General features: G+C 43.0%; 1 protein-coding gene across 1 annotated transcript; it reads left to right on the top strand.

Annotated features, from left to right (window-relative positions):
* Positions 1 to 26,392: 26,392 nt before the first annotated feature.
* Positions 26,393 to 137,185, top strand: SPTLC3 (serine palmitoyltransferase long chain base subunit 3). Its single transcript, XM_066622452.1, has 12 exons — positions 26,393 to 26,503; positions 79,241 to 79,432; positions 83,789 to 83,943; positions 88,141 to 88,289; positions 95,702 to 95,826; positions 101,967 to 102,060; positions 110,057 to 110,162; positions 113,784 to 114,003; positions 118,162 to 118,288; positions 130,816 to 130,951; positions 134,681 to 134,810; positions 137,072 to 137,185. The coding sequence occupies exons 1-12, from the start codon at positions 26,393 to 26,395 to the stop codon at positions 137,183 to 137,185; spliced, it is 1,659 nt and encodes a 552-aa protein (XP_066478549.1).
* The last annotated feature ends 6,994 nt before the right edge of the window (positions 137,186 to 144,179 follow it).

Raw genomic sequence — 144,179 nt, 5'->3', positions numbered from 1 at the left:
ACCTTCTGACATTCCCCCCCCCCCATCTCAGTCCCATTCTGCGACATCTGGTTCCGCCGGGCAACTCCATCTTGTACAGTTCCTAAGGAGCTATTAGTATAAACACAGAACAACTGGTCACGGGGGGTACAGGTTAGGGGGTTACAACTGGTCACGGGGGGTACAGGTTCCCCTTCTGGCAAATAAAATAATGTCAAGTGCCAATTGACTTTGGAGTGCAACCTGTCTGAACTGTTCTTGCTCTTGCAGCTATAACACTGCATTCTTTCTAGATAATTCCCCGCATCTCCCTATTGGAGATTCCAATATCTCCTCCTTTGCAAGTATTCACCCTCTGTTCACTCTCCCCTTCCTCCATTTTGTGTTCTTAAATGACCTTCTCCCTTCCCATGATCTTCTACTGCCTAGCGACCACTATTAGGTCATAGCTGTGTCAAACGGCACATTTTCTAATTTGCCCCCCATTACTGTATAATCCCCCAAATAAATTGTATAGTGCTGCACACACCATGCAATTTACAATTTGTCTTTCAGTGCCTGTCTTTCCTACCTTGCGCTAGATCAGGCAGGCCAGGAGGCCTGAACTGTATCCAGCCCATGATTGGAGCCAGAATTGGCTCAGCCAGAGGCAAGGAGAAACTCTTCCCCTTACCCCTGGGTAAGCCACCACAGCCCCAATGAGTCTCCTCAGACCTGAGCCACCTCAGGAAGTGTTACAAGTCCAAGGAGAACGGAGCGGTTGGAGTTGCTCCGCGCTGCTCAGGGAACAGGGTTGGGAACTGCCGGGTCCCAGCCCCATTTCCCGCTCCCCACCTACCCGCCCACAGAACACCCTCCACCCTCCCTCCCCCCAGGCCGGAACGCCTCTCTCCTGCCTCCTCTCCACCCTCCTCAGACCCCTGTGTTGGCCAAGCTCGGCCAATGCAGCCTTCATGGCGCAAGCCACCATGGAGGCTAGATGCAGCCTCCATACTCCAGTGCGCCTCTGTGCACTGGTGCAGCTTGCACCCAACAAGGGTGCAAGCAAGTTTACAGCACGTTTGCGACCCTCCTAGGCTGGCACAAGGGACTTGCGCCAACCTAACACAAGGTTAAGATTGCGCCCTTTGTCTCTTTTCTCTTTATTAAATGCCAAGCTATTGAAGTGTGCCATGAGCCATTGCAAGTGCATTCAAATCCCCCATATTTGGGGGATATCCCCCATGGGGATATCCCCCCATACAAATCCCATATGTGGGATTTTGCATGTATCCCATAGCCCTCCTACAAACATAACCAAAAAAGACAGAAGCAAAATACACGAACTGCAACCATTTTTTGTGCGGCCTATGAGAAAATGTTTTGAATATAATATTCCAAAATTATTCAGTGGAGCATCCCACCAAGCCTCACAGAAATAGCTCATTTATTTGGCTTAATAGGGTTAGCAAGCTCAAGGATTAGCCTTGGACTTAGTTAAGACTCTTGCAGTCCTTCAACAAATTTGTTTTATATATCATGCCTGAAGCATGATACCAAACACTGCTGGTGCCAGGATAATTATTGGTCCAAGGCCATTATCTGCTCAGTCACTCATCTAGAATGCCAGAACCAGCAATCATACTCCTATTGCTGCACTAGTTTGAATGTGCAACTTTAGCAGATGTGTTACAGGAAATGCTATTGCCCAAGTAAGTCAAGGGCAGGGCTCACTCCTGCTGTAGGAAGTGCCAGAAGTAACATTCAGACTACCACACTATATCCATTCCCTAATTCATATAGGAGACTTGCAGCACAATCCTATGCCTATCTACTCAAAAACCAGCACCAATGAGTTAAATGAAGCTTACTTCCAGGTGATTCTTACAGGATTGCACTGTAAAGCTACAAAACTGTACATGCTTACCTGAAGACAAATTCCAATTATTCAATTGAACTTCTGATATTGGGCCTCCAACAAAAAGTACAAGAGTCAAAAAAAAAACATGCAAAGCATTTTGCAAAATATCCTTTTCTAATTGTGTCACTGGTATGAGAGTGGATGGGACATAACATGACAGCAAAACTGACAGGACAGCAGACATTCAGACCTTGGACAGTGTCTGTATCAGTGTAAAGGGTCAGAAAGAGGTGAATTGAAGGAAAGATTCCTGTCAAATTTAAGTCTGGGTTTTTTTCTTTTTCCTTATTTTGCTAGCTCTAGTCCAGGGGTGTCCAAAGTTTTTGGCAGGAGGGCCACATCATCTCTCTGACACTGTGTTGGGGGCAGGGGGAAAAAAAGAATTTACATTTAAAATTTGAATAAATTTACATAAGTTTACATAAATGAATATATTAAAGATGAACCTATATGAATGAGTGAAGGTCTTGCAATAGCTCAAGGCCCATAAAAGGCCTTGCACAAAGCAAAACTGGCCTTTCCTTTGCTGCTGCTACTGCATCACAGACGTGAAACAGCAAGCAGTGGAGGGAGCCCTCATCCCACAGCTCACGCAAGAGGTCAAACAGTCATCCTCACACTGAGAAAAGTTGCATTGGGCCAGTGTGGGCTCCAATAAATAAATAAATAAATAAATGGGCCAGAGGCTCATTGGAGACTGGGGGCTCCCTGAGGGCCGCATTGAGAGGCCTAGAGGGCCGCAAGTGGCCCCAGGGCCGGGGTTTAGGCACCCCTGCTCTAGTCTATCACCTACCTTTTGTAAAAGCCAGAATTTTTTTTCCTTCCTTTGTTTTTACAGCCACCAAGAGACTTTTGGGAGAGTGGGCTAAAAAACTAAATAAAAAAATGAGATATATGGCAAATGCAATAAACCTGGCCCAAACACACAGCCTAGAGCAGCATTTTTTGGAGCCCTGGGAGCCCTGGGACTCCAAGATGCCTTCAGGAGCTCCACGAGTGGACACCAGCTGCACCCTACCCAGTTTGCTCATCCATTCTTCCTGCCCCCCCCCCCGAGAGGCTTGAGAATTTAGTCGCAGGGGTCGTGGCAGCAAAGGGTTAACCATATGAATTTCCCTGGGCAAAGTGGAATCTTAAAGACTGGAAAAAGGTTATGAAGTAGGCCCTTAGCATGGACTTGAGGCAGTTGCCTTGAAGGGAGCAGAGCAAGGGAGATGAGCTGCTTATATCTGAGGAGAGGAAGGCTGAGAGGGAGAAGTGGCTGATTAGATCAGTGGTTCCCAAAACTGTGTGCCACAGTGAACATAAGAACAGCCCCACTAGATCAGGCCATAGGCCCATCTAGTCCAGCTTCCTGTATCTCACAGCGGCCCACCAAATGCCCCAGTGAACTCAGGGGCACTGCAGGATGTTCCCAGCAGCCTCTTCTTCCAGTTCTCCCAGGCATCACTGCAACAGGGCACCAAGGAAGAAGGGTACCATAACTCAAGTAAATTAGGGAACCACTGGGTTAGATAATCACCCTGCGCTGGCTTCACCAGCGCTTGGAAAAACAGAAAGAACCAACACTGGAAGGGGAAAGGTTGTGCAAGGTATTACCATCCTGGGTGCCACCTGACATAGCGGACTTGAATGAAGACTGGAATGGGGGTGGCTTGACAAAGCACCAGCCGGGTTAATGTTCCAAAAAGTAGCAAGGCAGGAGAGTGGACCAGAGGTGGCCCATGCAACAACAACAACAAAAGACAGGGCATTAAAGCCAAGAGTTTGTTTCTCTGTTGCTGGTCAATGAAACTGCTGGGTTCCATCTTTGTTTTCTCACCCAGTTGAGGGCACAGTGGCTAGTTTAGATGACTGGCTGGATCATTAGCCAATCTTCTTGAATGAGCTTAATCAGGGGGCTGGTGAGGACCACTGGAGATGTAAGGATTTTCCTTGGTTTTACAAGGAAACCCAAACCCAGGCTCTGTTCACAAGACACCAGATATGCTGTGCCAGCTGGATTTGGAGCCAAAAGGCTTCACCTGCATTTTCAAGCATGAAAGCTCCATTTGAATGTAAGGAGAAAACAAGTGTCTGTTCAATATGGAGCATTAGGCTACATGGATCAATTGAGAAGGGTGATCACGTGGTTCTATGAAAAATGTGGTCTTCCTAGCCCTTGGATCTCTAGCATCTTGCTATCAAGTCCATTAAACAGACACATTACTGATCTGGGTCTTTCATCTACAGCCAGGTACCTAGCACTAAGTACACTTATTTAGATGTGTGTATCCTTGAACAGTTTGAATTAAACAGAATTAACAAAAATAAAATTGACCATCTAACTGTTTTGTCTGTCATCCCTATGTGGAGGTTGTACCCATTCAGAAGGTAGCAGGTCGGGGATGGCATAGTAAAGAGAGGCAACTCAATTCTTTCATAGAATATACTTATGGCAGACTACATGTTACTTTCCCCAAGTTGCTGCTTTAGAGGCATGTTGCTGCAGCAGGGTGGATTCTTTAGCCCAAAAAGGCAAGGGGAAGGTATTAAAATCTCATTCCCTCCAGCGGCTGTTCAGGCTTGTAAAGGATCACTTCTGGTCCACTTCCTGCTTTAAACTTGGCTGTTGAAGGCAGGATTAAAGTAACACCTAATGTGGCTTTTATACCCTTAGAAATGGGTAGAAACATACAGAAGGTCTGATTACCAAAGCAATACTGCTGAAACTCAGGCAGAGCACATAAACATTCAAGTCTGAGCTTGCTTCACGCTGTTTCCCAACAAGATACCTTCAAGTCATCCAGTGATAACAACACTGAAATATACAGCTATATTTGAATAATAGTGTCATGGCATTTGCCCATTTATCTACAGCAATAAACTTTGAGGAAGGTTGCAATTCATCCAGTACGTGGGCAAAGAAAATCTGAACACTACGTTTGCTGTAGCAGGTGTTTCTGGTGTTCCGACACTGCCACGTTATGGTACGCCCTGCAGGATGTAGCTAAGAACAGGCTCTGAGAGTTCTGCCTCTGTGACACACTGATTGTTATCTACCTGGGCTTTTGCTACTGGAAAGAGCAGGAAAGTCCACCCAGCCCAGCTGGAACATCAGGTAAATTTTCTCCACTACAACCTACTATACAAGACTGGCCTGAATGAGAACAGTGAATGCCCTACATAGATTCTGTTTCCCAGGAGAAAGGTGCAGGTCTTGAACAGACTGTTCGCAGGAGTCCTTTTAAACATGCATTAACATGCACATGGGGGGGCTATCTCATCTGCTGGGCTCCTGTATACTTGCCAACAGCACAGCTCAAAGGGTCAGTAGGGAACTGGATTTTTTGCATAAACGACATTTACTATCATCACTGGTGCCTTATATTTTTGTCTTCATTACATTCATTTGCTGAGCCTGATCTTGTGTGGCTAGAATCAGTCCTTTAGTCTCCTTCTTGATGATGCCTGTTCTTAACCATGCCCAACTCAAACTGTTATTGCTCTTGCCTTCTATACCAGGGGTGCCCAAACCCTGGTCCTGGGGCCACATGCGGCCCTTGAGGCTTCTCAATGCGGCCCTCAGGGAGCCCCCAGTCTCCAATGAGCTTCTGGCCCTCCAGAGATTGTTGGAGCCTGCACTGGCCCAACACAACTGCTCTCAGCGTGAGAGCGACTGCTTGACCTCTTGCATGAGCTGTGGGATGAGGGCTCCCTCCACTGCTTGCTGTTTCATGTCTGTGATGCAGCAGGGGCAGCAAAGCAAAGGCCAGCCTTGCTTTGTGCAAGGCCTTGTATAGACCTTGAGCTATTGCAAGACCTCCATTCATTCATAAGTTCATCTTTAATATATTCATTTATGTAAACTTATGCAAATTTATTCAAATTTTAAATGTAAATTAATTCTTTTTTCCCCCCAGCCCCCGACAGTGTCAGAGAGATGATGTGGCCCTCCTGCCAAAAACTTTGGACACCCCTGTTCTATACCTTTAATTAATTGTCCGTGTAATGGTTTTTTCTCTCCAGCTGTTGACACGTTTTTCATATTCTTGCTTTTTGTACTTCTCTTTACTTTCTGTAACTTTCATCAAATTTTCCGACTTAACTGCTTTTATCAACTTTTCCAAGCTTCTTGTGATATAGTAATTCAGTCCTCGCTTTTCCTCTTCTACTGTTTGTTGTACTTGCAAAAGCCCCCGGCCTCCAATCTTCCTTGGTAGGTACAGTCAGTCAACATCACTTCTAGGATGCAGCAAATGGTGAACGTTCATCAGTTTATGGGTTTTTTCTGTCAAGAGTCTCAAGTTCATTTTGGGTCCATTCAACAATGCCAGCTGAATACCTAATCACTGGAATGGCCCACATATTTATTGCCTTTATGATGTTCCCAGTGTTCAATTTAAGCACTTTTCATACTCTCCTTAAGTATTCTCACCAGGTCACATTTTTTATTCTTGAGTGCAGTATATTGTCGCATTCAAGCATGCCAAGATATTTGTACTGGCCAACATGTGCAAGCGCTTTTATTATGTCACCGTTGGCAAGTTTGATACTTCCAGCTGTTGTACTTTCCCATGCTGCAATGACAATATTGCACATTTATCAAATCCAAAATTCATCTGTTTGTCTGTACTGAAGAACCACACTGTATTCAACAAGGACTCAAGTTCAACAGGGCTTCTGGTGAATAATTTCAAGCCGCCCATGTACAGAAGGTGACTTATTTTGCCTGCCTGCACTGATATGTTACAGCCCATTCCAGTCTTGTTCAAAATATCTGTCAGAGGAATAAGAGCAATGTTAAACAACAGGGGGTGACAATGAATCGCCCTGAAAAATTCCTCTCTTGATGTTGACTTGGCCTATTTCTTCTCCATTAGCCAATAACATAGTAGTCCACTTTTTCATACTCTGTTTTATGAACTTTTGGATGTTTTTACTGATTCCGTATTTTTCCAGGTAGGTATTGATCCAGCTGTGAGGCAAGGAGTCAAAGGCTTTCTTGTAATCAATCCAGGCCATATTGAGGTTTGTTTATCGTCATTTACAGTTTTTCAAGATCATTTTATCTACCAACAGTTGGTCTTTTGTGCCTCTGGATTTCTTAAAGTTGCCTTTTTGCTCCGTTGGGTAGAGAGAAAGTAGCATCAAGTGGTTGTATACTGAAGTTGCAATGTTTTTGTGAAAAACTTGAAGGTAGTTGGAAGGCATGTAATAGGGCTATAGTTGCTAGGCACATTTCCTTTTTCTACAACTTTCATGATCAAAATTGTTCGCCCTTTTGTCATCCAATCTTCAGTGGTTGCATTCTGGAGCACGTGATTGAATTGCACTGCGATTCGGTGATGGAGATTGCTAAAGTATTTCAGCCAAAACCTATATAATTCATTGAACAATTTGGTAGCTCCAAGTCAGGAAGTTCCTAGGAAATGGCTTTTGTTCACAGAGACAAATGTGCTGTGTGAGCAAGATGCAGTTGACCGCAGAATTTTCCAAAGATCATGCAAGGCTGCATCCAAGCCAGCCTGATAGGGTGGACGGATGATTGAACTAACAAAAGAGTGGCCTTCCTCTTGGCCTGTGGATCTGAGCTCTCTTGCCATTAGGTTCCTGAATTGTGTTACTGACCTGGGTCATGCTCCCTGTAAATCTGCCCAATCCCCTTTAAAGGCATCCAGACCAGACGTCATCACCACATCCTGTGGCAAGTGGTTCCACAGATTACAAACTGGGTAAATAAATATTTTCTTTGACCTTTCTTAACTTGCCTGATACTCCATTTTAGTGGATTTCTTTTCATTCCTGTGTTGTATGTGAGAGAAAAGAACATCCCTCTATCCACCCCCTGCATAATTTTGCACATCTCAATCATGTTCCCCCTTGAGCACCTTTTTCTAGACTGAAGATCTCCAAACGCTGCAGCTTTTCCTTTCCACAACTTGCCTTAGACCAATAATCATTTGGATTGCTCTACTCTGCACCTTTTCCAATTCCACTATGTCCTTTTTGAGATGTGGTGACCAGAACTGGACACAATACCTACACGTATTTGGTGGCAGTGGCAGCAGCAAAACCCAAAAACACCATACTAATTGCACCATCTTCCCGGTCAGGTCGCTACCCGCCTTAAGGGGGTAGCATCCCAAACGAAGGTTGGGAATGCCTGCCCTGGGGGGGTTGCAACTCCCAAGTTGGGAAACACTGTTCTATGAGTCTTAAGATTTTATCTTTGATGAGGTTTTCCACCAATTTACCTCAAACAGATGTTAGGCTGACTGGTCAGTAGTTTCCCAGGTCCCCTGTTTCTCCTTTTTTAAAGATTTGCATGACATTAGCTATTCTTAAATCCTCTGGCACAGTGACTGTTTTAAGGGACCGGTTGCATATTTTAGTCAAAAGATCAACAATTTCCTTCTTTAGTACCTTAAGTTCTCTTGGGTAGATGCCATTTGAACCTTAGTCAATTAGGCCGGAAAGTCTTCTCTTTTGACCTCTGCTTGACTTAGGGCCCAATCCTATCCAACTTTCTAATGCCAGTGCAGCCGCAATACAGCCACGAGGAAAGGGAACAAGCTGGAAACCCCCCTACTACAGGATGCAGTGCATGCACTGTTGGCATGGCTGTACTATTGCTGGAGAATTAGATAGGATTTGGCTCTTAATTCAGGAGGAATGGGCAGTGGTATCTACCAAGGTCTTCTGCCATGAGAACCGACACAAAGAACTCATTTAATGTCTCTGCAATCTTCAAGTTCCCTTTGATCTCCTCTTTCCCTCTCTCATCTTGCAGTGGGACAACGGCTTCTCTGGTACATAAGAACATAAGAACAGCCCTACTGGATCAGGCCATAGGCCCATCTAGTCCAGCTTCCTGTATCTCACAGCGGCCCACCAAATGCCCCAGGGAGCACACCAGATAACAAGAGACCTCATCCTGGTGCCCTCCCTTGCATGTGGCATTCTGACATAACCCATCTCTAATATCAGGAGGTTGCGCATACACATCATGGCTTGTACCCTGTAATGGATTTTTCCTCCAGAAACTTGTCCAATCCCTTTTTAAAGGCGTCCAGGCCAGACGCCATCACCACATCCTGTGGCAAGGAGTTCCACAGACCAACCACACGCTGAGTAAAGAAATATTTTCTTTTGTCTCTTCTAACTCTCCCAACACTCAATTTTAGTGGATGTCCCCTGGTTCTGGTGTTATGTGAGAGTGTAAAGAGCATCTCCCTATCCACTCTGTCCATCCCCTGCATAATTTTGTATGTCTCAAATACATAATTTTGTATGTATGGTAGGTTTCCTGCTTCTAACATATTTGAAGAAACTTTTGTTATTCCCCTTAATGTTGCTGGCCATGCATTCCTCAAAGTCTTTCTTGGCCTCCCATGTCACCTTTCTTTTTTCCAGAGTTTGTGTTCTTTTTATTCTCGCATTACGGCAAGACTTCCATTTATGGAAGAAAGCTTCCTCAGCCTTTACAGCTTTCTCACAGACAATGTAATCTCAGTGTAAGATTACATATAAAGTAATTTTAAAGATTACAGACTTTGCAAAGATCACAGACAATTGCTCTGAGATCACACCTGCAAGTTCTTTCAGTGCCCTGGAGTGTAGTTAATCAGGTCCTAGCATCTTAAACTCATTTAAAGTAACCAGTTGTTCCATTATCGTTTTGTCACCTACTTTGAACCTTCCCCATTACCGCAATAGTTGTGCTAGGTTAGGCCACCTTTCTGTTGCAGAAGACAGGTGCAAAGTAAAAATGGAGCAACTCTGCCTTCATTATCTATTACCAGTACCCCATCTTCTCCATGCAACAAGCCTACGTCTTCCTTGACCTCTCTCTCATTTCAGACATAGCCAAAAAAACAACCAGCCTATCTCATTTTTTTTGGCATTCCTCACCTACCTCAGCTCATTCTGCTCTTTGACCTCCTTGACATCATCCCTGCAGATGTGGCTTCGTATTGTTCTTTTGTAAACTTCTTGTGCATATTCCTCTTACTTCAAAACTTTTACATATGCAGTCTCTGCCGCCTCATTAGTTTCCTTAGACATCTCCCAATTTTAATTGTCATGGGAGCAGTTTGCAGTTAATCGTTCAGCACCTCACTTCTCAAAACATCCCATCCTTCTTGGAATGTTTTCTCATCTAGAACATCATTTGGTAAGATTTAATTGCCCTCCAAACACATTAAAATCAGCTTGCACATACCTACTATGACTTGTTACCCGTAATGAACTTTTCCTCCAGAAATCTGTCCAATCCCCTCTTAAAGGCATCCAGGCAAGATGCCATCACTACTTCCTGTGGCAAAGAGTGGGGTGGATGCCACTCTTGGGTGGATGTCATCAGGGCATGGTCAAGAGTTATTAAGGAACTGAAGAATGAAGTTGCTGATCTCTTGACTAAAACATGCAACTTGTCGCTTGAAACAGCCACAGTGCCAGAAGATTGGAGGATAGCAAATATCACACCAATCTTTAAAAAGGGAAGGAGAGGGGACCTGGGTAATTATAGGCCAGTCAGCCTAACATCTGTTCCAGGTAAGATGTAGGTAGTGTAGGCCATGATCCAAGAAACCCAATCATTGCCAATTGTTCATTTTCAGGACCTGGAATGCTCATGCTGTGCCTTGACTTTCAACAATGAAAACACCACTTGAGCCTTTAATTTCTTCCCTTCCTAGAGTCTTTTAGTCTCCTGAGATCCTTTTGAGATTACTTCTGGCATATCTTTTGTTCCTGCAAGAAACAGTAGGAAGGAAGTCTTGGCTAATTACCATCACATCTGCAATATATTCACCAGGAAGACAACACGCTTTCCAAGACAACGTGTCTGATCTGCATACTGCTGCCTCTGTCCCTGTCAGTAGGGAGTTCCCCTCACACCACCACACATCTCCTCCTCAGGAAATTGAGTAGGTTCCTTCCACCCATGGATAACAGTCTTCTTCCCTGGTCTACAAGCTTGAGACAGCAATTCTTGCCACGCCAACAATGGATTGCCCTATACATAAGAGTTTGGTGGCAGTTGCTCAGGTCCAATGGTCCAGAATATCTCCTACTTCTCCTGTTCCCATGTGTTATTTACTTCTACACATCTACACTTTGCATTGGAATTTTCTCTTCCTCAGCAGATGCTGCCTCCTCCTCCTATGTAAAATTTATCCTGTCTTGTCCAGGAATTTTTCATCTTCCCCAATGAGTCACAATTTAGAAATGTATGCTTCAAGTCCTAGCACCATCTCTTGCAGCAGGGAGGCTAGCTTTCACAGGCAACAGGTGTAGACCATCTCCCCCTCAGACAGAAACACAAGTATTGTACTAACTGCAGGTCACCAATACACTTTTGGAGCTACAGTGGCAATCTCTGCAATCTCTGGATTGCACACTTACCTGCTAAACTCCCACATCAAACCCATTTGCTTGTTAGTTCATCCTGTTGAGTTACCTATGGTTCACAGCTGTGGGTGTAACTCCTAAGAAAGCCAGCTCAAAGTGAACTACAACTAACTCCTCCTACCCAAGGAATGCAGTGACATTTGAAGTGGTACAACTATTATGTGTACTATGAATACCCTGAGTAATTCAAGGATGTGCTGATCCACTGTAGTGAGACTTGAGTCAAGTCCCAAGCCCCACTTTGACTTGACTCATGCTGAGTCTTAATGGGCAGCCTTTGGGACTCAGGCAGTCTTCTGGGGACTCTGTTTGACTCGAGTAAGAGTCTTTTCAATAAATGAGTCAGGCGCAGCTCCACAGAAAAAATGGAGCTGCTGGTGGCATGTGTTTGCGTGGTTCTCATTTAACACTCCCTTGATGTCCCCATCTCATTTGTGAACCAAAGCTCTGCTGTTCTTCAAGTGAGTGTAGCAGAGCAAAAAGCACTGATCAGTTCCTTACGAACCCCAGTGATGAACCCACCTATGAACTCACCTGTTCACATAACTCCCGATTCCACCCTCAGAAGGAGCACTGAGCACAGATAGACCTACAAGGAGAGAGACTCACACACAAACACACCAAGCAGAGTGGTAAGCTGAAAGACTCAAGTGGAGTAAGTAACCTGAGTTTCTGAGTCTCCACTTGTTCCAGAGAACTCCCGAGTCACCTCTGATTTGAAAGCACTTGTGTCTCAAATTTGCAAGAGTCTGGGAAACATGTGTTTGAAGACTTGACAAGTCAAGTCTAACAAGTCAAGTCGCCTGTCCTTGGTAATTGTGAAATTGAAAATAGTGGAAACTGTGACTTGTGTTTGTTGTGAAACCGTAAAGGCAAAAGAAACCCAAAACATAATGACATCAGAAGTCTGGATGCCGACTGACAATAGGACCACATGAACACAATAGGTTTCAGTAATACATGTCATTGCTTCAAAAAAACTTAGGCCTGAAAGTTATGCTATGTTTCATATCAAAAGTATTTACTGTTTCACAGAAATGAATTATGGAGATCTAAGATAAAAAGAGGGGAGGAGGGGAAAGGAATCATTTCTACATGGCATAGGACCTGGGGCTTTGATTAAGGGTATAAACTCTTCATAAGATGTAGGAAGAGCAAGGTATGCAACTGCAGTGGTTCCCAGACTGTAAGTCTGAGACCAACCAGTGGATCATCACCCAATTTTTGGTGGTTCGCAAACTGACCAGGTATATTAGGCTACGTGCCTCAGAGGTTGAACAAGCTGCTACTGGGAGGGAGAGCAATGCTGCCCATACTCCATTATAGCCACACTCTGGGGCATTTATAAATCAGGCAGCATCCTCTAGGGCAGGGGTGTCAAACTTGTTTCATAAAGAGGGCTGGTCAGCATTCATGATGCTTGCTGAGGGCTGGAAGTGGTGTCATTAAGCAGGAGTGATGTCGTTAAGAAGATGATGGCCAGTAATAAGCACTTGTGAGAAACTATGTGAGTTTCTCACATAGAAACTCACTAGCTGTAAATGACAGAACTGTGTAAATCTTTTTCATATTTTCAAGATATAGAGCCCAATTATCACGCTGGGAGAACCCAACTATAATGGGGGGTGGATGGATAAATTTCTTCTGGAGGCAATTTCTTCCAAGGGCCTTATGTTTGACACCCCTACTCTAGGATCTCTAAAAAGTTTGAAAATCACTGTGCTACTTTTGTTTGCCTTATCTCCACCCACCCACAGTGGCTTTAAGGATTCACAATGACAGCAATAAAAAACAGGCCAAACAGCAAGCCACAAAAGCGGAACACACAAAAAAAGCCTGGGCAAATAAAAATCTCCCCCCCCCCCAATACCAAAAGGAATTCTGACTCAGAAGCAGGTTCCCTCTGGAGGCCATTTGACAGACCACCACTTCAGTCATCTTCAAGGAGCTCTGCTCATAATCAGCTGGCAAAAGATGCTGCATGCCAATGAGGTAATGTGGGACACTGAAATACCACGTCTAAGGGCACTGCCAAACTGCAGGAGAGGGGTACGACTCCATCCGAAACGGTACAAGTACCTAAAATTAATACAGCTGAATCACCAACAACCATATATCCATCTTGTCACCATTCAGTTTAGGTTGAATAGCCCTCATTAAATCCATTATTGATGGCAGAAAGTGGATTAACATTTTCACAGCTTCTCCTAAACTGGATTAAAAACAGAGGCACAGGTATATTTCACAGAGGGAGGTCATCTGGGGATTTGGTTTTATGCAGGTATGAAACAACATGGGGAGGGTGCAGATGGAAACTTGAAGAACACTGCCAAGCAGTCCTCCAACAGAAACCAAATCACTGGGGCAGTGTTCTGACAATCCCCATCTGAGACAGTCAGTTCAGAAGTATACTATGGCCAATCATACTGAAAGTTATTGAAAGGGTCACACATGCACACCATCCTCTTTCCTGACCTAGGTTCATTCTCTAGGTAGTTGCCAATTTGCCAATTTCCTAGTTGTCACTGACAGGAAAGAATAAATAAATTACCAAAAAAAAAAAAAAAAAAAAAAGCAACCCTGAGCCTGGTGAAATAAAATAAAAATGAAATAAAAAGCAGATGTAGTATTTGCAAAAAAAAAATACACAAAAGGCTGCAACATGTACCCCAAAAGGCTGCAGGTTCCCCACTCCTACCCTAGACCCACCCAGTTAGTCTTCTCCTACTGGCTGCAATAAATAAGGAGAGACAATGTTTGAGCATATTAATTTCAATTGTTTGAATGTGTGTCAATATGCCAGGGGCAGTGAAGGCTCTAGCACTGAGTGAGTAGGTGCCATGTCTTGGAATGTCTGCAGTCCAGCTTCTCTGAGTGAAAGGGAACTTAAGGTTGCCAATAAAAGCTTACAGGGAGGTGGTGGAGGACTTTTAATGAACCCTGCAAGATATGGACTGAGAGGAAAATAAATGTAAAATGAAAAGCTGGGAACTAAAACAGGAAACAGCTCAGAGTCTTAAGACGTTTCAGTGCTTTAAGGACTGTTTGCAATGGAAAGGAAGGAGATGCTAGGACAGGTCAAGAGATAACTAATGGAAGAAATACAAAATAGGTACTGACCTGAAAATATTTGGGGGAGACATGGAACTGGAGAACAGAGGAGACAAAGAGAAATCAAGATTAGAGATGTGGCTATACACTGTTAGCAGACAAGGGCAATAGACCTGAGTGGAAGTCAAAGGAGCTCAGGATTACTAGTCCAGAGTCTGCCAGTTGTGGATTCAAGTCTCTACTGTGACCAGCATGATTGTTAATCATGGGGAGGATCTTTCCCTTGATACAGCATTTGTCTCTGCAGACAAAAGTTGTATGCATGTGAAGAGTGGGATATATATGTGACATCAGAGCACTGTCAGTGCTCTGGAAGCAGAACCATCTGGCACATACCCACAGACGCTACACCACATCACAATGCCAAGGTTTCATTATTTCAGGGCTTGTGACATGGAACGACATATAAGAAGAGCTCTTGTCGTCAACGCCCCATAATCCTGAATGCTGTGAGAAATGCAATAAACAACAGAGAAGCCATGGAGCATTCTGAGATTATGACAAAATGGCAATGTTCCAAGTGCCCAGCAGAAGGTTCTAAGTACCTATTTGGCATGATGTAGCTGACGAATGACTATGCTTCAGGAAAGGGACCACACAGATTCACATTCCACAGTTTGCTTCCATTATCTATGTCAGGGGTGTCCAAAGTTTTCGGCAGGAGGGCCACATCATCTCTCTGACACTGTGTCGGGGGCCAGGGAAAAAAAGAATTAATTTACATTGAAAATTTGAATAAATTTACATAAGTTTACATAAATTAATATACTAGAGGTGGAACTTATATGAATGAATGAAGGTCTTGCAATAGCTCAAGGCCTGTAAAAGGCCTTGCACAAAGCAAGGCTGGCTTTTGCTGCTGCTACTGCATCACAGACGTGAAACAGCAAACAGTGGAGGGAGCCCTCATCGCACAGCTAATGCGAGAGGTCGGTCGCCCACACGCTGAGAGCAGTTGTGTCGGGCCAGTGTGGGCTCCAGCAACTTTCTGGAGGGCCAGAGGCTCATTGGAGGCTGGGGTCTCCCTGAGGGCTGCATTGGGAGTCCTCGAGGGCCACAAGTGGCCCCAGGGCTGGGGTTTGGGCACCCCTGATCTATGTTGATAAAAACTGTCAGAAAACATTACACAGAATGAATGCATGTTTTCCCTAAAATCTACATTTACTATCTTTTTCTCACCCCAGATGTTGACATATCTTCCCTTATAACATTAACAGCAGAAACACAGCTACAGCTTATAAATACGATGAAACACAAGGCATTGTATTTTCAAATTACTGATGAAGGTGAAGATGACAGAACAATGAGCCACTACATACCCAATAAAACAGGGGCAAACTACATATTACATTGCCTTTATGTTGCCACTCCAAACTCTTCCCCCCCCACACACACAGACACTCACATATGCACAGTTGCTTTTCTCTTTCTGAAACCTTTATTGGCATATCAAACGATTAACAATTGTACTTTACAATTGACATGACAATTTGCATAACACTCAACAATTTAAACAAGATACTAGAATTATTTAAATTCTAACAGCGTTACTTTAAGGATCTCGGATAAATAACCAGCAACAGCTGCAGTTAGGGAATCACAAACATCACTCTTAAACTTGGAGAGAATTATATCAGAGGGGATAAGGTCAGAAGGGATCCAAGAATCAAGGTAATGATTCCGAATATCAAAGTGTGCTGGGCAAAGAAAGAGTATATGAAACAAAAAATCATGAGTCTCATGACAAAAGAGACAGAGCCTTTTCTCCCGTGGAATGTTAAAAAAACGGCCAGAATGAACTGCCGACGGGAAAATATTGAGGCGAGCTAACATAAAGGCTCGTCTATGTAACGGATTGGTTAATGTATAAAAATAATTAGATGCATGATTAAAGGATGGGGCCAAACCAAGGGAAAGAGGGGAACAAACAGAATTGAGACTATTACTTAGATAATTGAATTCAAGTGCTAAGAGCTTGTCTTTTATCAATGAATATGCTCTTGGAAGACTCATATCTGCCAGGGATTCTAATGAGAGGTCGAGAGAAGCAAGTTTATTTTCTATCAACTGAAACCAAGAAGAAAAATAAGAATCTCTTAACAAATCATATAATAAGGAACCGGAATGAGAATTTAAAAACAGCTTAAGCCAATATTTAAAAGTAAGTAACCAGGCTGTAGTTGTTGGAAGATGGATACCTAATTCTAGGATAATTGTGGAAACACGAATTAAATTTGGAATCCCTAGAATTCTACGAAAAAAAGATGCTGCGATATGATCAATATCCTTATTAATTGCTTTAATCCAAATTGGGGCACCATAAAACAAATGAGAAAGAATTTTGGACTGAAAGATCTGGATAGCAGCAGGAACATACTGGTTACCTTCATTATAAAAAAATTTTAAAATGGCTTTAAGTTGGGGAGAAAGAGATGAAGTGATAGCTTTCTTATGAAGAGACCAAGAAAGTTTATAATGAAATATAAGACCCAAATATTTATAAGACTGGACTTGCTTATATATATTTGGACCTATCGTCCATGTTATAGGGGACCAAGAGCGGGAAAACACCATAATTTGAGTTTTGTTTGAATTGATTGTTAGGTCATTTAGTGTACAGTACTCCTGAAATTTAGCCAAGATGCAGCGAAGTCCAGATTTAGTTAGAGATAATAGTACTGCATCATCTGCATACAAGAGGGTAAAGACAGGGACCCCGTTTAGAACCGGAGTAGAATGAGTAGAAGAAGAAAGAAAAGAAGGTAAATCAGATAGAAATAAATTGAATAATAAGGGAGCAAGGATACAACCCTGGCAGACACCATTGTGAATAGGAAATCTGTCAGTGAGAATATTAGAATTTGGGATCCGAACCTGACAAAAATTTTGAGAGTGTAATTGACATAGCAGGAATAATAAACGCAAGTCTATTCCCCATTTAAGTAGTTTAGACCATAAAAGGTCTCTATTCACAGAATCAAAAGCACCTTGGAGATCAACAAATGCAGCAAAAAGGTTAGCTTTATTATAAATAAAATACTTCTCTGCTAAATAAGTCAACGTAAAAATATGATCAAGGGTAGAAGCTCCTGCCCGAAAACCAATCTGTTCCTTTCCGGGGAGGTTTTTAGAAATTGCCCAGGAAGAGAGTTTTGTTAAAAGATACTTTGAATACAATTTTCCAATGTTTGATAATAAACTTATTGGGCGATAATTTGAAGGTGATGAAGGGTCACCTTTTTTGTAGACTGGAATGAGAGTAGATGTCAACCAGGCATCAGGAAAATGACCTGTGGAATTAACCAAGGTAAAAAAGGACGCAAGTGGTTCTGCCCACCAATTGGGATTATTAGACAAAGTCTCATTCAAAATGTTATCGGGCCCAGGAGCTTTACCGGGTTTTAAAGAAAGAATTAACTCATGTATTTCATTAGGGCCGGATCCCAAAGGATCTCCTCTATGGAGAATTCATGCAAGGAAAGCGCCCTACAGGTAGACCACAGCTGCGATACAAGGACATCTGCAAGAGGGATCTGAAGGCCTTAGGGATGGACCTCAACAAGTGGGAAACCCTGGCCTCTGAGCAGCCCGCTTGGAGGCAGGCTGTGCAGCATGGCCTTTCCCAGTTTGAAGAGACACTTTGCCAACAGTCTGAGGCTAAGAGGCAAAGAAGGAAGGCCCATAGCCAGGGATACAGACCAGGGACAGACTGCACTTGCTCCCGGTGTGGAAGGGATTGTCACTCCCGGATTGGCCTTTTCAGCCACACTAGACGCTGTGCCAGAACCACCTTTCAGAGCGCGATACCATAGTCTTTCGAGACTGAAGGTTGCCAATATATTTCATTAGGGGAAACTGGAGGCCATTCCAAGAGATCCTGTGGAGTACTGCTGGGAAGTTGAATTGGGGACAAAGATGAGAATTTTTTTGAAAAAAGTCAACCCAGGTAACTGCAGAGATAGATGGAAGCAAATTTGAAATTGAACAGGTTGATCTGGAAACTAAAGTCCAAAAGGCCTTTTGATTATGGGAAATAATTGCAGAATGTAATTGGTCCCACTTACGCAGAGCATACTGATGTCTTTTCTCATCAAATAATTCATAGCATGTTCTGCATAAATAAAAATAGTCTCTTAAAAAAGATGGGATTGGATGAGAACGAATGAAAAAAAAGAGAGCGTATTTGTTTCTTTAATTGCCAACAATCAGCATCAAACCAAGAATTATGGTTAAAAGGAACCCTGGATGGTTGTGAGGAACTAGAGAAGCTAAGAAAATTAACTAGAGAATCAATTAAAGAATCGTAATCTCTTATAGCTGAGGATGGGGAAGAAAAAGAAAGAAGGTTAAGAATGAGAACAATAGTCTCCGGGTGACTAGTCCACTGGGAAAAGGCTTGTTGTGAAGTAAAGGACCATTTATAAGATCGACTGGAGTTAGAAGGAAATGAAGAAGAGTGGGGCACATCATGGGGAAAAGAAAATGTTAATAAAAGTGGAAGGTGATCTCCCTCAGAACGATGGCCCACTGAGAAATCAGAGAGAAAAGGTAAGAGATCAGGGGAAACAAGGGCATAATCAATAACACTTGGGCCTCTCACTGAAAAATGAGTAAACTCTCCTGGGGAATCATTACCTCTAGAGCCATTTAATATAACTACATTAGCAGAGGCACATAAATCGACAAAGGAAGCAGCATAACTATTAAAGGATAAATCCTTGGAAACCCTTGGAAGATGAAGCCAAGGAGGGATTTGGTCATCCATAAACCAGTTCATATGTTGGACTAGCGCAGAATTACTGGGGCCAATTCTAGTATTAAGGTCCCCTATTATTATCAGCAAAGCAGAAGGAAAAGCTTTTAAATTTTCTTCTATAAGTTTTTCAAGAGATTCCCATAGATTGGAGGGAGTAATAGCAGCAGGGGGGATATACACATTAAACAGCAAAATCTTAAAAAAATTTATCTGTAAAAGAAAAATTTGACAATACAAAGATTGAATTGGTATATGAGAAAAGGAAAAAGGTGACGATAACTTTACAAGACAACAAAGTCCAACACGTGGACGTCCCAAAATATTATTTTTGAAAGCGGGTAAATGGTAGGGAGTATAACCAGGAATGGACGGGGAAGACAAAGACCATGTCTCCTGAAATAAAATTACATCAAAAGTTTTCAGAAAATTGATGAAGTCTTTATCTGAAGCTTTTCTGGACCACCCCGAAATGTTCCATGAAATTATAGTAATAGTCATAACGTTATGCAAGGAAGGAGAACAACAATCAGTTAGTCAACGGGGAGAGGGGAAAGCAGAATGACTTTTAGGGGAAACTTGAGGATCGTGTGAAACCTCTAGCTGAGTTATAATTGAGTTAGAAGGGGTGATCTGAGTATCTAAAGGAGGGCCAGATGTAAATTTATTAATCTCATTGTTTTTTAACGTACTGGAACAAATAAAATCAAAATTTAAAGGCGGGGGATATTGAGAGGAAGCATCAATTAAACGAAAAGAGTCAGATAAAGAACTTTTCTTAATAATACAAGTAGGAAAAAGGGATGTATGTGAAAGGGGCATCGGATTCAGGTTAGAGGGAACAACTGGAAGAGATAGAACATCATTTGGAATCAAAGCATCAGTAGAGATTTCTAAATTCGACATAATAGGCATTGGAGAAGGCTGACTAAAACAAGGATCATCCGGTCCTACAGAAGAATTAGGCAACAGGTTTGTTTTGGAAAATGCAATTTCTGGTTTATCAGCCTCCAAAGGGCAAGGAAGGGGAAATAATTTGGAAGCAGACAAAGAGCAATCCAAAAGGGGTATAGTAGAGGAACCATTCTTTGCTGAATAGGGAGACTGTGCTGACGCAGGAACGTCCATATTTCCTCCTTGGAGAGAAATTTTAGATGGGACCAGTTTGGTTATGGAGGTATCACGGAAATAACGATGGACAGATATACCTACTTCCTGGAAAAATCTGGAGGTGGCAAATAAGAGTCTCGGAATATATGAGGAACGAAATTCCAGGAGGAGACAAAGAGGGCGACGAACAGAAGATAAATGGACTGAATTCCGTAAATCCACCTTAGAAACAGGAACATTCAGCAAGGAGGCTAAATGTCTTCTGGCCAAATGGATTGTAGACCAGGCTGGGTGTCTCCTGGGTGCCAGTTGATCAAATGATAGCACAGCTGCAGAAGCTTGATAAACCAGTTGGCTTGAATGTTCCAGCGAAGTTGCAGAGACAAACTTAGAGTGAGATGTTGAGGCTAAAGTAGAATGTCTCATCTCCAATGCAGATTGAGAAAAATTTTTAACAAAAAAGTTTGATAGCTTAGAAATCATTTGGTGTTGCTCCTTTAAAAGGCTCAATATATGGGAGATCTGAGAAAATGTAGAAGATACCGTCTGGGCCGTCAATTGAGAATATTCCTTAAGCTTCATAGATAATTCACAAGGATCTCCATTAATCATTTGTGCACTCCCCTCCAACTGAGAAGACTGCTGAGTTTCCAGCAGAGGTTGTTCTTTCGAAAGGGGAGACACAGGCTGGAAAAACTCTTCCAGAGACGGCTGACTCTCTTTGGAATTAGAGTTGTAGGAGGGCATAAACTTCTCTAATTTAGTTTGTTTCAGAGAAGGTAATGATGGCTCAAGGTCAGGACCAGACGGAGACAAAGCTCTTTTACGCCTCATTTGGAAAGACTGATTAGCCGTAGTTTTACAAACAATTGAGCTCTGCACAAGGAAATGGCGGCCAAATAACGACAGGCTGAAGATAAACTCAAGGGCAAGGCTTATCAAACTCAAGCACTTGAAGTCTGTAAAAGCAAAAACATGCTGGGAAGAAGTTCCTTAGTTCATGAGCAAGCAAAAATAAGACAAAAAACTCTCCAAATTGGCAGGGAAAATTAAAACAAAGTACAGTTACCGGAGCTCCGAATTCCAATGTCCTGTGGCTTGGACTCTCCCACATGACCCCCCCCCCCACAGTTGCTTTTATTCCTGTAGAGCTGGGCAGTCCAATCCTGAGCTGCCCGGAGCACCAAAAAGGTCTGCCACCAAATCCTGCGCCTCCCACACTACCGCGGGAGGCTCCTCCGGAGAAGGGGACGTCCCGCAATGGGACTACTATGACCAAAGGTCGGCGGTAAAAGCGCTCATGTAGGGCATGCAGCCCTCCACGAGCGCCCTGGATCCTGCGGAACTCAGCTTCACAGATCCTCCTCTCGTCCACCCCCTGGCACGCCTCCCACCCGCCTCTCGACACGCCTTTTTTCCACCCCTGCCAGCCTCTCCCCTCCCCGAAACGCCTCCTCCATGCCCCCATCCCCACCCATGCCTGCCGTTCCACAGCTCGGCGGTCTGGGAGACCGCCAAGCCACGGAAGCACTGGCCAGCGCTGAGCTAGCACTGGTGGGAGCCCGGCAGTGAGCCCCGCAAACGTGCCTTGTGGCACGTTTGCGACTGTGGTCAGCGGCACGGAGCCATGCTGCTGACCACAGGATTGGGCTCTCAGTCCCTCATTTGCAAGATAAACTCAAGTCCAGAACAGCAGTACCACAGAAGAACCAGAGAGAGGGAGTGTCGATATCTGGTTGGAAAAAGATTAAACACACTCTCCCTCTCTTCCTTTCCCCAACATTGTTCCCTCCAGAGGCTACTGTGCAAGAGAGAAGAGGCCACTGGGACTTGGCTATCCATGGTTGAAGTATAATGTTTTCTCAAGTATAATGTAAAATATTGTCTTCTTGCAGCCCTATCTTAACCATGTTTAAGAACATAAGAAACCTTGATGGATCAGACCGAGGGCCTATCTAATCCAGCTTCCTATGTCTCACACTGGCCCACCAGATGCCTCAGGGAGCACTCAAACTACAAGGTACCTGTATCCTGTTGCCAGTCCCTTGCACCTGGCATTCAGAGATAGGCTACCTCTGAAACCCAGAGGTTGCATATAGTCATCACGGCTTGTAACTTGTGATGAACTTTCCTCTACCAATCAGTCCAATCTCCTTTTAAAGGCATCTTGGCGAGGTGCCATCACCACATCCTATGGCAAGGAGTTTCACAGATTAATTATATGCTGGGTAAAGAAATATTTCCTTTTGTCTGTTCTAACTCAACTGCCAGTCAATTTTAATGGATAAAAAAAATGGATGAAATTTTAATAGAAGAACTTCCCTCTCTATCCATCTCATACATAATTTTATGGAAGTAACACTCATTGAGTTAAGTGATACCCACATATAAGGCAAAACATGTTTACTTACTCCTGGGCAAGTGTTGGAAGAGTTTTTGTTTGTTAAGCTATGTTGCCTTTCTGTGCATACCAGAAAGACAGCAAGATTCCATAAAAGGGTAGGGTTAGGAAGTTTAGTTAGGGCAGTTAGATGAGAGCAGTTGGAGAAGCATGGGGTAAAAAATATTGTTTTCATCTGTGGCTGCAGACTTGGTAATATATGCTACCTCAGTATATTGCTGGTCTTCAGTAAATTTGCCACTTGTTTAAACTTACCTGTTTTCTGGTTGTTGTTGGGTAGCCCCAGGCAGAGTCCTCAATCCCCTTTGGAAATGATACAGAGTTGGAAGTGATTTTTCTATCAGTAAGTTTATATAGAATTATTAAGAATATTTATATATTGCTTGAATTGAAGCTTTAGTTCTTTGAAGGTAGGACTGCAGCAAGAAAATATGCTAGTTAGTATAAGAATTGAAATTCTGGAAGCTTTAGTTTTGTAAGTAAACTATGTGATATAAGAAATGAACACTGATCATCTAAATGTGAAAACATGCTTTCTGGACCACAGAGAAATGTAAATTTTGAAAATTGACTGGGGTAATACTCTATCACAACACACTAGACAAAAAAAAGAACTAAAAATAAATAATAACTTATTAATAAAAATTAATAAATTGTAAATAATAATAATCGGGGTCCTGTGCTCCCAAGGCTGCTAGAGACCTTACATATAGTATGTGTGTGTGTAAACATTTGCTAGACTCTCCATAGAGTTGAAGGACTGTTCCCTCAAAACTTTGCAGTCATTCCAGGGTACCCAGAAGGCTGAACTGGACAGCATGATGTGCAGTTAGGTACTTCCAGGTCAGACAAAAGGCTGAAACTGGGTTCACATAAGATCTACTGCAAGCCAATTACGAGGGAAAAATTTGAAAATGTGACATTTTAAAGGAGTTTTAAAGATTACCTCGTACCACAGGTTAGCATTCCAGTTAACAATTTTCTCAAGCAAACCAAGCAAGGGTGCTTGCAAAGTGGTTTTTATAATATTTCAAAAACTTTTAATGACCCACCACTGGTAGGTCCCAACCCAGTTTGGGAAACACTGTACTAGGGGGCAAAGCTCCCCAGATAATGTTTAAAAGGAACAATATTACTGGTGTGTACCACTTAATGACAGGGATATAGTCTCCAATCCCCATTGTTATGCGATTAGGTCATTAAATGAACATTGTCTAATCTATTGCCTTTGTTGGGTAAACAGACACTCCCTGCCAGACACTAGCTTGCCCCACAGGCTACTGGAGATAGATTGTCTCTTCTTTGCATTAAGAGGCTCTCTGTTGTGTAAACAGACACTCTGCTGCAGCCAATGCAGAAAATGGCTTGACATCCAGAAATACCCCCAAATCATTGGGATTCTTTTTTTCTTCAAAGAAACACAGGCAAAACACACAGCGGGAGTACAAACTTCTCAAAAAAAGAAAAGCTTGTTTATCTATGATGAGAGGTGTGATTTTGTTGTTAAAAACACAAAACACCACCAATTTATGTTTAAAATATCTGAATAAACACACAGAGAACACTCCATTTTGGTGTTTAAGGTACTGTATTCTACAGAAAATAAAATAGATTACTTTTCCCAGTTAGAAATAATAGTGTGGGCTGCATCTGCTGTAACTGTATCACCTCCCCATTACACTTTTAAAGTGTAATTAAAATGAGAATTTGGAACAAGAACTCCTAGCACTGCTTTCTGCCTTTCAAATCAGGAAAAAATAATAAGATCACTTTCAAACACCCTAATCTATGGTTTAGAGCAGGGGTGGCCAAACTTTTTGGCATGAGGGCCACACCATCTCTCTGTCAGGGGTGGGGGGGGGGGGGAAGAATTCATTTACATTTCAAATTTACATAAATTTACATAAATGTATGTAAATGAATATATTAGAAGTGGAACTTGTATGAATGAATGAAGGTCTTGCACAAAGGCCTTGCACAAAGGCCTATAACAGGCCTTGCACAAAGTAAGGCCAGCCTTTCCTTCACTGCTGCTGAAGCATCACAGACGTGAAACAGCAAGCAGTGGAGGAAGCCCCTGTCCCACCACTCACACAAGAAATGAAATAGTTGCCCTCACACTGAGAGCAGTTGCATCTGGCCAACATGGGCTCCAGCTAGGCTCTGGAGGGCCAGAGACTCAATTGAGACTGGGGGCTCCCTGCGGGCACCCCTGGTTTAGAATCCAAACCTATGGATGTCTACTGGAAAGTAAGGGCCCAATCCTATCCAATTTTCCAGCACTTGTGCAGCCACAATGCAGCCTGAGGTAAGGGAATAAATGTTCCTGTACTTTGAGGAGGCCTCTATAATTGCCTCCTAACCCCAGGATGCAGTGCACGCCCCATTAGCAAAATGGGATAGGATTGGGTCCTAAAGCCCATTGAATTCAATAGGGTTTACTCTCCAGTAAGTATGGATAGGATCCTATGCTACCCATAGGATATGGATAGCAGCCTCAGAGCCTACTCCTATGCATGTCTACTCAGAAGTAAGCCCCATTATACATGGGGCTTACTCCCAGGGCAGTGTGGCTAGGATTGCAGCCTCAGAGCCTGATTCTATGCATGTCTACTCAGAAGTAAGCCCCATTACAGTCAAAGGGGCTTACTCTCCAGTAAGTATGGATAGGATTACAGCCTCAGAGCCCAACGCTATGCATGTCTACTCAGAAGTAAGCCCCATTATAGTCAATGGAGCTTATTCCCAGGAAAGTGTGGATAGGACTGCAGCCAGAGCCCGATCCTATGCTTGTCTACTCAGAAGTAAGCCCCATTATAATCAAAGGGGCTTACTGTCCCGTAAGTATGGGGCGCACTTTCCTGGGAGTAAGCCCCACTGAAACCCATGGGCTTGCGCTGCCTGAGCGAGCAGGCTGGCTTGCGTGCGCGCGGGCGGGCGGGCAGGACGAGCCCGGGGGAGGGGGGAAGCTGAGCGCGCGCGAGGCTTGAGGAGCAACGGGAGAGGCGCGCTCGGAGCGGCCCAGGAGGGGAGCCGTGCGCTGGCTGCTGCCTTCCTTGCTTGACAGAGAGCTGAGGGGGGCGGGTTGCTGGGTGGTCCCCAAGGGGGCTGCTGCCTCTCTCAGACGAGACCGGGACCGGGTCAAGAGAAACCCTGCCTGGGAGAAGGGACTTTCTCAGCCTCCTTTGCTACAGGGAGGCTCTGCAAGCCCCGCGCTCTCTGAGCAGAGCTCCCTGGTGCCGACACGGAGTCCCCCACCCCCAGGGGGTGCGTTATAGGTGGAGAGCGCCCACGACCTCCCCGTGGCAGCCCCGCTGAGTGCGCCCCCAACAGCTGCGCCCTCCACACGAACGCTTGCATTGCATCGCCAAGCTGCCCAAAGGGTGTGCACTGCACGCCTCACAAGCCCGCCTCGCCCCGCCTGCCCGCCCCCTTTCACCGCCGTCCCTCATTGCAGTGAGTCAGAGGAGTTCAACAGGCGCAGAAGCGCGCTGCTCCTTGTGCAAGGGCCGCGGTGGAGCGTCTTCTCCGGCTGGGAGTTCATTGAAGGTGCACCCAGGGACGCGTGTCGCTGCAGAGAGGTCTTGTGAAGCCGCAGCCACGCCAGGCGCCTTTGGATGTCTTTCCCTGGACCTCTGTGGAGTAAGCCGTCTCCAGCTCCTCTCGCTTGGGCTTGTTGAACTCGGGAAGAAGCATCGCCAGAGACACTCCCAGGGGCTGGGAAACCTGCTCTCCTGAAAGGCAAATGGCCAACTCCAATGCTCTCTCCAATGGGCACTTGCGCTGTCGCCAGAAGAGGAACCACTTGCTCAAGCACGAGATCCACAAAAAGAACGGGGTCTCCAAAGAAAGCAAGGTGAGGCTCTACACTTCAAGGACTGGCAGCTCTCAGAAACTGCTTCCAGCCGTTCTCTTCTGCCCAGCGTTGCGTATACGCAACAGGGATCAAATGTGTACACCTGTGGGCTGGGCAGGAATGGGTTGTCTAGCCAAGCCTTGCGAATGGAACGGGGGGGGGGGGCCGGTGTTCCCCAACATTCCAACACTGATGCAACTGCAGTACAGCCCTGGGGTAAGGGAACAAACATTCCATTATCTTGAGGAGGTCTCTGTGAATGCCTTCCTACCACAGCATGCAGTGCATACTCCATTGGTACAGTGGAACTGGAAAATTAGATAGGATCGGGCCCTCTCTCTCCCCCCAACAATTGTCTCTGAAAGCATTTCTTGAATGCCACCTGCTTGTTGCTGCCTGAACACTTCTCCTCTCCTCCTGCCCAATTTCTGGTATTTCATAGATGACTTCTACAAGTTGGACAGGCTTCAAAAGGATACACCTGCTAGCACAGTGATTTTCAACCTTTTTCATCTTGTGGCACACTGGCAAGGCACTAAAATGGTCAAGGCACACCATCAGCTTTTTGACGATTGGCAAGGCACACTGTGCTGTCAATGGGGGCTCACATCCCCAATGGTCCTATTGATAAATGACCTTCTCCCAAATTCCCATGGCACACCTGGGGACCATTCATGGCACAGTGGTTGAAAATGACTGTACTAGCAAAATAAAGTCTGTTTTAGTAGTGGTAGTAGTAACTTTATTGTCATTGTGCTACAGCACAATGAAATTTATGCACCTTTGAGATACAAGCATAAATGTATAATACAATTCCAACAATCACACTCTACACACTCATCCACACATTCTATACAACATCCATCATAATATAAAAACAGTATAACAGACCATAATGCCCAGGAGCATGGTAACAACTTAGAAGTAACAAATTAGAAGGGCCCTGCTCATGCAGGAGTCTGAGGGCCCAATCTTATCCAACTTTCCAGCACTGGTGCAGCTACAATGCAACTCTGAGGTAAGGGAACAAACATTCCTTATCTTGAGGAGGCCTCTGTGACTGCCTCCCCACCACAGGACACAGCGCATGCCCCATTGGTAGGGCTGGACCAGCACTGAAAGATGGGGTAGGATTGGCCACTCCCCACCCTCTAACAGCATTTCTTGAATGCCAACATACCATTGCTACTTGAATACCTCTCCTCCTCCTCCCCCTCCCCCTTTTCTGGTATTTCATAGATGACTTCTACTAGTTGGATAGGCTTCAAAAGGATACACGTGCCAGCAAAATAAAGTCAGTTTTAGAAGAGCCCTGTTCATGCAGGAGTATGAGGACCCAATCCTATCCAACTTTCCAGCACCAGTGCAGCCACAACGCAGCCCCAAATTAATTGAACAAATGACCCCATATCTTGAGGAGGCCTCTGTGACTGCCCCCCCCCCCCGACTGAAAGATGCTGCACGCACCACATTGGCATGGCTGCACTGGCCCTGGGAAATTGGATAGGTTTGGGCCCTGAGTCACTGCACGCATTTTTACTATATTTTTTAAAACTAAACTTCACTTTCTGTAACCTTAGAAACGTGCAACGGTGTTATTGCTAATTCCAATTGTTGATATTATTGTGATAAAAAATTATTTTATGGTGTTATGACTGTCAAAATTGAGCTACCTTTGTATGTGATTGATGACAGATAGATCAGTGTTATTTAACTTATTAAATTAAAAAAAACCCTGCCTTTCCCCTGCAGTTGTGGATGTCCAAATGAAGCCCTCCTGAAGCATCCACTCTTTAAATCTTTTGCAATTGCTTTTGTTTGTTTCTTAAAATTTGTCCACATGATCTGCCTCTCTGAAGAAGACGTCTCGGAATTTATCTGATGTGGTGTTGCCCACTGTCCTGTTAAACAGGTCTTGACTAAACTCTGAGAAACAGGTTGGGGTGTAGAGGGGGCACTTTTGGATTGTAACCTGTTATCTAAAACTTATAGTTGGGGTTTCTCTTTATATGAATCAGCAGTTCAGAAATTGATGATTGATTGATTTAGATGCTGTGGTTTGTGAAGTGAAGGTTTTGTTTTGTTTTAGATTTTTATTCATCAGCTAGTGTTGGCTAGCCTTTTGTTTCTGCCTTTCCCATGTGGTGTTCTGTGCAGTGGTAACATATCATTGATTGAATTGCCAGACCTGGAGTCTTTCCAAACAAGAAATTCCTATCTTGAATCTCTGCCTGTTATGGACTTCACACCTTGCTATGCTTATTAAGTGAACCCGCCTAACACCTGGCCCAAGGAGTGTCTATGGGTGGCTCTGATTACGTGGCTTCAAACCTAGGCGTGAAAATGGGAGGAGAGGATACTTGTGTAATTTTTATAGTAAGGGGCATGTTTGGTGACTCTCATCAAATCTCTGAGGCATCCAGCAGTTTCACAGTTCTCAGGCTTGGCTCACTTTGCAGATTAATTGATGGGCCATGGAAAAGAATTTGTGAGGGCAAAACCCTGTAGGAGGTGATGAGAGTTTCGTAAATTTAATGACTCTCCTTAAAGAAGATGTAACTGAGAATTTACAGTAAAAGTTGAAATGATGCGATGGTAAAATACTGCTGGGGCATAGAAAACTTTTCATTTTACTGAAGAATCTCCTTTTCCTTGACAAGAGTCCTCTTTTAAAAAAAATTTCAGGAAGAATTACCCTTGTCTTCTAGACAGGCAGTTCTGGTCTGGCCCCAAAGGCTTTCAGGCAAGGGTCTATTGGGCCCTGAGGCCCTCTGTTTCCAATGTTTCTTGCTTGTAATGAAGCACTTGGGAACAAAAGTTTTTGTTCTGTAGTATTTTGTGACTTTTTAAATATAACCTTTTACACTTGTAGGCTAGGTTGTCCAAAATGTTCCACCTTGTGGCTTAAAATTTACCTCATAAATTCAAAATCTTGGAACAGGTACACTTACAAATAAATGTGTGTGGGTTTAAAAGTTTTAATTCAATACGGTGTGTATAGAAGTGTGTGTGTGTGTGTGTGTGTGTGTGTGAGAGAGAGAGAGAGAGAGAGATATGATAGGTTTGCTGGAGAAAAGCACCTATTTTGCTTTTGAGAGAAGGTGGTCCCTAAGGCATACTGCATTTGGATTTCAGAGAAATTTGTGAGTTAGCATCCTCATTCCCTAGCTGCATAACCTGGGCCTCTAGGGAAGTTAAAGAGTTTGTTTTTTTTTTAAATACACATTTGTAGAAGTACTTTTATGCTATTTTTCTCGCCAGCCAGGAGACCTCATGGCAGCTCACAAATCAATACAAAATAATTAAAACAGAAAAAGTACATAAAAAATCAAAACAAACCACAGGTTATACCTGGTACAAACAAGAGCATCTTCACATTCTTATGGAAGCTGGTCAGAGTTGGGGCCAAACAAATATTCTCTAGCAGTACATTGCGTAAGGTAAGTGCCAACACACAAAAGGCCCTTCCTCTCCTCATTACCAGTTGTGCATTCACAAATTATGGTATGCATAGAAGAGCTTCTCCAGATAATCTTGAAGGACAGACAAAACTCTGATAAGGAGAGGCAGTTCTTATAACTAGCTTCTGAGATGATGGAAGATACTAGCTGGTTGGTGGTTTTTGTTTGGTAGATATGGAAAAGATCTAGGAAATCAGAATGTAACTAGGCCAGTGTGGTCTAGTGGTTAGAGTATTGAACTAGGACTGAGGAGACAAGGATTCAGATTCTCCTGTGGCCATGAAGCTATTTGGATGCCCTTGGGCTAGCCTAATTTACCTTGCAGAGTTATCTAGAATTGTTTTTCAGTGAATTTTTCTCACCTGCTTTCCCCCTTTCCTAACAAGGCATCACCCAAGATGAATGTGTCCTATTCATTTTGCCTCTAATTTTCTTTTTTGCTGTTGGCTTCCTGGCATTAACAATTTGGAGACTGGGGACTTGTATAAATAATAATCCTATATTCCATCTTCCCATCCTAATTCTGACAAATGGTTTTGGCAACCTTCAGTCTCGAAAAACTATGGTATCGCGCTCTGAAAGGTGATTCTGGAACAGCGTCTAGTGTGACTGAAAAGGCCAATTCAGGAGTGACAATCCCTTCCACACTGGGAGCAAGTGCAGTCTGTCCCTGGTCTGTCTCCCTGGCTATGGGCCTTCCTTCTTTGCCTCTTTGCCTCAGACTGCTGGCAAAGTGTCTCTTCAAACTGGGAAAGGCCATGCTGCACAGCCTGCCTCCAAGCGGGCCGCTCAGAGGCCAGGGTTTCCCACTTGTTGAGGTCCACTCCTAAGGCCTTCAGATCCCTCTTGCAGGTGTCCTTGTATCGCAGCTGTGGTCTACCTGTAGGGCGCTTTCCTTGCACGAGTTCTCCATAGAGGAGATCCTTTGGGATCCGGCCATCATCCATTCTCACGACATGACCGAGCCAACGCAGGCGTCTCTGTTTCAGCAGTGCATACATGCTAGGGATTCCAGAACGTTCCAGGACTGTGTTGTTTGGAACTTTGTCCTGCCGGGTGATGCCGAGAATGCGTTGGAGGCAGCGCATGTGGAAAGCGTTCTGTTTCCTCTCGTTGTGAGTGAAGAGTCCATGACTCGCTGCAGTACAGAAGTGTACTCAGGACACAATGGTGTTTCCATAGAATTCATTTTGTGCAACAGTAGGGATTTGTTGCTCATTGATCCATTTCTTGAGATGGTGCAGATGGTGAGATGTTGCAGAGATACTGTAGTTTGAACTTGGGGCAATGTGTTTTTGGAGGGATTGGGGAACTTGGAACCTAAAGGACTGAGATTCAAGGATTGCTAAACCCAGCAGGGCCAAGCCAGATGCAGTCCAAAAATAGAATGCACAGGGGCACAGAGTATTTCAGCTTCCTTTGAAGGGCAGAGGCATGGTTCAGGCTTAAGGTAACCAACCAGGTTATGCAGGTTTGCTGGAACTTTTTTTAACATACACAGCAGAAACCTCACTTGTACAAACACAGGGAAAACCAAGCAAGTTCAGGGTAAAGCAAGAATTCAAAATGTAGTTTCCAAACCAAGGCAGTTTATAGCTTCTTGGAAAGGGGGGATGAGGCCTAATTGGCTCAGGGGTTGGTGGCCACCCTTTTGAGGGACAACACTTAGGTTCATCATTCTACCTCTTCGTAGAATCTTCCAAACTCCTGACTTTCAACCTGTTTACCAAATACTTGGGTGAAAGGGGACAACAAGGTAGATGGAAGAGATGCCACATTTCTGGGGTATGGTAACAGTGCAGTCCTGTGTCTACCCACTCAGAAGCAAGACCCACTGTGTTCAATAGGACACAGTCCCAGGTGAGCATGTATAGGTTTGCAACCATAGTAGAATGTTAATTGCTCTCTCCCCCCCCCCCCAATTGGAATGAGACAAGGAAGCAGCAATTTTGGATGTCAGAATGGTGGAGGCTCCCCTTGGATCAAGGACCTTTGTCCAAGCAGATTTATTTGATGACAAGAAATTTTGGTGTTCGTGTCATGCTTGTTGAGTCCAGACAGGGCATCAGCATAAGCTGCAGCCATGTTTGGAAAATTCCTCCCCACAGAAGAAAAGGAAAAATGGCTTTTTAAATCATATTTCATGCCTATTTCATGAATGCCACCTGCTTGCATATTTCATGCCTATATTTCATGCTTTTCTGCCCATAACCTTGACCCAGATGACACATGTCTACCACCCCAATGAGAATGGGGCATTCTGCAACAGTGGGAACAGGAAGAGTACAGGCTGTGCTCCACAATATATGGTTCCTTTGGATGGTTAAAATGCATAGACGTACTGGGAAGTGGGGGTGAATTTTTGTCATCTGTTATCAAGGATTTCTTGCTTATGTTCTGTCTCTTCTTTACCAATAGAAATTACACAGATGGGGGCATCCTTGCTTCCATTTTAACACACGTGCATTTAACTCTCAGAACCAGATTTGTGTTTAGAAGCAGGATACTGTTATGGCACAAAAACTATTATAAAATCTATCCAAGTGGGCCTATTATATCTTGGTGCAGAATACTGGCTGTAGCCTTGTGATAGTGGTCAAATATTGGAGAATTACTGCTCTTTCTTGAATTGTGCAAGGAGCAAGCTCAAAACAAGCAGGAGGCTTATCTCGTTACCATGACAATTAAAAAGAAATTAATGCAAATATTGTGACAAGTGGGATCATATAAAGTGTCTTTATTTACAATGACTTGGAGCTCCCTTTGCGCTGGTTACTTTAAAAAAAAAAACCTTTTAGGCAGGTTTTTTGGCAATAGAATCTCTGTAAGTTTCTTATGCGCAGTGGTTCTCAAACTGTGGGTCGTGACCTACCAGTGGGTTGCAACCCATTCTTTTGTGGATTGTGCACCGGCATTACACTGAAGCTGCAAGGCGTTCTGGGATGCAACATGGCCAACAAAGTGGGTCATACGCCGCCACTTTCTGGAAACCACAGAACATTCTGGGGTAAGCCAATGAAGTGAGCAGCGGTGGTAAAAAGTTTGAGAACCACTGTCTTGTGGTGTATTGTGTTCACTTTTTCTTGTTAAGTTTTTAAAATGCTAGTGACTCGAGAACATAAAGCCTTCACCATCCTCTTTAGGAGCCATCCTGCATATTTAGTGTAATTCATTTCCCTTTGCTGTCCATATCTGAATACATTAGATCCTTACTGTATGTGAACATGGTATTTTTGTTAGATGTTTCAGACTTCCTTGCTGATAATACGACCAAGTACTGTGTTAAACGTACATGTTGTTGATTTTCAATTTCTCAGCAAAATGACACCAACATTGGGTCAGTTGGCACCCTTTCTTTTTGTTTTTTGTGCAGTGTCCTTGTGTTCATGGAATGAGCCTTGAACTTGGCCTTGATGCACCTATAACAGGGTGGTAATAGCAGTTACAGCAGAATGGAGAAACTTACTGTAGATACTCATGTATAGTAAGTGAAATTTTTGCCAAATAATCAAGCTCCAATTATCACTTCACCTTATATCCGGTTCACTCAGAGGGCAGAACCTTTCAACTCTGAACAGTTTCCTTTCTCAGCTAAGCTTAGGCAGGCAGCTGATTAGTTGCAATAGTTACTTTCCTGGGATGTTCCAGCCAAAGTTAACCTTTTATTCCCCTCCTTTCCTTTTTGCTACTGCAACCTGTTTCCCTTTTGTAAAGGCTTTGCATTTGGCAGAGGTTTTTTTTTTTCAACAGCAGGATGGGATCCCCTTTTCATTTGAAGCAACAATTCCCAGGCTACAATTCAATGCAGCATTACTTAAGAATAACACCCATGGAAAGCAGTGGGTCTACTTCTGAGTAAAAAGGGCTGCAAATATATGCAGCTGCATCTCTCTGCAGTGAATTGAATTACACACTCCCAGTAATGTGTTATGGCTTGTATGCTGTATGTAGAGCTTCTAGCTTAACACACCAGACACTGTGAAGGTGAATTTGATTCATGGATCTCCTGCAGTGGTTCCCAACCTTTTTCACTTGCATATCCCTTGGCAGCCGATTTCCATAAATTGTACTCTTCATATTAGCAAAATGTTTGTAATAATACAAGCCCTCATCTCCTCTCTGAAAACCCAGACTTCATGTATTCATCACATATTTTCTCTTTTTATCTGTTTGAAGAACAGAAGACTCTGTCTTTGCACTGTTTTGCATCAGAAATGTGCTGACAAATTCTGGGTGATTGATCAATTTCCATATTATGTTTGAGCTTTTTTTACTGTGCTGGTTTTCAATCACTGGTTCATAGATGAATTGATGACCAAAAACTAGCTATTGGTGGGGCTTTCACAGCTACCTCCCTTCCTGCCTTGCTGGTCCTTGCAAGGCATTCCTGTCTTGCAAGGCATTCTGGAGCAGGACCTACCTTTTTCTGCCATTATTCCATTCTTTTTCAAAGGTCCTGTTGAGTGTCCCTGGGAGTACATGAATACTAGGTTGGGAACCACTGATTTACTGGTATGTTGTTTACAGTGCACTTACTCTGATAGTGTTTACAAAAAGGAGGTGAAGACCAGAATTTAAAAAGAATAAAAATGTATCATATGATCTTTTACTATGTTTTTAATAAATTAGAGGGTACAGTTCTAAGGTAACGATTAGTGGTAGGTTATTTTTCAGGGTGTGGCCTGGGATAAAATCAGACAAAACTATAGTCAGGCATCCCCCTAAGTTTAACCTCTGACTTATCTGAGGGTCATAGAAAATTCCATGATTGTTGGCTCAAAACCTGCCCTCGACTTATCTGTGGGGTCAACTTATAGGCGGGTGTCTGTGCTATGTCTTACTGCTTGTCTTTGCAACACCAGTAATAAACATTAATTATCCTGAAAATTGTTTCAGGATGCTATGTACTCTATATTCGTTGTTATGAAAGCATTTGTGAACGAAACTCCTGAATACTAAGTAAAGCTTTGTAGAAAGCTCCCAAACCTGTCCTAGACAACATCTTGGACTAGGAAGTTGTGTTACCAGCCTTCTGTGCAAGGGAGAGAACCCTGGGAGTGAGAGAAGAAGACAGGATACAATAGTATACTTTCTTTCCACAGACTTCCAGGTCTGGCTCTTATTATAAGCGCTATCTCTTCCGCATGCCTGTAGGGGAACCCTAAGGACCCAATCCTATCCAACTTTCCAGCACCAATGCATCTGTGACAACAAAGTGTGTGTTGCATCCTACGTGTGGGTGCAGTCTTGGAGGCCTCCTCAGGACTGCATTGCGGCTGTACCAACACTGGAAAGTTGGATAGGATTGGGCCCTAAATCATCTTGTTCAATGCTTTGACCAAACAGCTTAAACCTTAATAGCTACTTAATGTATGTTAAGAAAACATATGTGTTGTCATTTTCCCAATATGGGTGCCTGGCAAAAGGAACTTAAAGTCAGGGGTTCTTTCAGCAGTTGCTGATATTGTACATTTTTGAGAACAAATAGTGCATTCTTAATCCATACCTATGTTGTACATGGTATTTATTATGCATGATATGGCTCTAATATCTGAAGAAGTTTTGATAGATATGTACAATTCATTTAATATATGAACCTTGAAGATAAAAACTGATGACCTCCCAAGCTTGCATGTACATTTGCTCAAAGTTTTAACTTCTATAAATATAATTAATGTAGAAGTGCTATAGTTGTTCAGTTGATCAGATATTTTTGATGCCACACTTAAAATTTCCTTTATTCCTCAAGGACAATGCTTCCCAAACTATTTAGCACCAGGACCCACTTCTGGAAATGACAATGCAGGGGAGGGCAAACATTTTGGAAGGAGGGTCACATCTTTTGTCTGACACTATGTTGGGGGCTGAAAAAAGAATTAACTTACATTTCAAAATTGAATAAATTTCCATAAATTTCATTAATGAATACATTAGAGACGGAACTTTTATGAATGAATGAATTTTACTGAGCTTATTTATAATACACATGAGAACTATAATACAGGCATGTAGAACCACATGAGAGCTATAAACTGTTTGCCGCATACCTCTTGCACAGTGAAAACATGCAGACGAAGCCAGAAACACATGGAGGCATAAGTTGTTCAGAGGCAATGGGGGGTGTTAAAATAATGCCCAGGGAAAAGCAGAAAACACATAGAGACTATAAAAGTCTCTGTAACTCAGTCTGCTGCTTGCGTCTGGTAGACGCAAATGGCAGTTGAGGGCCAGTATGGGCTCCAACGGGCCAGAGGCTCATTGGAGACTGGGGACTCCCTGCGGGCTAGATTGGGTGTCCCCAAGGGCCACAAATGACTCCTGGGCCAGGGTTTGCTTGCCTATCCCTGATCTATTGCAACCCACTAGACAAAATAGGGGATCTTGAAAGAAATATTTCATTTATTAATAACAATAAATAATCATCAGGATCTTGTGCTCCTGAGGTTCCTAGAGACCTCACATATAGTGTGCGTGCGTGTGTGTGTTAGGGATGTCCAGGCCAGACAAAAGGCTGAAACTGTGTTCATACATAAGAACATAAGAACAGCCCCACTGGATCAGGCCATAGGCCCATCTAGTCCAGCTTCCTGTATCTCACAGCGGCCCACCAAATGCCCCAGGGAGCACACCAGATAACAAGAGACCTCATCCTGGTGCCCTCCCCTACATCTGGTATTCTGACTTAACCCATTCCTAAAATCAGGAGGTTGCGCATACTCATCATGGCTTGTACCCCATAATGGATTTTTCCTCCAGAAACTCGTCCAATCCCCTTTTAAAGGCGTCTAGGCTAGACGCCAGCATGATCTGTGGCATGCCAATTACTAGAGAAAATCAGAAATATGACATTTTAATTTGGAGGTGTGAAGATTACTATACCACCGGTTAGCATTCCAGGTAATGATTTTCTTCCGCAGATTGTTCGAGGGTGCTTGCGAAGTATTTTTTAAAAATGTTTTGAAAACTTTTTGCAACCCACCAAAAATTGACTCATGACCCACTGGTGAGTCCCAACGCACTGTTTGGGAAACATTGCTCTAGGACAGCCATTTTCAACCACTGTGCTGTGGCACAGTGGTGTGCTGTGAGTGGTCCACAGGTGTGCCACCAGAATTTGGGGGAAGGTCATTTATTAGTATGGCCAATGGGGGATGTGAGCTCCCACTGGCAGCATGGTGTGCCTTGTCAATTGTCAAAAACCTGATGGTGTGCCATGACCATTTTAATGCCCTGTCAGTGTGCCATGAGATGAAAAAGGTTGAAAACCGCTGCTCTAGAATATAGTTTTCTTACCTTGAATTGCCTTTTAGGCATCTTCTCCTTGCAGCTTCTCTTTATTCTTTGCAAATAGGGCTGCTGGCTATCTGGATTTTTTTTAAAGTTTTACATCTGAGCTTGAGTTTATTGACAAAGAAAACCCAGGTGTCCCCATCTGTTGGCTACTGTGCTCTTGAGTTTGGTGACAGTTCTACCCAGGGGTGTGTAGTCACTTCAAATGGCAGATTGGCAGGGGACATCCACCTCTATCAGCAAACCTTTACCCTCTCCCTGAATTTGGAAAAGGAAGAGGGGACTAGAGCAGTAGGAACAGTGTGAAGGAGAGGTCTAGTTCACTAGTCTTCTCTCCCAACAATTGCTCTTCTGTTATTTCTCCTCTTCTTATCAGTAAAGTGGCATGATCACATGGATACCAGGAACAAGGGAGCACACAATTGTTAGAGGCCCTTTAGAGCTTTTGTCCAGTGCCCCAAAAAACTGGGACTGCCAATGGGGATATGGGTAGGTTCACCTTCCATAACTTATATACCAGGTATGACCAAATGTGCATAATATAATGGCCACGTATGATAAGCTTCAGATGTTTGAGAGCAACAATATTTAAGAAGCATTTAAATTTAAATATATTTAATCACCATGATCATTACACTTATATTTTAATCCAGTGGACTCTCAGTTTATACTTGGTTAACTATAAAGCTTGAACATTTCTTATTTACCTTTTATATTCATTGTGATGCAACTTGGCCAACATATTTCAGAGAACCACATGTGACTCTTGAGCTGTGGTTTGGCCACCCCTATTATATACCATCATTTCAGCAATTCTCTCAGTGGTTCACACAAAAATAAGCATCCCACCAAAGAAACCTGTTTTTAGCCAGGTTGTCTGGTTTTTGTCTCCTCCTCCTTCAGTTGCTGTATTGAGAGATCTAAACCAAGCCTCAGTTTTCTGCAAAAATTGTATGAGAGATAATGCACTGTCACTAACTCATTGTCACAAGCTGAACAATTCTTCTAAAGAATTGTTAGTATTCTAAAGAATTGTTAGTATTCTAATAAGCAGGATCAAAACATGCATCATCATCATCATCATTATTATTATTATTATTATTATTATTATTAACTTTATTTATACCCTGCCTTTCTCCCCAAAGGGACTCAAGGCAGCTTACAACAATGGTTAAAAACATAAATTAAAAACATAATTTAAAAAACAAGATAAAACATATTTGCAAAATATATGCAAAATAATACTATAATTATATTAACTCTTTGGATTATTTGATATGTTACTATCTAACTCACAAAACACTAAAATTGCTCTGGACAAGTTAATTTATTTTTCACATTTTTATACCGCCCTTTCTCCAAAGAGCTCAGGGCGGTGTACACAGCTGCTCCCCATCTTTTTTCCTCACAACAACCCTGTGAGGTAGGTGAGGCTGAGAGAAAGTGACTGGCCCAAGGTCACCCAGGAAGCTTCGTGGCTGAGTGGGGGATTTGAACCTGGCTATTCCAGGTCTAAGTCCACCTCTGCACATGCCCAATCTCGTCTGATCTCAGAAGCTAAGCAGGGTCAGGCCTGGTTAGTACTTGGATGGGAGACTGCCTGGGAATACCGGGTGCTGTAGGCTTATACCATAGTCTTTCGAGACTGAAGGTTGCCAACCAAGTCCACCTCCCAAACCACTACACCACCCTGGCTCTCATCATGTTAAATACAGTATATGCTTATTTGTTGGGAGTACTTCATATTTGGAAAATGAAACATATTAAGGAAACAAGTTTCATGGACAGAGTCTCATTGCTGCACATTATGAAGATTAAAACCTAAAATGCTATGTAGCACCTATAGCTTTCAGCTTCTTCCACTGTGTTACTCTTTGTAACTATACTTGAAACCATTATCTCCAATGATTTCATTGCCTCTTTTTGATGTTTGAGATGACTATTTGAATTTTAAGTGCTGGTTTCAGCTAGATAATGTGTACCAGAAATGTTGTGTCCTGTAACACCTTGACTATCGGGTGCAGGACTGGCTTGGTGAGCTTGCTTTTTTAACTGGCATTAAAACTCAAGCTAACTATTAAGCAACATGAAGAAAGTTTTCTACATAATGTGGATGTATTGTTAAAGAAATGTGAGTTGTGTCACTTTCACGGTTAGCCTTGCTGTAAGTTGATGTGGGTGTTAGGGAGGAGTCTGAAGCTACCAGGCAGTGTTGAGCCCCAAGGCAAGGAACCAGTTTTGAGAAACAAATGAAAAAATCTGCTCTTAACTGTGGGCTTTTCTAGATGTTATCTCTAGCTTTCCCTTCTTAGTCCTCTGGAGATAATTCAGCATGGCCAAGATGCCTACATAGGCATAGTCTGTGAACTGCAGTTGCAACATCTAAAACTCTTACTGTTGTAGGACTGTGTCAACAAGCAACATGTTTGCTCCCACTTCCCTATAGACATGGACAATAAGTATTAGTAATTCTTGATTTGCTTGACTCCACTGTGTCCATATATCTCTTACAATCTCCTTTGCAATTTTTGGTTGTTTCACTTGGAGTTTCTAAGTTAATAAGAACATAAGAACAGCCCCACTGGATCAGGCCATAGGCCCATCTAGTCCAGCTTCCTGTATCTCACAGCGGCCCACCAAATGCCCCAGGGAGCACACCAGATAACAAGAGACCTCATCCTGGTGCCCTCCCCTGCATCTGGCATTCTGACATAACCCATTTCTAAAATCAGGAGGTTGCACATACACATCATGGCTTGTACCCCATAATGGATTTTTCCTCCAGAAACTTGTCCAATCCCCTTTTAAAGGCGTCTAGGCTAGACGCCAGCACCACATCCTGTGGCAAGGAGTTCCACAGACCGACCACATGCTGAGTAAAGAAATATTTTCTTTTGTCTGTCCTAACCCGCCCAACACTCAATTTTAGTGGATGTCCCCTGGTTCTGGTATTATGTGAGAGTGTAAAGAGCATCTCCCTATCCACTCTGTCCATTCCCTGCATAATTTTGTATGTCTCAATCATGTCCCCGCTCAGGCGTCTCTTTTCTAGGCTGAAGAGGCCCAAACGCCGTAGCCTTTCCTCATAAGGAAGGTGCCCCAGCCCCGTAATCATCTTAGTCGCTCTCTTTTGCACCTTTTCCATTTCCACTATGTCTTTTTTGAGATGCGGCGACCAGAACTGGACACAATAAGTTGCCGTGATACATAGGAGAGTTAACTGTCTTTAGTCAAACCAGAATTTTGTTGTGATCAATAAATACAAGTGGTAAGTGGTAGGGATGATTTCACAAGTGATCTGTCAGCTGTATTTTGAGGGAGGATATTGTTGACGTATCTAACCAGTGGATCACTGATGGAATTATAAGCTCCAGAGACATGCCTACCAGTTACTGATACAGCTTGGATGCTTAGATTCTCAACTTATTTATTACCTTGAATTTTGAGAAATGTAATCATGCCACTAAAGTCAGTAAGCACGGGTGGAGGGATAGCAGAACCTAGTTGCTAGGTTCCAAAAATATAGTTGCATGGACATATCTAGCATTACTATTGATCTCAAACATGGTTCCTAATTAATTATGTGTTTCAAGTTATGTTAAAAGTTCGTTTGGCTGGAATATTTTGAAGGCCTGGAGTAGATGGGCAGCCCAGTCCTATCCTGTGCTGAAACAGGCAGGCCGGCTGGAGCCTGGGTAAGAGGTGACTGTCACAAAATTCAGAGTAAGGGGATTTATTTCCCCTTACTCTGTGTAGCACGGCAGCCACCTCAGTTGAGCTACTCGGATATGTGCCAGCAAAATTGCTGGCCCAAATTCAAATAGCTCAGTATAATGCTGGGCTGCTCAGGAGGGGGGTTAGGATATGGCCTAGGTCGCCCAGGCCAGTCCTGCCGCCCTCCTGGTCTTGGTCCACCCACTGGCCTACCTTCTCCCAACTTCACCCTGCCCATAAATGCCCCTATTCTGCCCTCCCTCCACCCTTCGCAACCCCTGTGCCAGTCTCCCTAAGCCAGTGTGCATCCTCACAACAGCCTACCCGACTCTCAAGTCCTCGCAGACGTGCCTTAGGTCATGTTTGTGATGCTCCTGGGCCAGAGTAAGAGACCTACATTGGCCCATAAAGCGCTTTGGATTGCGTTCCAAGACTAACGGCAATCATGAATGCTTGATTTACATGGACACAGTAGATAGCCATGTTAATTATGTATTTAGGTGTGCAGGAATGTTCAAAAGGCTTATGTGCGTTAATCTTGATATTATTACAAAATGGATTACAAATGGATTACAACATATGAGCTCTGCTACTTCGTTCTCAAATAGCCTCTTCTCAGCTTCACCAGATGCGCCAGCAGCTATGATGTGTAACCACAAGTTGGGACTACTGTAATATACTGTGTGGAACTGCCTTTTGAAAAGTATTTGGAAATGCTTGATGCAGTGGCAAGGCTTTGCCCAGGAATGAAGCCAAAATGCCATATAACACAGATAGGACCAACAACTGTGATAATACTTGGTTGGCTACCAAGTATTTTCTAGTAGCCATTTGGAAAATATAGTCCCACAACAGTACTATATGGGACTGATTAAGAGCACATACTAGTTCCAACGTTGTGCTTACTAAAACAAAAAAGTACAGCCAACTTTACTCTTGTCTTGCAAATCATCTGCTTCTGTGAAACATGCCTACTCGTGGAATGCATCAGCAGCAGTTCAGTGCACACTTGTGTAAAAGTCCCACTTCTGTGTAAAACTGTATAGATAGAATATTGTTAGGGAAGAGGAGGAAGGGACCCAAGTATGTGAAAATGTACCCAGTGTACTCCCAGATTCAGTAATTACCAAATTCATATACAAGACTCAGAAACACAGCCACTGGGAGATGCTGCAAATACCCTAAACACTGTATTCTCCTTTGTCCCCTTTCTTCCACAACATACCTCTGAGGTTTTCCAGGCCCTCCTAATGCCTTTTAAAGGCATAAAAACATCACTGCCTGTTTTCAGCCGAAAACTGGGAGCAGCATTTTTTTTACCTCTAGCAGACATTCTGAGCCCAGTAGAGGCTGCAGGTGGACACGCACAGCCTCTGCCAGGCTCAGAAGACCCTCTGGAAAAGGGCTCTGGAGGGAGCTCTGCTTACCTCGCCTCTGGAGGGGGGTGCACACGGGGGAGGCCACAGACCCAGTCCGCAGATACAGGATCCATGGATGCAGGGGCCCCCTGTACTTTTCTAAAACCGATGGCTATGGTTTCTGGTAGCAATGATTTCAGGTGGCAAAACTATTCTGATGTCCAGATTCCTGCGTTGTGATGTAGCACAAGTTGAAGGAAGGTAAATATTAATAGGAACCTCTGATTCGTATAGCTATATAATTTCACAGAACAACAGTTCTCTTTCTCTGTTTGAACATAGATAAGGTTGCCCACTGGCTTCATCATTTATGCATACTGAACAAATGAAGCAGCTGGAGAAATGTGTTCAGTTGCAAATATCCTCAATAATTTGCTGCTACCCAGCATTACTGCTCAAAAACCTATGGTTGTACAAACAGAAGGTATTTCCATCAGCACGTGAGTAGGGGTGTTGGCTAATCTCTTCCTCTCTTGGCAGACCCCAGTCCCACATCTCCTATTGCTCCAGAGCAGTGATTTTAAACCTTTTTCTTCTCCTGGCACACTGATAAGGTGCTAAAATTGTCAAGGCACTCGGCTTTTATTTTTATTTTTATTTTTTTTACAATTGACAAGAAACTCACACTGCCAGCCTGACACACACACACACACACACACACACACACACACACACACACACGCACACCGTGGCCTTACTAATATACGACCTTCCCCCAAACTCCTGCAGCACACCTGCAGACACCACTATGCCACAGTACAGTGGTTGAAAATCTTTGCTTCAGAGGATTTCCCAGTCCTTAGGAATAGATGTTTGTAGACTTTGAGAAACTGCTGTTGGTGAAAGGGATTGAGCAGTTTCTGTGTGGAAGCAACTGTCATGTTGTGTATGTGTATTTGTAATTAAGTTTTATTGAACTTTGGTGGGACTTTGTTCCAAGTAACCATACATATGGTCATGCAGTTAGGTATGCTTCCTTTTTCTTAAGTGACTAAAACCTCTCCATAATACACACCTGGATTTAATCGTTACAACTCATATTTTCAGCTCATTTTTTTTTTCCATGCAAGAACACTTATAAAAGATCTAACAAAAAACACCAAATGATGTAGCTGAGATTTTCACAGCTTTCTGGATACTCTGCTCCAGCTACACATCATGCCAATATTCATCTCTGTGTGGTGGAGTGTGTTTGTGAAAGGAATGACACAAGCAAATACAGTATGCTGCAAAAAGCTCCACTTCCAAGGTCTTGTTCTTACCTGCCATTCCTCCTACTTCGGGCATGGGCTGAGGTGCATACCTCCCTCCCTCAATATCCAATTGCATCTGCTTGATGCAAAATACTTGAGGTCTCCCCTTCTGCCTCCAATTTCAAATTTTCTCTGCTGTTAACACACACATTCAGAAGGCACATGCATTGCACCATTTATATGTGCCTCCAAATGTGCATATCAAGAGATCTTGTGGTCTTTGGTCATGATGAACACTCCCACAAAGTGTCCCCATAAGAACAGAAGGGGAATAGGAAGTGACTCAAGTTCACTCAGTTATATACAGTGAATATATTTGGCAATTTTAATTGGGGAAAAAATGAATGACTTAAACAATATGTAGAAATAAATGAAATGTCATACGGTTATAAATGAGAGAAGCAGAAAGAATATTATTAATTATACCAGTGACACTTCTCTAGGGCTCCTGGCAGAGGCAACACTTAACAGCATGGGGTGTCACCTATTCTTGAAGCTAAAGATTTATCTCCAAATGAGAGAGAGAGAGAGAGAGAGAGAGAGAGATGTTGGTAGAAGTGATCCCCTAGCACACATAACACTCCTGCTTATGTCTATACTCACATTATCTCAATCTTGGGGAAGGGGTGTTCTCTTTTGTAGAGGGGGAAGAATCTAAGTCTATAGTAAGACCAAAATGAGAACCTTAAATTAAACTTTCATTAATTGGAAAGAAAGCAACTCTTGCTTAGCCTACTCCTTTTTCTAATCCACAAGAGCATCAGAACTGTAATTCCCTTCTCCAAGCAAGGTTTATGGTACCATTTATTTGAGACCCTCCCCCAATTATTTCTATCTCTTATTGAACACTGTGAAGTTTACTCTGACTTGTGGTAACACTCAGAAACACTCCAGCTGCCCAATTTTGAGGTGATATACCGTGTTTCCCCGATAATAAGACACTGTCTTATTATTTTTTTTGGACAGAAAAACACCAGAAGGCTTATTTTCAGGGGAGGGCTTATTTTAATGAACATTGACAGCAATTTTAATAAACAGGTAAATGTGAACAAATCATGCCCCCTGAGTGCTTATTTTATCCTCCATCATGCCCCCTGAGTTCTTCTTTTATCCTCCATCATGCCCCCTGAGTTCTTCTTTTATCCTCCATCATGCCCCCTGAGTTCTTCTTTTATCCTCCATCATGCCCCCTGAGTGCTTCTTTTATCCTCCATCATGCCCCCTGAGTGCTTCTTTTATCCTCCATCATGCCCCCTGAGTGCTTCTTTTATCCTCCATCATGCCCCTTTTATCCTCCATCATGCCTCCTGAGTTCTTCTTTTATCCTCCATCATGCCCCCTCACTCCCGCTTACATACCGGGTTTTTATGTTGTCCTGCCTCAGCTCTCCTCCGCGGCACTGCTCTCAATGGCGCCAGCAAGCAAATCACTGGGGAAGAACAGGATGACGCGCTCACTGCTGCAGCTCTGATTGGATGCAGCTCGGAGCGCGGCGTGCGTTTCACCCGGGGGGGGGACGGTGCATACAGAGGGTACCGTAATGTAGCGTGTAGCGCAGGGGATCACCTTCACTACAGTAGCAATCTCAATAGGGCTTATTTTCGGGGGAGGGCTTATTTTAGAGGAATCTTACACAGTAAGGGGAGGGCTTATTTTCGGGATAGGTCTTATTATCGGGGAAACACGGTAGCACTCATTGTAATGGCACTTGGCTGTCTTTAATATAAGGACTTATAACGTCAAAGGATTGTGAGTGTACCGGGTCTCAGAATGATTAGGGCCTGCTTTCATAAGGACACCCAGTCCCTTTTCTTTTGCAGTACAGAGGCTTCCTATAAGACAGTGCAAGAAACCTGAGTTTGGTTCAGGGAGCCCTTTCTGAGGGTTACACTTCACTTATTCCTGCTGCTGTGCTAATAACCCAATTCCATGCAGAATTACACATGTCTAAGCCAACTGAAGTGTGTGTTTCTCTGGAAATGTTTGAAATTGAACACATCATGTACCTAATGATACTGGTCATAATGGTGCACACCCCTCTGAGACCTGAAGGGTATATTTTATGTTTTGCACAGTACAAGAAAGTTCGTAAGAGTACCTCTAAGTAAATTGGGAAACACTTGGCTGAGTTGAAAGCTCCTGCATTGTTGATTCACTGTGAATTTTTTTTTATAACTTGCATAGAAGTGTCTAATGCTTGTGAAAACTACTTTAAAAGAGAATGTGTTGGTGTGGAGCATAATGCATTTAACTTGCATCAAAAACTAGTTGTAGTTTAGGAACACACATGTGTAACCTAAGCAACCATATTGGATATCTGTTAATTTCCCAAGTATTGTGAGCCAACTCTTGATGGATTTGCACTCTGCACATCCAAAAAACATGTGAAATCAATAAATGTCCATGCACTCATTTTATGGGTATGTCCCTTGTGTCCCAAGTGCTATCCCTGTATTTCTCTATAGAACTGTGACTGCTGTGGTCAGGGTAGCTGAACAATAAACTAAGGCAGAACTGGAATGGCAAGAATTCTTTAAGGAAACTGCAAGTCTGTATGCCATCTGAAGCAAGTGTATAAAATGTGTGCCTTACTGATGAGCTAATGATCCACTTTCTGCTACTAGACGTGTTGCTCTGAAAATGCATTGCTCCCTCCCCCAGCTTACCCTGGCGCTTCCCTTGCTTATTTGCCTCACTGATTAGTTCAGTCTTTTGTAAACTTCCCACCAAAAAGGGTACTATGAAACCTCTCTCTTCTGCCTATACAGACACTCTTCAGTGTCGGTTTCTTGTTGTGTACATCTTGAGCAAAAAGGATGGGAAGGCCTTAAGAGTCCCCCCCCCCTTTCTTTGAGAGAGAACCTTTTGGATTGAGGATCATATAGTCATGAAGAATCTTAGTTGTAGAAGAGATGGGAGGGAAAGCTTAAGATTCCTTGAAGAATGAATATGTATCAGTAAAAACCTGGAAAAGTTAAGAGTAATCAGGCACCAAATTGTCCTCCTTGAAGCATTATTAATGGGGGTGACATGGCTGGAGAAATGGGGACCCCAAAATCTAGAAGGAGACACCAGAACTGTGGAGAGAGGATTTGTGTGTATGAGGAAGGATTGCACACCTTCACAACTTGGAAGTAAATGTTGCACTGGCAATTCTTGTCAAGGTAGGGCCAGTGATTGATGCCCTGATCCAATTGGGGTTGTTGAGGCGATAAAATAGGAACAAATACCAAGAGGGATCCCTGAATGGCAGGAATACGACAGTTTTGTCCCCAGAAGAAGTAGCAAAACATGGCAACAACTAAGCTGAAAGTATAGGAGACATTTTAATGACTACTCACAAATGCAGGATCACATGTGTTAGTCAGATTGCAATCTTATGCACACTTTTCTAGGAGTAAGCCTAACTGAACAGTGGGACTTACTTCCAAGTAGACATGCATAAGGTTGCAGTGTTAATCTTCTCTCTCTCTCTCTTTCCCTCTTAGAAACAGTTTGTGGTCCCCATGTAATTCATAAGAAATTGTCCTCAGGTCTTTAGACCCTCCTTAATTCCAAAGAGCAACCACAAAACCTTAACTAACTCATAAAACCAGAAGTGGCCATGGACTTGCGTATCTGCAGGGGAGGGGATCTTGAAATGGATCCCCTGTGGATAATAAGGATGGACTGTATTGCTTGAACAAATTTAAATGTTGTTATAGTGAAATTGTAAACATCTTTATGCTGATGACCACAGCACAATGGTTGTTGCAGTCTTGAATAGGTAAGTAGCACATGTTCTTTTGCTTATGTGACATGCTTCAAATCTGAACATTGATGGCTGTAACACTGGAAGGCTTAAAAATGCTGTTTCTCTTTGCTGTTTCTGGTTTATGTGTGCAGTTTTAGAGTAGCGTAATCATTGGTATGTTTCCTGCTTCACATCCCTGTTAGTTCTTGTTGTTTTCTCAGCAAGCTTCCTGACCTGAACCAGCAAGAATAAACTTCATATAGAGTTGTTGGACATTGTCCCGTCTAAAATTTTCACAGCCCAATCCTGAGCTACCAGCAGCGCCCAGGCTCAGCAGCTCCTTGGAGGGCTCCCACTGGATCCTGTGCCTCCCGCGCGACTGCGGGAGGCACCTCGGGAGAAGGGGACTTTCATCCCTTTCCCCCGAGTAAGGGAAGCAGCCCCGCAATGGGGCTACTGTCTTTAGCACCAACCAAAAGGTTGGCGCTAAAGTAAAGGCACTTGTGTGGGGCACGCTGCCCTCCACGAGCGCCCTGGATCCTGCGGAGCACAGCTCCACGTATTCGCCTCTCTCCCTCCCCCTGAAGCAGCTTCAAAGCACAGTCCCAACAATCTTCCCAGTCCAATCCAGCAGTGTCTTCTTCTGTTCTCTTCCTCCATGTTCCTTTCCAGCAGAGTCCCAGGGTACTCCTCTCTGTGTCCCTCCAGTAGTCCTGGCAGTCCCCTTCTCTGTCCTATGTTCCTTCTGGGACTGCTTTTTATTCTTGTAGGTCACTTCTTAAATCCAAATTAGGCTTAGGGGTGAGCCATCTTCAGTTCATGCAGAGTCCCATCATCCCAAATGAAGCTTAGGTGTCTCCATTGGCCTTAGTTGATTACTACTGTGGAGCTAGCCCTGCCCTTCCCAGAGCTGTCAACCAGCTGACAAAACATGGGAATCGCTGTCAACACCACATCATCAATCCGATGATCTCCTGATCTTCCATTACAAACATTCTTAAATATAAGCTTAATTGGGATGGCTCAGTGATGGTAAAATTTCAGTGAAAATGATGCTTCATTTCTGAAGCAGAGTTACATGATATCTTTACAGAGAGAGTGTTAAATAAGAATATGTTATATTAAATTGTCCATGTGTTTCTCTTCTACCCAGCTCTGACATATAAGTCTTCACCATTGTACTCATATCCTCTCATGGCCTTGGAAATGTCTTGTATCTTTAAAAAGGTGTTTTAAGCTCCATTTGCACCCTTGCAGGTTGCAGTAGTGCCTGACAAAACTTTTCAATGCAATGCTGAAAATAGTCAAGAGACGTGGTTTTTAAGGTGTAGTGGTACCTGCATATATTGTGGGTATGGTTGTGTCTGTCTATAGTGGCAGATATGTTATAATGTCCCTGTCATCTGGCTAGGGATTGCACAGGAGGAGACATAGTATTCCGTCCTGTATGTAACAGTATAATGCAACTTCCTGAGGCAGCAATATTGTCTGGTGGTTCTGTTATCCAGTTGCAACACTTCAGAGCATTGTACAGGCATGTGCCACTTCACAACTGTTTGCTTAATGGTGGTTCACGTATATGATGGTGGTCAAAGCACAGTAAAGATGCTCTTACTGAGGGAATCAAATCTCCCATAGCCTACAGAGTGTCTGTTTACACAACAGAGAGGCTTTTAATGCAAAGAAGATGCAATCTTTCTCCACTAGCCTGTGCAGCCAGCTAGTGTCTGGCAGGGTGTGTCTGTTTACACAACAAAGGCAATAGATTGGATTGAATGTTCAACTAATGACCCTAATCACATAACAGGGATCGGGGAACATACCCATCGTTAAGTGGCGCGCACCTGTAAAGTAAGGACTTGCCAGTCTTGGTCACCAGTGGTACACTGTACAATTCATTTATATATGGTGGGCCCTTGTTATCCATGAGTTTAGCAGCACAGATTTGACTCGGTGCAGGTGCCATCCTTGCGCTGGAGGTCAGCCCTCACCTGACCTCCCAGACGCAGCCAGAACCTATGTACAGCCTCCTTGCATATTGGTAGGCCTCCTAGAGAAAAATTTACAATTGCCTCCAAGAGACCTTCTGAGCAGATCCTGCACAATCTCCCCGTGCCTTAGAACACCTCTGGACGCAACCAGAAGGGTTTCTGGTCACAGCTGGAGGTCCTTTGATCCCCTACCCACAGATTTTAGTATCTGCATGGGGTCTGGGAACATATCCCCTGCAGAAAGCAATTTACATACAGTTGAAAACAACAAAATAGTTTTCTTTCCATCTGGATTGTATCTGTAAGAGTGGACCATGGTTGTTGCTGCCTCTTTCTTTCACAGCAGAAGAGAGGAAGAAATGGCAGAAAGGGCTGGGGGCCAAGGGCTGGGGGCCAAGGTTTCAACCTCACTGAAACCAAGGTGTTCTAGTGGCTACTGGCTTTTGAAGCAGGCCTGATGTAAACTTATTTATTTACAGTATTTTTATCCTGCCCTCCTTCCTGAGGGGACCCATTAACTTGCATACCCAGTTGCTTTATGGTTACTTGGGAGAACATTTGTACAGGTCAGCTTGTTTCAAAATTTAAAGTCTCCTTTTATGGAAGAGAAGCAAAAGGGAAAAAAACTCGCTTCTTTAACCCTCCCCACCCCAGCAAGATGGTTGCTGTTATCAAAACCTTCAGCTATGATACTTTCATCCTGTGCTGGAAAAATATTTTCAAATACCTGGTTCATTTTTTGGAGTAGCAGTAAGAGTCACTTCCATCAAAAAGTCACATTAAAGATGAATGTCAAACAGATTTATGAAATATTGCTGTATTGAGGCCAAACTATGTCCTGCTCCACTGAGAAAGAAGTTGTAGATATCTAAGAGCCCAGTCCTATCCAGCTTTCCAGCACTGGTGCAGCTGCAATGCAACCCCAAGATAAGGGAACAAATGTTTCCATACCTTGAGGAGGCCTCTGTGACTGCTTCCCCACCATAGGATGCAGCACATACACACCCCATTGGCATGGCTGCATTGGCATTGGAAAATTGGATAGGATTGGGCCCTAAGAAAGGAATTCCTAGATATCAGGTATTTGACTAAAGACGACTTCTCTTAAAGAACTAGCTATTCAATTGGCCAGCCAAAGGATTTGTGACCAGAGAAGCTAAATAGAAATCCCTTGTGCTTTTTGGCAAAATCAATCCCCATGTCTGCTTTCAGTAGCCTTGAGTGCCTAAAAAATTAAATTTTTTGATAAACATAAAAATTATGTTTTATGAGACACAGCTTGCAACAATATAAAGCAACCATAAAACTATATTGAAATGAATTTTAAAACTGGGAATCTGCTTTCCTATTGGTTATGATTACCTCTGATTCCTGTTGATTACCTCTGTGTCACCTGAATTATGCTCCAGTTATTTGCCTGCATTCAGTCCTTCACAATGGCCAAGTACCACTTCAGGATTTCCATAGCCTTTCTAGCTTCAGATGGGAGAGGGATAGAGCTGGGTGTCAACATCATATTGCTGGCATCACACTCCAAACCTCTGAACAATCTCTCCAACATTAAGTGGCATGGAGAAAAAGTTGATACCATGAAAGTCCCCATAGGTGAACAGCAGTACCTCGTTTCTATCTTCTGGAACTTACCAAACAGGTAGGAAAGGAACCACCATGGAATGGTACTCCTCATTTCAGTCAAGTGGTCCAGAAGCTCAGCATTGTTGATGATATTAGAGGCTATTGAGGGGTCCAGCAGAACCAACATGGACATGCTTGCCTTGTCCAGCTCACTGCATAGGTAGTCACACAGTGGCACAGCTGTGCCAGTGCTGGAAAGTTGGTTAGGATCATGGCCTAAAACAACCTTGCTGTCGCTGAGCCTGCATGAGAGTGCAATGCAGTTGTCCTGATGATGGGACATCTGCAAGTTGGATGTCTTTGTTTTGGAGACACAGAAGTGGTAGGTAAAGGAAAGCCTATGCAGTCATAGAACTGTACAGGGCCTCCTACATTATCCACAGGAGTTCCTTTCCAGGAAACCCATGGATAATGAAACCTGTGCATTTCAGAGGCCCTGTAATCCTCTGGAGGCGAGGGGAGCTGTGCTCCCCTCGCCTCCAGAGGGTATTCTGAAGGCTGGCCCTCCAAAGGCCTTTTAAGGCTTAAAATGTTACTTCTGGTTTTTGCCTTACCTCTGCCTTACAAGGCATTCCCAGGGTTGGGGAGGCCACACACACAGCTTCCCTTGCCTCTGGAGGGTCTGTGTGGGTCCAACCTGCAGGTTTGAGGTCCCACAGATAATGAAATCCACGGGTCCTGAATCAACACATACACTGTACTCATGTTCCTTTCTGATTAATGCAAATGTAGACTGTGACTTAATGGAATGCAAGTTGTAAAATGCAGCCACTACAAATACTGTCCCCCCCCCCCATCTAAGCTGCTCCAAGGCCTATTTTGTACATTACACAATGAAAAAGCAGGGTTACCACACAGTGTACATTAACTAGGGAGTGAATTATTTCAGTGGTTCTCAAACTTTTTAGGATAGAAATCCACCTAAAAAAAGTTTCACTTTACCAATCGCTCGAGCCTCTGTCTATATGGTGATTGAGCAGCCATGCTTCCCTCCAGTAGCAGGTTGTTTAGGCTATGTGAATCATGGGTTAATCTACACTGTCAGTTTTTGTGAACCACCAAAAATTGAATTGTGACCTACTGGTGGGCCATGCACCCCCGGTTTGAGAATCACTTATTTTATAGATAATTTGTTTATGGAAAGATTTCTGTGCTGTTTTTCATTCACTATAGAAACATGTTTACAATTTTGTTTATGCTGCATAAGTAAATGTTTCAGATTAAGTACAGATCTCTAGAAAATAATTTACTAATGGTAAATAATTTGTACTCCCTGTAATGGTGATAATAGCCTCCAAGAACCTCGCTCTTCCAAGGCATTAAAGACACCTCCACTGCCCAAGTGGGCAGGTTGCCAGTGCACCCATCTAGATGCCTTAAACAGCCAGGATGGCAAGAGTCAGAGGGGTGTGCAGTTGACTTCAAACTTCCAAGCCCCAATACACTCTGAGACCCTGCCATCCCCCACTTACAGCCCAGCATCCTCAATTACAGGATCTCTTCTCCACATGAAGTGTTTGTCACTTCAGACAAGGGATGGGATTTTAGAGCACATCAGGGAAGGGGCTTGCTGTCGCTTTCATGGAGACCGCAGTTGACACACTTCTTAGTAGGGATTTGGCAAAGCAAAACAATTCAGAACTTGTTTCCTAATATGGGAAACTCAGTGGCACATGCAGCATGGTAGCACCACACACTTCTGTTGTAATACTTCAAGTATTTCTTTGATAAGCCTCTAGGACAGTTGTTCTGCTATGCATACATTACAATGTATGGCCTAATAAGCAGCAGCATTTAACATGTAATGATTAAACAAGTGATCTGTTGGAAGAAAAATGAAGGAAGTTAATGGCAGTGTTCTGTGGCAGAAAATCCACTGAGGAGCTTGCCATGGTGAGGGAAAAGATAAAAGGTGCAGTTTCTCAGAACACAGAATCAGATTTTGGGCAGGGGCATCTCTGGAGGCAGCGGTTCCCAGGGCAGTGACATGATTTCCCAGTTCTTCCAGAGAAGGTGGTTGTGGCAACTTTGCAATGTGGCTTCCACCCTCATTCTTCTCCTTTGGAGGCTCTTGTTGAACCTCCAGAGCAAGGGGCAGCAGACAGAGCACCAAGCTACCGGAACCTGAGGAGATGGCAGCAACCTCTACAAATGTGACCACTGCTGGTGCTGCTGCTGCTCCACCCACTGCCAGCATCTTGGTTGACCCTTGAATGGCATCCCCTTCTGGCCTAGTACCCAAGGCAAACCTTTTCCTGTTTGCTACGCTGCTGATTTAAGTTGCTCCGTTTGCTACAGTAGCCATAATCTAAAAAGTTGCTGCAATACCCAAATTCAAATACAACCCAAAAGCGAACCACTGAAATTAAAGAATCCTTGTGACACTGATTGGCATCTGCTTATGTTCCTATGCAAAAGGACAATTCCAGCCTTTCTTGTGACCCTTGCTATACTACCTCAAGCTGGGTCAACAGGTAATACATATATGAGGTCTTGAGTCAGCATTTGGGTTTGTTTGGTGGTTGCCTGTAAACATTTTCAGCTGTTTAAAGTTGTAGTGAACTATTTGCAAGCAGTTGAGCTTGAAGTCTCTCTGGCTTATTTAATGCCCTAATCATGTTGAATTTCTGATCATGAAAGAAAAGGTTTAAAAATGGTTTAAAAATAAATAAGTAAATAAATAAAAGATTATCAAGTTGTGAGTTCCTGCACCTTTTTTATTTTTTATTTTTTTTTTACAAAAAAAGCACTGGGTAGGAGGAATATCAATAGTGGTTGTTTCTCCCTGCCTCTCATTTTATCTACAGTTGCTAATATACTTTCTGTGTCTGAACAGCAAACTTTTGTGATAAAGTGTAACTGAGCAGATCCTCTCTATTTTGCTAGATGTATTGCTCTCCAATTACATTCTTAGTATAAAGCTAAACTTTAAACTAATTTGTACCCTGCTCTTTAGCCAAGAAGCTCCCAGGCAGACTTATAATCAATCAACATTTTACAATAGGAAAGAGGAATAGTATATCTCATTGGGTCCTACTTCTCACAGGGCAGTTAGTGGTTTTATGGCTGCTAAGTAAGGGACTTGAAAGGTCATACATACATAGGTGATTTTTTTAAAAAACTTTTTCTTGCATATACTGGGGGCCCCCTTATCTGCAGATCCCATATCCGTTATCTGTGGATCAGATCTGCACCCCCACGTGTTCCCCCTCTCGAGGGGAGTCTGAGCACAGCAGAGGCTGAGGATGTCCACCCCGGCCTTCCAGGCTCAGACTGAGCTGTACAACTCAAATAATGCAACTTCCAGTTTCTCTGTGAAACTGGAGGTTACCTTATTTGAGCTATACAGCTCAGCCTGAGCCCGGCAGAGGCCAGGGGTGGATATCCTTGGTCTCTGCTAAGGTTAGACTCCCCTCCGGAGGCGAAGGGAGCAGACCTCACCTTGCCTCTAGGAGGGGGCAGCCCCTGGACCACGGGGACGGGCATTCACCTGTACACAATCCACAATTTCAGGTATCCACAGGGGGTTCCAGAACGGAACCCTTGTAGATAAGAGAGCATGTCTATACATGCTTTAGCATCATGCTGAAGTGTAAATAATTTGTTTCTCAGCCTAGGTGATGTTAAACTACCTTTTTGGTTTCACTACATTGATACTGCTTGGCAGGTTGGAAAGTAGGAAAAAAAGCATCTGCTTTGGTGCTTTGGGATTTAGCAGCTTGAAGCTCCATCTCTTAATGCTGAGCGTACATATATTTGTATTAAACTGAAGGCACTTACTCGAGCATACTTTTGAAAATGTAAGCATTACAATTTGCTGCTACTAAACAATACACTGTAAACGGCTGTGTGCGCGTTGCTGCTACTAAACAATACATTGTAAACGGCTTTGTGCCCGTTGGGCAAAAAGGCGGGGTACAAATTAATAAAATAATAATAAAAAATAATAATAATAAACATACAGTTTTTAGACTTGTTACAAAAATATTTTACCTATTTCAGTAATTTCCCAATATTTAGTGGGTTTTTTTAACAGTGCCACAGAGGTGGGTTTTCTGTGCCCTTTCTGCGGGGTGCTCTTTGGGAGGGGAGAGAATGATTGGGGAATGGATTGTGTTTGAAATGGGGAGATTCTTCCTGTATTATTAACAGTATTTATATACCACTTTTCAAAGGAAAGTTCACAAAGCAGTTTACAGAGAAAATCAAACACTTAGTGGCCCCCTGTCCAAGAAGGGCTCACAATCTAAAAAGATTCAAAAGAACACCAGCAGACAGCCAGGAGAAAAGACAATGCTGGAGTGAGGAGGGCCAGTTACTCTCCCCCTGCTAAATTAAAGAAAGCACCAACTTAAAAAGCACCTCTTACCTAGTTAGCAGGGGTAAGGGGCACTTATGTTGAATCTGTATATTTGAAGTGATAATGGTTTTCCTGTAAGGACCAATAGCATGTGGATATGAATCACTTTGAAATGTCTGAAATTATTTGCAGAACCATACCATGTGAGAATATGTGATGTGGGAGAATGAAACTGTCCCAAGAAAAGGCCATGAGAGAATTACAGGTGGGAACAGCTAGAGAGTTAGTCATGCCATCCATCACGTGGTCAGTTATCTGATGGAGTACTGAGCTTCAGGGGTAGAAACCAGGTTCTGGAATTAAGAGATAGTCAACACCTGTGGAAGAGACTGACAGGGTAATAGTTTGGTTAGCCAAATTTCTCAAGGCCTCTTTAGTCACTGTTCCTGAACTCAGCCCTACCAGTGAAGGCCACCTTTTGAACTACCATCGATAATAGAAAGACGCAGACACCAGGGTGAAGTTGAACAAGAACAAAGATTTTTATTAAGAAAGAGATAAGTAAAACTTTGTTATATAGAACAAAGATCCCCAGAACATATATGTAGCTATTCCCCTTCCTAAACCCTCTGCTGGGCAGGTTATTGTAAGGGAAGGGCACACATAGTTTCCCCTTTGGCTGGTAGTCTGCTGCTGGAATGCTGGATCTCTGGGCAGAACAGTCTCTGGATCACATTTGGGTCTTGGCTGGAGTTCAGGAGGATCATCAAGACAGGTAAGGTGTCTCCCTGCGAGCCCTTCTCCTGGAGACCCTTTGCCAACCTCCTTCCTTGACCACAGAGAACTGTGTACACCAAGCTGCAGTTTGCTCTCCTTTTTATATGGAACCTTCCAGCTGTGCAGCCAATCAGAACCCTCCCCTGCCCACTTATTTGCATAACCATCACCAACTGTCAACTGGGAGGGGCAGAGGAGGAGAGTTTAATTCTATATAGACCAATTACCCTCCCCCCCTACATAGGTTTTTAAAAGATACACTTTTTATTTTTATAATATTGTAATCCTTTTCTTGTAATTATTTTCTTTAACTATTTTTCTTACAACGTGATTCAGCAGGATTTGTGAAATCTTTTTTTAATTATAATTTTATTTTAAAATACCAAAAATTAACAAATACAAACTCAAAAAATTAGAAATAAAAAAAAGATATTGAAAATTGTGTGGCAAATGTGGAGTTCTGAATTTGAGGAATCTGGTTGGCCTGAACCAATGTAGGATTTGGGGATAAAATTAAACAGGGTGAGCCCAGAAAAGGCTGTTTTTTGACCCCAGAGCCAATGGAGGCACTGCCTAATTGACCAGCAATCCAGGACTAGGATCCCAGAATGTAGTTCTTTCGTTTTTGTTGTTTTCCTGCTGTCTTTAAATGTATGCTTATTCTGACTTGCTCATTTTTATACCGCTATCCTATTCTAGCCCCAGATTTATCAAGGGGTAGAATGAGGAACCCTCACTACTAACTGATTTAAACTAATAAAACTCTTTCTATGTCATAACTAGAGGTGTTTGAATCTGGTGGTGTTTTCTCACAAATTTCGGTAAATAAAAAAAATGGAAAAGCGCAAAAAGCAGTATTCTTTTCTCTCTTCACGGGTTGTTGACCCCCATATTATAAAAACAAGTTCCCATTGAAATAACCTAGCGGTGTCCTCTGGTGTTAAGTGATCTCGGGTGAGATTGACAAAGTCATGTGGCAGTTGATAAACCACATTTTGCATATTTCAAATCCTCTAGGACAGTAATTTTCAAACTTTTTTGTTTTGCAACACACTGGCAACATACTAAAATTGTCAAGGCACCCCATCGGGTTTTTTTTACAATTGACAAGGCACACCATGCTTTTGGTGGGGGGCTCACATCCTCCAGTGGCACTACTAATAAATGAGCCTCCCTAAATTCCCACAGCACACCTGAAGACTATTCGCAGCACACCAGTGTGCTACGGCACAGTGATTGAAAATGGCTGCTCTAGGCTGCTGTTAAGCCATCCTTTCTTTGGTCTTCCCTTTGATCTTTTTCCAGTACTTTTGGCATTATATGCTGGCTTGACTAGAGAAGAGTTGTTCATGCACAATATATGACCAAACTGTCACAACCTAGATTTTATGTACTGAAGGCAGTTTCTTCTCCGTTTGAATCCATACATCTATATTTCTCCTTGTGACCACAATCTAATGTTCATTAATTTACATTGACAGCAGGTGACAAAACTACTTTCTTTTGATCATGTTTCTTTAGAGCAGGGTTGTCCAAACATTTTGGGAGGAGGGCCATATCATCTGTCTGACACTGTGTCGGGGACTGGGGGAAAAATGAATTAATTTACATTTAAAATTTGAATAAATTTACATAAATGAATTTTTTAGAGATTGAACTTATTTGAATGAAGGTCTTGCAGTAGCTCAAGGCCTATAAAAGGCCTTGCACAAAGCAAGGCCAACCTTGCCTTCCTTGCCACTGCTGCATCACAGAGGTGAACAGCAAGTAGTGGAGGGAGCCCTCGTCCCACAGCTCAGGCGAGAGGTCAAACAGTCATCTTCATGCTGAGAGCAGTTGTGTCAGGCCAGCGTGGGCTCCAGCAAGTCTCCGGAGGGCCAGAGGCTCATTGGAGACTGAGAGCTCTCCAAGGGCTGGATTGGGAGCCCCCGAGGGCTGCAAGTGGCCCCCAGGCTGGGGTTTGGGCACCCCTGCTTTAAAGTACAGATCTCACAGCCATATAGAGTCAGGATAATTGTGGTTTTAAAAACTTTAATTTTCGTTCTTCTTAAAAGGTGCCTGTTCTCCACACTGGTTTTGGTAAATTTGCATATGTAACTTGTTGGTAGGCCAGTTCTTCTCATCTTTTCCAAGCTGCACGAGATATTGAATGTTACCGTACTTCCTAAGTAGAAACATTATCTACTTCTGCAAAAAGTTCTGTAAAGTGGTGGTGTGTGTTTTTATTCTAAGTTATCATTTTTATAATTACAATGTTCAGCATATACATGCACTAGGAATGTGATATAGGTGATTTAGAGCCCAATCCTGGGCTCGGCGCGCCAGCTCACCACTGGTGCACACTGTCGCAAAAGTGCCATAAGGCACATTTGCGGGCCCTACCGCTGGGCAAATGCTGGTGGTAGCCCAGCGCTGACTGGTGCCAGGCAGGCACCTGACCTCCATCACTCTGCAGTTGTGTGGACCACCAAGCAGCAGAGAAGTAAACAGTGGTGGTGGTGGGGAGGCAAGCAGGGAGGAGGCATGCCCGGGAGGCGGGGAGAGAGGGGGGAGGGGCAGGGAGTTAGGAAGGTGTGGAGTGATGCTGCACCGGATCCAAAGCCTCCATGTCAGACTCACTGCCCAACACAGAGGCTTTTGATTCACCACCAACCATTTTGTTGGTGGTGAATCAAGTAGCCCCATTGCAGGGCTACTCTCTTTACCCAGGGGAAGGGGACAAAAGTCCCCTTCTCCCAAGGAGCTGTTGGTAGCTGCCCAAAGCACGCAGGATGCGGCAGCAGCCATTTTCAGTGCCACCACAGCCCCGCACCCCAGGCAGCTCAGGATTGGGCTGCCTGTGAAAGCAGGTGCAGTTCATATGCATTCCAGAGCTCCTGTTAGGATTTCAAATGTAGAAAATCTGGAAAAGTATTGAGATTCTCTAAAGTAGGGCTCTCCAGACCCCGATCCATGGACTGAAGCCGGCGGCTGATCTGATCCCTCCCCTGCGTGAGTGGAGCTTATCGTTCTACAGGGCAGCCTCCATTTTGCTTCGCCAATTTCCTCAAACTACTGTAAGCCCCTAGAGAGAGTTTGATTGATTGCCTGCCTGCTGCCACTCTTCTGAATAACAATCGTAAGCAAGGCTGAGTAAACGAAAGTTTTTCCTTTAATTTAAAGGGCCCATCTCATTGTGTTGAGATAAAACCACAGGTGAAATATCTTTGGATAATTAGGTTATACCTATACAAAGGAATTTTTTAAAAAAAAATATATATACAGACTACAATTGGTGTACTTCAACATAACCAGAAGGCAAACAACCAAGATTCCAAAACAGAACAGGAAAATTTATCGGGCTCCAAAATGTCATCAAGGAAGGGGTCATACAGACCTTGAGGAAGGGAGTTGCAGAAACTGAGTGCTACAAAAGAGAAGGCCTTGTTCCACATACCCATTAACTGTACTTGGCAATCTGAAGTGGAGAAGCACCTTCTTTGAAGATCTGAGCAGTTGGGCCAAAGGCAGTCCTTTAAATACTCTAGAACTTGATCCATTTAAAGCACTCTCATTCCTGCATTCTGTACTTGCTGAAGTATAAGCATGTTTCAAGGGCAGCCCCACTTGCTTTGCTGTAATCCAGTTTGTGGTAATCAAATTTGATGTGATAGCATGTACAGCTCTGTGACCAGAGGTGGGTACAGTTTGCAGATTAGCCTAAACTGAGCAAAAGCAGTGTAGTCACAGCTGCTATGCATATATTTCAAGAGCAGAAACATTGCATAAAGGAAGTGCTACCCCATTCAAAAGACATATGGCTGGTTGGTGAGGTGTTGGGTTCTGTGGCCCAATATGGCAAGTGTGATGATTGCATGTCCCCAGGATCCCACTGTGTGACACTTAATGCCTCAAGGGCTGAAGTGTCCAGGCTCTGGAAATGATATCATCAAGCAGGAAAATTTTTAACACCCCTGATACAACAAAATCAAATCAGTTAAGTAAATTAAAACTTTACACTAAATATTAAATAAATTTTTAAACATAAATAAGAATCCTTCTAACCCTCCCAAGGCGATGTGTTTAAAAAAAACACAAAAAAGTTCCCTCAAAATCCCAAAGGCTACAAGCCTATCCACACTTACCTGGGCATAAACCCCGTGTTATTGTTAAAAGCTTATGCATAACCTGTTAAAAGTACAGATCTGTAACGTTTTCCCAAAAGCATTCACATAGCATCCAGTCTAATATTCTAAAAATGAAATACACGTTGAAATGAATGGGAACCCTCCTGAAACTTGCTCGCAACCCACCTAATGGGTCCAACCCACAGTTTGAGAAACACTTCCTTAAATAATTTGGAAAGTCTGGCATGTAACTACTTAATGTAGTCAATCCTGGGCATGTTTGTTCATAAGCAAGTTCCACCAACAAGAAGCTGACGGAACATACCAAGATCCAGGTCTACAGAGCTTGGCATCACCTGGCAGGACAAAGTTCCAAACAACACAGTCCTGGAACATGCTGGAATCCCTACCATGTATGCACTGCTGAAACAGAGACGCCTGCGTTGGCTCGGTCATGTCGTGAGAATGGATTCATCCCAAAGCATCTCCTCTATGGAGAACTCGTGCAAGGAAAGCGCCCTACAGGTAGACCACAGCTGCGATACAAGGACATCTGCAAGAGGGATCTGAAGGCCTTAGGAGTGGACCTCAACAAGTGGGAAACCCTGGCCTCTGAGCGGCCCGCTTGGAGGCAGGCTGTGCAGCATGGCCTTTCCCAGTTTGAAGAGACACTTGGCCAACAGTCTGAGGCAAAGAGGCAAAGAAGGAAGGCCCATAGCCAGGGAGACAGACCAGGGACAGACTGCACTTGCTCCCGGTGTGGAAGGAATAGTCACTCCCGAATCGGCCTTTTCAGCCACACTAGACGCTGTTCCAGAACCACCATTCAGAGCGCGATACCATAGTCTTTCAAGACTGAAGGTTGCCCACAGGATTCCCAAAGAAGTATAACCAGGATTTCAAACTTGTCTGAAATCTGTTCAGATAAAGACAAATTACGGTAGTTCTTCTTCCTGCTGAGTCAGAAAATCTGAATGTATTTGTATTCTAGCGCTTACTAATACAAATGGTTTCCCTGCTCCATATATATGAGTTCTACCTCGTTCTCTTGCAATAAAAGGAGACAGGTTGAAATTGGTGTATTGTGCCCAGCAATTCAGGTATGGCTGCACCTTTTGCCATTTGGGTTGTGTATCGAGAAGTGTTTTAAGGCCCAAATCCTAACCAACTTTCCAGCACTGGCATAGCTGTGCCAATGGAACGTGTGCTGCATCCTGCAGTTGGGGGGCACTCATGGAGGCCTCCTCAAGGTAAGGAGGAGAATAAACATTCCCTTGCCATGGAGCTGCATTGCCCTTATGCTAGAAAGTGGGTTAGGATTGCGCCCTAAGTGATGTGTTTTGGTTTTTAATCACAGAGGTTCAACCGACTATAATGAGAAGTGCAACTTGATATATAAGGAAAGCCCTGCTGAAGCAAATCAAGGGTTCATCTAGTCCAGCATCCTGTATCTCACTGTGACCCACCATCTGCCTCTGGGATACTTCTCTCCTACCACTGCACTTCTACAGCTGGTATTCAGAGGCATATTGCTGCTGAACCTGTATGTAGCAAATAGTCATCTTGACTAGTAGCCATTGATAGTCCTGTCCTCTATGAATTTGTCCAATACCCTTTTGAAACTAGAGGACCTCTATTGAAACTGGAGGACATCACCATATCTGTGATGGCTCTGCCACCAAGACCAAGGGGCTTCCTAACGTACCAGGTGGTATTGCAAACCGGAAGTAGATTGTGATTGGATCAAGGAGCCTTTCTGAGCAGTGGGGAGGTCCGCAGAGGGGCTGTGAGCCCCCCCATGCCCTCCGGATGGCCAACACTATTCCCCGGTATGTTAAGAAACTCCAGTTTGGGAACCAATGTGTAAAGAAGTACTTCCCCTTGTCCATCCTAAAACTTTCTCAAATCATTCATGGGATTATCCCTGGTTTTAATATAGTATGAGAGGGAGAAGAACCTGTTACCACATTGTGAATAATTTGATATCTCTGTCATATCCCACCCTTTGCCCTTTTTCATGATAAAAAGCCCCAAATGTTGTGGCCTTTCTTTGTAGCGGAGATGCTCCAGCCCTCTCTTCCTTTTGGTTGCTCTCTTTGGCATTTTTTGAGCTCTAAAATATCCCTCTCAAGGTGTGGGAACCAGAACTATACACCATATGCCAAATGCAGCTGCACCGTTAGGCTAATTTAGGTCTGTTATAACGTTAGCAGGCTTTCTCAATTTCTTTTGTAGTTATTTGTATGGAATAAGATGTATGGAATTTGCAGCTGCTACACAGTAGGTTGATGTTGTCATTGAGCTATCCAGCACAACCCCAAGATCTCTGTCCTGGTTCATCACTGATAGGTCAGGCCTCATCAGTCTATGTCAGGGGTGTCAGACATAAGGCCCGGGGGCCGGATGCAGCCTGCGGAAGTTTTTTATCCGGCCCTCAGGCTCTCGGCTGCTGAGCCATGCTGAGGTGTTACTGCTGAAAGGGCAGCCAACTTGAAAATTGAGCTCTCCCATATCTTGAATATGATCAAGATATGTATATTTTCTCTTCTATCATTTGCAGCTAATGAGTTCCCAAGTGAGGAAAAAGTGCTTATTTTTGGTCATGAACTGTTTAATGATATCACTTCCTGCCTAATGACATCACTTTCGGCCCTCAGCAGGCATCATGAGTGGTATTCTGCCCTCTGTATGAAACACCCCTGCAGTCACATAGACACCCCTAGTCTATGTGAATGCAGTACATTGGAACTGATTTTTTTGGCCTTAGCATACGTTCTTTAAAACTGTCACAGAGACCCACTTGCCATTTGGTTACCCGCGCACAAATTTGGAGATGACCCTTTGGACCTTGCTTTGGTTTTTGTTAGTCTGAATAGTTTGGTGTCCTCTGCAAACTTGATCACCTTGCTGTTTACCCCTAACTTTAAGATTTATGAACGAGTTAAAAAGCATCAGTCCCATTACATGTCCTTGAGGATCCTACTGCCCTTCACAGTGACAATTGCCCAGTTCTTCCTACTCTCTACTTTCTGTTCTTTAACAAATTGCTGGTCCATCAAAGCTTCTGCCCTCTTATTCCAGTTACTATACCTAGGGCACAATCCTAACCGGGTCTATTCAGAAGTAAGTCCTATTTTGTTCAGTGGTGCTTACTCTCAGGAAAGTGTGGTTAGGATTGCAGCCTTATTCAAAAACATTTGGTGAGGAACTTTGTCAAAAACATTTTGAAAGTCCAGTTATACAATGTCAGCAGGATTGCCTCTATCCACATGCCTTTTGACACTCTCAGACTGTGAGAAGGTTAATAAGGCCCGGGGGCCAGATGTAGCCCCAGCAAGCTTTTTATCCAGCCCTCAGGCTCTCAGCTGCTGAGCAGTGCTGAGGTGTTACTGCTGAAACAGCAGCCCACATGAAAGTTGGGCTCTCCCATATCTTGAAATATAATCAAGATTTGCGTATTTTCTCTTTGCAGTTAAGGAGAACAAAATGCTGATTTCTGGCCATCAGCTGCTTAATGACGTCACTTTCTGGTTTATGACGTCACTTCTGACCCTCAGCAGGCATCCTGAATGGTAACTTTGGCCCTCTGTATGGAACGAGTTTGACACCCCTGATCTAGAACCAGTAATTTACTAATAAGTAATTTGTCCATATACTCTAGAACAGGGGTGTCAAACATGAGGCTCGGGGGCTTGATGCGGCCCGTGGAAGCTTTTTATCTGGCCCTCAGGCTCTCAGCTGCTGAGCAGTGCTGAGGTGTTACTGCTGAAAGGGCAGCCCACATGAAAATTGGGCTCTTCATATCTTGAAATATGATCAAGATTTGCATATTTTTTCTTCTGTCGTTTGCAGCTAGTGAGTTCCTAGGTGAGAAAAAGTGCTTGTTTTTGGTTATGACCTGTTTAATGACATCACTTCCTCCCTAATTCCGGCCCTCGGCAGGCATCAGGAATGCTGTTTGGCCATCGGTATGAAAAGAGTTTGACACTCCTGCTCTAGAACAGTAGTTCCCAAACTTTTTTAGCACCGGGACCCACTTTTTAAAATGACACTCTATTGGAACCTGCTTAGGTTTACCAGACTTTTTAAAAAAGATCTTGAAAGAAATATTTTATTTATAAGTAATAACAACTAGAAAAAAGACTCTCAAACATTTCTTTCCCTATATTTACACATGCTTGTAAACTACAGGAGTGGAGCTCTTTGCAAGGTAATTAGCAGGTATAGTATTAGATTTTTTGAATAACCTCTGGATTTAAGGCAATTAGTTATCTGATCTTTCCATCACCCTTTGGTGACCCACCAAAAATCAGGTTGTGATCCACCAGTTGGTCCCAACCCAGAGTTTGGGAACTACTACTCTAGTACCACATCTCTTGTCGCTTCTGTTTGACTTCGTTCTTCAGATTACTTTCCTGAGAAAGTTCGTTCAGATATGGGTGTTTGCCCTACATGTTCTGTGCTGAAAAACAGATACAAAGAATTCATTCAGCTTTTCTGCAATATCCATTTTTTTTAACCTTACTTTTTATTTCTTAATTATCTAATGATCCAACCACCTCCCTGTCAGGTTTCTTGCTTTTGATGTAATTAAAAAAAAAACACATTATTTTTTGCCTTGATTCATTTTAGCCATGCACTCCTTGTAGTTTCATTTTGCATCTCTTATTGTCAACCTACTGTATTTTGACCAGTTTGTGTTCCTTTTTTGTCTTTTTTTGTGAGACTTTCACTTTCTGAAGGAAGCCTTACTGCCTTTTATTGTTCTTTGAGTCTCCACTTGTGAGCCATGCTGGTCTTTTCCTTGACCTGATGCCAGGTCTTACCAGCTGTTCCCCAAGTATTCCTGTGTGTCCAGTTCTAATTGTGAATAGCAGTGTTAACTGCCTGTTGGGAAACAACCACAGGCAAGTGGATCTGGCTCTACTAGTGGCAGAAAACTGGGGCCAGTAGTTGTTCAAAGGGGTTTAAATAGGTGTCTAAAGTCATTCCAAAGTCAGTCTCTAAGATTTGGCCTACCAAGGCCAACCTTACAATTACAAATACAGCTTATCTGGCATCTTGGGATGAGTGACATTCAGGGGAGGGTGGTATAAATTTCCATCCTACATGTTTACATTGTATAGGTTAGAACAGTGTTTCTCAAAGTTTGTCCTCCACCATACCACTCTACATGGTCCACCAATTCAAAATACAATCAGAAGTAACTGGTGATGACATAATCACCAGTTACTTCTTGGTTGGGAGGCTAGATGAGACATGACAAACACCAGTAAAAGGCTCAGGGTGGAAGGAGGGGCTTTTACGAGTATGGAAAATCATGCCTTGGAGCTCTGCCCATGGAGCCAAGCCTCCCACCATTTGCTGCATCATGTTCCTGGTCTTGCTGCTGGGCAGCAGAGATCCAGAGGTCCCCCAAGAACCACCTGACACCACCTCAAATACCACTGGTGGTACCCATGCTACTGGATGAGAAAGTTTCACTTAGAATATACAACCATGTTCTAGAGAGTTAAAACGCTTTGGACAGGTAAAATGGGGAAATAGGCTGCTGCTGAGCAGAATATTCAGTAGTCCGGAGATAAAATAGGGTCAGAATCACAATTAGGCCTGTCAAGCATGAACCCATAGCATACATGATATCCTCCTAGGGATGGATTCATCCCAACAGTCATATGAGTAGTGGTGTTATGTAACTAGTAGAAGAAACTTTAGTCACTCAGTGACTCTATACGTGACCTGCATATACAGGTGATGTACTATAGTATTGTCACCTATCTCTGTATTTTCTTACAGTAGTTCTGTGTGATGCAACACATGCAGCAGCCAATGGTGTTTCCCCCAAGCCCCTGCAAAAATGTCCAGTGGGCAGGACAAGTGAGAGAGAATGTTGTACAAGTCTCAGTTCATGTAGGCACTTCTTTCTTGTTGTCGGGCTTTCTCTTAAGCCATTTCCGCCTAATGTTGGATATATACAACAGGGACCAAATGTGTACACCTGTGGGTCAGGCAAAAATGGATTAAGCTCCTGCAATAACACAGGAAGCAGTTAGGAAAGTCCATCGGTCAGTGTGAGAGGAGGAGGAAATGCCATGTATGTTAAGAGATTTCTCACACCTGCCAATGATTAGAAAATCTGTTGGCCAGTGGAGGGGGAAGAGCTTCTTTTTCTTACCTATACAATAAAGTAGGGCATTGCTGGGTGCACCATAGTAGGAGTACAGAACCTAGCCTGGCCCCCAGATCCAGTGCAGCTTGATGCTACCCTTGAGATAAACAATTTTAGAATGCAACATGGTGTTGTGAGACTTGAATTTCATGTTGTGAATAAATGTGGCACTGCAGCAGTGTTTCCCAAACTTAACCTCATCGCTACGCCCTAGTACCCAGAAGGAAGTGGCAAGGATGTGTGACATGATTGCACAATTATGTTATCACCTGGGTTGGGAGGCCAGATGTGACCCTACAAACAGCAGTACAGTAACAGTAAAAGGCTTGGGTTGAGTGGGAGGGAGGGCTTTTTCAAGCACCGAAAACTGCACAGGAGCTCTACTGGGTGGCGGGCCTCCTGTGACGCCCCATGAGTGCCTTGTGACGCCCCAGGGCATTGTGACACACACTTTGGGAACCTCTGCACTAGAGCCAGGCCTTGAGACAATTTAGCTATTTTGCCTGAAATGGGCAAAAGACAGTTAACCAGTGTTGATGGCCCAAGAAATTCCTTGAATGGTAGGCTCTATCAGGGACCCTCAAGTAGATCTACACTAAAAAGTATTTGGTGCTAAAAGGAAAATAGTTTTGATACCTTCTTAAACTTAGGACCTACATCCATTATGCCCATACGTCCTTGAAACCTGTGTTCAGCCAGCAGGTCTGCACTGCCTCTATGAGTGTCTCTTACCACTAACTCAGTGCTGCCAGATACCTAGGATTGCTCTGAACAATATAAAAATTGATCATCTTGTTCCACTTCCAGAAGCTTAGCCATGCTAGTCTGTTACATTAATGCAGGATCTGCCTGACTCAATCTGTTCTCACACCCTTAGAGGACAAACCCTATTTCTTGAAGGGAAGTGCAGTCAGGGGAGGCAGAACTTCACCAGACCCAACAAGTTAAAAGCCCAAGGACCCAACAATGGAAAAGGGTACCTTGTCTTTCCTCTCTGCTTTCTTCTCGAGCAGAGTCAGTGAGTTAAGCAGTATACATGCACCCGCTTTATAATACACAGGGAGGCAGCTAGCAGCTGATTCACTGCAATCATGGCTCTTCCAATGAAAACCAGGCAGGGTGCCTGCACCAGCAAACTCTGGGTAGGCAGCAGGCAGAGCTGCCTCAGATTGCTCCATATACATAGAAAGAAAAGCAGCAGGGATCATGTGCAGGTAGCCTGCTGCTGTATAGCGCACCAGGGGAGGCAGGTGTTGTGCTGCCACAGGGAAGGGGTATTTCTGTTCTTGCTTTCTGTAGCTCTAGAGTGGGGGAAGGTGAGGTTTTTAAAAATTTATTTCCAGGGGGTGTGCGCATGTATTCAAGTCCCTGTGCCTCCCTGGGTCTGGACCTTACTGTACATCAGTGGTCTATTGCTACTTCTTGCCTGCTCCCATGTCATTTTTGAAGATGGTAGAAATCCATTAGGTCCTCTTGGTGTGACTCTCTTACCTCCTTCTTTGTCATTTATTTCACATGGCTTCTTGACAGATCAAGTTTTTGTGTACCAAAAAACAGCAGCGAACAAGTGTTCTTATTCTATTAGATCTTCCATCACATCTTAAAAAGATGAAAGGACGATCTTAGGAAGCTGCCTTGTACTGAGACAGGCCATTGGTATGTTTAGGCCTTTATTGTCTGGAAATGCCTTGCCATGTTCTTAAAAAGGGGTCTTTCCCATTCCTTAGATTGAAACTGTGCTCTACCACTGTGCTCTACCACTGAGAAGATTGAAACTGTGCTCTACCACTGAGCCACATCCACAAAATAGATGAAAACCTGCACACAAGATTGGTAATCCAAGTCTGAAGTGTTGTGTTAGACAGTTGTACTAATATCTTGCAGCAAAATGTGGTGCCTTTCTGCCCTCTTTTTAAAAAAACAAAAAACTAGGAAAAATTATTAGGCTGGTATTGGAACTTTAAAATTTTATTATTATTATTATTATTATTATTATTATTATTATTATTATTATTATTATTATTATTATTAACAACAGTATTTATATACAGTGATGCCTCGCAAGACGAATGCCTCGCGCAACGAAAAACTCGCAAGACGAAAGCGTTTTGCGATTTTTTTGGTGACTCATAAGACGAATTTTTTTTGCACTTTTTTTTGTTTTGGTTTGTTTGGTTTAGCTTCACAAGACGAAATTTTCACAATACGAAACTATTCGCGGAACAAATTAATTTCGTCTTGCGAGGCATCACTGTACCGCTTTTCAACTAAAAGTTCACAAATTGGCTTACAGAGAAAAATCAAATAACTAATGGCTAAAATTACATCCACAAATTCTTGCAAAAACAGAATGGCTGAGGCAGTTGCACAAGCTGTGCTGTTATCTTATGTAGTAGTTTTTCTCTTGCAGTCAGGCAACTGGATGCAGACATGGGAAACGCATAACCCCCATTTCCTCTAATGTTCTGCTATGTTGTCTCTGCGATCTATCGGGTGGGGGCAGGAATAGGGCTTTCTTGGAAATTCTCCTTGTTTGCAAGCTGTGCCTGCAGTGCAGGTGGACTGTACTTTCTACTGTTTTAGAAAATAGTACACAAATATTTAACTTAAAAATTGTTAACATTGAGTACAAGGCCACTTGCATTAAATGCCACACAGCTTGGATCTAAGGTACAGTACTTAGGCCTAGAGAGTTGTGTGCATGTTCAGTGGAACAGTCTCCAAATCTTCCTTCATCATATAGAACTAGCCATGCAGTGCTTTAGATACAGTTAGTTGAATAGGTAGTTTTAGTCTTCGTGTCAGATTGTATTGCCTTCTAGTTGTTATCTCAACAACTGACTTCTGGTTGTTATCCCAAGAACTTGATTTTAAAATATAGACTTATATCTGGCTCTCTGTATAAAAGCAAGTTGCTTATTTTATAGACAAGTTCCCAGAGTATTCCAAAGAGCAAGGGTTAGTTGTTGAGAATGAATGGGTGTTTACATTATGTAATTTTGATAGTCATGCTTTTGAGAACCAAACCAACTGCTGAGCTAAAAAAAATTATACATAAAATGTTGCCCAGGTATAGGCTCAACTGGAGATTCTGATGAACTGCAGGCTAGTGTTGCCTGGGTCATAATACTTGTGTTGACTTGTAGTTCCTCTCCCTACTAACACCTAAGGCAACAAAGAGACATCCTTAATTTCCAAAGGCCTTTCTTAAACCATTGGTTTACTATGGGCGCAATCCTAACCCCTTATGTCCGTGCTTTCCAGCACGGACATAAGGGCAATGCAGCTCCAAGGTAAGGGAACAAACATTCCCTTACTTTGAGGAGGCCTCCATGAGTCACACCCAACTGCAGGATGCAGCACATGTCCCATTGGCACAGCTGTGCCAGTGCTGGAAAGTACTGACATAAGGGGTTAGGATTGCGCCCAAAATGTCTAGGAAATCAGTCCTTAACTTGATGTGTTTAATGTTGGGTCATAGATTCAGGGCACAATCCTAACCCACTTTCCAGCACCGGCATAAAGGCAATGCAGCTCGGAAACAAACATTCCCTTACTTTGAGGGGGCTTCTGTGAGTGCCCCCCCAACTGCAGAATGCAGCACACATCCCATTGGCACAGCTATGCCAGTGCTGGAAAGTGGGTTAGGATTTGGGCCTCAGTTATATACGTGTAGGCATTGCTCAAATGTGTTTCTGTTTAAGAACTTGATTATGATAGACTCTATTATAGCTGATGTTTTCGAATCTCTGATTTTTAAATAAAATATTCCCTTCTTAAAATTCTACTCTGATCAGTTCTACTTCACTAAATGCAGTGAATGCTTCTACCCTCTGAACTCAGAGGTGTATTACTGCCTTGAGAAACAAGTTGTCCCCTGCATTGCCTTGTTAAACAACAACCGGACATGTTTCATGGAGGAAGGGAAGAGGAGTTGTGTGCTCATCTGGACAAAAATAATCATCATTGGTAATGCTCTTGATGCATGACATGTTGGGTTATGTGAACTACGGCAGTAACTGCATGTGAAAGTGGAGGGGAAGAACTGAAGATGAAATTAAGGCACAGAGTATATAGTTGTTCAGAAGCTAGCACCACTGTGCAACAGAACTACTGCAAGCAGGAGAGGGATTTAGACCACCAGGATAGGATTGTAATAGCTTTTGTCTGATATAGGGTTGTGTGTAGTGCTCAAGTTTGTCAGTACTGAAAATACATGCTTCAAATTCTTGTGTGCAGCAGAAGGCCACGCAGCATTGCTACTGCTTCTAAGCATCCCCAGTCCTCAGCATGATCTACATTAAGAAAAAAGCTTTAAAGTGGTTTTCAGTTGAAGCTTTCTTCCTAGTGGAAATAGCCCAGCAGGGCATGATTTAGACCAGGGGTGCCCAAACCCTGGCCCTGGGGCCACTTACAGCCCTCAAGGACTCCCAATCCGGCCCTTAGGGAGCCCCAAGTCTCCAATGAGCCTCTGGTCTGCCAGAGACTTGCTGGAGCCTGCACTGGTCTGATGCAACTGCTCTCAGTGTGATGGCCAACTGTTTGACCTCTAGCATGTGCTGTGGGACAAGGGCTCCCTCCACTGCTTGTTTTTCACATCTGTGATACAGCAGCAGCAAACGAAAGGCTGGCCTTGCTTTGTGCAAGGCCTTTTATAGGCCTTGAGCTACTGCAAGACCTTCATTCATTCATATAAGTTCCATCTCTAATATATTCACTTATGTAAATTTATTCAAATTTGAAATGTAAATTAATTCTTTTTTTCCTGCCCCCCCCCCAGAGAGATGATGTGGCCCCCCTGCCAAAAAGTTTGGACACCCCTGATTTAGACAAATGTTAAAGATCCTCTCCCCACATTTTTCGGCCTGAACATGCATGTGTACACTATTTGAAAATTAAAGAAAAAATATGAGTCAGAAATACACATTGAAATTAACATGTCTTTACCCTAAATGAATTGAACAGTTAAGCCTAATCAGGATAAGGTTAATGTCAATATGTACCTGAAGGAACTTTTTTCATTCTTTTTCATTACTAAATGAAATATGGCAGAAGCACCCATCATACATAGGTTTCATTAAGAACACACTGTAATAAGCTTTTTAAAAGCAATTATTAATACTGAACTATATATCTTGCAAAAAATGTCTGTCATGTAATCCATTATCTTCAGGATTATGCCTAGCAAAACTGGAAAGGGGAGGGCAGCTTTATATCCAATATACATGTATATATTATATGAAACTGAATTGGTTGAGCACTTCAGCTTTCTCAAATTCCTGATTGCAAAATCCAAAACTGACGTTTCATTCTTAGTCAGCACCTGCAGAGTTGATGAAAGTACCTGGAACAAGTTTAGTCTCCTCAACTTGTATAGTGTATAACCACAGTAGCAAACCACATGCTTCTGAATGGTCTAATTTTTTTCAGCCTAGTGCTGATGTAAATGATCAATCCGTTTATGGTTGAAAAGTACATTGCAGTGCTTTTTGCATCAGTATTGGGAAAAGTTTTGGCATGTACTTCTGTATAATCTTGTTGAGCTTGTATCACTGCGCAATGCTGCCTTCTTGTTTTAAAAAGTGAATTTTTTGTTTTGGGGCAGAGTAGTTATTCTTGTCCCTTGTCTCCACTTGTCAAGGTGTGCTAACCCCACTCTCACGGCACCTTTGACTTTAAGGTCCAAGGTGCACTCAAGGGGAGAGGGAGAAATGCAGAAATGGCTGTTCTACTGTAAAGACTGTCACAAGCCCATGTAGCAGCATTGATACCCTGAGAGTAAATGTGGCAATACTTTTATCCAGGAAGATTTCAAGCCTTCCAGGATTTGGGCCCAATTTCATAACCTGTAATAAAGTTTCTTTGGTATTGCTAGAGCAATTTGGCAAGAGAGCAACAAGAAATCCAGCCAGAAATGGCTCATAAACTTGTCATGCTGAGGCACGCGTTCCTTTGCAAACAGGTCTGCTTAATTTTGCTTGCGTTGAAAGGCTAAGGCATCATAAACACCATTCTTCATAATCTTGTCAAGGCCTTCAAAACTGATGCCAGCTTCTTAGCATGCTGACAGTTTGTCATATTACACTGAAGATCACACACTCCGCTACTGTTGATGCAAGTGCAAAGTGGGTCATACTTTTCTAATGGAGAACCTTCCCCTACAGGAAGTCCCTTACAGGACTGCCTTTGTTAAATTAAAAAGATTGTTTTCATATAAAATTACAACTTGAGGCCATTGCTACTTTGGCCAACTCTGATAGTCTCCCACTGAGCATGATTGTTTTGTCTTAGTCCTTCTAATCTTGATTTGGTTTGTATTCTGATTAGGATAGTGACCCCAAGTGATAACAGTATAAGTACATCAGAGTGTAAACGCCTCTCATTCTGAAAAATAAGTGATAGACAATGACACACTTTCTTGCTGTGCTTGGGTTTGCAACTATATGGGATTAAGGAGTAGGAATGACTTTAAACTTTTTGTGTGCTACAGTCTTGATTGTACAATCCAGGACCAGTCCAAGACCTCCTGATGCCTAAGGCGGCATGCCAAATGCTGCCCCTCCTTATGTGATGCTGTGCCAATCTCTGCTCTTCCACTTTCCAGTATTCTCAGCACTCTCCTCCAAATATCCTTTCTCCTTTCCTTTTCCTTTCTTCGTTTTCCAGTCCAGCATGTGGAAGGAGGAGCAGTGAAGGAAAGAAAGTGGACAGAGACAAGCACTTTCTACCAATCTGCTGTCTCATGCAACAGCTTCAGTTGGCCTCATGTGGTCCTTTAGATAAGAGGCAGATAAGTTAAAGGAATTTACAAAGTTTTCCATATATAAATAACAAAATGTATCTCAGCCACATAATCTAGAATCAGACTTCCAAGTCAGAGCAGACAAAACTTTTTCTATAAGACTGCATATTTCCTCAGTTCTCTGCCTTTTCCCTCAAATACCTACTCAAGTCAAGTTTATTAGGTTGATCAGCACATAAGCCATACACCTATTTATCTAAAATCTTAAAACCACATAGAAACAGAATTTGGCTACATCCACAACACACTCTTTACAAAGACTACTTAACAGTAATTTCAGTCTTAAAGAATTCGAAAACAGATAATTTATGTATCCATTTCTTTAAGAATCTATCTCTCCCTGCTGTATATTTTGGGCATCGGAAAAGGATATTCATCGGGGTATCTAATTCAGATAAGGGACAATCACAATAACACTGCTTGGGCGGTATCCTTTGATAACGACCATTCATTTGTGCAGCTGATAAAGCATTACATCTTGCAATCATATAAGCACGCCTCAACTTGAGAACTGTCAGTACTCGTAAAAATAGATGGGTAATGAAAATTTGGTGGGAGATTTAATTCCGAAATAAGAAGGGGAGCATTTACGCTTAGCCGCCCTTCAAAGGCCATCCCAAACTTGAATTAATAGCTCTTCAACAAGCAGTGAATGGCTTCTTCCACTAAATTTTTCTAGTGACTGTAGGCCCAGCTCACATATTTTCATATTAATTTCATTAATATGAAATACCTGCTCAGGGATTCCCAAAAGTTTGCTTTGCAATGCCTTAGGACATCACAGCATGCTCACAGGGGGGCAACATAGGATATCCCCAGTCACCCCTCCTACCTGTTACCCCTTGGCACCACCATCTTGGATCTCATGAGATTTGGGTACCGTCCTCTTGGATCTCCTGCCAGTCACAAGGCCTCAGGTCTGATCTGTAGGGGAACAGGTTCTCCAGACAAGTACTAGAGAACTGGGGCGGGAGGGACAGAAGATGGGAAGCTCCATCTTGGACATATTGAAGCAAGCAGGCTGAAATGTTAGGCTGCTGAAAATACAGGATGGGGATGGAAGGAGAATGTTTTGAGGTGGACAGTCAGAGAATGAGTATCATACTCAAATAGGTGTTTCTGAAAATACTGGTAAAGATTCAAATAGTATCGGCATTTCAGGTGTTTTTGAGTTTTAAGTCTTTACCAGTAGATCTATCTTTCATTCTAAGTGTAGCCGTCTGTAACTTTGCTCCTTAGTACTTCAAGTGATTTTAGTCTTTTGATAATGCCCTACACTGTGAGGGCCAAAATGTTAGGAGGATAATTGAAACCTTCTGAATGGGGTCAAAAATCCCCCCCCCAAACTTTTCATTTCAAATGAATTAAATTGCATCAAATGGCAAGTGGAGATCAGTTTTGAATTACTCCCCCGCCCCCCACCGCTGCCCATGTTCAGACTGTCCTGCAAATGGAAAATACTACAACAGGTAAGGCCTTTCTCTCTGTTTTTTGTTAGGGAATTTTTATGTACAGTGCTTTTAGGAAAGTGATAACTCCCCAACCCTGCATTCTGAAGTGGTACGGTCTCATTCACACTTCAGGTTTCTGCATGTAAAGACCCAGAAGCAAGAGGGTATTGTCCAGTGGGGGGGGGGGAGGGTCGGAGGGCAAACATCCCAGGTGCCATGTCTGTAGGCCCCTGTGAGGGCGGCCCCGCTGCTGCCACCTCTGGAGCCATTCTGTGGGCTGGCAAAGCCCAGTGCTGCATCCCCAGGTGCTCTGAAAGCCTTCTGAGAGCGCCCTGAAATGGTGCTTCCAGTTTTCATAAGAAAACCGGAAATACTGTTTAACAGTGCTCCAGAGGCCTCGGAAGACTTTCAGAGCTCTTGGGAATGTCACACAAGACTCTGTACGGCTGGGTAGGTCTCCTCTGGGGTGGGGGCACAGCGGTATGTTGCATCCTGTACCCCGGGGTGGCATAGGGGCCAGGTCCACAACTGGTATTGTCAATGGTTGCTTCACAGCTCTGCAACTTTTCTTTGTAAAGTTTGCCAAAGTCAGAGTTTCTGGATGTAACCAATGAGTTGTTAGGTAGGCAAGAATTTTTAATGGTTGAGGAGAAGTGTAAGTGTTTAGATAGCAATACTGAATACGTGGCATTAGATTTGTCATCTGTTAAAATATGTAGAGAGTTTTTGTTGCTTGCCCCAGAGCACTGGATAGAAAATTCTGAGAAGTATATTATAAATCTCAAGTACATTTTATGCAAATTGAGTTGAAAGCCAACATTGTTAGGCTAGGATTGAGAATTGGTGTACTTGAACATAGAGACCTGGTTCCAGATTCCTATGTGGGCATGAAACTCACTAATTGAATGGGAAACCAATTCCTTCCCCATTCCATATCACTCAGGGTGGCTGTAAATTAAAATGGGGTAATCTCGTGGATTACCCTGAGCTTTTTAGAAGTAGGAAGAAATACAAATATGATAGACCAGTGTTTCTCAAACTGTGAGTCGGAAGCCAATTCCAGGTAAGTCCACATTCATTTCAGTATTTTATTTTTAATATATCAGACTTGATGCTACTATGGTATGTGACTGCATTTGGGGAAATGTTACAGATCTGTACTTTTATCAGGCTACTATGTTTTTAACTTTTAACAATGGTGGTAAATGGGACTTACTTCTGTGTAAGTGTAGGTAGGATTGCAGCCTAGGATTTATTAAAAATTTTCCTGCTTGATGATGCCACTTCCGGTCATGACATCACTTCAGGTGGGATCCAACAGATTCTCATTCTAAAAAGTGGTTCCTGGTGCTAAAAGTTTGAGAACCACTGTATAAACTGCATGCTAGACAACTTGTGTAAAACTTGAGCAATGAAAAGGAGACATCAAAGTAGATGTTGCAAAAGTTATATTTACTTATCTCAAGAGGAAATGAGGCACTCTGAACTAATACTACTTCCTATTGGCATAGAGGTTTTGCAGGATTGTTTGGCAATGTATGAATATGTCACACATGTGCTTTAGTGTTCCTCCTACACAAGAAAGCATTGCATAGGGCATATACAACTTTACAACATCTGTGAACGTGTCTGTGCATGCCCTTTGAAGTCATGCATTTCACCTGAAGTACTAAGGAGGATGCATTAGAACTAGATCTTAATTATTTTTGCACCTGTACTTAAAGGTACCTAAACACAAACAGGAAATGGAAGTGCACTTAAATATTCTTCCCTTAAAGGAATGACAGTTCTTCCCTTTAAGGACTGACAATTCCCTTAAAGGAATGACACTTGATCAATTTGTCTAACTTACAAACATGAAATAATTTTTCAAATTACTCAAATTTCAGAACTGACCACAAGAACAATATTTATCAAGCCATGGGGTTGGCAAATTTTAAGCTTCTGGGAGTTTTGTTGTGTTGGGTTTTGCCCACAGCCTTGGGAACTCCTAGTGCAGTGGTTCTCAAACTGGGGCGTTGAGATAGCACTCTGCCCCCTTAAAGGGCAGAGGGAAGGCAGTGATGCAATCCCAGGGATCGCATTGCTAAGGGGGACACAGGGTCTGGCATGTACTTACCAGTCACTGCAGCAGCCTTCTGGGGGTGCAAGGACCCCTGCGTGACCCTCCACAGGGCTCCCCAAGCCTTACAAATTGAAAGTGGAGTGATCACACCCCACTTCCGGTTTGCAATCGCAAACCTGAGGTGGGGCACAGTTGCTCCACTTTCATTTTCTAAAGGTTGGGGAGCTGTGGAGGGTCGGGCAGGGCTCCCTGCACCCCCGGGAGGCTGCTACAGGGACCGATAAGTACATACCAGTCCCTGTGCCCCCCCTTAGCAATGCGATCCTTGGGATTGCGTTGCTGCCTTCCCCACTCCCCCGTACACACTTACATCAGTTCTCGAGCTCCCTGGGAGTTTGAGAACCGCTGTCCTAGTGCAAAATGATGACTTGGGGAGGAGGAACCAGGCACAGAATTTTAGCATATGTTTTAGGGCTCAATCCTAACTTGCCCTTTTTATGTCAATAAAGGTCTTACTGAACTGAACTGAACTTGCCCTGGAACAGGCAAGCAGGTGGAAATGTGCTGTATCTCGCGCAAGTTTGGATATGGTTGTGGCTCGACCCAAGGCAAGGGGAAAGAATTTCGCTTACCCTGTATTGCACTGCAGCAACCCCAATGGGGCTACTTAGATCTGCGCCACCTAAAGAGGTGGCGCAAATTCGAGCAGCCCTGGGCTGCCCAAGAATGGGGCTAGGATCCGGCATAAGTGCCAGATCCTGACCCCACTCCCTGCCTGCCCAAAACGCCTCCTCCCCACACCCCCGGATCCCCTGGAGAGGCCAGCACAAACTTACCAGTCCTGAAGCCCATGTCAGCACAAGGAGGCCAGTCCACGTCCGTGCGCTGGCCTCCCCTACTCCCAAGGCGGTGCAAATGTGCCCAAGTGTGCATTAGTATTGCGCCTTTAGTTGTATTTACATGCATACCTACCTCAGTAGTGAACTCTGCTAAATAAATGAACTGGGATCTGAACCTGGAGGTAGAAGCTGAGAAAGACACAAATTCAAAGACACAAGAACAAATTCAAACTGCCAAGATCAGGAGCAGGCAGAAGGTTCAGGAATGACTATAGACCATCATCAGCACTACCAATACTTGTGGAGCTTCTGTCTGCTCCTGGTCTAAATGTATGTGTGCTTTGTGACTTGCTTTACAATTTTTTTCTTGTACTTTTCTAAATATGAATTTATGCTTACTTCTCCATGTGGGCATTCCCATTTACCCAGTGGGCAATTCTAAACATAGTTAGCAAAATACCTAGATTTGTGAAACTTGTTTTCCTTTTACAATTAACTGACTGGAATGCAATTTCATAGACTGCAGTCAACCAAGATTAAAAAGAGATTGGTGATAAAGTTGAGTTTGAATTTACTTTGAAAATCAGCCAGTACAGTCTTACTGTGATTCACCTTAATAGACCCTTGCTCTTATAGTTATCACTTTACCAGAGAGCTAGAGGAATACCTCCTCATCTGGTTAAGCAGGATTCCTTTCCCTACATTCCACTCATGTCTGTAATTGTTAATGTCCTATGTGTGGGGTTTTTCCCCTTAAACACCTGCCAGATTTTTTTCCCTCATATCCTGACAGCATGATGCTGAAAAGCAAAGTGTGTTCACAGAGTGTGTATTAGTGATTATGTATAATTATAACATGTCTTAAGGCAGCTGCTTGCTTCAGAATACAATTGGTAACATTTTTCTGAAATGTTACTGATTAAGGTTGCTTCTCTTGTCCACTTGTCTTAATATACATGCTGAAACTGTTTTAGAAAAAGAAAGAGTTGGCTAATATCAGAGTACTAAGACTATTGTCTTGAGGGCTGCCATAAAGAAGTAGGGGCCAAATCCTATCCAACTTTCCAGCCCTGGTGTAGTCATGCCAATGGGGTGTACACTGCATCTTGTGGTGGGAGACTAGTTATGGAGGCCTCCACAAGTTAAGGGAACATTTTTTCCCTTGCCTTGGGGCTGCACTGCAGTTGCACCAGCACTGGAAAATTGCATAGGATTGGGACTTAGGTCACCAATAAAGGCATTCATCCATAGATATGCTCCACCATTTCTTCTTGGTGGCACGTTAAATATATTCTGCAGCAATAGTCCAGGTCAGTAGTATATAAGGTAGCTCTGATTTCTAAGGGAAAAAAATTGTGACTTGCTCTCCAAGAACTATCTTTTTCCCTGCACTTATCTCGTTTGTCTCATGTAAATATTCTGGAACTGTCTAAAAAGGACAGCAGTACTGGATCAGTTCTAAAATTAGAAAAACTGCATTTCTCTGTAAAATAAGCCAAGTACACATTGCAGACTGATCAACAGGCTTCAATCTTGTGCACATATTCCTGGGAGAAGGCCCCATTGAACACAGTGGAACATACTTTTCAGTAGACCTGCCTAGATTGGCCTGTGAATTGTGTAATTTGGGTTGGTTTATAGTATTTGTATGTTCATTGAACTCTTCAGTTTTACAACACACTGTAGCTTTGTAGACAGAACCATTTTATGCGTATTTTATTTCTATTTTTCAGGAAAATGGTGTAGCAAATGGAGGCTTCTACAAAAAACCGTTTAAAGAGTCCTTTGAGCAAGCACCATTGTATGTTGCTGTTCTTACTGTTTTGGGTTTTGCACTAGCAACATTTTTTGGCTACGTTAGGGACCTATTCAGAATCTGTGGATTGGAAAACATCATCATAGCTGGAGAACGAGAAGAACAGAAGGTATGTGGGACTAAAATGTGGCAGATTTAAAATCTGTTTGTAGAATCTGGCAAGCATATAAGAAGAATCAAAATAATGTACTGTATGTCACTTTTCCCCTAAAACCTAAATCATGACATGAACAAAGTTGATAGTTCCATATTTTTGGGTCTGTATGTGCACTATGTGATATAAAGTGATTTTTTTTAAGCCTCTTCAAGGTAAAAAAATGCAGGACATAGTTATATGTTTGTTAGTATTCACAACATATTGTATGACATATTTACATTGGGTGACATCAACGTTATTTTTCACTTGCAAGATTTAATAATTCTGTTTAATAGAGTAGTGGTGCTTGAGAGTTTATTATGATTTTCCCAAAAACAAACTTAGTGGAAATTGAAATGTTTTTAATCATCTCAAGAACTGGGAAAAAGCCACTAGATAAACCTTAAAACTGCAAGCCTACTGGTCTCTTTCAGGTTTGTCTCAAGGTCCATCCTTGCAAAACTATTCATTGCTTGTTGATTCCAGATGTCTCGGTCACACATACTGTTTAATTATTCCAGCTAGAACTTTCATATCTCCTGACACATTCTTTTAAATAGAAATAGTTCACTTATTGTTGAAGAAAAAAATATTGTTGCAGCTTAAAGGCTAACACTTTTATTTAAACTATAAGCTTTCATCCGAAGCATGAAATGTTATCCTCTGTTAGCACAGATGTGTGTTAGATACAGCTATTTTTGCACATGTACATACATGGGTATAGGACAGTGCTTCCTAAGCTTACTTGCAATGTCCTTTTCATGGCAGATGGAATGCTTGGAATCTGGGAGTGAGTGTCAATGATGCAAAACGCATCACATGATGATGTCACCACCACTCCTGGGTTAGGCAACCAGAAGCAAACCTGCAGACAGCAATAAGAGGGTCAGGGCAGGCAGGAGGACTTTTCCAAGCGCATGAAAACTGCATGCAGCACCTCTGCCCACCACACCAGGCCTCCTACTGCTGTTTGCAGGCTTGGCCTCATTCCCAGGCAGCAGGCATCCCACAATACCCCAGTGAGTGCCTGGCCATTGTGACACACACTTTGGGAACTTGTGGTACAGAAGAAAATTTAGCAATGTGGCCAAATGGCCAGAAGTATAATCTAAAATAATTTTTATATAAAGCTTAAATGTGCAGTTATCCAACCTAAACTGGACCAGTAAGTGGTCAGAGTAAATGTCAGATAACATGAGGGAACATGAAACAGATCACAAATTAAATGGAAGAAATTAAGTTCCCTGGTGGAAGCTAGGGCATTCCTGACTGATGGGAATGTCCCTCGTTGCTCAGTGTAGGCAGGCCAGTCCAAAAGGAGGGGTGGAGCTCACTGTGCACGGGGACCAGACCCAGATTGTTCCTGCCTCGAGCACAGCCTATATATATTAAGATATATTAAATTGCAATATATTGAGTTTGCTGTTAATCTGAGCATGCAGGACTGGTCTGGGCAGCCAAGTGATTTAACCCAACATAAGGCTGCTTCCTACATCCACATGCTGGTCATGCGTCCCTTTTGCTATTCCTTTGAGAACTGTTTTCTGCCCCTCTTAATCCATATCTTTCCTCCCAGATACACCTTCAACTTGCCCAAATGCCACCAGCATCTAGCAAAAGAAATTCAAAATCTCCCTTTTGCAGAAAGAGGCAGGACAGGACGATGCCTTCACTATTGACACCCCCCCATCCTTCATTTCCTGTCTCTTTGGGAGTAGGAGCTTTGTCTTTTAGCCCACTAGAGGACTAAAAGTGCTTCTGCAGTCTGTAGATGATAATGCTGGTAATAATATGCATGCATGCACAGCTCTGTAGATAGTGTGTTGGATGAAGCAGAATGTCAGATAATCAAAATTTGGATAGCCGGGAGTCTTATGTACATAAAAACATAAGAAGAGCCCCACTGGATCAGGCCATAGGCCCATCTAGTCCAGCTTCCTGTTTCTCACAGTGACCTACCAAATACCCCAGGGAGCACACAAGACAACAAGAGACCTGCATCCTGGTGCCCTCCCTTGCATCTGGCATTCTGACATAGCCCATTTCTAAAATCAGGAGCCTGCACATCATGGATTGTAACTAGTGGTGGACTTTTCCTCCAGAAATTTGTCCAATCCCCTTTTAAAGGCATCTAGGCCAGATGCCATCACCACATCCTGTGGCAAGGAGTTCTACAGGCTAACTACACACTGAGTAAAGAAATATTTTCTTTTGTCTGTCCTAACTCTCCCAACACTCAATTTTAGTATCTATAAGATGAGCATAGTGCCATTTCATAACAGCTATAACTGATTATAGCAAAGCAAGGAAGATAGTCTTAAGCTACATTTTGTAGTGAAGGAGGAAACCATTTCTAGCTGAGAGTCATCAAACAATGAAAATTAGGTATAAACCAGTTCTGTGGGGTATCTGGTGTGGCATATGGATGTATTCCTACTATGTATGCACTGGATTCCTCTCCTACCATCTTCCCCAAATCTCATCTCAAGCAATGGTATGTAATCATCTCTCAGTCTTAATAAGGACAGTCTGAATAGCCTCATAGCACATTATATTCAGCTGCCTCTTTATAGGAAAAGTGCTTTATCTACCATAGTTGTCTGACGCATGGAGACGCTGTTCCATTGCATGAACATGAATCAAGCAGGCAATGCTTCTAGTGAAGGAAAAAATGAAGTAGTCAAACAGCAGTTGGTCTGTCTTTCGAAGTGCAGGTATTTGCACATGCAACACAAATAATCTCAGCAAGCAACAAAGTAAAATTGTATCAGATAGTTTCACAATGTTGAATTCAATCAGCTTGCTGTGAACCCCGCAATCCAGTGCATTAAATGATGACCCAGCTATCTTAGTTATCAACATAAAAACTCCCCATAATATTATCTGAGGTAGGTGGCTCTAAGGTGTATAGCACTGTGTCATACCATAAGTGATTTAATTTTTACAACATGATGATCTTGCCTTGTTTGCTATCCCCATGAAGATAAATAAAAATAGGAGGCCTAGATGTAGTCCCAAAGATTGCTTTTAAAAAAAAAAGATAGAGGAAAGTGCAAAAGAAATGTTGCAGCACTACCTGCTGCCATGCCAGGTCTTGTAGCAGTGTCACCTGCACCTTGTGCCCATTCATTTCCAAAGATCTCTGCAAATCTCCTGTATATCAAAATTTGTAGTGTGTCATAATTTGTGGGAAGGAGCAGCTACTGAGGTCATAAATGCAGTCATGTAGGCTCTGTACATCCATATGTATACATGTATGCTGACGTATACCTTTTTGTTTTTTGAGAAGTGCCAGTTACCTACTAAACTCTTAAAGGTTTGGCTGTTTGAGCAGAAATTGAGATCTTTCTTAGTGTGAGTGAGAGCACAGATTAGGAAAATGCAGATTTTGGCAATGCCCGCTCCCCATTGGAGCCACTGAGTGGGACCAGCTGGGGAGGGGAAGGTGCTTTACAAGGTAGGACTCAAAAGCTGGAGGGGGGCAGCAGAAAGAGACAGTGCAGGGTAGAGAGGCAAGCAGAAAAGATAGGTAGGAAGGAAGGTGAGAGAGGCCAAAAGGGAGAAGGAAATGACAGAGTGGCTCTAAGAGGGACCAGGAAGGAAGCAGACAAATACAGGTGAAATAACCAGAGCCAGGTGGGAATGGCTCATAGAGAACAAAGGCCAGAAGCAGATCAGGAAGAAGAGAGAGATTCTAAAGCTTCCTTGGGTTTCCACAGCAATCTGACATAGGAAAGGGCAAGGATCAGCAGCCTGTGGGAACCAGCCAGAGATGGGAATACTACACCCCTTGCACCTCAGGATTGGGCAAGTGTGAAGCTTTGGGCTGTTCAACTCTTGACTGGGAGGGGGAGGGGGAACCATCAGGCAGCAGACAGCTTGAGTGCTCTGCTAACCCCATAGGCTCTTCCCAGACTAATTCTCTCTGAGGATAGTGTCTGTGTAACCTGTTGGACATTGCCCATCAGAGCTGAGGTTTAAAGTTACCCATGCAAGGGAGACCATGCCCTTTTTTGTTGTTCTGGGTTTAGCAATAAAATCCTGATTTACTGGCCATGGCCTAAGCTCATTTTTTTAGTGCACCCCCTGCCAACATGGTCTTCCAGAACACCTTTGAAGTAGAACTGCTCGCTCTCGCTCTCTCTCTAGGAGAGAGAATGACACTGCTGTCTCTTTGTATGCAGGCAGAGGAAGGGAAGGAAGGGCCCAGTCTCTGCCTCAATACTTTCTTGAGAGGGTCTCCTTTTTGTTTAAAAAAAGGAAAGCAAGGAAAATGGAAGATATCATAGAAAGATAACTGCATGCTTCTTTTCTTTGAAAAAACCCCAGGATTTTGTGCCACTATATCAAGATTTTGAACACTTTTATACCAGAAATCTTTATGTGAGAGTAAGAGACAATTGGAACCGCCCTATCTGCAGTGTTCCTGGACCACAGTTTGACCTGATGGAACGTGTTTCAGATGACTACAATGTGACCTTTAGGTAAGGCAGCTAGTAAGATAACTGAAAAAAACAATGTATTGCCTTCTCTCTTCATAGCAAACAATATTTTGTGATAGATCTACTATTCGGAAGTCTGTTGTGGTGGAGTTATTTGCTTTGTTTCACAATTTATTTTATAAACGTTATCTCTGGACTGCAACAAGCATAAAACTATAAATAGCTTCTGTTGTGAGGATTGTATCTCTCGTGTCCTATTTTGAAGACCTTTTTTTTCTTTTAGATAAATGAAGAACTTGGACTTTGTTCCTGAAAATCATAGCTTTTATTCAAAGCAGCATACCTAGACAATCTGGCACCCCGGGCAAACTAACATTTTGGTGCCCCCCATGATTTAATTAATTAAATTTATTATTATTACAATATTATAGTAGATGAAATAACTTTAGCTTACAAAAACTTGTGCCACATTACTTGCTTAGGGCACAATCCTAAGCAAGTCTACTCAGAAGTAAGTCCTATTGTGTTCAATTGGTCCTACTCCCAGGAAAGTGAGGTTAGGATTGCAGCCTTAGGGCCCAATCCTATCCAACTTTCCAGCACCAGTGCAGCTGCAGTGCAGTCCCAAAGTAAGGGAACAAATGTTCCCATAACTTGAGGAGGCCTCTGTGTCTGCCTCCCCACCACAGGATGAAGTGCATGCCCCACTGGCATAGCTGCACTGGCACTGGAAAATTGGATAGGATTGGGCCCTAAGTTGTCACAGGATCATGAATATTTTACAATCTTGGCACATCTCCCACACATACAGTTCTGTTTTAAGTAGCATTATGAACTCTGAAAATATCTGATCAGAAGCATTCTCTCAGAGACAACTGCATCCTAAAGTGTTCTGTCTCTTTAAAATGCAATGTAAGAAGTTGCCCATAAATCATAATTCTGAGCACATTTATTTTGAAACAATGCCTGTTACCCCCAAAATGGGGGTGAAGGTGTTATAATTATACACTAGAAACTAGGATTGTGCCTTTTGTCTTACAATAGCAGCCAACATGGGAAGTCCCATGTCCCCCCCAGGAGGCAGGAGGAAAAAGGGGGATGGCTGAAAAGGAACCGGTATTTTTATTTTTTAAGCAATTTTTGGAGGCAAAACCATAGAGTGGCTTTTTTTCTTTTTTGAAGGGGGAGGAAAAAGAGAAAGGTGAGGATCCTGGGTTAAGCTGACACAGACCCCAAGCCTATATAGGTCTACTCAGAAGTAAGTCCCATTTGAGTCAATGGGGCTTACTCCCAGGAAAGTGTGGAAAGGATTGCAGCCACACAGAGCAAGATTACAACTCACCCCCAAAGTAGATGGGGGCCTCCTCACACACATACACCCCAACGGGCAACTGCCACCCCTATTCCCCCCAGGCAAGATGGAGGAATGCAGGCTGGGGCATTTGCGCGCGCACGCGCGCCCACACACACACACACACACACACACACACACACACACACACACACACACACACACACACACACTAAGAGAAGGCTGGGCTCCCTCCTTCCCAAGTGGAGGAAAGTGCTGAGCTGCTTGTACTTACTCTTCCCTCCCAGTTTGAAACCTATCAGGAGCTCGACCTGTGCTGATGAGATGCAGCACCTCCTCTGCTGCCCAGCCAGCCTTCTCTCCCACCTCACACTGCCCCACCCACCTTGTTCACAGCCACAGAAAAGCAGCAAGTAGGGAGGCAGCAGGTGCAGCTGAGCCGAGCAGCTACAGCCACCTCTCTCCCCCAGATGCCATGCCTCCCTAGGGATTGAATACCTCAGCTCTATGTAGTTACCTGGGAGTAAGACCCATTGAACACAATGGGACTTACTTCTGAGTAGACAGAAATTGGCTGAGGGGGAACAGGGCTGCAGAAGCAGGTCAGCTGCTTGGCTGTTACTCAGCCAGTGGATAGTCCTGAGTGCCTGTGGAACAATCCCCCATTCTGTACAGCCTCCCACCCTCATCCACCTCACACAACCTTCTTCCCCTCCCGTCTCCCATTTCCCAGCGTGCCCCTCACCCTGGGCATCCTGGGATTGGTCAAGGCTGGAGGAGAGGAGAAGAGTACAGGGGGTGCCTAGAGGGCCTGTGAGCATTCAGCATTTTCCTGCTTTTCCAGCAGAGATCATGCGTGCCCCTTCTGCTTTAAGAGAAGGACAAAAGGGCGGGGAGGGGGTGAGGCTGGTGGAGCCACCCCCAGAGGGTTGCCCCGTTTACCCCTTCCTAGGTCCACCAGTAATTCAAAGGATGAATTGGGTCAGGTTCATCTTTGCAGAATTAGAGTTTTGAACATGGGCTAAGATATATCTTCCATGTAATCAGGCTTATCCTCACTGATCATCAGAGAGGACCCTTTTATGGTTGCCGCCACCTATGGAGGTGGGTGGGGTGATGGTGGTGGCGGCGGACGCGGCGGCGGCGGCATAGAGTGGGGCTCTCTCCATAGTGGCACCAACTCTATGGAATTCCCTCCTTCTCAGTTTATGAACTGCTCCCTCCTTAGAGGCTTTCTGGCGAGGCTTAAAAGCATTTCTTTTTACTCTTGCCTTCTGAGGTTCTGACTTCTTAATATGGATATTTAAAGTTTTAAGCATTAGTTTTATGGGCTTGTGTTCTTTTTTAGTGTTCACAGGTTCTTTTGTTCTTTGCTCCTGGATTTTAATTAGATTTTTTGATATATATATATATATATATATATATATATATATATATATATATATATATATATATATATATATATATATATATAATTTTAGGAACTGTTAAAATACAATATAAAAATATAAATATTATGTTTTTGTTGATTTCTTTTTGTAAGCTGCTTTAAATACCCACTTGGGAGATAAAGCATAATATAAATTTGTAAGTAAATAAAATATAAAATTAAACATTTCATAAATAGAGTTGAATGGTCTTATCTCTGTGAAATTTTACAACAGTTTGAATCAAACTTTTCTCTCAGGATTAAATTATCAATCCCTGGTACTGAGATGCTGATTGAGAGCCACAAACTATCCAATTTTCCAGCACCAATGCAGCCATGCCAATGGGGCATGAGCTGTATCCTGCAGTAAGGGTGCAATCATGGAGGCTTCCTCCAGGTGAGGGAGCATTTGTTCCCTTTCCTCAAGGCTGCATTGTGGCTGCACCGGCACTGGAAAGTTGGATACGATTGGGGCCTGAGTTTTTTTATTTTCTTTTTCTCTGCTTAAAGGTATTAGACAGGGCTGCCTGGTATCACCTAACCTGTTTCATCTTTACTTAAAACCACTAAAGGCTAAAACTAAAGGAACTGTTAATATTAATATCAAAATCTGATGATGGAATCACAAGAACTTAACATCTGCAGCATACAGATGATCTGACTCCAATATTTATGGCTGCATTCCTATATATTTTTATTTGGGAATAAGTTCCATTGAACCTAATGAGGCTTACCTCTGTGAACACGCATAAGAGTGTATTGATAAAGATTTTTCTGTCTTATTGAAGCTCTTAAAACCATGGAAGACCAGTACAGTTTGCTTGATATAGAATTAATCATTTAAGATGGAAATAAGGTAATCTTATTATTCTTGGGCTAAGGTAGGAAAAATTACTGGAGGGAATGAGGTTTAAAATAAAGATGACAGCTTGACGTGTACCAAGCTATGTGCATGCCAACCTGTCTCACAACTGCTGTGGCAGTGGTTTGCTGCCACAGTACTGCACAAGTGTGGACCCCAAATTATCACAAATATAAATCTCACTTTTTTGTTATGAACACAGAGTGTACGTGTATTTGGTGGTGGTGGTGGTATCTTTTTAGTTAGTTTGAAAATATCATGGATTATTTGGATTTTTCTTCAAATTTAAGGGGAATGCTTCTATAACCAAACAATAAGAAATCACCCTTAGTCTGCCATCCCCAGAATGGGTTTTCAAGGAAACTATGTGTGCAGCTGTCAACAAGAGAGTTGGAGAAGAATTTTTCATATGTTTGTTGAAATGTAACTACTTATGAATGCTCTTTAAATAAATAAATTAATCTTTAAGTATTTATGTCCTTTTCTTTTTAAATGAAGAAAAGTAAAATGTTTAGCAAAAAGAATAAGCTTTCAGAATGTCATTTTCCCAGGCGAGCCTAGCTTAAAATTTTGAGCTCTCTTAATTTGTAACTTCAAAAAACATTCTTGTGCTTTCCAAATCTTCCCTAACTATAGGTTCACTGGAAGGAAAATCAAGAATGTAATCAACATGGGTTCATATAACTACCTCGGCTTTGCAGAAGTTGAACCTACTGCTGCAAAAGTTGTGGGTGCTGTGTTACGTAAATATGGCACCGGAGTATGCAGCACGAGACAGGAAATGGGTAAGAAGAACAACTTTCCATTGACTACCATCACCTCTGACGAGGTGGCTGTGCTTTCAAATAACCTGACTGTTAGATGGTATCTTAAAGAAATGTTACTTGCATTAAAATAGAATACAAGGTTCAAACCCAAAGCTAGAATTGTAGAGGGCAAATTTGCTTTCTTGTGCTGGTAAAACTGAACCATGTTTTAGTGTTGCTTGTGAACCCTGGCTGTGATCTTTTGAAAAAATTAGATGGTGTCATACTATTTATACTCCTAAAAATTGGTTGAGATGTTTGGCTGCATTGTGGTGCTCTCTCACACTACACAAGCAGCTCAAGTTGGACAGTCTTTCTTATAGCTATGTATAAAGACGTGGAAAAGATGACTGTCTAGACTCTTGAATTCATGTACCCACTTGATTATTTTCTTGTCCCAATTTGTGGCACAGTTGAAAACCATGTCTGTGTTTTCCAACAAATGGCAGCCCATCAGCTGTTGAAGGACACAGGACTGCATGGGGAAATGGTGTGAACCAGGCTGTTTAAATAAAGCTAGCTGCAGTTTTTACAGTTCCACATTGTGCTCCCCCCCCCAACCACTGCAATCTTGGGAATAGCGGTAGAATCATAAGAATCTGTTTTATATGGCTGCTCAATGTGCATAAACCAGCCTTCAGTTTACTCATCTCAAGGATCCGTTATTCTGGGCTGGTTTACATCCTATGTCATGAATGCTAAATTAAAAGTCCAAAAGAATTCATGAACAGAAATTTGCTGGAAATTGCTTTCTACAAATTGTGTGTTGAGGTTAGAATCTGTTTTTGCATCTTATCATTAATGTTTCTATAGCCTCCATTAGTGCTGTAGCATTTAACAACAGAAGAGATTTCCCAGCAGAGGAAATGGGAAATATTGCCTGGAAAGATATGAAGTTATTTCCTGTACACATACAATCTGCAGGGGTTTGTTTCTGGGACCCCCCACGGATGCCAACATCTGCAGGTGCTCAAGTCCTCTAAAAAAAAATAGCATTTCCTTCCTGTGGGTTTAATGTGTCACAGACTGCACAGGCTGCAGCACAGCAGGGCAGTGTTGGGCTGGTAGCCACTTCTGGGTCACACTGAGGCCTGTGACCCACTCCATTGGCCCTGGCATACAAAGTAGAAGCATTTTGCACAGTTTGGGAAACACTTCCGCAGTGCATTCGGGTGCACACCAGGGCCAATGGAGTGGGTCGTGGGCATAACCCAGAAGTGGATTCTTCAATACTACCCCACAGTGCTGCAGTTGCTCAAATGCGCAATTGCCAAGCCTGCAGTTAAGGAGGGCCCACTGTACTTGGATTTAGTTGCAGTAGAGGGAATAAATAATACTTGTATAATGCTTTTTTTCCACATGCATGGTACTTTACAAGTATTACCTTGATGCAATCCTGGTAACACCTTATAAGATAAGTAGCATTATCATCCCCCTATTGCAGCAGGGATATTGCTCCTGAGATGAGGTGATTTGCGTAAAGCCACCTAGTGAGTTCATTGCAGAGGTGAGATTCAAATTGGAGAAGTTCTGATTCAGTGCAATCCTAGGCACGTTTACTCAGAAGTAAATCCTACTGTGTTCTGTGGAGTGTATTCCCAGGTAGGTGTGCAGGACTAAAGGCTTAGGTACTCTGTAGTAGGTTGTTTGGCTCTGTAAAATGCCCCAAGATAGTTTGTGTGGCATGGTGTTACCAATTTGTGGCATTGGTTTTTCTGCACTGAAAAGCAAGACCATCTCTCATTCTGAAAGCTGCTGCTTCATGTAGTTTAGCAAGGTAAGAAATCTACATGAAAGAGCCCAGTTGGAAATTCCTGGTGCAACTTCTCAATGCTTCCTTGGAGCCATATATTTTAACAGGGAACCACAGGCAGGCTGGAGGAAGGTGAAATGACACTGGGATAATTAATACAGTTAATGAGAATGGTTACAGGCTCATATTGGTGTAATCATGTTTGTAACTGGTGACATGCAAGGGTAAAAAGGCGGGGAAGAATTTTATTTATCTATAAATAAACATTGGTAGATTAACCTTAAGCTGTCTCTGTAGCTCAAGTCCTCTAAAAAAAAATAGCATTTCCTTCCTGTGGGTTTAATGTGTCACAGACTGCACAGGCTGCAGCACAACAGGGCAGTGTTGGGCTCTTCTGGTAGCCACTTCTGGGTCACACTGAGGCCTGTGACCCACTCCATTGGCCCTGGCATACAAAGTAGAAGCATTTTGCACAGTTTGGGAAACACTTCCGCAGTGCATTCGGGTGCACACCAGGGCCAATGCAGCAATGGCTTGCTGCAGGACCCGTAATTCAAGGCAAATTACGGGTCCCCAAGTGCCACAAATGGTCCCTGGGTGAGGGTTTGGGCACCCCTGTTCTAAAGCTTTAGTCCAGAAGTTGTAACTTGCCTCTTCTAGTTAACAGAGTGCTTCTCTGCTACCTTGTGACAGGCCCATAAAATCAAATTCTTGATCCCTTCTTGTGCAACACTAAATTAACAACTATTGTGACCTCTAGATCTCATAAGAGAGCATCTACGTGCAATTCCCTACAAGATGCCTGCTTCAGATTGGACCACATGGGCACTGCCTCCATGTGGCAAGATATTCATCTGGACTAATTCAGTATGCAGAAGAGTAGGATCTGCAGACATAACGGATCCACTGGTAATCTTTTAACCATGCTTAAGAGATGGCAGGCTGCAACTTGACATACCACTTTCTCCTCCTTGGTTTACATGGTCCCTGTAAATCAAATTGGAAGTCCTGCTCTTCCATATTTGAAGAAACCGCGCCTGGAGCTAGGTGAAGAAGTGGGTGATCCACTTTCCACTCCTGTTTAATGAATGGAAAGCAGATCACTCAGGGTTGCATCTGTGGGAGACTGGAGGGAGGCAGTGGCAGCAGCAGACTTGTGATGAAGGGCACCTTGAATCCACCATCCTCTTGCTCCCCCACCATTTGCCATTGACCTTTTCTAGTGGGTGGGGCTGCCCCCGCCTGCCCACCCCACTTGTCAAAACAGCATGACCACAGAATCAAAGTGGCTGTCACGCTGATGGAAGCAAAAAAGAATTTATATGAATGGTCTCAGGATAGCTAAAGACCTATCAAAGACCTTGCATAAAGCAAGGCTGGCCTTTCCTTTGCTACTGCTGCTGCTTCACAAACATGAAATGGCAAGCAGTGGAGGGAGCCTCAGTCTGGAGCTCACATGAGAGGTCAAACAATCGGCCCTTGCACTGAGAGTAGTCATATCGCACCAGCATGGGTTCCAGCAAGTCTCTGGAAGGCCAGTGGCTCATTAGAAACTAGGGGCTTGCTGCAGGACCCGTAATTCAAGGCAAATTACGGGTCACCAAGTGCCACAAATGGTCCCTGGGTGAGGGTTTGGGCACCCCTGTTCTAAAGCTTTAGTCCAGAAGTTGTAACTTGCCTCTTCTAGTTAACAAGGCCTGGTCAGTATTAAAAGCTTAACCTTATTATAGGATGTTCTTTTCAGCAGCTCTGTGGAAGCCAGTTTTCTGGCCACGTGTGAGCAGTTTGTATAGGAGCAAATGCAGGAAAAGATAGGATACATGCTCTGTCTTGAGAACAAATGCAGGATATTTGGCCCACCACAACCAGAAACAGCTCTGCTATGAACTCCTCACAAGAATATATTGTGGATAAATGAGATAAATTTATATTTGGTTTTAGCCTTTCACACTCTCTGATGAAGAAATCCCACAGATGCAAAAGATCAAATAGTTGGTTAGCTAATTTTGCTTCATCCTAGGAAGTAGGATTCCAGTAGGCTCCCCACAGCAGAGTAAAGCGATGGCATCTGAGCTATGTAGAAGTTGAGCTGTGTGACACTTTCTATCTTCTTGTTGTCATAAGGGAGCAGAGTCTAACTGCTTAACAATTCAACAAATTGGCAGGAAACATTGGCAATCCCTGTGGTGCCTCGTGTAATATTCATCTGACTGAGAAAGATGACTTGAGTTGATCCCAGTCTGGTTTTGCTAGCTGTGAAGTTTCTGAAGCCTGAAAGAGCTGTGGCTTTTTCAGCACAAGAACATCAACCTGATGCGAATGGGTACTGTCCTAATTAGAGCAGTTGTAACTGAAGAAAGGAGGAGAATTGGGGAATTCATACTTTGTATATACACTCCATATTTTCCAGCATCCCCAAAGACTTAAGAAAAAGTTGGTGCAATATGTTTGGGGCCCCAGTGGAACATTTTGTCCTATGCATATCTGCTGAATTATCTACCAGTTACATCTGAGTAGTATTTGCAAATGTAACATTGCCAGATCTTAAACATGCACATTGTAGCTCAAGCTGTAAAACAATTTGGCTTCACTTAGGCTGCCATCTGACGCACACTTTGGATTATAGGTGTAAACCCCATTGAACACAATGGGATTTATTTCTGAGTAGGCATGCATAGGATTGCACTGTAAAGCTGTTAATATCTTTTTTGCATTACAATTGGATATAGAAATCTGATTAATCTGAACTGTGCTTTTTATGCCTCCCCACCCAGCATGTGTTGTCAAAAACCTCCCAGTGATAAGATCTGGTTAGGGCCTCATTGCTTTGCTTGAACACCTCACCCACCACCCACAGAGGTTCCATGCTAATTAGAAATGTGCAAAGCAAAGGTTGGTTTTGCATATCCTTGTAAATCAGGTTTTGCTTTGACAAAATGAATCAAGAGTTATTTCTCATTGTGATACAGGAGCATTGTCATGCAGAAATGACTACAAGCAGATGTCACTTGGGACATACAGTTGGAATACAACACAAGCTATAACAAAGCATTCTTTGGGTGTTCCGTTTGTCAGTTGTAAAACCAATGTGACAGAGACGACAATGACAGCATGCTTCCATAATGGCATGAAGTTGGCCAATGCTAACTAAATTTGCACAGCCTGAAGTATTCTACTGTCCAATTAGTCGCATCATCATCCAGTTTCCAGTTTAATGATTGGAATCAAAAGCTAGAGTTTCAACACTTCCCGGAATTTTGAAACCCTAATGGGAAAATGTTTGGGGGTGGGGGGATTTGGTGACATTGAAAACAGAAAAAGAAAAACATAAAAAAGTACATTTGTTGTACTACTTCAAGAACATTACATATATTTATGTATCACTTGGCCTACAACTATACTGTTTTGTGTATTTCTGAGATTTAAACTATAAATGTATTTGTTTTGTTCAAATAACCACCAGTATTTGTTGCCAGGGATAAAGCTACTGTACTGTTATACAGTACTCTAAGATACCCAAGTATATTTTAGCTTTTGCTAGGTGGGAGGAAATGGGGCAAGGAAGATTAACCATCAATAATAAAGCAAGCAAATGGAAAGTTTTAAGGTCAGTGCACTTTTTAAAAAGGCAAAGTGACAATCCTAATTAACAGTTGTGGGGACCTTGATTTGCATTGGGACTGCACTATCAGAATGCTCTAATCCTCCGTAAATCACATTGCAGAAACAGAAGGACCTTACATTTTTAGAGAGAAGACTTGGGTAAATTTGCATCCCTATTTTTGGGGATCATACCAGAAGAAGGCAGGGTGACTGGGGGGAGTAGTTTCTAGCAGTTAGTGTATGATTCCTTCCCTTTCTCTTTTCACTGGGTCAGCAGCTGTATTGGGGGACAAGGACTGGTAGTTTCTATCTGCTGCCACCATCCTAGGCTGCAGAGACCAGGCAGAGGGGGACTGTATGTCTTCCTCACAGGAGAGCACAGGCTCCAGAGGTTCATTTCAAAAATCAAAACTACAGTAGCATCTGTGAGTGTGATCAGACATCATTACCCATTAATATAGACTAGGCAAGCAGAGAATCAAAGTACAACTAGTTTATTAAAAAATTTAAAAGAAAGGGAATCAAACCAGAAGGGGGAGAAAGAGGATAGGAGTTGTAGCGGGTTGGTGGAAAATGCCTGAACTCAGCTGGTTGGATGCAAAGAAAAAACTTGATTAACAACCACTAATGCCTTGCAGGTGGAATGAGCAAACCAGACAAACCCCCATCACTTTCTTATATGCATCACATTATTAAAGCAGTGAAGTTGGGGTCTGACTTGGAGTGCAAATACAAATAAAGCCAAAATAAAATAATTCCCTGACACATCTAGCAAGAACAAGGGCCATTGAGAGCAATTTTATCAGGGAGTACAGAGTTTCTTTGGGACCCCTTCTCCATTGGATCATAATGTATATGAATTACAATATATAAAACTATGTAGGCGTACTCAAAATGTGAACGCTAGTCTTTACACAATATATGCAAACATTTTCTGAGATCCCAAGAAAATTCTGGCTCCATTCCTTTGGTTCCTGGGCCCTATTTTTGGACCCTTGGCCCAGGTGCAATATATCCTCTCTCAAGGGCCCTGCCTAGAACTACTGTACTTATTGCCAGCTAAGTACATTGTCCCAGGAATCATGGTCCCTGCACTTCCTCCTGGAGAGTAAGAAGATGTGTGTTCTGCAAACCAACACTAGATTTCGTGGCAGACCTGTAAGAAAAGCACTTGATCATCCTGTGCTTATACTTAAGTAACCTAGTTTTGATTTTGTCACTGTTACCTGATTAGAGGAGTGAGGCCCACCTGGCATCTCCACCACACCTCTTCACCTAGACAGACAGGTTTGTCTGCCCATTCAGTCACTCTGCAGGAGGGTTAGCTACTCCAGGCATGAAGAATGACTCTGAAGTCACAAAAGCACATGGCTGGCTGGTAATGGAATTTCAGCCAAGAGACAATGACAGCTGCAGGAGAATGTCTCAGCAGCTTTTTAGACTGCTGAACCAACACAGGAGCTTATGGGGAGTTAGAAATGTTGAAAAATACAGGAAAATAGGCAAAAAAAAATGGGGAGAAGGGCATTCACAATGCCTATAATGTAATTAAGGAGAGATAGTAAATGTGGGTGCTTGGTTACCCTTGGAAAACATTCCATGCAAGTATCAGTAACAGGAGATAGACAACATCTTAGCATTCTGGGGAACAAATGCCAAAAACCAACAGTAGTCAAATGTCTTCGCCACCCCTCCTAATGGTCACTGACCTAGTAATCTGTAAGTATGCTGATTTAGGGATTCAAACGTGGTCCCATTACCTTCATCGGTTGCTGGGTTTCAGTGGAACCTGGACGTTTGAGTAGTATGTAGTACCTCTTTTCATTGCAACAGTTGACAAGTCCAGATGAAGTTCATTTGTGTTATCTTTTTAAAATTTTGCGTTAATCTCACATACATACATTTTAGAGTAATCTCTTGGGTTTGTCTACATTTTGCAAACTATTAATGTTTGTTTTGGGATTATCTGGAAGTGTGTGTTCATTTCAACCTCAAATAAGACCTTTAAATTTTTTTTTCTTACTATATGCAACAGGCAACCTTGATAAACTTGAGGAACTAGAGAATCTGGTGGCACAATTCCTTGGCGTCGAAGCAGCTATGGCATTTGGCATGGGCTTTGCTACAAATTCTATGAATATTCCAGCACTGGTTGGGAAGGTGAGAGAACATCTTTAAGAATTGCATTGTTCTGTCTACCCCCCAGGAACCTTGAACCATCCGGGGATTTTAGAAAGATAGGTTATTAGTGGTAGCTTTTCACAAGACCATTAGCTGAAGGAACTTTTCCATTCTACCTTAGAATGTCAAGGGTTCAGCCATTACAGACAGACAGACAGACACACACACACACACACACACACACACACACTCCTGGATTCCATTGTATTGGTCAACTATTGGCCAGTCTCTGGTCTGCCATTTTTAGCCAAGGTGCTCATGCACACAGTGGTGATTCAGCTCCAAGGACTCCTGGAGGAAACCAGTGATTTAGATCTATTTCAGTCTGGCTTCAAGCTAGGCTTTAGAACTGAAATAACATTGGTGAATGGCCCTCTTTTTGGGGAGAACTGGATACAGAGAGTGTGCCCTTTTTAGGTTCTGCTGGACTTCTCTGTTGACTTTCTTATACCATCTATAATGGTATCCTTGTAGACCACTTGTCTAGAATGAGGACTGAAGGTATAGGATTGAAGGATACCCCTGCTAACTGGGTAAGAGGCACTTTTTAAGTGGGTGCTCTTTTATTTAGCGGGGGGGAAAGTAACTGGTCTTCCTCACCCCAGCAGTGTCTTTTCTAGTGGCTGTCTGCTGGTGTTCTTTTGCATCTTTTTAGATTGTGAGCCCTTTTGGAACAGAGAGCCATTAGTTAGTTGTTTGATTTTCTCTGTAAACTGCTTTGTGAACTTTCCATTGAAAAGCAGTATACAAATACTGTTAATAATAATAATAATATAGCGGCTTTGATCCTTCCTGGTGGACAGGTTCTAGAAAGCAATGCTGGAGGAATCCCTTTTTGGACCATGCACTTTCACTTATGTCCCACAAAATTCTATTCTGTCCCCCTGTGCTTTTTAACATCTGCATGAAGCCACTGGGAGAGGTCATCCTAGGGTTGGGTGTCACCCATATGCAGATGTTGCCCAGCTCTCTCATTTCCAGCATCAGCCAAGGAGACTGGGCATCCTAAGCAACTCTCTGAAGGTGGTAATAGATTCTTCACCCTCATCCAAATTAAATTCAAATAAGAAAGAGGTGTTATTGATGAAGAGATCTGCAAACAAAGGAGATTGTGAGACTTTTGGGGACAGGGAATCATTTGGTTTATTTTACTATGGAAACTGCTTCATAGTCAGAAAGTGAACTACTCAAAAAGCGGTATATAAATATTCATATTAATAACAACAATCTATTCTGAATGGAGTTACACTCTCTTTGAAGGATCGGGTTTGATGTATGGAGGTACAAAGATTCAAAACAGTTCACAATACAAATTAAAACACAGGAAAAATCAGATATAACTATGAGACTGTCCAACATGCCTGTAATCCTTCCTCACTATAGCAAGGGATGGCCCCTACTGCTCATTACCTCCACACAGATAAGAAGTATCTTGCCCATATCTTCTGCCTTTATTATGCCAAGGCCAACCTACCCATGAGGCTGAAGTGGCCATTTCAAGCAGCAGGTTTGGGAGGTGGTGGGGGATGACTCTCCTTATCCTGTTCAATGAAAGTGAGCAAAAAGAGGATGGAGCCAGTAGCAGTCTCCAGCACCTCCACTGCAAATCATTACAGCAGCTCAGAGATCCCGTTTTGAGTGTTCATAGAAACTTGGGGAACGAAATAGTTCCATCTACAATTTTCTTGCCACTATATAGAATAACCAATATAAGTTGGTGATTCTACAAAATTTTGCAGTACAATTTATTTATTTTTGCATTTTTATACCATCCTTCCTCCAAGGAGCTCAGAGTGCCAAAGATTGGCAAAGAGATTAAAATCCCAGTTCAAGTTACTCACCCTTTTCCATCCTTACACTCCCAATGCAGCAAGGTACATGGGTGAGTCCCTCCTGTGAGCTGCTTCCCATGTTGAAACTGAGCATCACATCTAAGCATCCTTATGCATGACCTGGGGGGAAAATGCCTAGGAATGATGATGTCATGACTCTATCCATTCATACTGGATATTTTTCAACCACCTGAGCATCCCTATCTGCCTTTTGATGTAGTCAGATCACTGGGTGCCCAGTTATCTGTTGCATGCCAGTCCAAGGTGGGCTGGGTTTGATCTGTTCTAGCTGAATGCTGATGATGATAAACTGCTGTCTTCCAGATGATCTGCCAGCTTTGTCATGCAAAGTTTTGGCAATGATGTTGAATTAAGAGATTCACAGAGAAGCATCCCAAGACAATGGCTGATGTTCTGAATGTCTCAGCACCTGTCACAGGATACTGAGTCCTCATAGAAGGAATCATGGGGACCTAGAAGATTCACAAATAGGCAGAAAGAGATAGAAAAATTGGAGGTGTTCACTATAAACTGTAATTAAATAAACTTAGCAAGCAGATGAAGTTACACAACCTTAATATATAGGAACAGGCAATCCTGTTTGAAGTTTATGACAGACTATTTGTGGTATGAGATCTTGTCATCAATTACTTGTTTGATCTTGCAATTTCTTTGAAGAAGCAAAGAAGTGAGTCCACTGGAAACTTTATCTATAAAAAGCAGTGATAATTTAACAGGGACATATTTATTGGCATTTGAGCAGGAGGAGCTCCTGGTGGATTGTTAGTTCCATGTGTTTTGAGTGCATGTATGCATTTCTAGCAATTAAGCACACTGGTCTGTTACTGTCTTGCTCATCTCTTATTGATCTGCTAGTACTCTACTGCTTAAGTTTGCATTTTAAAATTAAATTTTGAGAAGACTATAATGCCAGTAATTGTCTACACACATTCCTCTAGAATTCCCTATGAATTCATTTTTTAAAAGAAAAATCTTTTTTTTTCCTTTCAGCTTCTGCCTTTTTTAAGGATGGGACTTCATGGGAAGAAATGCAAGTTAGATAAAACAGTCCCTTAAACCCATTGTAGAGGGATAATATTCAGTTGCTTAATTTTCATTTAAATTGTACAAAATGAGGACATCATGCTAGATTTCAACCTGTAAATTGAGTTGTTGAAATTTGTATTTAAAACATTGATACAAAAGCCAGTATGCGAATAGGAAGGAGGAATAAACTCTCTAGTGTTATACTGAATAATTAAGCTGTACTTCCCCACTTCCACTGAATACCCCAAAACTAACATTTAATCTTGGTGCTTATTTGTGAACAAATTTTTATACTCCTTTTCTAAATAAAATTTACACAAAGCAGTTTAACCCCCCTCTCCCCCCAAAAAAGACTTGATACCCAATTTTTTCCAGCTTTCCAGTGGCAATACAGCCCCAAGTTAAGGAAACAAATGTTCCCTTTTGCAGAGGAGGCCACCATGACTTCCCACCACCACTACAGGCGACAGTGCCCTGCTGCATCAGCACTGGCAAGTTGGATATGTTTGGGCCCTAAAGCAATAACAACTACTCCATCAGTAGTCAAAAATATCACATATTAAAGTAGCAGAGCTAGAATACACCTAATAAATTAAAAGCTGAGCAAAAGTTTTTATTTCAGGAAACATTAAAGTTGTTTAATGTGAGGGCCTAGGAAACCCCCTCTTGTAAGATGTTCCACAGGTGCAATGCCACAACAGAGAGGCCCTGCTCCTAGTCAACATCAAATAAAGTTGGGTAGCACCTGACCTCTATAGCGCCTACAGCAAAGTGCTTAAAGTGCATTGTTTATCCTTTCAACAGACCTGTAAGGTATGTCAGTATTATCTCCATATTGCAAGTGGGACTATTACTGAGAGAAAATGGCTTGCCTTGGGCCATCTAGGAAGTTTATGCTAGAGGCAAGGTTCTAACTTCTGACCTGCAACTCAGCCACAATATCATTTGAGATACTGATCTCAAATGATCTAATCACTTTAACCACTATAGCAGGGGTGCCCAGACCCCGGCCCGGGGGCCACTTGCGGCCCTCAAGGTCTCTCAATGCGGCCCTCAGGGAGCCCCCAGTCTCCAATGAGCCTCTGGCCCTCCGGAGATTTGTTGAAGCCCACACTGGCCCAACGCAACTTCTCTCAGTGTGAGGGTGACTGTTTGACCTCTCGTGTGAGCTGTGGGATGAGAGCTCCCTCCACTGCTTGCTCTTTCATATCTGTGATGCAGCAGCGGCAGCTAAGGAAAGGTCAGCCTTGCTTTTTGCAAGGCCTCTTATAGGCATTGAGCTATTGCAAGACCTTGATTCATTTATATAAGTTCATCTTCAATATATTCATTTATGTAAACTTATGTAAATTTATTCAAATTTTAAATGTAGATTAATTATTTCCCCGGCCCCCGACACAGTGTCAGAGAGATTATGTGGCCCTCCTGCCAAAAACTTTGGACACCCCTGCACTATAGCTATTGAGTTGTCCCAATAACTGCATTGCTACTTGTTTACGCACACTAACAGTTATGGTGAGAAGTGTTTCACCAGTTAAATTATATTTACAGAAGGAGTGTTTTCATAATGTTTTTATCTCCATAAAGCAGAAGACAATTTTGTTTGTTTTTGTAATAACCCAGTGAAAAACAAGGACCACGAAGGGAAGTTAAAGAGAGATGTATTTTGGTAGGAAAATGGATCAATACCTGCTTCATAGCAAAACTACTGCCTCTTTTCTAATGAGAATATAGTCTGTAAATATAGGAAGGTGGAAGCAGGGCTACACATTGGCTTGCCATGTGGATTGGACTGCTGTGATGAATTTCTCAAATGGGAAGGGTTTTGCAAGCAAGATGATACAGGTTCAAACACTGGCTTATCCAATACTGCAGTCCCAAGTCCTCAGTGAAGCTCATTGGGAGACTCTAGTCCGATCTCCATCTCTCAGTCTAATCTAACTCAGACGGTTGTTAAAAAGATAAAATGGAGAGGGGAGTAGAATAATCTGTAGTTAAAAAGGCCTCCAGGAAAAACTTTTGCCTGACAATTTGGGTATTTGGAACAAAGCTAATCATTTTGAAAGATAACTTGAGGTTCAGACATTCTATCTTTCAGAAAAAAATTAAATTCATCAAATAATGAAGGCTGCAATCCTGTGCTCATTTGCCTTGGAGCAAGCCCTATTGAACAGAGTTGGGCTGAGTAAGCCTACATAGGATAGTGCTGTATACTAAGGGTTTCACAGAAGATTTGTGGATCAGAAAATGGAAGGCAAAACCATAGTTGTGTTTCAGTGTTCAGTTCCATCGTGTTATTTAGTGGTCAGAAGGTGAAGGTGTTCCCACCGTGGAAGATTATGTTCAGTTGTGCCCTGTTTAGATGAACTGCAGCGAGTCATGGACTCTCCGCTCACAACAGGAGAGGAAACTGAACGCTTTCCACATGCGCTGCCTCCGGCGCATTCTCGGCATCATCTGGCAGGACAAAGTTCCTAACAACACAGTCCTGGAACGTGCTGGAATCCCTAGCATGTATGCACTGCTGAGACGCCTGCGTTGGCTCGGTCATGTTGTGAGAATGGATGATGGCCGGATCCCAAAGGATCTGCTCTATGGAGATCTCGTGCAAGGAAAGCGCCCTACAGGTAGACCACAGCTGCGATACAAGGACATCTGCAAGAGGGATCTGAAGGCCTTGGGGATGGACCTCAACAAGTGGGAAACCCTGGCCTCTGAGCAGCCCGCTTGGAGGCAGGCTGTGCAGCATGGCCTTTCCCAGTTTGAAGAGACACTTTGCCAGCAGTCTGAGGCAAAGAGGCAAAGAAGGAAGGCCCATAGCCAGGGAGACAGACCAGGGACAGACTGCACTTGCTCCCGGTGTGGAAGGGATTGTCACTCCCGGATCGGCCTTTTCAGCCACACTAGACGCTGTGCCAGAACCACCTTTCAGAGCGCGATACCATAGTCTTTCGAGACTGAAGGTTGCCAATACAATACAATTAGCTAGCTTCCTTTCTGCTGTAAAACTTCCCTCTAGATAGCAAACAAAGATTAATTCCCCCAAATCTACCAAACAATAAGACTGTTCTTAGAACATTTCCTAATCAGTAAATAACATCTTCAGCAATTGCCTGCACTGGAAGGTTGGAGGCTGGCAACAATCTTGTGTGCATGTTTGACAAAAATGACCAGTTAGGAAGAGCACATCGGTAGACAGTATTGTGCTAACTCACTGTAATGTGTTTTGTGCTTCCACAGGGATGTCTTATTTTAAGTGATGAATTGAACCATACTTCACTTGTTCTTGGAGCAAGGCTCTCGGGTGCTACAATTAGAATCTTCAAACACAATAGTGAGTATTAATATTGAGCAGCAAATGTAACAGTGGAACGAACTTGATTTGTGCAATTTCCTGTCATTTAGCATGTGAGAATTTTTCTCTGGAGATAGTAGCTGTAGTTATTTAAAATACATTAGTCCTCTTTGTGTAGTTCCCCCCTTTTTTTGCATACTCGTTGGCATGTGCACCACCATACCACTTCTTCCTTGACCCCCTTCCCCCTACTTCTCAAGCTACCAAGCTCCTTTGTCATTCTTCTCCATGTCCTCTTTCCCAACCACCCCTGCTTCCCCATTTCAACACCCCAAGAAGCAAGCAGAAAAAGTAGTTATGGAGGAGAGTTAAAGCGCTGGCCCTAGAGCATCTCCCTGAAGACAATGTAGACCTTTGCCTCCCCTTCTCTTCATACCTTAGAGAAGTGAGGAAGGGAAAAGGAAGTGGCAGTGGCTACTTGTGATGAATCCGATGGGACACGGAGTAGAGCTCATTACAGAGCCTACTCCGTGGCGGTGGTAGCAGCGAAGAGATCTTTCTTCTCTGCTACCATTGTGTCTGCTGAGAACCGTCCGGCAGAGCTGTTCCGTGTGGTATGGGGCCTCCTCCATCAGGCCTCTCCAGTAGATCAGGAGGAACACACAGTCAGCCACTGTGACGTGTTTGCACAACATTTTGCAGATAAAATCGATTGTATTTGTCACAACTTGGATGCCACATTGACAATGTCTGACAATGTCCCCTTGGCAACTGCTTGTCTGGTGTTGTGGGATTCTTTTCAGCTTGTACAGCCTGAGGACATGGACAGACTCTTTTGGAGTGTGAGGCCATCTGCTTGCCTGTTTGACCCTTGCCTAGCTTGGCTGATAAGAGCTGCCCGGGGTGGACTGGCTGAGTGGACAGGGAGGGTGGTCAACTCTTCATTGATGGAGGGGATGTTACCACTCGCTTTGAAACGGGCAGTGGTTCACCCCCTCCTGAAGAAGCGCTCCCTGGATTCCACTGTGTTAGATAACTACCAGCCAGTCTCCAACTTCCCGTTTCTGGGCAAGGTAATTGAGCAGGTGGTGGCGTCTCAACTCCAGAGGGTCCTGGATGAAGTGGATTATCTGGATCCTTTTCAGTCTGGTTTCAGGCCAGGCTTTGGGATGGAAACCGCCTTCGTCGCCTTGGTGGATGACCTACGCCGGGGACTGGACAGGGGGAGTGCATCCCTGTTGGTCCTGCTGGACCTCTCAGCGGCTTTTGATACCATCAACCATGGTATCCTTCTGGGTCGATTGGCTGAGCTGGGAGTTGGAGGCACTGCTTTGCGGTGGTTCCGCTCCTACTTGGAGGATCGGTCCCAGATGGTGGTACTGGGGGATGCCTGTTCGACACCCTGGCCCTTGAAGTGCGGGGTGCCACAGGGTTCAGTTCTGTCCCCCATGCTATTTAACATCTACATGAAACTGCTGGGAGAGGTCATCCGGGGATTTGGAGTGGGATGCCATCAATATACAGATGACACCCAGCTTTCCTCCAGACTCCAGGGTGGAGGTTGAGGTCCTGGAGCGCTGTCTGGAAGCAGTGAGGATCTGGATGGGGGTTAACAAGCTGAAATTAAATCCGGATAAGACAGAGGCTCTCCTGGTTTGGAAATCCTCAATGCAGGTGCTGGAGTATCGGCTTGCACTGAATGGGGTTGCACTCCCCCTGAAGGAGCAGGTCCGCAGCTTGGCGGTCCACCTGGACTCACAGCTGCTCCTGGATTCCCAGGTGGCGGCTGTGGCTAGGGGGCCTTCGCTCAGCTTCGGCTGGTGCGCCAGCTACGGCCGTACTTGGATCGTGCAAACCTGGCCACGGTGATCCATGCCACGCTGACGTCAAGGCTAGATTATTGTAACGCGCTCTATGTGGGGCTGCCCTTGAAGACGGTTCAGAAACTGCAACTAGTGCAGAATGCGGTGGCCCATGTAGTTACTGGAGGTAGGTGGTTTGACTGTCAGTCCGCTTCTCCGGCAGCTGCACTGGCTGCCCATTCGTTTCTGGGCCCAATTCAAGGTGCTGGTTTTGACCTTTAAAGCCCTATACTGCTCTGGTCCAGGATATCTCAGAGACCGCCTACTCCCGTACAATCCGGCCCATCCTCTTAGGTCATCAGAGAAGGCCTTTTTACAAGTGCCGCCGCCTAGGGAGGTATGTGGGGCAGCCGCAAGAAATAGGGCCTTCTCAGTAGTGGCACCAACACTATGGAATTCCCTTCCTCTTGACTTAAGAACTGCTCCCTCTCTTGAAACTTTTTGGCGAGGCCTGAAGACCCTTCTGTTCAGACAAGTCTTCTGAGTTCCTAGCCTTTTTAACATCTCTTAATATTTTTTAACATCTGTTTACAGGCCTGATCCTTTTTTAATTTGCTGCGCTATGCACTTATCTGACTAGTTTTTATCTGACTACTGTTTTTACAATATGTTATTTTTATTTGTTTTAAACTATGTTTTTAATGTGTTTTAACCTTGTTTTGTAAGCCGCCTTGAGTCCCTTCAGAGAGAAAGGCAGGGTAAAAATAAAGTATAATAATAATTATAATAATTATAATTATAATAATACTGTTGCTGGGCCTGGGTGTGCCTACACTCTCATATGCACACTCTCTCTCTGCACTAGACTGGGCCTGGCCAAGAGAAGATGAACACCCAGCCTGGAGGCAGCAGCTCCTGTTGCCAGGTCACTCAGTCTTCCTCTCTCTTTGTTGCACATGTGAGCAGTCCAGTAGCAGCAGCTGCCACTACCTCCAGCCACTAGTAAGGGTCCAGCACAAGTAGCACACAGGTGTGGGGTATGGTGCAGAGCACCACTGCCACCGCTGCCTGAAAGAGCTGCTTCGCCCTGTCTCATAGGTGGGCTGACCCTAGCTGTTGGGAGCATATTTGAATGTTATATGCTAAAATACCTGTATGACAACACAGTGGTTAAGTGTCTTCTGTTCTATGGATAGCTCTGGCAGTGGTGCATCAAGGTAGTAGGACAGTTCTGTAAAGGAAGTTCTTTAGTGCTGTATGTGTAAGACTTGAAAATATTTTTATCCAATGTAACTTTCCAACAACAGCCAAGTGTGCTTGTAATTATATCATGATTAATAACTACAGTATGCTGTGCACACATACTCTTTACCTAGTTTTACTTGTTCTTGTTCATGATGCATACTTTCTATTACCCCTGAGGTATGTGAATTAAGTTATATTTCATTAAAAGCCTTTTGGGTGGGAAATGGGCCTCTGTTGTATCAGCTGTTCATCTGTACCAAGGCTGGCCAAGAAGCCATTCAACTGTCTCCATCAGATTTTTAGAATGTAATTTAACAAATCCACTGGCTGGCAGGCATAAAACCTTACTGACAGAGAGGATGAAAGTCATGTTTCAAAACAGCAACTAAATATAGGCCATCTTTTCAGTTCACTAGTGGGTAACTTTTTCTCCATATATATGGAGTAATATATAATATGTGTGAGAATAATATTTTGTAGCATTATGGAAGCATAGTGGAATACTGAAATGTATCAGTTTCCAGAACATACTATAAGGTGTGTGATTTAAGGCCTGAACCAGGTGTGTGCTACGATTCATTGTGTGTGATAAAGCTGCTATTTCATCATCCCTCCCACCAAACTATTACCTTATCGCAAGTTCAAACACTGATAAGTCTGAGTTGATAGTCTTGGCAAATATTGCTGAACTGAAACTAAAATTAACCTGGCTAGTTCAACAGAAACCTCAGCAGTTGATGGAAAATATTCACTACTTGGCCTTTGTAAAGTCCTAATAGAAGTTTTCATGTTTTGTCAGTTGATCTTTAAGTAGACGCCTAGACGCCTTTAAAAGGGGATTGGACGAGTTTCTGGAGGAAAAATCCATTATGGGGTACAAGCCATGATGTGTATGCGCAACCTCCTGATTTTAGGAATGGGTTAAGTCAGAATGCCAGATATAGGGGAGAGCACCAGGATGAGGTCTCTTGTTATCTGGTGTGCTCCCTGGGGCATTTGGTGGGCCGCTGTGAGATACAGGAAGCTGGACTAGATGGGTCTATGGCCTGATCCAGTGGGGCTGTTCTTATGTTCTTAGAGGTTGAGAACACCAAAATTGGTCTGTTTTAACAGTTAGCTGGTCTACAAAGGCATATGTTTTATATTTAAGTCTTAAGATCCCACAGGGCACTTTCTACTTAGCCGTATTGACATACATCATCATAATTAGACATTTTTTACTACACAAACTGGAAGCTTCTCTGTCTAGATCAAGAACAGATTTTCTGAGTACGTACAGGTGTACAAGGTCCACATTGTAACCACTCTGTTATAAGAAGGCCTATATGTGAGATATATACTGTTTTCTGTTACCTTGAAAAAAGTTTAGTTCTAGCCCTTGGAGGAACTCAGCCAATATATTTCTGCAAGCCGCACATTATTTGTCAAAGAGCTCCATGTGGCTCATGAACCATAGTTTGACCACCTTGGATTAGAATATACAATATTCTATTATACCATTAGAGCAAGGTGATATTGTTGCCATCAAGCAACATGAATGGCTGTTATGTGCTATGAGAGATCATATCTGTATTCCTCCAAAGCTGGAACATTTTTCTGTGATATATTCTTTGTATATACAGAGCTTGAAGGCTAATGGTGGAAAAATGCATTCCTCAGTTGAATCAACTCATTTCTGCCTAGCCAACAGGTGAACACATTTGATCCCTGTTGCGTGTATGCAATGTTGGGCAGAAAGGCTTTTAATGTCATTCAGAAAACACATACTCTCAGCAACTTCTAGACTGGTACCCAGCTTGGATTTCGCTAGAACTCTACTATTAAAGTACCTGTCACTGCCCTTGCAGTTCCTCATTTGACTTTTGTTAATGTTGCCCTTTGGCAAAGCTCTGCCTTCAGTGTGGGGATGACTCCTCTGGAGCAGGATCAGTGTGGGAAAACAGGCTTAATTTAAGCTGATCCTTTTCCTTTTGTGCAAGCAGTATACTCTCTCCTAAGCCTGCAGCAGTTCATTACTTCACCACACTGGTCCTTGTGCCTGGTATTGAAGTTGGATAATGCTTACCAGGAGTGTAATTATGGTGATTACAGTAAGAATCAACGTTGGCTAGCAAGTGGCCCATACTAGTTGTTTGTGTTAACATGCACATTATTTACTATGAAGTTACCAGATAATTTATTAGACTGGCATCTTGCACAAAGATTTTCCCTCAGTATGATCATTAGATGTTCATAAGGTGTGGTACATAAATAGCCATGAATTACAGTGCTTCTGCACAAGACATTCTTTAGTGATCCAGGCCTAGGTAGTGGTGTACACATATTTAGCAGAACACTGCAGATTTATAATGCAGTTCTGAACAAAACAGTTCTGGGGAGCTATATTCCCTGAAAGGGGTCCAAATCAGTGCGCGGACCCCGTTTCTTCCTGTGCAGGGGTCGTGACTGTATTGAGGTGCCATCTCCAGACACTCAGTGATGACGTTGCATGTCATCACCAAATTTCCAGGTTGCTCCATTCCTGCGCAGAGCTTAACTTTGAGCCGCACTCCCTCACAGCTTATTTGGAGCCTTGCTGGGGGAGGGGGGGCGGGTGGCATGGTAAGTGAACATCGAGGATGTACACCCTTGGAGGCCAAGCTCTTTCTCCAAGCAAAGATACTTCTTGATGGTAAAGGGAAGCTAAGCCTGTCTGCCACCAAAAAAGGGAGGTGCTCTTTGGACATTACAGACTTTGTAGCACATCCTTGGAGCACAACTTCACTACCACTTCAGGAGGGTTCAGGATGGAAGTGTAATTGGAAACTGGGGAAATGCCTCAAAGCCCAACTAAACCAAAAGATCTTCACTGCCAAATTGTTCATGGTGGACAATGCTAAAAAGATAATGTGTATTTTCATTTTGGATCCCCACTGTTAATATCTGTTGGAAACCTTTTACACCTTGTACTGCCTTAGAAGGCTGTTGTTTGGTACCAAGAACCTCATACCCTCCAACACAGGGATCCCCAAACTTTCAACTGCCAGGGTGATAGGGTCCACTCAGTCAAGAATTTTCACAATGGCAGAAAAATATTTGCAACTGATAGGCTGTTTGTTTGCTATCGCTCTCTCACCTGGCCTCTCAGTGAGAGCAACCCAACCCAGTACTCATCTGTGAGAAGGTGCATGGCGGCAGGTCAAGTCAGAAGAGGAAAAATGGGGAGGTACAGGTTGAGTCTTGTTATTCTTGAGGGTTCCACTCCCATAATTCATGTGGATGGCAAAAATCGCATTAAAGAAAATCCATTTAAAAAACAATGTCCTTTTGCTCAGTGATTTAAATACAGCCTTACTGACCTTTGTAATGCATCAAGCAGACAATCAGTCTCTCCAGGGGCTTAGAAAGGCTTCACTCTGATGCAGCAATCCCTCCAGGTGCAGCTTGGGGGGGGGGTGGAGATTGGAGGAGGTGATGATCACTGTAATTTAGCATTCTTTCACATGCTCAGGAGAAAGAAAGGGGTTGCTTGTCTCAGAGTGAAGCTGTTCTAAGTGCCTGGAGAGAGAATGATTGATGGATTATCAGCTGGCTGCCCTCTGTCGCATTAATGAGACTATTATTAAAGGATTTTTTCCTTTAATTTAAAGGGCCCTTCTCATCATGTTGAGATAAAACCATAGGTGAAAAATCGATGAATAATTAGGTTATAAATCATTATAATGCCACTAGGCTCATCAGGCTGCTCAAAATGTGTTAGAGGTGGAGAGAGAGTGCCCATAGGCTTGGGGACCCCTCCTCCAGTTTTTAAGGCAGTACTGCTCAGGGCAACCTGAAAGCACAGTTGATTTCTTTTTATCCTTCCCACTCAAGCAAGTATTTTGTATGGGACTAAACCACCAGGAGAGAAACCTTATCTCTAGTGCAGGGTTGCTCAAACCCTGACCCGGGGGCCTCCAATCTGACCCGCAGGGAGCCCCAAGTATCCAATAAGCCTCTAGCCCTCTGGAGACTTGCTGGAGCCCACACTGGCCCGACGCAACTAATCTCAGCACAAGGGCCGACTGTTTGACCTCTCGCGTGAGCTGTGGGCCAAGGTCTCCCTCCACTGCTTGTTGTTTCATGTCTGTGAAGCAGCAGTAGCAGCAAAGGAAGGCCCAGCCTTGCATTGCACAAGGTCTTTTTTAGGTCTTGCATTGCACAAGGTCTTTTTTAGGTCTTGCATTGCACAAGGTCTTTTTTCATATAAGTTCCATCTCTAATATTTTCATTATGTAAATTCCAATTTTAAATGTAAAATTCATTCTTTTTCTCCCAACCCCCAACACAGTGTCAGAGAGATGATGTGGCCCTCCTGCCAAAAATTTGGACACCCTTTCTCTAGTAGATTGATAGGGTTACTGGTGGTATGAGGTCGCAGTGGACTTGACTTCAGCATCCTTTCCAAACAGCTGGTGCAGGTTCTGAATTACTTCTCATCATTTCCTTCATGGGTGGTTTTGAAGTTCTTAAGACTGAGTCCTTCAGTAATAAATGAGTTGGATAAAACAAAAGACTAATTTTTTAACTTTCAACTATAGATAAAAGCTAATTATCACATTTGTGATAATTATATTCTTATATACTACTTATATAAGGATATATTCTTATATATTCTATATATAAGGAGATCGGGGCATTATTTCATTCTGTTTTCTGCAGCCTTGTGAGGTAGGTTAGACTGAGAGATAATGAAGTTCATATCTGAGCAAGGGTCTGAAACCAGGTCCCTAGTTGAAGTCAGATCATCACACCTATGCTGTTCACTAATGTATTTCCCAAAGTGAGACGGAATATGGTAAAAGATTGCATTTTATATTACAAGATTAAATTCACCTTAAACCAATGACTATAAAATAGTTCTTTATACTGAAGTTAGGTTTTGCTTTCCTATTGTGTGCTAATATAGACGGATTAGACTCAGAAACTATTATTTAACACTGTATCTTCTTTTGTATTTCTATAATTAGATATACAGAGCTTAGAAAAGTTGTTGAAAGATGCAATAATAAATGGTCAGCCTCGAAGCCGGAGAGCATGGAAGAAAATTCTCATTTTAGTAGAGGGCATTTACAGGTATGTAATGCATTTTTTAATTTCAACTGAGCAGATCGACTTGTAGAAATTGGTTTAAACTTGGGAGACTTTCACTATCAAAATAACCTGTTAAGCTCACTGATCTGAGCTCAAAATGCATACAGAAGCTCCCTACTCATGAACATGCAAATTAGGGAACACTTTCTACTCCAACTCCTTACACTGACAACATGCAGAGTGGAACTGACAGCAGCAGAGAAGGGGACATTACTGTACTTGGGAACAAAAAGACTTATGAACCAACATGTGAACCCTGTGAACCAACCCTGTGAACCAACATGTGCATAAGTATGGGAGCTTCTATACAATTAAAAGCTACTTTAGATGTACCTAGTGGCATGCCTGGTGGGTTTTTTTAACATTTTGTTTTTACTATTGTTGTTCAACAGCAGAATTTCTATCCACAACTCAAACTACTTTTGAAACTCTGAAACTGAGTTGTTGTTGTTTTTAAATGTTGCATGGGTAGGAGCTGGTCCTTGAAAAACACAAGTCCAAAGCCTGCTTGGGCACACAGAACTGTTAGCACCTTTCTTTGGAAGCCTGGTCACGGTTAGTGACACAGTTTCAGTAACACGCTTAAGGGTGCAGTCCTAACCATGAGTTGGGCAGGCACAAATACAGAGGCACGGAGGTGCGCTGGCACATGGAGGCTTCATCCAGCCTCCATTGCAGCTTGCGGTGCGAGCCTTATGTTGGCTGATGCAAGGCTCTGGGGTGGGCCAGGGGGTGATGGAAGGGAGGTGTTCCGGGGCAGGGGGAGGGCAGGGCAGAGGGCAGTCCTGGGGACAGACAGGTGGGGAGCGGGAGGTGGGGCTGGGATCCAGCTGTTATGCCAGATCCCAACCCCCGTTCCCAAGCAACGTGGAGTGACTTCAAGCCGCTCCACTTTCCTTGAACTTGTGCCACCTCCTGAGGTGGTGCACATTTGAGGAGACCCATGGGGGCTGCAGTGGCTTACCCGGCGGTAAGGGGAAGAGTTTCCCCTTACTGCTGGCTGCGTCACTTTGGCACCCTATCTCATGCTAGATACAGTGCAAGCCTCCTGGCTTGCCTGTTCCAGCGCAAGATAGTGCGCACTGTAAGCATCTTCCAATCACTGCAGGCACTCACCTATAAGTCAATCTCACAGATAAGTTGAGGGCAAAAATATCATGGAATTTTCTATGACCCTTGGATAAGTCGGGGGTTAAACTTAGGGGGGGTGTCTGAATGTAGTTTTGATTGATTTTACCCGAGGCCAAATCCTGAAAAATAACCTACCACTAATTGTTACCTAAGAACTGTACAGTCTCTAATTTATTAAAAACATAGTAAAAGATCATAAGATACATTTTTATTCTTTTTAAATTCTGGTCTTCACCACCTTTTTGTAAACACTATCTGTGCACTGTCAACAACATACCAGTAGAACAGTGATTCCCAACCTGGTATTCATGTACTCCCAGGGGCACTCAACAGGACCTTTAGGGGTACTTGAAAAAGAATGGCTATAATGGCAGAAATGGGCAGGTCGTGCTCCAGAATGCTTTGCAGGGCCAGCAAGGCAGGAAGGAAGGTAGCCAGTTGGCTGTAAAGCCCCACCAATAGCTAGTTTTTTGTCATCAATTCATCTATGAACCTGTGATTGAAAACCATCACAGTAAAAAAGCTGAAACAGAATATGGAAAGTGATCAATCAGCCAGAATTTCTCAGCACACTTCTGGTGCAAAGGCAGAATCTTCTGTTCTTCAAACAGATGAAAAGAGAAAATATGTGATAAATACATGAAGTCTGGGCTTTCAGAGAGAGGAGATGAGGGCTTGTATTATTAATTACAAACATTTTGCTAATATGAAGGGTACAATTTATGGAAATGGACTGCCAAGGGATATGCAAGTGAAAAAGGTTGGGAACCACTGCAGGAGATCCATGAATCAAATCCACCTTTAAGGTGTGTTAAGTCAGAAGCTCTACTTACAACATACAAGCCATAACACATAACTGAGAGTGTGCAATTCAATTCACAGCCGAAAGATGCAGCTGCATATGTTTACAACCCTTTTTACTCAGAAGTAGACCCACTGCTTTCCATGGGTGTTATTCTTAAGTAATGGTGCATTGAATTGTAGCCTGGGACTTTGCTTCAAATGGAAAGGAGGATCCCATCCTGGTGTTGAAAAAAACAGATCTCTGCTAAATGCAAGCCTTTGCAAAACAGAACCAGGCTGCAACAGCATTTGCAAAATGGAACAGAGGAGAATAAAAGGTTAACTTTGGCTGGAATTTCCCATTGAAGTTACTGTAGAAACTAGTCTCTGCATTGCTTATAATGACCCACCAAACTTTTCAGACTTGAAAAGTTCTGCCTTCTGATTGACCCGGATATAAGGCAAAGCGATAAGTGGAGCTTGATTACTTGGCAAAAATTTTACTTACTATAGGCAAGCATTTACTATAGGTAAATGCCAAAGAGAAGCAGTTCACTGAAATTGAACACTTGCAACTAGCTGTTCCTCTCGCATGTTTCTTTTCCCCCAACTTCAATCATCTGATTGAGGCTGCAACTGCCTGTACTGTACAGTTGGCTGTTATTGAAACTGATGAGCAAGGGCAGGGGCACAAGTTATTGTGAAGCCCTAAACTTGGTATAGGGAATAGAGTAATAGAAACTAAAAGCAGAGACAGCAAGTCCTCATTTAAAGTTGTTGATAGGTTTTTGGAAATGGCAACTTTAAGCAAAACTACTTATAATGAAACCAGTTTTAACATAGGCTGATTGATATACATAAAAGTTCTCACAGCATATTTCAGGTCACCAAACTTCTAAAGACCCAAAACACTTTGAATATTAAACATTGAAATAAATGTGATCTTTCCGAGCCAGAGAAGACTTATGCAAACATGGGGAAAACATCCACACAATGCAAACCCTACACAGACAACAGCCCCATCCAGGAATCAATTTTTTTTTCTTAACTTTATAACAAAATGATTTAAAATGAACTGACTTTAAGTGAGGACTAGTGTATTTGAACTTTTGTTTTTCTGGGAAACCCTTATAATTCATTTGTATAGATATTTTATTTCAGAATAATATGTGACCTTAACGTGGCTTGCAAAATGAGCATTTTATATTAATTAAAAAGATCAAGCAGTATACAATGAGACGTTGAGAATGACTAGAAATACTATGATAAGTACTGCAGTTGTTCTTCTGGAAAAGCAATGAACAAAGGCTGTAAGATGGAGTTTCATAGATGATAACCTGAGGCTCAGAGTACACATGAGTACTATCTTTTTAAAAAAAAGTGGACACACACAAAGCTGTATTGCCTCTTGATAAGATTGGTTTGTTTCTCCCCCCCCCCCCCCGAAAAATTGATTTGCAGTTCTTTAGCAGTGGTGGGACCATACTGTCCAAAGATATGGGCATATCTACTGACCAAAGTGCACATGCACCAGCATCTTCACTCTGTTTCAGTCTCACACTTTTCCCTGTTTACCATGTTACAAGTGCTGCTTGTGAGTAATTAGTTGCAGGTGCCACATTCTTACAACAGTGATTGAATCCAACAAGCAGTACTCAGTATTCATCAGCAGTTCTTGTTTTCCCTTAGTATGGAAGGCTCCATTGTACGCTTGCCAGAGATAGTTGCCTTGAAGAAAAAATACAAAGCTTACCTCTACTTGGATGAAGCTCACAGCATCGGTGCCATTGGCCCAAGAGGCAGGGGAGTCTTGGATTACTTTGGAATGGACCCCAATGATATTGATGTGCTGATGGGAACATTCACCAAAAGCTTTGGAGCAGCTGGAGGATACATAGCTGGCAAAAAGGTAACATCAATTATCTCTGGCATTTGCAAGAATGCAAAACCTCAGGGGTAGTAACCACTACCATCTTTTTTTTAAAAACGAAGCCTACCAACTAATAATTGGCCTGTTACGAATTCAGGATTTAGGGTTCTGCTACCTAACTCCTAGAAAATCCTGCAGATGTTTCTGAGCTTTTTAATTTTGTGTCATGTAAACCCTTGGATATATGTTTAATAATACTTAATATTTATATAGTACTTTTTGACTGTGCAAAGTACAATGCGAACTGCAGAATTACACTCAGAGACCAAGCTGGGAATGAACTGTCCATGACAGGAGCTTATGAATTGTCACACATCAAAGCAAACATGAAACTAGAAGTCATAGTTTCTTTGTGGCATTACATTGGCTCTTAAGTTTCCACTGAAAGGTCTCCGAGATGACCCTAGAATTCCCCCCCCCCCCACACACACACACACTCACACAGAAGGCCCTTTTGGTATTGGTCTACTTAAGACTTTTTTATTCAAAGAAGCTTTTAGCTGTTGACACAATGGACTGGCACTTTTGAATGAATGTTATTTTAATATTGTGATCCATTGGGGTCTGATTTCCTTTATTGTTTTAATTGTTTTAGAAAATTTTAATATTTTAGTATTAATCTTTTACTTATATTGTGGTTTTATGTTGTAAACCACCTCGGGTACCCAGTGTGGGATAAAAATTCTTTAAATGAATACTCAATATACAGAAGAAAAAAGAGTGGTGGAATTAAAGTACAAAAAGCTAGATAAAAGATCTTGATGTAACATTTGCAACAGCCCCGTAAGGTAACTAAGTATTATCCCTTATTGTAGTGGGAGCTGAGACTGAGAAGGAATGACTTGTCCAAGGCCACTTAGGGTGCAGTCCTAACCCCTTATGTCAGTGCTTTCCAGCAGTGACATAAGGGCAATGCAGCTCTGAGGTAAGGGAACAAACATTCCCTTACTTTGAGGAGGCCTCTGTGAGTGACACCCAACTATAGGATGCAGAACACGTCCCATTGGCACCGCTATGCCAGTACTGGAAAACAATGACATAAAGGGTTAGAATTGCGCCCAAAGTGAGTTAACGGTCGAAGCAAGAATTGAACTGGGAAAGTCCTGGTTTGCAGCTTAGCTGTCTATGAGACTGGCTGTTTGCAGTAAGCTTGAGGGTTTTCCTGTGGTCCAGTGCGAGTCCATAGTACAGGCATCTCCTCAAGAAATGTGCTGTATAGCGCAGGTGAGGTTGTTCCAGTTTAAAGTCCCCCTTTCCACTCACCAGGTGTTTCGAAGCACCATTTGCGCAGTGCTTGTTATTATCTCATAACATATCAGCTATTTGAAACCTCCTGTTTGTGGCATGCAATGACTCTGCTGTGTTCTAGTATTCAGAGAGCGAAAATCACTTTGTTCCACTGGTTTGTATGAGAGTTGTTTGTGATACCACCTTTTTCAGTCAGTGTCATTGAGTATTACAGTGATACAGGTGAAAATCATGCAGTAGCCTTGCATGTTGACAACCTAATTCTCAAACATGCTTGGAATGTCTCTCTGCATCTCTTTGTTGTTGACTTTAATAGTGGCTTTTTACTGTAGGGATTTATTGTGCTCTCAGAAGCTATGTGTTTGCCAGGAAAACTGCTTTTTCTCAATGAGTCACACTAAGAAAGAGTTGCAGCTGTATAGAACTTATCTGTGGTCCTGCCGAAGGATTAAATGCAACCTAAACTTAAATAACCATTTTATGTTGGATACACAGAATCCTGAGCATTATGATACTTCTGTGAATTTGCAGTTCATATGTGATTGATTATTTGTGACCCTGAGTTTTGGGTGCATAAACATTAGGAGATAATTTTGTATTCAAATCTTTTATTTTGATAAAGCAGCCTGAACTACCAATTTCTCTGTAATGATTGCACTTCATGCCATGTTGACAGAGAGCAGGGTTTAGTGCTGTTTTGTAAGTTCTTGCCTCTGAAGCAGGGTTGCTGGTGACAGAGAGGGAGGGATTTGATGCACAGAGACATTTGGGGGAACTGGACATATAATTAAGGTTATTCCTGTGTTCTGCTTAAGTACAAAGCTAATTTGAAATGGTATATCAGTAAATTTCTCATCTCTGGTATGATATTTCTTTCCAGCTTTTATGGCATGGGTTATTCATATAAAAAGAGAAGATGCTATGCCCTGTGTGAGTAAAAGGGTTTATATGTTGTTTACAGCACAATCCTATATACATCTACTCAGAAGTAAGCCCCATAGAGTTTAATGGAACTTATGCCTCTTATACCTCCTGATTTTAGAAAAGGGCTATGTCAGATGCAAAGGAGGGCACCAGGATGCAAGTCTCTTGCTGTCTTCTGTGCTCCCTGAAGCATCTGATGGGCCACTGTGAGGTAGAGGAAGCTGGACTAGATGGGCATGTGGCCTGTTCCAGCGGGGCTCTTCTTATGTTCTTATACTTCCAGGTAACTCTGTATAGGATTGTAGCCTAAACGTATTTAGATTTATGGCTCCTCCAAATCCTGGGGGTTCTCTTTCAAAAACAAAGGCAAGTCCGTGCCTGTTTTGAAGGACTCATGGTGAAACTAGAATGAAGAAATGGAGTCAAAATGAGAGGAAAGAGAGAAAATTGTCTTTAAAATGTAGGACCAGAAGATTAAAGTGTTCCTATTAAGAAACATTAACCAGTGTAATGACAGTTGCTATTACTTCTGAGTATGTGATGGAGGGGAGGGCTGTTTCTAATAGTCCAGCACAGGGCTGCTCAAACATTTTGGCAGAGGGCTACATCATCCCTCTTGACACTGTGTAGAAAATCTGCATTTCAAATTAGAATAAATTTACATAAATGAATATCTTAGAGACGGAGCTTATATGAGTGAATGAATTTTGCTGGGCTTAATAATAACCAAGAGAACTAGAAAACCAACATGCAAAGAAAACACATGAGAACGATGAACAATTAATGTGAGTGGTGGAGCTGTTGTCTTGAGCCACCAACATATCAGTGAAGTCCAGGAAGGGGAGGGAAAAAATCTCAGAGCCATTTCTCTCTCAGCAAACCCACCACCCCCCTCACTAGTAAACAGCACATGGAAACAACCCTGTTTCTCCATCTCTCAGTGCCCCCCCGCCACCCCCACGACTCCTAAGTTGGCACACATTCCTTCCCATTCAAAAGCCCCACATCTTCTCCCCTCTCAGTCCAGCATCCTCACACTTCTGCAGACCCTTCTCATTCAAAAGCCCCGCGCCCACCCCTCTTTCTCCAGCACCAGCCAAGCAACCCAGCAAGATCATTCCATTCAAAAGTCCCGCACCCACCCCTCCTTCTCCAGCAACAGCCCAGCATCCCAGGTGATCTTCCCATTCAAAAGTCCCACACCTTCTCCCCCTCAGCACCCACCCAACCCCCACGCAAAGCACACCTACTGCAGCAGCATTCAGTTCCGCAGTTTCTCACCCCCATCCAACACCTGGCCTCAGCTGGGGCCTCCCCAACTCCTATTTGGATGGGTGGGGCTTCTGCAGAACTCTCAAAATAGCGGGAAAGCTCTGCAGAGCCTGCCTTGCCCTCACCGCTGCCACTGCAAGGAGCAGGCGCATTGAACAAGCGAGGGCTCCAGCAGGTCTCCAGTGGGCTGAGTGCCCATTGGAGACAGGGGGCTCCCTGGGGGGCTGGACTGGGGGTCCCCATGGGCTGCAAATGGGCCAGGGTTTGAGCAGCCCTGGTCTAGCATCATGAAACATCCTTGACTTGCCAGTTTCTCTCCTCACAGGACAAATTATAAATGCAATGTTTCTCACTGTGCACTAATTTTCTTTGCTTTGGCCCTTTCGCAATTGCTGTAAGACTGTTGCTTGAGAGAGTCCCCCAAAATTGACTTACCAAAAACAGGATTTCATTATTCAGCAAGTAGTTGGCGAACTTGGATTAAGAAGCAGCACAACAGGAACGTCCTTGTGGCAGTTTTGCATTTCAACACCCAGTGGATTTGCAGTAATCTTCAACCTCTATACAGCAGATCTTGGTTAAATCGTGTTTCCTCATTTTAAATATCTGTACCAGAAGAAACAGAGATTTTTTTATTTTTTTTATTTTTTTATTGTTGCATTGACATTATTGTTCTGTTTTTGCTCTGTTAAGGAATTAGTGGACTACTTACGAGCTCGCTCCCATAGTGCCACGTATGCCACATCTATGTGTCCTCCTGTAGCAGAACAAGTCATAAGAGCAATGAAATGTGTCATGGGACATGATGGAACCACACAAGGTAGGGTATCTTGCCAACTGTCTGTCTTAAGAGGACTCCCTTCCATGAATGAATAGAACTGATCATTCATGTGGTCCATGTTTGAACAGAACAAAAATCTTGCCTTTGAGGGGATTTGAGTGGCAGGTACACCTTGCTTGGAAGGTGTTATATAAGAACATAAGAACAGCCCCACTGGATCAGGCCATAGGCCCTCTAGTCCAGCTTCCCGTATCTCACAGCGGCCCACCAAGTGCCCCAGGGAGCACACCAGATAACAAGAGACCTGCACCCTGGTGCCTTCCCTTGAATCTGGCATTCTGACATAGCCCATTTCTAAAATCAGGAGGTTGCGCATACACATCATGGCTTGTAACCCGTAATGAATTTTTCCTCCAGAAACTTGTCCAATCCCCTTTTAAAGGCGTCCAGGCTAGACACCATCACCACATCCTGTGGCAAGGAGTTCCACAAACCAACCACACGCTGAGTAAAGAAATATTTTCTTTTGTCTCTTCTAACTCTCCCAACACTCAATTTTAGTGGATGTCCCCTGGTTCTGTTGTTATGTGAGAGTGTAAAGAGCATCTCCCTATCCACTCTGTCCATCCCCTGCATAATTTTGTATGTCTCAATCATGTCCCCCCTCAGGCGTCTCTTTTCTAGGCTGAAGAGGCCCAAACGCCGTAGCCTTTCCTCATAAGGAAGGTGCCCCAGCCCCGTAATCATCTTAGTCGCTCTCTTTTGCACCTTTTCCATTTCCACTATGTCTTTTTTGAGATGCGGCAACCAGAACTGGACACAATACTCCAGGTGTGGCCTTACCATCAATTTGTACAATGGCATTATAATATTAGCCATTTTGTTCTCAATACCTTTTCTAATGATCCCAAGCATAGAATTGGCCTTCTTTACTGCCACCGCACATTGAGTCGACACTTTCATCGACCTGTCCACCACCACCCCAAGATCTCTCTCCTGATCTGTCACAGACAGCTCAGAACCCATTAGCCTATATATGAAGTGTTGCACTGAAATAAAACAAATACTGACTTCTATATATCTTATAAGTTTTGGTCTGAACTACATTTACCAAAAGATGACACAATCACACCTATATACATGTTTTGGTGGAATCCTGTAGCCAGAAAGCCCAAGTTGTGATTAATATTTTTAAATTTATAATATCATTAAACACTGCAAAATTTTGGGTTTGTTCCTTGTTCCAGATGAAGCAAGGACAGAAAAGATGCACCAAATGAGATATATATTCTGCTTATCTAGTTATGTGTGTGAAGTGGTGCCAAAGTATTTTGGGCCAATCTTCTGTGCCAGAAAATCCAACAAGGAATAAAAAGTTTATCTGTCTGTGTCAGGGGTCGAGCCCTTGTCCAACCCCTGCCTTACCTAGCTGCAGGCCAGGGGCAGAACTGCCCGGCCACAGAGCCGCCGCCACCTCTCCAGCTGACCAGGGAAGACGCAGGGCAGCTGGGTGGGAGAGACTGCCCCCCCCAGAGCTCACCTGACCAGAGCAGTGAGCAGGGCCGGGTCGCCATTAACCACCAGAGAGGAGGGAAGCAGGCCAGGGTCAGAGCCCCTTAAAGCCTAGAGAGGGAGGAAGGGACCGAGGGTGTGGCTGGGGAGGATAAAAGCAGGGAAGCCTGTGATGACAGGCAGTTCTGGAAAGGGAAGGCAGGAGGCTGGAGCTCCTGCCTGAAGACCAAGGGCCTCAGGTCCTGCCTCCAGGGAGGAAGACAAGGGTGTTGTGAACTCCCTCCCCCTGGCTTGGTCTGAGGCTTCCCCTGCAAGGAACCCCAGAGAGGTGGACACCCCACCCAGGGGTCCCAAGATACCATCCAGCTGACCCTCGGCAACCTGCCGGGTGGCCCCCCAAAACCCCCCCCTTTTGGGGCTCCCCTCACAGTCACATTTAAAATTGGCCAGAACCATGTTAGAACTTTACACAAGGATGTGAAGAGGTACCTAGACACTTCTTATGGAGTTCTTGGTGACAGCCACATGAGCAGCATATTGTGACATAAGCATAAATCTCCAATGGTGAAGGATAAGGTATAAGAGATAGCAGCATAGCTTTTTGGTAGAGAAGCAATATAGTTCCTCAAATGCAGTTTTCTAGCATATACTCTACAGGTTCTGCAATGTGGTACCAGGGAATAGAAGATTATATGTGTGAAGAAAAATAAGAATTTATAAACACATTGTTTTATTTCTGATATAAAATTAGATCTGAAGAACATTTTTTAAAAGTACGTTCTTGCCAATGGAGGGCAATATTGTACTGTAATCTTCCAGATGATATTCTTTTTTTCTCTCTGGCCCAGAAATTCTTTCTAGGTTCGTGTGCTTTCTCAACATTGTCTCAAAACTCGTAAACCTTTTTTTTGAGCAATTATATGCCATATGAATGAGATAAAAACCTGCACCCAATTGTTGCAAAACCTCAAGGGCTGTTGTGATGTAAGGAGCATAGCAGAAAAAAAAAATACTGAGTACTGTGTGTGCACAGCAGTGTGTATTCTGAAGTTCTTTGTGTGCCAGTGTTCACATTCAGCTGAATGTCAAGAACTTCAAAAGTTAAAGAACTAGTGCTAGTGGAAATCTCCCTGCCATTCAGAGGAGTTCATCAGAAGCGTAATTAAGTTTGCTATGAGCATATTTCCCTGTTTGCCATATTGCAATTCCTGTGTCATAATGACTAAGACCTATGTCTCACAAGTGTGGCTAAGCTTCTTTGTCTAATAATTCAGGCTGCAGGCAAAGGCTGACATGATAGAATGCTCTCCCATGACAGAATTGTATACATAAACCACTAGCTTAAATACTTTCTCTGCCCCATCCCTTATCAAGATTGAAGAGAACCCTTATAATATTTCTCTAGGGAAAAGAAAGAGGTCTGTTGGGACTTCCAGAAGTGTTGAGCTATCACTTGATGTAGGCAGTACTATGGATAAATCTGTGGTGCCCTCAGTGCTTGTATTTGTGTGTTTTAAATCTGTGTTCTACTGAAAAATAAGCATGTGGTATTATAGTCCAGGAGGAGTCTGCTCAACCTCTGTGCTGCAGAGGTTGAGTACTGCCAGCGAATTTTTTTTAAAAGTTTCCTGTTGTAGATTTGATCTGCATGTGTTATCAAGAGGAAACATAGTATTTAGGTTCAAAAGTATGTAATGCCTTTCACATGCTGCCTGATATATATAGTATTGGCTCACTTTTGGTAGATAAACATTTTGAGACTAATGACCTATCTTCAGAAATTATAAGGGCTGACAAAAACTACTTGTTCTGATCTATTCAGTGTGTGAAATGTACACACCAAAATGCCCTAGCAGTGAGACCAGATGAACCTTAAGGGCAAGGAGTTCACATAACCTGGGGATCGAAGTATCTCATGGCTGTATCCCATATCACTCCCAGCCAAACCTCTGATTGTGCAGAACCATAGACATTGAAGAAGAAAATGGTTTAAATGGCTAAAACCAACACCTTGAACTGAGCTCAGTGATGAATTTGTAACCAGTGCACATGAGCAGAATGGGAGTCTCATGCTCCCAAACCCCAGGCCCCAACAAGATCCTGCATTGCTGGTTCTGGGTCTGCTGAAGTTTTCAAATGCTCTTTAAGGGTAATCCTATATAAAGCATTTTACAGCAGTTTAATCTCAGTGCAACAAGGCCATGTATTACATGCTGGGGTGAATGACACTTGCTGTCTGCTGCCTAAATATAAGAGGACACCACTTGAAAATGTGTCTCTTTGCCTAGTTAGCAGGGTAACCTGACCATCAAGGAGCAAAACCAGGCCCAGGAACTGTCCCCAAACTGCAAATCTGAACTTTCAAGGGGAGTACCTCCTCATCTAGGACAGGGAGCTGAATGACAAGAAGTGTTCATTCCTTTATGCAACTTCTGCATAAAGTTGCAAAAGCCACCTGCTGCTACATATGAATAACAAACTTATTCAAGTGTGCGTGTGTGTGCGCGCGCGCACTGTGTGTGTACACACGATGACAGAATTCAAGTACAATTTTTTATAAAGTTAAAAAATACTTGACTGATAGAAATGTTAGTTTCCTTTTGCAGTTAAGACCCAGCTGGGTCAGGGCAAGGTTTTTCTTCTTGGAGGGGAAAAAAGAAAACACCCTCAATTCAGCCAGAGTTCATCTTGGATCAACCTCTAACGCCTTTGTTTTTTGACTGGAATATCAAACTTGTGTCTGGGTCCTTCTGTTTCAGATTGCAGATGAGGGCTCACCGGATGAAACACTGTTCAGTGCAAAGTTCCCTCTGTGTAGAATACCTCTCGTTTTCTATGAACGGGGGTGGGGGCGTTTGGGAGGCATATTCCATCTTGTGAGTCCCCACCTGCAATCTGAAGTGATAGGATACATATACAAGTTTTCCAAACCTTGGTGGCCTCGGGCAAACTATTCTGTTTGTGGCCTCTCTACACCCCACCTCAATTTAAGGAGGTTAAGATGGCTTACCTTACAGGGGTATTGTAAAGACTGCAGTAAGAAAAATATATAGGTTGAGACTAATTATTCACATGGGTTCCTTTCCAAGCACTCATGTGGATAACAAAAAAACGCACTATAGCAAATTAATTTAAAAAACAAAGTTTCTTTGATCTGGTGATTTAAAAACAACTTTGCTGACCTTCCTGATATAAGAGTCATTAAGAAGACAATCCATCAGTGCTTCACTCAGCCCCTCCCTTCACCAATGCAAAATGATCACCTTTCTTTCTGCCTGCTGGGAGGAAGGCAGGGGTCCAAAGGAGAGAGAAGGATTGATGGATTGTCAGCCAGCTGCCCTCTCTCTCTCTCTCTCTCTCTCTCTCTCTCTCTCTCTCTCTCTCATTAAGGAGGCTACTGTTAAAGAACTGTTCAGTTTTTTAAACTGATTTTAAAGGGATGCATTTTCCCCCTTCTCCAGGGATCAGCACATTCCTTCTCATTTGCAGTGGCCATTCGTGTTGAGTCAAATCTGTGTATAAAAAATCTGTGTATAAATAGGCTGGACCTGTACATGTTTTTCTGTAAAACTTCTACAGTGCTATATTAATGGTTAAGACGAATTGATGCATAATGCATTAAAGACGAATGAATACATAGGCCAGTGGTTTACAAACAGCATGCGCAAACCACCTTCTGGTTTTGATGCGACACCAGAAGTAGTTTGCACGTGCTATTTGTCAACATTCTAAGCCTCAGGGAGCCCTGTGGGGGGCTGTGCGGGGCTCCCTGCAACTCCTGCTGCTTGCTGAAGCCCACCATAAGTGAAAGTACCCCCCTCACCCCTCTTAGCAATGCGATCCTGGGGATTGTGTCCCTACACTTCCCCCCACCCCTTAAAGGGACAGGGGAAGCTTTACATGAACTGGTAGGTTGCAACTTGCCAGTTTGAGAACCACTGACATAGGCAGTAATTTTGAGGTACCCACTCTGGACAGTTGCTGTGCTTTTGCTGTTCTGTTTTGCTGTTTCTCATACTGCAGCTCTACTTGCAATTCCTGCTGTTAGTAGTGGTCTCAAAGAATAGACACACAGCGCCACCTAGCCCCTGCATGAGGTACTGCGTTCATACCACAGCAACTCTATTGTGTACTCATACTATATTCTGTTGAGAACAGGAACTTTTCTTCTTTAACAGAACCTCCCACCATACTCGGTACTGCTTCTTTCTTTTTTTGCTCTTCCCCTTTTTCCCTTCCCTCCCTTCTCTTCTCCAGCAAAGCAATGTATAGAATGAGTTCTTGTTGCCCATCCAAGAAATGGAAGATGGTTTGGGGTAGCACTGTGGTAGTATGAAAATAACTTTGGTATTTGAAAATATCTGCAGTCATTTACTTCAATTACATATGCTGCAGATTCCTTGAAGAGCGAAGAAATTAAAAACCAAGTATTCTACCTAAGTCACACATTTTAAAACATGGTTTCAACAAAACAGTCTTCTCTGTTTCTGCCCCAGTGTAACATAACGCACATTTGATTTGATGTGATTTTGAGGAACCCATCAAGCTTGCAAGTCTGTAATTGCATTCAGGCACTGAGGTTTTTCCAAACTACCTATCACTATAATCTCTGCTCTTGTGTGTTAAAATAGCTCAGCAAAACATGTATGTATGTGGGGTGAGTGGGGGGGGGGGGTTGGTCAGTCAGGCAAGTGTTTTGTGGTCAAAGACCACACACAGCATCAGAAATGAAAGAAAAGTCGTTAGTGGTTTCTTGGGAAAGAATGGTTTCCACCCTTTCAGGCATCCTCTTGAAGCAGTTCCTCTTCCCTTCTATGTTCTGTGCTTGCCTCCGACAAAAATATCAGTGACTCCTGCATGTAATTCTCAAATAACTTGATCCTCCTCCCCCTTTTAAAATATATTTATATAATTTTGTGGCGGGGGGAATACTCTCACACCCATTCACAATGACGCTGATATTTTGGAAATATCTTGGTGTTTGACTTTAAAAACACATGCAAGAGATGCATGTCAATATTGTAAACTTTTTGTCACAAGCCTCAGCAGAGGTCAAATTTCAGATTTCATGGGGGCTATTAATGTGTGAGAGAGAGAAGTTGAAATGGATCCTCTCACATAAGTGCAACACTCACACAAAGGAGGAAACAACAAAATAAGCATGTTGCCCATCTGACAGCACACAAGACAGTGAAAAACCCTGGGGAGTTTTGGGATCTATGGTGAGGGTGCACCAAAGTGTACCAATAGGTATCTACTGTACCGAAAGGTATATGCCTCCTTGATCACATTTGCCATTGTGAGGACAGCAAGGATTGGAGATCCTTCTTTTGTTAACTATTCATTTTTCCTAAGTCAGGTGGTTCTAGTTAACAGGATCAAATCTGTTGCAACGGCAAGGTGCGGTCATTCATTGGAAGCAGGTCAGGCTCCATCTATGCCAGCCTGATAGAGAGATCGGGGGGGGGGGTGCGTGTGTGTGTGTGTGTGTGTGTGTGTGTGTGTGTGTGTATGAGATTGATCATTATAAGTGTGGCCTTCTTCTTAGCCTGTAGATCTTCCCTGCCTCAGTCATGGAGCTAGTATCACATTAATGGTCTGTGCTGTGCTCTTCTGAAAGGTACCCAGCACCAAATACACATGTGCCCATGCAGATTCCCTGCATAAGTTAAAAATAAAGGACATAAGAGCTATTGGGCAACACATGCACCTAAAGAATAACCGCATAGGATCTTAGATTCCTTACATGGCACCCATACTTCAAAGGCAGATCTTCTCTCTACCATGAGTATTAAAGAATGTGTACATCTTCACCCTAGTATAAAGACCTGGTGTTGCCTGTCTGGTCTTGACAGCTGGTGTACAATGTGGTATTTTCCTAGTTCAAATATCATCTCTACCATAAACTCACATGGGGGCCTCAGGCAAACCACTCTCTCTCATCCTTGGCTCCCCAGCAGCAATTAGGAGATGCTTGGGGAGCAACTATAGTTCACTGGTAGGGCACCTTGTTTGCATGTAGGAGAAAAATTAATCCCTGGTTAATTATATTACTGTTTACCATTCTCTTCCCACTCCCTACCTCACCCCATGTGTCATGCAGTTAACTTTGACTTGCCTCCCTCCCTCTACACCAGTGTTTTTCAATCTTTTTCATCTTGCGGCACACTGGCAAGGCAATGAAATGGTCAAGGCACACCATCAGCTTCTTGACAATTGACAAGGCACACTGTGCTGACAGTGGGGGCTCACATCCCCTAATGGTCCTATTGATAAATGATCCTCTCCCAAATTCCTGCAGCACACCTGGGGACCATTTGCAGCACACCAGTGTGGCATGGCACAGTGGTTGAAAATGGCTGCCCTACACTTTACTATTTGTTACCAAAATAATCTTTTAAAAATTAAAAGAAATGAAATGGCAGTTTAGGAGAGAGAGATGGTTTAATTTCTTTAAATATGCCTTAATGAATACAACAGTAATAGCTTAGCACAGCAGAGGTGACTCACAGATCCTGAAGATGTTTAGTCGCTTCTTTGCTTGCTTGCTTAATAAATACAGGATTTGTGTAATGTCTTTTTCACCGACTCTCACAATGATTTGCTGACTCTCACAATGAGTGAGAATCTTACAGACTCAAGGCAGTTCACATATGCGATCCCCAAACCCACTTTTTTTTACAAAAAAGTGGATACAGTTATTGTCCTATGAGAAACTCATAGAACCCTTCATTTCCAGATGTATCACTTCATGGCATGGACATCATTTCTTTATTTGCTGGCTGTGCCTTCTGAGCTTCCAACAAGAGTAGCTACAAATCAGTCAGACTGTTAATTGTTCTCAGAAGCTGACCTCCACACTCCTCTGCATTCTTACAGTAGCATATTGCTATGAGTCCTTCACCTTCTCACAGTGGGGTGAAAAATTAAAAGAAAATTTTTCCTTTAATACAGAAGTTTATGAAATGCAAGCATGAGGGGGTATGGAAAGAGTTGCTTATTTAATGGTGTGTTTGGAGTCTATCATATGTCCTATTAGCAGAGGTTGCAGAACAGTTTTAATGCTATGAATGTGGTACCTGAAAGCAGTATTGCACTTCTTCAGGGAACAAAATAGCATGTGCAGATCTGTGCAACAAGAGCACAGCTTGATTGAGGCATGCAGAATGTGTTCAGCAAATGCACACTTAAAATTCTAAAAACTGTGTGGAAACTCTCTAATTGATAAGTCAGGAAGGGAAAACCTGCAAGGAGACCGTCTACCTCATCAATAGAGCTGAGCGGCATGTTGCTTCTATGCAAGGAAACCTTTTCTGGATGCGCTCTGTACACACCACCTCCTAGCCCTGGGGTGTCAAACTCATTTCATACAGCAGGCTGAATAGCATTCATGATGCCTGCTAAGGGCCAGAAGTGATGTCATTAGGTAGAAAGTGATGTCATTAAACAGGTGATAGCAAAACAAAAATGCCTTTTTCTCACTTAGAAACTCATTTGCTGCAAATGACAGAAAATACATAAACCATGATCATATTTCAAGATATGGGAGAGCCCAGTTGTCATATGAGCTGTCCTTTCATCAATGACACCTCAACACTGCTCAGTAGCTGAGAGCCTAAGGGCTGGATAAAAAGTTTCCACGGGCCGCATCTGGCCCCTGGGCTTTATGTTCGACACCCCTGTCCTAGCCAGTGGATAGTTCTGACAGCACTGGATCACCTGTTTGTGCAGCAAAGCTGTTTTCAAGACCCTGCCCCAGACATATGACCATCTCTTCAGCAGCTGCATGCACAGAGAGCCTTATGAACTGCTGTATATGTGGATCTGTGGATCAGGGACATTGTCAGCATAAAGCACAAAAATAAGTACCAAACCCTATTTACAGTCCAGGAAATTCCACTTTTATGCCAGCATGGTGTCCTTTCGGAAATCAGAAGAGCTGAAATGCCTCATTTCTCAAACCAAATGGGGAGGAAGGGAAGAATTTCAGGATTATTATAATTACTGATTTTTTTTTTTGAATCGAGGGAAAAGCAAAATATTCTTACTTGAAGTGGTGCCTCAGATGAGTGCTAATTACAAAGGACTCCAGAGTCATTGTAAAATAATAATAATTCTCAGCGGGGTGGAGCAGGATGTGCTGTAGATAGCTTCTTTGGAAAGAGGGAAACACTGTAATGACAATGGTGATGTTGGCCTCTTTTAACGAGAAATATGGTGCTGCAGTCAGGCTGTTAAAAAGATCAGAGACGCCGCAAGATCTGCTACTTTGTGATGTACAAAGACTGCCAGCAAGTTTTTGCGAGGATGTGCTTTGTGTCACAGCCCAATCCATACTAAATCTCTGCATGTCGATGCAGCAGCGCAGGCTATGCTGCATCCCACATGGATTTTTGGAGGTCTCCTTGGGATAATCTCCAGGTCTCCGCAAAGGTCTTCTTGGGGTAAGGGAACATTTGTCCCCCTGCTCCAGGGTAAGCCCCAGCAACTGCAGTGGCCCAGGATTCACCAGACCTGCACCAAGTTCATGTTTAATCCATGCAGGCTGATCAGGTCTGGGAAGTGGCCCAGAATTCAACATGCGCCCCCACATGTGCCTCCCGCCCTCATCTCCTTCCCATTCTGCCCTCCCCCCACCCTGCTCTGTCCACCTTTAAGGCACTTTCGCAGCAGCCAGCACCAACGGGGCACACATTCTGCCAGTGCTGCCTTTCAGTTGGATTGGGCCAACAGCCTCTTACTAACTAGCATTAGAAGAAATCCAGCTAAAGCTCCCTTGGAGGTCAAACAAAGGACATGGGAGCCATCATTCATGGATAAGTCCTGCTCATATATAAGCAGAGGATCCCTCTTTAACAATGTACAAAAGCATTGAGTTGTCTTGTCTTCCCTGCTTTCCACCCCTCTTTACCTCCCTATATTTGGTTGCTTCAAGCATTTTTCTTCCTTCCTGGCTGCGATACCAGAAGTGAGGAAAAAATAACTCCTCCTAACTGAGGAGTTAAGTCAGATAGAGGTTAAAAGAGAAGATGTTTCAGACCTCATTGATAAATTAAAGATCAATAAGTCACCAGGCCCTGATGGCATCCACCCAAGGGTTATTAAGGAATTGAAGAATGAAGTTGCAGATCTCTTGACTAAGGTATGCAACTTGTCCCTCAAAACGGCCACGGTGCCAGAAGATTGGAGGATAGCAAATGTCACGCCTATTTTTAAAAAGGGAAAGAGGGGGGACCCGGGAAACTATAGGCCGGTCAGCCTAACATCTATACCGGGTAAGATGGTGGAATGCCTCATCAAAGATAGGATCTCAAAACACATAGACGAACAGGCCTTGCTGAGGGAGAGTCAGCATGGCTTCTGTAAGGGTAAGTCTTGCCTCACGAACCTTATAGAATTCTTTGAAAAGGTCAACAGGCATGTGGATGCGGGAGAACCCGTGGACATTATATATCTGGACTTTCAGAAGGCGTTTGACACGGTCCCTCACCAAAGGCTACTGAAAAAACTCCACAGTCAGGGAATTAGAGGACAGGTCCTCTCCTGGATTGAGAACTGGTTGGAGGCCAGGAGGCAGAGAGTGGGTGTCAATGGGCAATTTTCACAATGGAGAGAGGTGAAAAGCGGTGTGCCCCAAGGATCTGTCCTGGGACCGGTGCTTTTCAACCTCTTCATAAATGACCTGGAGACAGGGTTGAGCAGTGAAGTGGCTAAGTTTGCAGATGACACCAAACTTTTCCGAGTGGTAAAGACCAGAAGTGATTGTGAGGAGCTCCAGAAGGATCTCTCCAGACTGGCAGAATGGGCAGCAAAATGGCAGATGCGCTTCAATGTCAGTAAGTGTAAAGTCATGCACATTGGGGCAAAAAATCAAAACTTTAGATATAGGCTGATGGGTTCTGAGCTGTCTGTGACAGATCAGGAGAGAGATCTTGGGGTGGTGGTGGACAGGTCGATGAAAGTGTCGACCCAATGTGCGGCAGCAGTGAAGAAGGCCAATTCTATGCTTGGGATCATTAGGAAGGGTATTGAGAACAAAACGGTTAGTATTATAATGCCGTTGTACAAATCTATGGTAAGGCCACACCTGGAGTATTGTGTCCAGTTCTGGTCGCCGCATCTCAAAAAAGACATAGTGGAAATGGAAAAGGTGCAAAAGAGAGCGACTAAGATGATTACGGGGCTGGGGCACCTTCCTTATGAGGAAAGGCTACGGCGTTTGGGCCTCTTCAGCCTAGAAAAGAGACGCTTGAGGGGGGACATGATTGAGACATACAAAATTATGCAGGGGATGGACAGAGTGGATAGGGAGATGCTCTTTACACTCTCACATAATACCAGAACCAGGGGACATCCACTAAAATTGATTGTTGGGCGGGTTAGGACAGACAAAAGAAAATATTTCTTTACTCAGCGCGTGGTCGGTCTGTGGAACTCCTTGCCACAGGATGTGGTGCTGGCGTCTAGCCTAGACGCCTTTAAAAGGGGATTGGACGAGTTTCTGGAGGAAAAATCCATTATGGGGTACAAGCCATGATGTGTATGCGCAACCTCCTGATTTTAGGAATGGGTTAAGTCAGAATGCCAGATGTAGGGGAGAGCACCAGGATGAGGTCTCTTGTTATCTGGTGTGCTCCCTGGGGCATTTGGTGGGCCGCTGTGAGATACAGGAAGCTGGACTAGATGGGCCTATGGCCTGATCCAGTGGGGCTGTTCTTATGTTCTTATGTAATGCCTAGAGCAATGGACAGAGGGGACATTTCAGTGCCTTTTTCTTTGCTCCTTTCACTGTTACAGATCCTATTTTGTACCTAACCTGTTTCTGGGACTGTCACCACTAATTCAGATCTTTGATCTTGGCATTTTTGAGAAAAATAATTTTAAGGAATTGCATTTGAGATTACATACATTTTCCGATTATATTGGTTTCTGATCTCAATAAGTATTTTAATTGCAAATTAATCTGGAGTGTAAAGACCTAAATAAATAAAAAAAAGATTCACCATGTGATATGCAATCTTCTGTACTCACTGATTTCATTGTTATAATTTCAGGACTTCAGAGAGTCCACCAGCTAGCAAAAAATACACGATACTTCAGGCGAAGACTGCATGAGCTCGGCTTCATTATTTATGGCAATGAGGATTCTCCTGTAGTTCCTGTGCTTCTCTACATACCTGGCAAAATTGGGTTAGTTGACTTCTGTTGCCTCAAGCAGCTAGGCAAGAGTTTTCAGACTTTGACTTAGTAACATGCTCACTAGGACTTCTTGTTATTGTGGATAAAGTTAAGAGGAGGAGGTCAACCAGCAGAGCATACATAGATGTTCAGAGTAACCTATATATATATTTATTGTGATGTAGAGTCTCTCTGTGTTTCAGTGGTAGTTAATCTTGGGGAGATGTATACAGGATACAAGCTCTGCATCTTCTCCTTTCATTTGTCCTTTTATAGGTGGTTATTGAGCCTTCCTCAATGTCTGTAGTATTGCAGTTCAAAAGCGGACGGGGTAGAAAGGCACCTGGAGCCAAATCCAGTAGTACCACTTCCATTTTTCTTTTTATTTTAAGGTTGGTTGAATTTTAAAGAGAAATGGAGAGTGAAGGTCAGTGCACACATAGACAGAAAAGGTGACCCAATGAAAGAGAGGATGGACCTTGTTCACTTTTAAATCATTGCACAGGAAATTCAACAGGCATGATCCTTCCTAGCAAAATGTTCCCACCAAAATTTCCTCTTCTAGTGTCTGCTCACCCTATAAAGAAAAAAACGTACATTCCTGTACATGTCCATCTCATGTACAGTTAAACAATTAAAAGTGGGTCCTGAGTCTGGAAAGATTTGAAGTCCTCTGATGATGATGATGATGATGATAATAATAAACTTTCTTTATATCCCGCCCTTCTCCCTAAAGGGACCCAGGGCAGCTAACAACATATAAAAACACATTTAAAAACATAAAACAAATAGCAGATAAAAACATTAAAAACACATTAACAGCGACCTTAAAAAACAGTAGTCAGATTAAAAGACAGAATAAAAAGAGTACAAAAGAGCAAGTTACAGAGGAATCAGACCTGTAAAAACTACAAAATGTGTAAAAAATGTTTAAAAGGCCAAGGAATCGGATCTAAATAATGTGTAGTCACAAGATCAGCCAACTTTCATTCTTCAAAGTCATTCTTGACTAAGTTGAGCCATTCTGTATGAGAGAGACTGGGATGTAAAAGATTCACACCCTTTCTGGGGTAGTTGAGGTAAGGGCTGAATTAACAATTAAAGTGTGCAAGTAATCTTGAGACTTCTTAAAGGCTAGGCTAATTTCTCAGAATATATTTATGTTGAGGATGAGCATCTGTGAATGCTTTACAATTTTTTTTCCTTAAAAGATTTTCCCTGCAACTACCCCATATAGAATCGTCAGATTGATTCTTAAACCAACATGAGTTTGAAAAATATTCTTGGCATTTGGTTTAAGAGCTCATTCAAGGGTAATTCTCTGGTTTGTGTTGCAGGGAGAAATATTTCCTACATACATACATACCAGCTACAATTTCCCTTAACATAGTTTCTGTCCTGTTCAAGGCACTGATAGCCTGAGATGCTAAAAACTAGAGATTTTAATCAGTTTAAGCAGGTGGAAATTTCAGACAATGTCATCTACTCTTGCAAATGATGTTAATGTGTCCACACAGTATGCAATCTCTTTTCACTACAGCTGTGTTAGAAGGCTAGGATAAAGTTCACACTTTTTCCTCTGAATCTATTATTAAAAGCTTCCCATGCCCTGGTAGTCAGTCGGTAATTCTGTAGCAGCTACTTGCTGGCCATTACTCCATCACTTTACTAATCTTCTGTATACTTAACAGCCCAAACCTGAGCTGCCCGGAGCTGCAGGACCCGGTGGCTCCCTGGCAGGCTCCCGCTGGATCCAGAGCCGCCCGTGCTACCGCAGGAGGCTCCTTGGGAGAAGGGGATGTTCGTCCCCTTCCCCCGGGTAAGGGAAGCAGCCCCGCAATGGGGCTACACACTTTATCGGCGAGTGTTTGGTTGCCGCTAAAGTGAAGGCACTCATGTAGGGCACACAGGCCTCCACGAGCACCTAGGATCCTATGGAGCTCGGCTCTGTGGATCCGCCTCTTCCCCACCCCCCGGAACGCCCCCGACCACGCCTCCCCCTCCCTGGAATACCTCCCCCACACCCCCAACCACGCCCCCATTCCCCGTTCCACAACCTGGTGGTCACAGGCACCTCCGAGCCGTGGAACGTGGGTGCCCGCTGGGCGGTGGCTCAGCACCGGCTGGAGCTGAGCCACCTCCGGCGGGAGCCCAGGGGTAAGCCCCACAAACGTGCCTTACAGCATGTTTCCGACTGTGGTCCGCACCACGGAGGCGTGGTGCGTACCACAGGGTTGGGCCCTAACTAAACCAAATGCCTTCTTCTCTACCTCATGTGTACAGTGGCTTTCCTCATGAAATTCCTGTTCCTAATTGACCCCTGACTATAACTCTCCACTTGTTACCTCTCATATGTTCCTTCCTTTTCTTTCTTCTATTGGTTCTTTTTTTTCCAGTTCTGTCTCTGAATTATTTGCTCCTGCCTATTGCCAATATTACAAACTGTCCCTATTGCACCATGCCACCGTCCTCTCTTCTAGACCCTTCCACAAAAATCTGCAAAGCTATGGTTACCTAATTCCCACAGAGAAATGCCTGTTGTCCTTTCTCTTCCTCAAACCTCATAACCTATGTTATTTCTCCTTCAAACATATTTATACACTGATGCAATTCAAATACAAAGACAAGTCCAAGGATCCTCCCTGGTTTTTTTTTTACATAGTGATAAATTGAGAACTCCCACCTCCCTTTGAATGCTACAATTCCTCCACCACTCTGCCCATCCTAGTCTTGTCCAAACCAGCAAGCTATAGTTTGCACTTGCAAACCAGGATCATGATGGCAGGTACAAACTATAATTTGCCCTGTCTTTCCAACTGGCAAACCAGGATTGGAGGGAGTGAATTGTGGCACACAAGGAGAGCAGGGAGTACACAAGACTGAGGCTCCTTGCTACTTATTCACATAACACTAAATTGGTTAGAGAAAAAAAAAGTGTGTGTATTGGATACTTTGCAATGCAATCCTATGAGTTTCTACTCTGAAGTAAGTCCTATTCACTTGAAGAGTCAATAGGATATGGGTAAGAGTGTGTACGATTGTACCTAAGTCAGAAAGAGCTAGCATTAGCTGTAACTCCCTGTAGTGCATATGCTTGGTGTCAGATTTGAGTGATGCTTGTAATGTGTAATGTGCTTGTAATGTGTCAGATTTGAGTGTCATGCTTGTAATGTCCTAGATCAGTGCTCTCCAGACTCCAGCCCTTGGCCATGCCTAAACCCTCCCTCCCCCACGTGAATGGTGCTTACCATTCCACAGGGTTGCCTATGCAAAGCCCCTCCTTATGCCTCCAGTCTATGTGTCGGCCAGCCACTTCCAGTTTCCAACACCCCAGCAGGCTTTGCACCCATATTTCCAGCCAGACACAGCTGGCCAGTGCGAAGACTGAGGGCACACAGAACAGCTTTTCAGAGGCTCCCCTGGGTAACAGTAAGTGCCATTCACGGTGGGGAAGCCTTTGCTAGCGCACAGAGTCTCCACTTTGGAGTGAGTGAGCCCTTTGATGTCTGAAGCTGGTCTTCATGTAGACCTGCATCTTGATGGATGCCAACTTCATGGCTTAGTCATTTTGTGTGTGTGCATGCATGCCATGCACTTAAAGAAAATTGTAATCCTTTTTAGTTGTTACACCAGCAGCATTTTATACCACTGTTTTTCTGTTTATAAATGACTGTGTGTAATCACGCTTCTCTTTTAAGCATCTTGCAGTTCAGAGAAAATAACTTCTCATTTCTTTACCAGGGCTTTTTCAAGGCTCATGTTAGCAAGGAATATTGGGGTGGTTGTTGTTGGCTTCCCAGCTACCCCAATCACAGAATCCAGGGCTCGATTTTGTGTCTCAGCTTATCATACACGGGAGATGTTAGACAAGGTAAGCACAGCAGAGGCCCTTGCTAAATGAACGGCACCTGTTGTAAGGGTTGCCTCAAACTTAGTCTGCTCTCCTTGATCTTCGCTTCTCAATTGTGGATGCTTTGATTTTAAAAAGTAAATACTTATGTCGGTATTAGAACTAGCAAAAGATACTACTGCTAATGAAATGAATAATAGATAAAATGATGTATTTCTGACTTGTAAGCTTTTGAGATATCCAGAACTCATTGGGCAAAATGTTAGTAAAATTTCAAGTGTATAATATATACGTGCAGCATTTGTTCCCCATGTGTGTGCACATACCAGATCACCAAAGCTTTCCTTGCTCAGTTGAGGGGGTGAAGGAGGGAGAGGGGGAAAAAGCATTTTCCCTTTTCCTTCTCCATCTTCTCTGCAGCTTCCTTCTGTGTACAGCACAGTACTCTCATCCAGTGGTGGCATTGTGGGTCGGTGAATCAAACTTCAGGGGAAGAACTGCCTGATCTCATAAGGTCAACTCCTCTTTCTCTTTCCTCCCCCCCCCCCCAACAATCCACTTGCTATCCAGGGTGAGCAATCTACTTGGCTGGTGAGTGGAGGAAGGAGGCAAGGCGCAGGACCCAGTTTGAGATTTGCCCTAGTCCTTCCTTCCCCCATGTCCCAGCAATTGGGTTGCCTATCCTGGAGATCAACCAGGAAGGAGGCAACGAAGGAGCATTGTGCTCCACTGAGTGCTTTGCTTGACTGCTGTCAACTAAAGATGGATGCGGGGGGGGGGGGGGCTTCAGGGGTTAGCCAGGTGAATCCAAGAGAGCTTATGGACTCAACTAGTGCCCAATAAGATCAACCTCTGTGTGGGTTTAGGCAATTATATATGTTGAGAGAGAGATCATGTGTTGGATCAAAAATGTGCATTCAGAATTTACAAGATTTTGCACTGTTGAGGGTGGGTTTCTGACAAAGCTATATTGGAAATGGTTGGTGACATTTATAGGGCTTGGATGTTCTGTGCTAGCTCTATTTCCAGCAGGCGCACACACTCTCTCTCTCTCTCTCTCTCTCTCTCTCTCACTCACACACACACACACACACACACACACACACACTTCTAAACTTTTTTAATTCTCTGTTTTTATGTCTGAGCAGAGCTTATGGTTATGGTGGTAGTTTGTATGTGCGTGCGAGAGAGCCATAAGACTTTGCATACTTATTTTAAACAGCCCGTTTTAGTCATAATCAAAAGGTTAAACTGTTGCTTGAAAGGAATTCTCAAATAAATATTTATTTACTTCCTTTCTCTCTTATCCCACCAAGCTCTCAAAGAGCTTAAGAAGAAAAATATATGGTCCCTGCCCCCCCATGAAGTGTTCATGAATAGTTGCTACTCTCTAAAACCATTGGGACTGCAATGTCCATAAATCATTAGTTTACACTTTGATCGTATTGTTCTGAGAGAACACAGAATAAATTGTTCCAAAGGAAAAGCTGTAATTGTGTAGCTTATAAATCAAAATGTGAACTGGTTATGCTTCCAAATCTTCTTGACAAGGAAGAGTACACCACTGAATTTAGTAAGATGTGAAAGCACACTGCTAATATAATGCATATAAAGAAATGTAATGCACTGGAAGGTCATTTTAAGTGAGTGCACTAAAGAATTTGACAGTCACCAGAGACATTCTGGAACTGTTTCAGCACTCCAAAAGTAGCTCTCTAGATTCTGATGCAAATAACAATAATTGCACCTACTCATTTATAGGCTAATACTAAACTCATGTGTGTTGGAGAGGAGGTGCATATTCTGTTCTGAAAGGAAGCATCAGAGTTTTGGGATGGCATGCCTAATTGCTCCTTTTGTCAGAAGCCAAAATGGGAAATTGCATGCTTGATCACTAGCTGTTGTCTCCTTTCTCCTTCTGAGATGTGCCAAGTAGAAATGTATGATTGATATTTAACTAGACAAATTCAGAAATGGAAAATTCCTGCTTGCGTGAAGAGAGACGCTAAAGTTCATTTTTGTCATGGGGGGGCTGTAAAATACAGGCCTGAGTGACTGACTAATGGCTCCTGGCTAATAAGAGGACCACAGTCTGTCATCATCTAACACTTTCAGGAATATAGAATAGCCCTATGGACTGCTCTTTTATTCACCAGTTGTCATGATTCCTTTTTCACAGTGAACACGTACACTTTGCAAGTTGTGCTCTTGATGTTAAGCAAAAGTGAGAGGAACTTTATTTCCTAGTCAAGATGTCTTACATCATGCAATTTGTATTACAGGTCCTGAATGCTTTAGATGAACTGGGTGATTTTTTGCAGCTGAAATATTCCCAGAACTCCAGGTCATCTCGTCCTGAACTATATGATGAAATGAGCTTTGAACTTGAAGATTAAGCTTCCCTCCCATGAAGAAACCATTACTGGGGTAGAAAAAGAAGCTAAAAAATTGGATGCATTTCTTGTTTTCTAAGAACAGTTTTTGCTTCTCAGTTAATTGAACCAAGAGACGTACTATATGTATCTTACTGGATCAGAACTTACCAGATCAGCTTTTGTGTTCAAGAGACTGGGATATTGCTACAGATTTATCCCCACCAAGAAACATGTGGTTCAGTTCAGAAACGGGAGAATCAGTTGCAACCGTGCAGCCATTGTTATATGCGTTTTTTGTGAGCAGGCGTTGGATAGTTCTTAATTATGATTATAATAATTTTTTAAGAGTGGCTTAATTTTTTAAGAATGTGATGTGCTAGTTGAAGAAAAGTTTTACTTGTTAATTGGCTTTTACCTATAGAACTTCATATCTCCATTGCAGCTTTCGTTGCAACTCCATTGCTGCTCCATTGCCGCAGAGGAAATGGCAGGTATAGATATCTCTTGGTTCACCTGAGTGGGAGAAAACGGTCATTCAGGACCCTATTGAACCTGAACTATTTCTGGAAAAAGATTTTGTTCGGTGTGGGGAGGGGGAGGAAAACACGAAAAGAAGGAAAACACTACAACACCTTTTGCCAGCTGGTATTTAAAATATACATATTGTTAAAGTATTGTTAATGTATTCAGTTTGTGAACAAAGGATCAGCTACAAAATACTTGGCTATATTTGTCAGTTTTGGTTCTTACCATTGTTGAAATTCTACAATTAAAGACATAAATTCTTTTTTACTTGCATGTTTGCTTTTAAAACAGGTTTCTAAGCTTTTCATGCACCATTTTACTTGCCATCTAACTTCCCTGTTACACATCCTTGCAGTGTAGGAAATACAGCTGACAATTGTAAGCCTGCTTCTGTTCTTCTTGAGCTACTTACAGGCTCGCAAGCTTACTTGTGAGTAAAGAACACAGACTGTTGCATAGAATAGGATACTTGAGGAGTTTGCTGTTTGTGGACCAACCATCTGTTGAAAGGTTTCTAGGGCCTTTTTATAAAGCTGTTTCTGTGAGGCATACTTTTAAGACAGCTGGAAGTGGTCTGTGTTCTCATTCACTGTGAGATTTGTATAGCTGTAAATTGATTGGTTTAAATGTTTCAAATGTTGAGAACTAGTTTTAAGAACATGACCAAAGATCTGAAAAGGGCATAAGAAATGGGAAGAACAGGTGGCTGCAGCTTCATGTCCAGTGCACCAAACAAATGGAGTCAGGACTAATGGAAAAATATCATTCACTTCAGAATGGTTACATGTGAAATGAAGTTCTCCAGTCTCAGCAGTTCAGGTCTTTGTAGTCTGTGTGACTTCTATTTAAAATAACTGGTTGAAAGTCATTTCTGTAGCTTTGAGGGAACTACAAGCCATTCTGCCATATCTGATGGCACTGTAAACACGTCCGATCAAGAGATGGTTAGCTTTCTGTTGCACAGATGTACTTCACTTTCATGTTCTTGAAAGCTGCGGTATCCACTTAACCCTCAGCTGCAAAATTAGATTTAAGAACAGAACAATTAAATTGTGGAATAGCAATTACAGTATATGACTCTCCTGCTTGTTAAAGCAGCTTTGAGGATAAAGCAAGGCTGATTAGTTATGAGGTCCCTTTTTGTTGTTCAAGTTAATAAAATTCAATGCTGGTATAATGTTAAGAATGAACCGCAACACATTCCAGAATATCAGATGTCTGCTTCAAAAGTGTATTTGTGGGAGAGGGGGTGTGTGAGTTGTGCAGTGCTGGATGATTGTTCACTTCTGCAGATGAACTTGAAAGACACTAAAGGGAAGACAAAGGGAGTCATGTTTGTGTGTTACACTAAAACTACTGTATAAAGAATGTTTTTGTTTATTTTTGAAGTTGTGACTCTTTTGTTCAGTTTGACTTAAATTTCTATTTACAAACTTGGATGAAAGGTCTGGGTGAGCTTTTTACTGAGGGATGACAGTAGGTCACAAAGGAAACATCTGGGACTATGATCTACAATGCAGAGGATGCCTAGAACATCCTGTTTTCATTGATGATTTATGGGAGATGTGGCTATTCTCTCTTGGTCTCTAGACATGCTCCAAGTTACTGCTTTGGCAATAGGGTTCTTCCTAAATGCAGCCATTGCAGGTCTCAAGAAAGAAAAAGGAAGGAAGGAAGCTAACTAACTAGCTAGGCTCTCATTAGGCTGTCAAGACATCCTCCTGCAGTAGCCTTGTCCTTTTTGAATCCATTACCCAAGAGCCACATGTCGAGGAAGCAAGATACCCTCTCTTCTTCCCTGGCTTCACCAAGAACTACAGCTTCTAGCTTAGCCCTTCTGGAGGGGATGGCATATACTAGCAAGGTGGTCACCCCAGTTCACCTGACCAGGTCAGGGGGTCACAAGTCTTCCAACTGGATAACCACATGACATACCAATCTTACATCTTAAGGTTATAGGATGTTTCGATAGAATTATTCTTCACATCTAGCCTACATCTGCTTCCCTGGACATTCAAGTTATTGGTTTTAATCCTACCCTCAGAAGCAAATCAGTAAGTCCTTCCATTCTTCTGCATGATGGCCCTTCAGATATCTGCTATCACACTTTTGCTTCTTGACTCATTTCTTACTATGTGTCCCAACTTTGGCCTTTCTGTCCCAGTTGCCACATCAAATATCTGTGGCTGCAGTATTGAGAATGATGTAATAGCAGAGTCATAGCATTACACAGCAAAGTAATCATTTCCTATTGCATGATCAGGTCCATATATAAGCTACAATATATAGAGGAACCACATTTAGTGCAGATTATAAATTGATTTGGTCAGAGGATAAACAAACTACTGCAAGATGTTCTGAAATCACATTCAATTTGCTGTGTGGTCAGGGTTTATTTCCTGTTGTGAGACTGGGCATATCCAAGTAGGCATAATTCTTCATCACTTGAAGCTAGTACATGATTACATCTAATCCACTATATCTAATAGAGATTGAGCAACTGTGTGTGTATGGGTGGTTGTGAAAAGGTTTTTTTTTTTTTTTTGCTGGCATGTTTTATATATTATTTACCTATAATTTCATGCTTAGATACAAATATGCTACAAATACCTTGTGCTAGAGCCGTTTGGTGTTGCAAATGGGAAGCTACCCTCACTTTTTTGTTTGATTTAAATATACTCTAAATTTCTTTGATTTTCTCAAAAGCACAGCTTCCAGCTGGCCCATGGTTTTTGGGTAGTATTTAGTCATCAGCAGCATAGTGCCCTATCTGCTAGCGTAGAATTTTGCATGCAATTGTACTGTGCCAACCCAGTGCATTGCTTGTGAAAGTCGTTGAGAGTCCAATCTTATGGGCTGTGAGCCCAGCACTGGGTGCCATACCTGAGTGGGGGCGAGTGGAATGCGGCAGATTGGGCCAAGGAAGGGGCAGGAATGTTGGAGCAAGCCTCCGCCACATCCTAAACCCATCCTGGGCCTACCAGTGTTACTTGGAGCTACTTGGTTCTGTGTCAACTAAATAGTTGGCACAGATCAAAGTAGCCCCATTAAGCAGGCTGGGTCACTACATAGGGTAACCTCCCAAGGAGACCTCCCACCTGCTGTAATCCAATGCTGGATACAAAGTGGGCCCAGCAGCCCCACTGCACCAGCTTGGATAGGACTGGGCTGTGAATCATCTTCTTGGAGAGCAGGAAGAGCTGGAACTCTTGGCAGTGTAACCAATGCCCAGTGCATGCCTGATTGAAGCCTGAATGGGTAACTGCATGTAGTCCCCGTACATGCCATCTTGAGCTCCATGATGGAAGAAAGGTGGAATTTAACTGAAATCACAAAACTAATATGCTATTTCAAAACTTTTCAATTTTCCACTGTCACTTCTTTTTAAAAACTTCTTCTTTCTTACAAAGATCGGGTTTTTCACAGATTCCAGAACGAGTCTATTATTAAACATCATTCTTGGACAGCACAATGTTGGTGGTCAAGCTTCAACCATAAACATGGTGCAAAAAGTAGCTGACATGGAAAAAGAAACTCTTCAAATATTAAACCTTGTTATAAATGGTTTAGGGCTTTAATGCCAGCTGGATTGTGAAAATGGTTTTTTCCACATCGATCTTTGTCTTCTGTCTTTAGTGTCCAAGGCCAAGCTTTTCCTATTCTTAAAATGCAATATGTGCTTTAAATATTTGGAAGTGGATAGCCACAATTTAAGTAGGGAATCAAACTTACCAGTAACCTGGAGGCTATTTAAAAAGAGATTGGAGTGTGTTCAATAGTAGTAGGAAATGAGCTGGTTCTAAGCAGCAACTGTAAAACTGCCATAAACAGGCTATTCATCTGTATTTACACAATAATATATAATAAGGATATTATCTGGCATTTCCACATGAAGTCTGAGAGCACGATACAGTCACCTTGCTGAAACTGAACAGCTCTAGACTTGAGTAGGACCTGGATGTGAGACCACCAGACTATTCCATGTACAGTATGTCGCCCTGAACCTCAGCATGGGGAAGAGGCAGAGTAATGCAATGAATAAGTGCATTATCTAGGCAAATACTCTCTAATAGCCCTAGGCATGTCTACTCAGTAGTAAGTCCCATGGAGTTCTCCTATGTAAATGTGTATCTAGGATTACCACCTAAGGGTCTTTATGGCAGTGGAAACGCCATGATATCTGGTGCCCCTGCCTAGAAGTACGGCTGCAGTGTTTAGACGATTTAATTAGATTAATTGACTGAAATTAATTTTTCCTAATTGTTTTTAAAATGTTGACTTTAATGTAAAAATTAGAACAAATTATGAGTAACCAGCAGCATCTTAGAGGCATTCCCCTGTATCTCACATAGGAGGAGAAACCTCTTTTAAGAGAGTGCCTTTCATGGTATACATATTCATAAGCTAAGAACAAGTCACGTTTGTGGTTTTTGTTTGCTTCAGTTGTTATCTGTATGCAGATTTAATTGATTGATTGGATTAAAGTCCCTCAACTAATCAACAAATAATTATTTAACTGTGTGACAGGTCTACCGGGGTAATGAATACAGATCACAGGACAATAGTTTAGATCAGGGTTGTCAAACCCGTTTCATTCAGCAGGCCAAACAGCATTCATGATACCTGCAGAGGTCCAGAAGTGATGTCATAAAGCAGGAAGTGATGTCATTAAGGAGGTGATGACCAGAAATAAACACTTTTTTCTCACTTTGGTACTCATTAGCTGCAAATGACAGAAGAGAAAACATGCAGATCTTGATCATATTTTTATCATATTCAGTTTTTCATCATATTCTGTTATCACACTGGCTGCCCTTTCAGAAGTGATACGTCAGTACAGCTCACCAATGGTCATGCTGGGAGAGCCTGAGGGCCAGATAAAGAGCTTCTGGGGGCCGCATCCAGTCCACGGGCCTTATGTTTGATACCCCTGGTTTAGATTTTGTTATAAAAATCTCAGAAACCAGGATAGCAACCATGAGTCAACTAAAGTTAAAACATTTTAGGTTTACGTATGAGAGGATGCGAAGAAAAGTTGGCAGATAATCTGATGGAGGGAAGTCCAACATAAGCATGAGGCAGCCTTAGGCAAGAGCCAAGACCCCACTGACGACACCTGGCATCGCTTTTCCTCTCCCTGTTAACCTCCTTCCCCCAGTCAAAGCTGGATCATGTGTGCCATTTTAATTTCCTCATTGCCTATCCCCAATGGATGGTGGCCCTCTGGGAAAAATCTTGGGGCCCATGTGATGGATGAGCCATAGATCATCTGCTCCTACAAATTTGCAAGTCGGTCTTAATGGATTTGTCAAGGTGTTTTGTTTTAACTCAATGGTTCCCAAACTCCTGCAAGGCAAGGGTGGGACAGGAGCAGAAACGAAGACTGAACGGGGCAGGGGTGGGCAGAACAAGGTGGCCATGGGGCAGGGGGAGCATGGATTGAGTCTGAGAAGGAGGCGTCAGTGGCAGCCACCGAATCCAAGCTTCCTTCCTGGACCCAAACCTGCAGCACAGGTCCAAGTAGATCCATTTGCGCTGCAGAGGCTTACCCCCGGGTAAGGAAAAAAATGTTCCCTTCCTCAGAGGAGACCACTGTGACCCCCCCCCCCCACACACACACACACACAGGGTGCATTGAGTAGTCATTTTGGCATTGCTGCATCGGTGGGGAGTGTGAAAAGTTAGGATTGGGCTGTTAATTGCTTTTATTCCCCTGCTGCAAGGTAGTTGAATGCTTGCAAGATTTCCTCATTCCACATTTTGTGCTTCTAGCACACATGAGGATTCTTACTGAGTGAATTAATGCATGATAGGTGGATGAGGTCTTTGGAATGTCTGTTTCTAAATGGGCTCAAATCTGAGTGCTGGGACACATGATGTACTCTTGTTCTTGTTTAGTTTTGTTTTTCCTAAATTATTCTTGAGTAAGCCTTGACAAGGGCAGAAATTGACAACTTTTCACATGACTTCTAATGTTATCCATGTTTCTGTGAATGCCATCCCATTTTACTGAAAAGGACATAATGGCTTGTGTTAAAAGATGGAAATAAGCCTCATGAAGACAAATGGATTTGCCTACCTCTAGCTAGTTCCTTGCTGGGCAGGGCAGAAAGCAGCTGGTACAAGCTACTGGATAGAGTAGATAACTGAGTGTCTTATCAAGAAGATTATTAGTTAATGAGGCTTTCATCTGCTGGTTTTCCCAAAAGGCAATTTCAATATGCAAACTGTTCTTCACAATCCTGGAGCCCAGTTCAGGAAGCTTCCTCAGAGCAATATTCACCATTGTTGCTTAATCCGCTCCATCAGCATAGTCATGGTCAGGAGGCTGTCCTGTGCAAAGTGGTTAGAGCTAGCACCTGACCCTGCTAGAGTTTTTGCCCTTTTAAGGTTCTTGGGGCACTTGTCCATTCCCCTTCATGACCACTGGTGGAGAACTGAAGCGCCCTCTTAGAAGATTCAGACTCATGGTCTATCTGGTCCCATTTGG

The sequence above is a fragment of the Tiliqua scincoides genome, chromosome 1, assembly GCF_035046505.1.
Source record: "Tiliqua scincoides isolate rTilSci1 chromosome 1, rTilSci1.hap2, whole genome shotgun sequence".
Classification (NCBI taxonomy): domain Eukaryota; kingdom Metazoa; phylum Chordata; class Lepidosauria; order Squamata; family Scincidae; genus Tiliqua; species Tiliqua scincoides.
Note: the sequence above shows the minus strand (reverse complement) of the source record. Positions and strands in the feature narration are given on the sequence as shown.

Bases quoted from the DNA above. Each gene is read 5' to 3' on its own strand.
- SPTLC3 (XM_066622452.1), top strand. From the start codon at position 26,393: ATGGCCAACTCCAATGCTCTCTCCAATGGGCACTTGCGCTGTCGCCAG. The intron at 79,433-83,788 runs GTATGTGGGACT...AAAAAACCCCAG, and splicing joins GAGAACGAGAAGAACAGAAG to GATTTTGTGCCACTATATCA. The intron at 134,811-137,071 runs GTAAGCACAGCA...TTTGTATTACAG, and splicing joins CACGGGAGATGTTAGACAAG to GTCCTGAATGCTTTAGATGA.